Source organism: Eubalaena glacialis, chromosome 8 (genome assembly GCF_028564815.1).
Source record: "Eubalaena glacialis isolate mEubGla1 chromosome 8, mEubGla1.1.hap2.+ XY, whole genome shotgun sequence".
NCBI lineage: Eukaryota > Metazoa > Chordata > Mammalia > Artiodactyla > Balaenidae > Eubalaena > Eubalaena glacialis.
In genome coordinates, this window is record NC_083723.1 from 70,495,485 (window position 1) to 70,639,663 (window position 144,179).

At 36.1% G+C, this 144,179-nt stretch overlaps 1 protein-coding gene across 1 annotated transcript in view; it reads left to right on the plus strand.

Moving 5' to 3' along the window:
• Positions 1-1,838, plus strand: part of TFPI2 (tissue factor pathway inhibitor 2) — a 4,786-nt gene extending 2,948 nt beyond the window's left edge. Inside the window, exons 4-5 of the mRNA XM_061197785.1 lie at positions 505-675; positions 1,005-1,838. Coding sequence (XP_061053768.1) covers positions 505-675; positions 1,005-1,087 — 254 coding nt within the window. The 3' untranslated portion in view covers positions 1,088-1,838. The remainder of the gene's footprint in view (positions 1-504; positions 676-1,004) is intronic.
• Positions 1,839-144,179: the final 142,341 nt, after the last annotated feature.

Consider the following 144,179-nt stretch of genomic DNA (forward strand, 5'->3'; position numbering starts at 1 on the left):
TATGCAAAATCTTGAATTAATGAGGAGATGGTTGTTGCTGGCATTCTTTTAAATTGTTTATGTAAATGTAAGTGTTCCAGTGGCTACCTGGGAATTAGATACATGTATTCTTGATTAATAATGGAAGGAGAGCTGATAAAAACATTTAAAATAAAACTACCAACACAAGAGAGTTTACCAAAGCATGTCACATATTTCCCCATGAAATGTAGCCCATTTTTACCTGGCCATATCTGTTTTTTGGGTTTAATTTCTTTACACATTCAAAGATACAAGGATATAGCTTGATATTCTGTCCACTTTATAAAAATTCAGAATTAACAAAATATGGCATGTAAGCTGTTTTGAAATTCAAGGCACACTTTTTAAATGGCGTAGTATGATATTCTGGATTCAGAACGAAGCTTCTATGGGATTAGATTTTCTTCAGTTACTTCAGTAATCAGCACAGTTTAGTAAATCTGGTATTATTGCATTTTTAATTTTATTTTCTTTTTCATTAAGGTCCATCATTTTGCTATAGTCCAAAAGATGAGGGACTATGCTCTGCTAATGCAACTCGCTATTATTTTAATCCAAGACACAAAGCCTGTGAGGTCTTCACCTATACTGGCTGTGGAGGGAATCACAATAACTTTGTTAATGTGAAGGACTGCAAACGCATTTGTGTAAAAGGTAGTGGATTTTTTTCTTATTCAATTTTTAAACTAACTTTATAAATAACTCATAAGCAAAATTATATTTTGATGTATCCATTTTACTAATAGCATATTGCCATTTCTAGACTACTTCTACATAGATAGCACTTTAGTACTGGTCAGTTTTGTCAAAATGCTTATACTGGCTAGGTAGAGTGTTATTGACTAAGTGGATAGTGAGTAAAACTGACTTTATAATCATTAAAATTAAGATGAGGTGAGTTTGTAAGCATGTCGGAAGTGGTGATTTATAGCGAGCCTACAGACTGGGGAATATGATGTTTATTTTTATTTTGTTGACCTTAGCCTTGAAAAAGAAAAAGAACAAGAAGATGCCAAAGCTTCTCTTTGCAAGTAGAAGACTGAAAATTAAGAAGAAGCAATTTTAACCCTTTTTTTTTTCCATATGTCATCTTGTGAATGCCTTTATGGTTATATCTGAAGGATAATATGGTAACACAAGTAAGCGAATCATTAGTGATTTATTCACCAGTTCTTATATGTTACATTTTAAAATTTGTGTATTTTTTATACATAACTAGCTGCTATTCAAATGTGAATCTATTATTTTAAATTTAATGTTCAACTATTTTTTTATGAGGTTAAATTCTTGCTGTGCATAAGATACAAAAGCAAATATGACTCACCCAGTTCTTGGGGTTGCTCTCCCTGATTTCAGAAGATGATAGTAACTGAAAAATATAAGACAATATAATCATATTCTTTTAACACATAGGATTATAAAAAGGACCAGAAAATATATTTAATTTTGCATTTAAAAGTTAGATTATATTTTGGGCCCAAGGAGACAAACTTGCAGACTTACCGACACTTCAAAAAATGTTACAAATGCTATTATGTAGAGACTGCTAACTTACTTCTATTTCTACAGTGTCATTTAAAAGAAAATAAAATAAAGTAACTTTTTTGACTGAATTAAAAAGCTAGTAAAGTAATTACAACCAGAAATGTTCTCCTCAGGTCGGGGTGGGGGGATTCTCTGTCTCTCTCTCTCTTCATCTATCCATCCATCCCCACTCAGTGTAAGTTGTTAAAATTTTTGTACTTTTCAAGGTGCTTATTTATACTATACTAGAGACAATGCAAAAATTTAATAATTTAAATTCCACTAATAAAATATTCCTGATAAATATGATCATCCCATTTTAAACATTTTTTTTCTTTCTCTGTAACAACAAGATTTTAAAAAATTCCTACATTTTCTTGGCAAGATTAATGTTTAAAAGTATGCCCCTGATATGGCCAAATTATAAGTACATTTGCCCTTTTCTTGAGCAATCCCTCCTTTAAAAATCTATCCCAAAGGTATTGTGACAAAAAAAAAAACCCCAAAATGCTATATGCCGTAGTTGATATATTATTTGGAATAACTGAAAACTGGAAACAAACCAGATACTCATCAATAGGGGGTTGGTTGAAGAAATTATGGATGGAAAATCAGCAAATTATCTATATGTGGATATCATCTGATCCTCAGGATACATTAAAGAAAAACAGGGTCTAGAACAATATGAATAAATACACACACACACACACACACACACGCAAATCACAGACGATACAAAGATATTAAAAATGGTTACCTATAAGATGAGGTAGGAGACAAAGGACTGGACAGGTTTGGAAGTGAAATTTATGTGAATGTACCTTACTATAATTTTGATCCTGGACCATGTAAATATTGTGTGTAATTAAAAAACAAAATTAAATCAAAAAGAAAAAAAAGCATTCCTTCTAAAATTGGAAACAAGACAAAACAATTGAACCTAAATGAATATCAAATAGTGGCATAACTACAAAAAGGGTATATAATTATTTTCAGTGACTTTCAAAACTAGTATTTTGACTCTGTATCTTTTAGAGGATATAATCTAAGAGTCAAATAAATTCTGAAGATATCTAAAAATGCATTTTTTAGCCTGATTAGTAATATTGTTATTTTGAACCTATCATACATAGAATACTATATTATATATTCTATAAAAATGTATTTCCCACCCTTTCATTGAACAGTCTTTTGACAACCCAGTAGGAGTAAGTACACCTACCATCCAGATTATGGTCACTAAAAGAAACCAGAGCTCGCTGAGTCTAGGTCTGGGACAGGAAATGCGTAAGATGAACCTGGGCCATCTTATGCTGTAAAGCAAGTAAACTATCAAAGACTAATGAATCAAGAAAAAAAAAAAAAAAAAAAAAGACTAATGAATCACGTCACAAAAAAAGAAGAGTAACATTAGGGGACTTCCACTGACCTAAAATGAGGCAATATGAGCATCAAAACAAATAATGACCACAATATATATAAGTATATAAATATGAATATAACATGAGTTAATAATTACACATACACCTCCTTGGTGACTCTTAGAGGTTGCTAGGGCACTATCTCATTACTCTGAAGACTGATGAATTAGAGAAATACTAAAGTACTTATCCTTTTTTATTTAGTCTTAACAACCAAATAGTGTATGAGAGAAAGTTACTCATAGAAGAATCCCACCTAATACATGCAATAAAATGTTAGAAGATACCCCTAATGAAGTATGCATCTAGGTAACGATCATCTGTGGATGCTGAAACCATGGCATGAAAGATTGATGGGGAACAGCACCATGGAGAAATCAGACTAATGTCTCTGAACCCATGGATAATTTTAACATTACTAAAAGTGTGCCAACAGACATTATTCACTTCTGGATGTGATGCGATAAGAAGTGTACACCCTTTCTGATGAAGTAATCTTGCAGAAAGAAAGAGAGAAAAAATTAAACCTGAAGTTAGGCCAGTCTCTAGAGCTTACTGTCTATCATATTGCCAGATTGTAAGGCACTCTTGGGGGGTAAAGGAGCAAGTTGGAAGAAACCAGGGAAAGTCAATCAGCCAAATACATAATATTGGACATTCTACAGGACAAATATCCTAGTTTCTCCAACAAACCAAAAAAATTTTTAAAAGGAGGAAAAAGAGGAGGAGACAGTGCTTTTATAGAGTATGAGATATAACAACAACAAAAAGCCTGTCATTAAAAGGTTTTCAGTTGAATAAGGCCTGTACTTATGACTGTTTTTGGTGGTTTCTGAGAATGACTATAGCAGAAGGATCTTGTGTGTGCTCCGGGATTGTCGAGTGAGCGATACAGAGCCTCTGGGCATGGTGGTTAGGGGGTTCCAAGCACTACAGGGAAGCTTGATTTATTTGTTGACTTTAACCCACCCTGGGACCAAAGCCCTTTGGGGATCATGGACCTGACTTAGCTTACAGCTACAGCTTTCTGTTCAGCAAGGGTAGGAGGTAGACTTTCTGATATAACTGTTCTAATACCCCAAACCTCTGCCATTTTAATTTAATGAAGAAATAAATAGAAATGTCGTAGGACATTCTGCAGTCGAAGGGAAATTCCTTTATGCCACAATCAGCTTGAAGACAGGTCACTACTGTGATTTCACCAGACAGCTGTTTAAAAGGAATGTCTCATTCCGTGACACAGAAAAGGAATGGCTAGCTTTCAAATATCACAGCCTCTTACTGAAAAAAATTACTCTGGACTACCACTTATGCACACACATTGTCACATGTTCACCCATAGAAACTGCAATGGAGCCTTCTAGATTGCCTGGATCATGGTACCTCCAAGTGTACATGTTATCTCTGCCAACAGTCTTGTAGACATTTAGCTAATGATGTTATTCAGTAAGGGACTGTCCTTTGGCATGTCCTTCCCTGTATTGTAAGAGTGGTCATAGAAGCTTGTCTTTAGGAGCTTCATGTTTCTAAAAAAAAAAAAAAAAAAAAAAGAAGAGAAATAGGTCTTGCAATAAAAATAAGAAAAAATAGATAGAAAAGTGCAGAGTTGTAGCTTTAAATATTCGTTGTCTATATATTCTGTTATAAATATAGAGATGGAAGCAAGTAAATGTGGGAATCAGAATCATCTACAATTATTTCTTCTCCCTTCACCCTTGTATCAATTGGTCGCCAAGTGTATCTATTCAAACCTATTCTAATCCTCCTTATCTTACTCCAGGAAAATTAAAACATTCTCTCAAGTTTCCTCCCTGCCTATGTCTGCTCCATATTCAATCATCCACACTAAGGCCAGGGTAATCTTTCTTAAAAAAAAAAATCTTATCAGGTTACTCTTCTGCTTAAAACTCTTTAGTGGTTGAATTGGGAGATTGGGATTGACATACATGCACTAATATGTATAAAATGGATAACTAATAAGAACCTGCTGTATAAAAAAATAAATAAAATTCTAAAAAAAACCCCAAAAAACAAAAAAAACACTCTTTAGTGGTTTCCTATTGAATCTTCATGTTACTGTCCAAGCCCCTAGTATGTCATTTAAGACTTCCTACAAATGGACCATGACATTCTGCTCCAGATTCATCTCCCCGATTACACCATCATCTATAACCTACAATTCAGTTGCACTAAATTGTGTTCAACTTCCAAAGCATGTCATAGTGCTTTATTTTTCTATAATACAGTTATTAAATTTTGTGCATGAGAACGATCTGGGCAGCCAGGCACAGTACAGACTCCTAAGCCCATGCCCAGGGGTTTTGATTTAGTGGTTTGAGTTGGCACTCAAAGATGTACATTAAAAACACTGGCTCCAAATGATTAGAATGTATACTTGCATCACACGTGAGGAACACTGTTTTATGCCTTAGAATGTTTAATTTTCCTTTGAAAATAGTATCCATCCCTCCTTAAGAACTACTTGGCAAGTTGAATCTTCTTGTTGGCACAGCATTCCTTGACCCTCCCATTTGTTCTGTGGGCTTGGCTATACCCAATACAACTCCTAGTCTCTCTAACGCAGTATTTAATTATTTTCCCAGGAGTTTTATTGTTAGGGTGTTCGGGTTTTTCAAGCAAAATTAATAGGTGTTTTTCATTTTAAAATATATTATCATACTCACTGTATAATATAGAAAATAAAAGAAAAATATAAGGATAAAAATAAAAACAATCCAGTATTTTACCACTAAGTGATTAACATTTGTCTCCTTGAGGGAGAAATAACTTAGTCAAGAGACATGAGCATTTTTATGCTCTCAGTATATACTAACAAACTGCATTACAAAGTTAAATCAATTTATCCCCACCTAAGAATCTAAGAATGTATGCAAATGTCCAACAATTTGGTTTAAAATAAACAGAAAAATAAATCACTTCTTTATAATTAAGTGGTATCTAATCATTATTTTAGTTGGTATTTCCAAGATTATTACTAAATGTTGCACTTAAAAAAATTATACATTTTCTCTCATTAAAGGTTAATACTTCCCTTCAAACTTAGCTTACAATGTTAACATAAAAATAGAGCTAATATTTTATAATTTAATTTTTAATAATGAATTGTTTCAAACATATAGAAAATTACAGAAAACATTATAACTGACCCAATTTAAAATACATGATAGGAGTTTGCCAGATTTGTTTCAGGTGCTTTTTCTATGTTAAGAAATGAGATGTTGCAAATAGAGCTTAAGACTCAAATGTTCCTCTGTCATCCTATCTCTCCCTTACTCTCCTGAGAAGTAACTGCTCTCCTAATGTTGGAGTAATATACTTTCTGTGCATATTTTAATGCTTGTATTATGAATATATTCACCCACAGCAATATGAAGTATTGTTACACGTTTTAAAATTATTTATATGATGTCACACTATGTATCCATTGTCATCATGCATTGCTACCATTATGTTTTAGGTATAGTCTATAAATCCACATTGTTTCATGTAGATCTGCTTCATTTATTTTGACTACACAATGTTATTCCAGTACATGAATACAGTACAGTATATTCATCCATTTCCCTATTGATGTATATTCCCAAATTTGTGCTTTTATAAACAATATAATAACAAATGTTTATATACATATCTCATATTACACACACATGGACCTGGAAGTGGAATTGCTAGTTAAAGACATGTTCATCTTCAACTTACTGTATTTTGCCAAATCGCTCACCAAAATATTAGTACCACTAAGCACCAATGTATACAAATTTCTATTTCTTCAAGTTTTTGACAACATTGAACACTGTCAAAGTCTTTAATTGTTGCCATTCATAAGTGAGAAATTGTACCTCATTGTTGTTTAATTTTTATTTTCCTGATTAGTGATGATGCTGAGAATCATTTTTTTATATTTTATTGGCCATTCTCATTTCCTCTTCTATAAATTGTCCATTTGTATTTCTTCCATTTTCCCCTTTGACTCTGTATCATTAATTTGTATATTTTTATGTATTCTGGGTAAGAATCTTTTGTTAGTTATGATTTACAGATATCTTCTTCCAATTTGTGTAAATAGTGATGTTATTTTGTTTTTCCTCTGCAAGTTGGATTGTGAAGCTACATTATTTCATGATATGTCATTAAGCAGGGTTCATTTAGCACTTTCTCAACTCTTAAATTGATTATGTGACATCCTTACAAGAAAGCAGGAAGGATGATATTTGTGCCAAAGCCCAGTAGATTGTGAGATATTTCCTCAATAAAACACTGCAACATTTTGAACAAAGTGATAAGGAAAGTGTTATGTACTATAAGAATTATTATAGAGAATATAAAAAGAAGCAATATTGGAAAAATTACTGGCTAAGAACTTCTCCTAACTAAAAACATATGACTATATATTCAAGAAGCTCTACATGTTCCAAACAGAATAAATACAAAGAAAAATACAACTGGCCACATCTCAGTCAAACTTCTGAAAACTAAAAACAAATTGAAAATCTTCATAAGTAGAAAAAACAAGTATCTCCAAATGAGCATCAAAAAGACTGATGATTGGGGGCTTCCCTGGTGGTGCAGTGGTTGAGAATCTGCCTGCTAATGCAGGGGACACGGGTTCGAGCCCTGGTCTGGGAAGATCCCACATGCCGCAGAGCGACTAGGTCCGTGAGCCACAACTACTGAGCCTGCGCGTCTGGAGCCTGTGCTCCGCAACAAAAGAGGCCGCGATAGTGAGAGGCCCGCGCACCGCGATGAGGAGTGGCCCCCGCTCGCCGCAACTAGAGAAAGCCCTCGCACAGAAATGAAGACCCAACACAGCCAATAAATAAATAAATAAATAATAAATTTTAAAAAATAATAAAAGAAAGGAACTCTCTGGAAGACTTTAAAAAAAAAAAAAAAGACTGATGACTGATATTTCAACAGAAGCTATGGAAGTCAGAAAATGACAGATTAACATTTTAAAGTGCTAAACAAACAAACAAAACCTGCAAACCAATAATTGTACACCCAGCAAAAATATCCTTCAAAATGGAAGGATAAATGAAGATGTTTACATATAAACAAAAGCCAAGAGAATCTGTTGTCAGCAGATCTGCACTACAGAAAACATTAATGGAAATTCTGAAGGAAAATGATCCCAGATGGAAGCACATAACTGCAAAATGGAATGAGAGCACTAGAAGATAGAAGTGTGAAAAACTATAAATGAATATTCTGTTTAAAAGTATTGAGTATTATATCTTACGTATTTAAAACATGTAGGTTTTAGATATATGGAATTAATAGCGCCAAAGGTAGGAGTGTTGGTTAATGGAATTAGACTCTTTTCAGCTTCTTGTATACTTTGGGAAGTATTACAACTTACTAGCTAGAATACATACAGTAAGTTAAGGGTAATTGGTGAAAGAATAACAAAACAGATAGGGCTAAAAAGTGAATAGAGGAAAGACTGGACTAATAGGAAAAACGGAATAATGATTAATCCAAAGGAAAGCAAGAAAAAAGAAATGAAGAAACAAAAGATGGGACAATTAGAAAACAGTGGCAAGATAGCTGACTTAAACCCAACTATCTAAGTAATATTATTAAATATAAGTTGGCTAAACGCCCCAATTAAAGGAAGAAATAGTCATATTGAATTAAAAAACAAACAAAAATCCAAGATTCAACTCAATACTGTTTACAAGAGACATGCTTTATATACATGTTATAAATAACTGAAAATAAAGAGTAGAAAAGGTATACCATATAAACACTACTAACCAAAATAGTTTATTAATGTCAGACAAAGAAGATTTTGAGACAAGGAGAATAGCCAAAATAAAGAGGGACTTTCACAGTGATAAAAAGCCTCAATTTAATCAACAGGAGGATATAATAATTATAAATGTCTACATGTCTAATAAAAAGTTCAATACATGAAAGAAAAATTGAGATAACTAAAAGGAGAAATAGACATATCTATATTGTAATTTATATAATTTGATATTTTAACACAGTTCTTTCAGTAAATGAAAAAGTAGGAAAAATAGGAAATTTAAATAACAAAACACTATACCCAACAGATTCAGAATAAACATTGTTTTTAAGTATATATGGAATATTTACCAAATGGACCACTTGCTGATCTGCAGGTAAGTCTCAATCTATTCCAAAGCATCAAAATCACATAGAGTATATTCCCTGATTACAAAATTAAACTAGAAACTTATAACAGAAAGATGGTTGGAAAATCTCTGAGTGTTTGGAAATTAAACACATACTATTATATAACACATGTGCCAAAGATGAAATCACAATGGAATAGATTTCAGCTAAGTGAAAATAAATCTGACATATCAAAAATCTGAGATGCAGTTAAAATAGTGATTAAAGGGAAATTTATACTTCTAAATTAGTAATTAAAGAGAAGAAAGATTGAGAATCAATGTTCCAATCCTCCATCTCAAGGAACTAGAAAATTAACCATATTAAACACATTATTTAAGCACCCCCCAAAAATGTAGAAGAATGGAAGTTAATAAAGATAACAGCAATAATAAAAATGTTTAGAAAACAGACATAAATTTTAAGAAAATAAAGTCAAAATTTTTTCTTTAAAAAAGTTAATCAAGTATTTTGTAAATAGCAAGATTTGAAAGAAAAGAAAAAGAACATAAATTATTAATATCACAAATAGAAAAGCAGACAATATTACAAATCACAAAGTTGTTGAAAATAGAATTAATGGATATTGTTAACAAATTCATAACAATAAATTTGGTAACTCAGATGAAATAGGCAAATTCCTTTAAAAACAAAAATGACAAAACATGAAAAGCTATGTAATTTGAGGGGTCCAGTACAGAGTGAGAATGAGAGATTCCTTGCTCAAACACTAATTAGGAATTTAAAGATGGTGACAATAAAACATTAAACCAAGAACAGGACCCTTGTAAATGCATGTGACCACATGGAATGCATGCCCATTAAGCTGGTCCTGTTTCCAAAACTAACATGAAAATAGGAAGGCATTCTGAACATTCCCATATCTGTTAAAGAAATTGAAGCCACAGTTCAACTTTAGCACAAAGAAAACTTCAGGCCCAGATGGATTCATTGGTAAATTATCCCAGACTTTTAATAAGAAATAATCCCAACTTCCAAAATCTCTTCTAGAAGATAATAAAAAAGAAATACTTCCCATTTTTCAAGACTAAAACTAATTGGGAAAGGCATTACAAGGAAGAAAAATTACAGGCCAATTTCTTCTTTGTGAATAGATGCACAAAACTTGAACAAACTATTACAAAGTCAAATCCAGTAATATACAACACATCATGACTAAGTGAAGTTTGTCCCAGTGGTGTAAGACAGTTTCAACATAAGAAAATCAATCACTGTAATTGACCACATTAACAAAATAAATGACAAATCACATGATCATCTTAATAGAGGGAGAAAAGGCATTTGATAAAATTCAGTATCAATTCATGATAAAAAAAAATCTCAACAAAGTAGGAATAGAAGAGATCCTCCTTCATCTGAAAATGGATGCCCACAAAAACCTACAGTTAACATCATAATTAATGTTGAAATCTATGAAATTTAAGCTACATGAAAAGAGGAAGGAAAGCATCAAGGAGAGAGAGAGTGAAAAGGTGGTAGGATCAATAATGCTGTGAAATCTATTGTTGATATCTGTTTTCCTCTGTGACTTAGTCTTTTAGCCTGAAGTCCCAGAGGTTTGTTCTTTAATTTTTGAGTCTAATAATTTACTAAGTAACATATCAAAATTGACCAAAATTTAAATATTTTATAGTTGTTTTTCTTCTTGCCACTTTTGTTATTTATACACACACATGATTTGCTTGGTCTATTTTCTATATCTAGTATTTTCCTTTTGAACAGCTTGTGTCTTGCTGTGGTCCCCAACCTTTTTGGCACCAGGGACCGGTTTTGTGGAAGACAATTTTTCCACTGACCGGGGCGGGTGTGGCGATGGGGGTGGGGGATGGTGGACGGTTCAGGCAGTAATGCGAGCGCTGGGGAGCGGCAGATGAATTTTCGCTTGCTCGCCCTCCGCTCACCTCCTGCTGTGCGGCCCGGTTCCTAACAGGTACCCGTCCGCGGCCCGGCTGGGGACCCCTGATGTCTTGGATATTCTTGAGTCAACAATAACAATCATCCCACGGAGCACTACGAGGGGTTTGGGTGGCTTACTAGGGTTCTTAGTTCAGGAATACTCTTTTCTGTTGGTGCACAGAATTATAAAGACTTTACACGTTGGTGTGTCTTCTACTGCTGTAATTCTTGAACTTTCTATGAGATTCTTACTTTCCATCATTTTCTTCCTTCTTACCATTCACTACCAAGTCTATCAAGCCTCCAAGGGATATTTACTTCTTTTCGGCTGTCTCACTGCCACCCTAAGCAGTGCCTTCCCTAGTCTGCCACCTTTGGTTCTGCAGCTTCCATGTCTTTTCTCCTTCCCAATTCCCCAACAGCCGTGGCTTTGATCCACCAGGTCTCACACTCCAGTTTGGGTAAAACCCTCTTTTTCTTGGGGTAATATTATCTGTATTTCACCAACTGCCGGACCCCACTACACTCTCCTTTTTTGGGGGCATAATCTTCACATTATTTCCTCAATTACATGTAAATTGAAGTTTGTGTGTTACCTTTCTCTTAGTTTTGCTCTAGATGTAAGTGATGGGTGGTTTTATTATATCTCCTTATGGATCCATATAGTCTTTAGAGCATGTGTAGAGAGATTATTATCTTAAGAGATAACCACCATTATCCTAGGGAAATCTGACACTTTTAAAACTGAAATAATATTTAAAGTTTAAAGAACCACAGATCAATTTTCCTTTTCTCTTTTTAAAACTTACTCTGATTTTTACATTCATAACTCTTAACGTGTACAGAATATAAATTACAGTTGACTCTTGAACAACACAGGTTTGAACTGCACAGGTCCATTTACATGCAGATTTTTTTCAATAAATATACTACATATATTTTAATTTTACAGATCTTTGAATTAACTAAGTGTGGGGAAAAGTTTGTTTGATTAGAGATCACATTATGTGGAATCAAAAGGACTGGGGTTTGGGCTTCCCTGGTGGCGCAGCAGTTGAGAGTCTGCCTGCCAATGCAGGGGACACGGGTTCGAACCCTGGTCTGGGAAGATCCCACGTGCCGCGGAGCAGCTGGGCCCGTGAGCCACAATTACTGAGCCTGCGCGTCTGGAGCCTGTGCTCCGCAACAAGAGAGGCCGAGATAGTGAGAGGCCCGCGCACCGCGATGAAAAGTGGCCCCCGCTTGCCACAACTAGAGAAAGCCCTCGCACAGAAACGAAGACCCAACACAGCCATAAATAAATAAATAAATACTTTAAGGAAAAAAAAAAAAAAAAAGGACTGGGGTTTGAGTTCTGATTCTATCTAAACTTTCTGCTTCCTGCCCTTGAGTGAGTCATTTATTAATTCCTTTGTTTTTGAGGCAGAGATAGCAGTATACAGATTTTTGTCTGCACAGGCATGGGTGCTCCTAACCCCTGAGTTGTTCAAGGGACAACTGTATATGTTGACACTACCTTCAGAGCCTAAGCCCCTTAACCCCACAATTGCACTTATAACTTTATCTTACCTAGTATTTGAAGCTAATAAATTCTTCAGCAAAGATACAAACTGATATGGTCCTAGATTAGAATTTTGCAGTAGAGGCCAGCTATTCCCCTCTGAAACTAAAATGGAGGTTAATTTTATATTTTGCTTAAACAGTTCTTTTATATTTGATACTGAAGAGGTCTGTCTTAGTCATCCTCTCTGGGAAATTTTTCATCTGAATCACAGCACTATAATTCTCATGACAAATTGATATTCTGCATTGTGTTTTAAAGTTAAGCTTTTCAGATAAAGAAATACATTTTACTTGTAAAATACATTTTTTTTTACATGGAGAAGTTGTTCAGCTATAATTTTAAAGAATATATTCTCAGTCATTTTTTGTTTCTTGAGTTTATTGGAGTGAGATGAATGATGGTATACCATCAGTTTAATGATTACCTGCTAAAAACTTTAGTTTCAAATAGTAGTCTACAATTTTAAGTGAACAACCAAAGCTATTTACAACTTTTTAACAAATATTGCTGTCTGTAATAAAACGTTATTTTATAAATCAAACTTTTGTATGCAAATGTCATTTCTTGTAACTAATAATCAAGGCTAGCCTTGTCTCAAGATTACGAGTTATGCTTCAAGGAGACAATTACCTTTAAAATCAGGATATTTCTAAATTATTGTCATTAGTTCAAACATTTAACTACTAAAGACCAGTATTTGCCCTTCTTAGAAAATAGACAAATGGTTATTACCTAACTTTCTTTTCTAAAGATTTATATTGATTTTTACAATAATATCACAGTGTTTCATTCTTCTTTAAAAGTAATTTCTTCACTGTTTGGATACATTTATTTTCCAGGTTAATTTCAGAATCTGTTTTTCAAGCTAAAAATATAACCCTATTCCATTAATTGGGTTTGCATAATATCTATACTTTCATTTGCAATAGAATTGTCATCTGTAATATAAGAAATTTGTCAATAACACAAAGCATGCATTTAGGGTCATATTTCTATCTCTATTTTGTAAAATCATATTATGATTTTTCCAGGTCCTCTTATCGAGACAGACGGTCCACTACAAATCTGTGAGAATTCTCTTGCTTCACTTGGATAGTTTAAGATTACTGGGAGATGGAAGCCTTCTTCAGCTGCAAATGAGAGCTCTAGACATTCAACTTAGAGACAGGCAGAAGCCTCCTCTCTGTCCATGACCCCTACTTATCCTTTTATAGAAGAGAATGCACTATCAGCAATCATCTGCAACTCTGCCTGGCTTCTCTATGCTGTAATGTGGTTGTTTTTCTCAGCCACTTGTCCAAATCAACTGGTCCTACAAAGTAATTTAGGCTCAGATTGAATCCATATCCTGTTTCCTAATGTTGAAGTCAGCGATATTCCTCACCTAAAGCACATCCAGGTCTTATGGGCTCACTCACAGCCACCCTCTCCTGAGGTGTTCTTTGGAGGTGCTGTGTCTGAAAGGAATCAGATATGTTTCAATGGGGGCATCTGTAACCCCTGCCCTTCTGCCTGTACCAATAATTCCCCAGGATTCTGTGATTTCTTAAGCCCTATGGAAATAAAAGGCTTATGAAACCCTCTCTTCATGTAATGGAGTTAGGGCCAACAGTCTAAGGATAGCTACTATAAATCCATGCATCTCACTCCTTTCTAGGGATGACAGCCCTAAATACCTACCTGATTCCTTCAAAGATATGTTGTTATCTTTACTGTCTTAAAGATGAAGAAAGGGGTGAAACACACATGGACCTCTCTGGTAGGGTATTATATCAGAATAACAAAAAAATCATTCCTTGGTGCATCATTATTTATTTATTTTATATTTAAAGTTTATTTTTCATGTTTTTAAAATTTTTGTTTTTTGTGTTAGTGAAAGTGTCTTACGATTCATACATTCTAACTGGTAATTACTGTTAAATAGGAAAGATGATTTTTGGCCTAGTTATTTTCTGATTAATCAAACACAATAAAGCTTTACTATCTGTTATACTATTTCAGTTGATTTTTTAAGTTTTTCTATAGAGAGATTCACAAAATTTGCAAGTAACAATTGTATCTCCTTGTTACTAATATCTAAACTCTGTTCTTTTTCTTGCCTTGTTGCATTGCCTGAAATTTCCAGAAACAACGATACATAATAGTAAGGAAAGTCTATTTGTGTATTCCTGACATTTATCAACATACTTTCTGTGTCTTATAGTTAACTATGTACTGATTGCAGGTTTGAAATTAATATTATTTATCAGATTAATGAAATATAATCATCTTCCTTATTTACTAAGAGGTTTTTCCTTATACGAGGGCTATACCATGGTTCTAGTTACACAGATTTTCAGCAAATAAATGATATTTTTTCTCCTTTGAAATTTTGATATGATATATTATCTAATAGATATCTCAATATGAGCTTATGTATAAATTCTTAAAATAAACCTTATATAAACATTAAAGCTTTTAATATAGCTCTGAATTCAATTTGACTATTTTAAAGGAATTTTATTTAAAATCTGTAGCTTTTCTCTTTCTAATGCTCTGTCAAATTTTGGCATTAGTGTTATGCTGGACCAAAAAAAAAAGGTGTATTCTAAAGTAGTCTATCTTTTTCTATGCTCTGGGATTTTATAATATTATAAGATTTATTTATTTGTGTTAAGAATGGTTTTAATAACTCACACATTAAACTGTCTAAGCCTAGCACTCTTTTAAAGGAAGTTCTTTGTCAACGTTTTTCATTTTATTTATGACTTTTGATTTATTCAGGCTTTCTATAACTTCTTGGGCTGATTTTGGCAATCAATATTTTCCTTTAAAGTAATTTGACGGAGGCTTTCAAAATTTTTAGCAATGAAATTTACATCAGATTTTTAAAGACAAACCTTTCATTAATTTTATCCTTGATTACAGCTTTATTAGACTTTTTAATAAACAAATATTCAATTAAACGATTCTGCTGTCTGTGTTCTAGTAAATTAACTTTTGCTTTTATCTTTATTAATTCCACCATATTCTTTTTGTAAGTTTTTTTCCTTACTTGAAATTTTTTATACGGAAGATTTGAAATATAATAAGAAATGAATTAAAAAAGTAGAAATCTGTAGTTAAATACAAATAAATCCATGCAAAAAAGAAAAAAACGATAACACTAATTTTAGGGAAGGAGGTTAAAATATGATAGAACTAAATTGAAAAATTATGTTTAAGTGGAAAGTAAACTGAGTAGAATGAAAGTATTCTAAGAAAGTAAAGGTACATGATTCTGTTAGGTTAAAGAGAAAAAATAAAATTAGAAACAATCATTTCAAATGAGGGCAAGAAAGGGGCAAAAAAGAGTCAAAAGATTCCAAAGCCAGGACAAATAGCAAGTCCAATATAAGCTTTAGAAATAAATAAAACAGTATACATTAGATGCACATGGAAGAAATTTTAAAGGCAAAGAGTATTTTCCTGGAATAAATAATAAATTCCAGCTCTTTGCTGTTCAGCAGAGACAAATCTAAAACATAAATACACAGAAAGATCGACTATAAAAGCATTGAAATACATACCAGGCAGATACCAAACAAAAAGGTTAGTATATGTACATTAATAAAAGGCCAGAATTCCATCCAATATTCAAATTTTAAAAATCAATTCACCTGAAAAATATAACTATTCTAAGCTTCTGTGCATCTAAGAACAAATCATTTATCTGTGTATCTATCTGTCTACAGCAAAACTGAAAAATTTACAGAATTATAAGGTTAAATGAACAAATATACTATATGGAACACAGAATACTGCCCCCAAACTGCAGAATACATATTTTCCTAAAGTAGGGGTCAGCAAACTTGATCTGTAAAGAGCCAGATGGTAAATATTTTAGCCTTTGCAGGACATAGAATTTCTGTCACAACTTCTCAACTCTGCCACTGTAGTATAAAAGCAAACACAGACGATACATAAATACATGGGTGTGGTTGTGTTCCAGTAAAACTTTATTTACAAAAACAGGTACCTGGCTGGATTTAGCCTGTTGGCCATAGTTTGCTGATCCTTGTTCTTAAGTACACATTGAACATTAATGAAAATTACCACCTAACCCTAAAACAAGACTCAACCAATTTCAAGGTATTGCTATCATATAAGCCACATTCTTTGAAAACAATACAGTTAACTTAGTTAATAGCAATAAAAAGTTAACTAGAAAATCACTTTTGCTTAGAAATTTAGAAAAACCCTTATGGGTCAGAAAGAAATAATTGGAAATTAGAAAATATTTTGAACTGAATAATAATGAAACTATTACATAAAACTCATAGAAAGCAGCTAAGAAGCTCCTAGACAAAAATTGTTAGCATTTAATGCATATATTAGAAAAATATGAAAGGCTTAAACTAATGAGTTAAATGACCAAGTTAAAAATTGAGATTAAAAAGATTGGATTTTCAAATAAGACTCACATGAATAAGAGATCAAGCTTTATTAAGGATGCAAACAGTCAAAGAGCATAGTCAAATCACAGACAGAGGTCTAGGACCTCTAGTTGGGCATTCTCAGGTCTTTTTTTTTTTTTTTCCAACTGCATCAGAAATTCTCTGGCTCAGAGCACCCATACTGAAGGTGCTATCTAGGCCATAAACCATCTCTGCTTTCTACTCAGATGCTTATAGTTTACATGATATTTTGTAGGCAATCATGTCCTATAAATCCACAGATTCCAAGTTTCTTTACTTTAAGCAATTCTTAATAACTAGGCACACCCTGATAAAAGCCTTTCATAGATAAGGCCTATTTTTTTGCAAAACCATTTCGTTTGTTTACTATGAAGTCTATCATCAGTATGTTTACAAGGAGATTAGATTGGGACATCTGCCTTAATTCTTTTCCAGGGATGTCTCCTCCCCTGACTGGCAGAGTAAATGCAGTGCAGACCTTCTGCTTTAATCATTTATTTCCCAAGAAACTAGAGTCAGAACAATGAAGTAAAGCTCAAAACAAAACCCTAAAAGAGAAAATGGTAGAAGAATTAAGGAGGTAAAAACAAAGATAAAATGGACATAATACACAATGACGAACATACAAACAAGCAAACGCTGATTAATTGGAATTATTAGTAAAATTTATAAACTTCTGGAAAGATTAACAAAACAAAAACAAAGAAAAAAGTATCAAAAGACTTAACTGCAGATGTGAATAGAGATGACAGGGATAATAAGAGCATTTTTGCCACAATTTCTATGACAACAAATAAGAAATCTTAAATGGACACAATCCTAGAGGAGAATCTGCAGTCAAGCAAGTAACAAGAGAGAAATGTGAGAAAAATTATTGTTGGGAGCTATGAATGCTGTTAACTGTAGACTAATTTTTAAAAAAGGTGGGAATAAGGCTAACAGAATGGAGTGATTTTGTTGTATGCTGAATGTAGAAATGAAACTAGTAACACAAATCAGGAGCCAAAGAAAAGAGAAGGTGGAAAACAGAACCAGCTGTGATACCTGGGAGTCAAAGGATATCACTTAACAGCTGAGAAGTCAAGTAGTTGAAATAGTAACACATTCACAAATACAAACACTAAGATCAAATTCTTGACTGTGCAGTTCAACTACCAGTGGCAGGTAGAACGTAAGTTAATTTTACTGTAGCTCATAATAGGGAACTGATAGGTAGCGACTAAAGAAAGAAGGAACTAAGAGCATTTTATAAAAGTAAAACTGTCAAGTAGCCAGCAGAAAAGAAATAAACTTCTTAAATATTAGAGAACTGGAATAAAAAGCAAAGAAAATAGAACATCTAGTGAAATACACATATTTATAAAAACAGAAGAGACTTGCAGTTTCCAGTCACTAATAAAGAGCTTGAAAGTTGTCATTCTGTCCTTACAACAAGATAAAAGCTGAACAAACTGGAAATTAACAACCCTTCTTAGATCTATCAGATAACTGACATCACAGTGTAAACTGCCACCCTGAAAACTAAAGAGAAAGGTGAATACAGAGAATCACAGCTTACCAGGAGCAGAGGTCCAGGAGCAGAATCCCACAGCTCACACCAGCAGCTGGTAGGAACACTTAAATAATAATTGACTAATTGCTGGAGACTGAGCATGGGCTAGTTTGAGACATTAAAAACACCTGGGGGCTCAACTTTACAAAGTTAAACCATCTTACCATATGATCCTGCCATCATGCTCCAAGGTATTTACCCAATGAGTTGAATTTATGTCCACACAAATCTTTTTAGCAGTTTTATTTACATTTGCTAAAAACTGGAAACAACCAAGATGTCCTTCAGAAGGTGAATGGATAAACAAAGTGTTGTTCCTTTCCATAGAATGGACTATTATTAGCAATAAAAAACTATCAAGCCAAGCCACAAAAAGACATGGAGGAAACCCAAATGCATATTGCTAAGTAAAAAAGCCAGTCTGAAAAGGCTACATCTTATATGATTCTAACTGTATGACATTCTGGAAGAGACAAAACTATAGAGACAATAAAAAGATCAGTGGTTTCCAGGAGTTTGAGGAGAGCGAGGGAGGGATAAACAGGTAGCGTACAGTGGATTATTAGGACAGTGAAACTATTTTGTATGATACTTTAATGGTGGATACATGACATTAAGCATTTGTCAAAACCCATAGAATGCACAACACAAAGGGTGACCCTAACGCAAACTATGGACTTTAGTTAATTATAATGCACCAATATTATTTCATCAACTGTAACACATATATCACACTACTGCAAGCTGTTAATGATAGGGGAAATTGTGAGCAAAAGAGGCGGATAAATGGGAACTCTCTGTACTGTATGATCAATTTTTCTATAACCCAAAACTTCTCTAAAAAATAAAGTTTATTAATTAAAACAGAATAAATAATGTAACACTATGAAAGGATTCAAACACACCTGTCATATAAGTGAAGGTAAGGATCTAAATCACGTGGAAAAGACTGGATCACAAAGAAAAACCTACCTCTGTACTGTACACAACAGACAAATCTAAAAGTAATCTGATTCAAAGTTAAAAATAAAAAGAGTAAAGGCAAGTAAAAAGAAAACAGATTGTGTTCTTAATTTGAGACACGGTAGAATAAATGGCTATAAACTAGGTTTAAATAAGACAAAAAAGGACATAAAATAATGTTAAGGATATGACTCACAATAAAAAGATAGCAGTTATGAATATGTATGCACCTATAACATAGAATCACCTTTCATGCAGCTGAAATTATAAGAGATGTCGGCGGGACCAGTCAGTCATACATGTGAAGCCAGCAAAGTGCACAGCATAGCTCTTTAGTTCAGTTCCAGTCTTCTTCAGGACTACCTAAGTGGTATTTTCCAGGTGACGGATCTGAAGCTTACAGAGTTTTTGAGACCATCTTTAGATAAAGAAGGTAATTTACAAATTCAAAATTAGGTACAAAAGTGCTTATTTTGAATGAGAAAAGAAATGTCAGTAAAATATTGGAGCCTGGGAGACACAAATTTCCTTTTTTTTCTGAGGTCTCTAGTAAAACTATACAGATATGCTTCTTGATTACACCCTGGCTCCCCCTCCCGCAAAACACTCTGTAACTCCCAACAACACCCACTATTCACAGGTGAAAACCCTTGAATCTTAGTCTTCATTAGCATCACAGTAAATCTGTCTCTGTACCATGACCATTACTCTCCAATACTCACGAGTCCATAGGACCTGGGGGTTCCAGAGTATCTTTGAGAGCCCCAAACTTCTCCGTAACCATGAATGCCTTCACTCTTGACTCTCAGGATATAAACTGTGGCCTTCCCTCTGGGGTCACTAACGAAAACTTTTCTTTTTGGAAACTCCTTTCCTTATAGGCTAATTGCTTTAAAACCTTGTTTCCCACCTCACTGTCTTGTCTCCTAGCCTTGGCCTTCAGTTCCAGCTTGCAATCACTGAGTTTCTGAAGGGAATCAGAAGGGAGAGGTGCAAGTTGGTCTTTGGGGCCAATAAGTTTAAGGAGCTGATGGGGAAAACGGGTCCTAAGAATGAAGTAGGTATAAGATATTGGTCTCAGGTCTTTCCTTTCATTCAGTTTGACCTCCTCTTAACTTATATCCTAAATAAGACTATATTATACTTTCTGTCTACCTGGAGTTGTAAAAAAAAAAAAAAGCAAAACTTTACCCCCCTACTTCTATTATATGACAGTTTCCAGTAACAGGAAAAATAAGCAATTCTGACATTATTATGTATTTATTCATCTCATAGCTTGAGGAGGTACAGTATATCTTAAATACATTTTTTCAAGAAGGTTACATCAATGGTATATTTTCTGAAAAACTGTCTTTCTTTGTCTTCATATATGAGGAAGGACATGGCTGGGATGTCATTCACTTCCAGTTCATTACACATTATTTAATTGCTTTTGTCATTTAGTGTCTTAGAGAAGAATCCTGCATATGTCCGGCTCTGTTCTTTAACATTGTAGCAATCTATGAACCTTTCCTACCCATATACTTAGGAAGGCTTTCTGCCATAGGCATACCTAGAATTCTACAGTGGTCTTTTTTTTCTTGCTTGTCTATTTACCTCTCTCTCTCTCTTTTGCATTCGAAAAAAAGCTTACATAGCTTTTCCTCCTCTTTATTCATTTTATTTTGTCAGTTTCAATTCCACTCTTTCTTTTCTTCTTCCAGTTTTCCCCGAAATTCTGGTACTTCATTTTTCATTTTCTTACAATCTTATCTTGCCTTTTACCCCTCTCTTCTAATTAGATTCTTCTCATCACAGTCTGTGCAACCTACTTGCACAAAGGTCTTCTTTTTCACAAAGGCTGTATATTGGCATTCTGTTTTCTGAAATGTTTTTCCGGCAGTAAATCATGTTTGCTTTTCCTTTGAGTCTTTAAGGACTTGTTCATTTAATATGAATTCAGAGTGTAGTTTCATAGATCCCATGCTGGTTTTATACCTTATGCTTTTTTGTAGGAGAAGAAATCAATTCAGCCATTAAGATAGTATATGTAGACTTCCCTTGGCATTTTTAGTTACTACCATTCTCTTTACTGCCCAGATCTCTACCTCAGAATTGCAGCTGGAGATGGATCTATGTACAGAGAGCAATTATCAGAGTTCAGCAGATAATAAACTGACCCAGATTTCTTAGGTGATATAAGGTATTCTTGTGTTCCCACTTCAAGATGCTTCCTGAGATTCTGAACTGGAATAAAAAATGAAGACAAAACAGAAACCTCAAGCTATAGCTCTTGTTGCAGGCTTGCCAACAGCACTTATTTGGAAAACCATAACTCGCAAGATGCAGTGTTTATTGGTGATCCCTCTTCTCCTTTCTCCATTTCCTTTTGCATTGTTTACCGGGAGTCACAAATTCTAATTGATTACACATAGAAAGACTGCTGCCGATGAGGGATTGTGATTACCTGCTTCCAAGGTAGCCCCAAGACTTCCCTGCTTTGTGCTAGGCCCCTCCTGTGTGGTCCCTTTCCACACTGGATCAGGGTGGGTCTCTGAGACCAACAGCATACAGCAAACACCATGGGATTTAACTTCTGTGATTCGAAAAGCTTGCATCTTGAGTATTTTCTCAGTCTCTTTCTTCTTTCTCTTTTCTGGTTACTCATTCTGGGCGAGGCCAGTTTCCACATCTTGTAGACACTCAGGTAGCCCATGGAAAGAACCATTTGGTGAGGAATAGAAGTCTGTCAGCAGCCACGTGAGGGAGCTAGGAAGCGGATTCTCTGGCACCAGTCAGGTTTGAGATGACTGCCGCCCTGGCTGGCAACTTGACTGCAATCCTGTGAGAGATGCTGAGCCAGAATCCACCCCCCCCCCCCCCCCGCCCCCGGTGAGCTGCTCTCAGATTCCTGACACTCAGAAATTCTGTGACATGAGAAATGATAGTTGTTTTAAATTGCTCGATTTGGGGATAATTTGTTATGGAGCAATAGATAACTAATATAAGAATGGAGAAAAACATTTTGGGTAACCTCAAAAAATAGCAGTCATAAAGTATATGGATGGTTGACAAGGTTTGTGGTGGTCTACCCCTAAAAATGTTTTTTCTAAACTAGGAAACAAAGAATAAGGGAAGAATAAAGTCTCTTTCATTCAAAAAAGGGAGTTTTCTCCTTTCTAGCATGGCTGCAGAAGTGGGCAGGAGTTTTTCAATCTAGCTCTTTTAGTATCACAATTAATACAAATTTCTCTGATAACTGATTTTCTAAAAATTTTGGTTTACAGCATCATTATGAGTTTTTTAATTTTTCTATATCTTCATAGGTATTTTTGTGACTATTTGGGAAAATCTGTAACAGGATTTAGTTAGCCAACTCAATTTTGAACTAGAATTTCTATAATAAAATTAATTATATATGATTTCAATTATTTTAAATTTATTTATGTTCATTTTATGGGTCAGGATATGGTATCTTGGTGAATGTTCCCCAACTATGATGGTCAATTTTTCTATTTTTTTGGTCAGCTCCATCAGTTTTTGCTCTATGCATTTCAAGAATTTTGTTTGGTGTGTACACTTGGCATCATTATGTGTTTCTGGTAGATTGATCCTTTTATCATTATGTAATGTCATTCTTTTCAGCAATTTCTCTTTCTCTGAAGTCCATTTTACTGGACATTAATAAAACTAATCCCTCTTTTTTTAAATTCATGTTTAAGTGGTATAACTTTTCCATCCTTTTACTTTCAATCTACCTATGTCATTGAATTTAAAGTGTGAGTTTCTTGTAAACAGTTTATAGTTGGGACATGTTTTCTTTATCCACTCCATCTTTTGCTCAGTGTATTTAGACTATTTACATTTAAGATAATTATTGATATGCTACAACCAATTTGCCATTTAATTTGTTTTCTGTTTGTTTCTTCTTGTTTTTGTTCCTTTATTTCTTTTTTCTGCCTTTCTGTAGGATATTTCAACACATTTTTAGGATTTCATCTCGATTTATTTAAGGTCTGCTGAGCAGAGAGGAGCAGGGCGAAATGAGTCTACACCATCTTATTTGGAGTGTTAGCCTCATTCGTCTACTCTTGATTTCTTGACACACTACTCTTGACATAGTACCTGGTATAATCCACACCTAGTCTAGTTGAAATTATACTTCCTATTTATTCAGAAAATGTGCAGTGTTGGGCTATTCTTTTTGTAGGGCTGGCCACAAGGCATATTATATGACAAAGAGCAGTTGTAGGCTATCCATTGACTTTATTGGTCAAAAAGAAAGGGCATTGCTCAGTGGGGGAAATTTCCTAGATCAATCAGATTAGCTCCATCCAAAAATCTTGACAAATTAATCTGTATAAAACTATATAATTAGCAGTAAGAAACATCAGTGATGAAGATCATGAAGGCAAAGAGAGAGAGAGAGAGAAATTGGCAAAAACCCATCTACAGAGTTGCCTAGAAACCTAAACATCTATGTGCCTTCATAAAATAAGCACCCACCCTTTGTCTCTAGAATGTGGCTTGAATAAGTGTTTGTCCCTGTCAATAATACTATAAAACCACCAAAATGAAGCACTATACCTAGAAACTCTAATGAGATATGATTTGGAAATATTAACCTATTCTTTTATCTTGATTTTTCCCCCCATTCAATAACTAGATTGTGGGACATCCTCAGGAATGGGAGGTTACAACAGAAAATCAGGGGGAAAGTTTTGTAATTTCAAAAGCCTAGGTGCTGAGATAACTCAGAACATAAAAAAAAATAGAATGTGGTAAGGCTGAGCTAGAATTCCTACTCCTAGAAGAAATACAAGACTTCAGATAGCCTCATATGTCCTGGGTACAGCATGATGATTCTGGTGTCCAAGAATGGAACCAAAATGTCAAGTACAGAGCAAAATCTGGCAACACACACATTCTATTGGCTGGAACTAATCATATGATCCAAACTAGATACAAGGAGGCTAGCAAATTCTAGTCTCTGGCTGGGCAGCAGCTTCCCAACAATCTTATACTATGGAAAGGAAGCATAAATTTGTAGTGGTACTGAAAGTGGGTTCTGCCACAGATAGGTTGTAGAGTGTTCATGGCAATTTTGCCAGATAATTACAATTTGTTTTCTAAGAGGTGGTAATAATTTGTATTCTCACTAGCAGTGTAGGAGTTCCAGTTGCTTCATATCTTTGTCTATGCTTGATACCATGCAAGTTACTTCACTGAACAATTATACAGATCAGTTTGTAAAGTTTTTTTATTTAAAATGTGAATTCCTAGAAGGCCTTTCTTAAATAAATCATTAACTGTTTTATGATGAAGCAAATGAATAACAAATCATATAATTTATTAAGGTCAGGCCAGTAGGGCCCAGACTTTATTCTCCATAGTCCAGCCATCTTTTCTGAGGGTTTTATTAATTACAAATGTATTCAGTGAAAGTTTTTTTATTGTTTCTTTTTTTGCCCCTATGGATTTAAATATTTAGCAGAGTGCCTTGTAAATTATTGGCAATTAATAACTATTCTTTGAATGAATGAATAATGAATTTCTAGGAAGCAATCACATTTCAAAGCTTCATAATATGCTTGTATTATAGTCCCCTCTATTTCAGGTTGGACTCTTTGGTCTGTAAAAAGGACTTGAAAATCACCAATTGGGGGCACGTGTGTGTGTGTGTGTGTGTGTGTGTGTGTGTGTGTGTGTGTGTGTGTGTGTCTGTGGCAATGACCTGATGGTATAAATGGCCAATTTTTCCCTCCTTGGGAATAAAAAGCAGAAGTCAGTTTTTGTCAGACTGTGATGCTTCTTGCTTAATCACCATAGTTACCTATTTTGAGCAAGAAATAACTAGTGTGGCTTCCTCCCCCTGCCATGTTTCCATTCTCACCTAGAGATTAATCACTACTGGGACCACAGAGGTTTGTACAAATAGCACTTGTTCACTGTGAAACTTATAAATCAAATACTGCAAACATTCTTTCTTCCTCAGAGAAGTCAGGAGCAGGAAATGCTAAGTTCATAGAAAAGTGACATGCCCTTCAACCACATAGAGTGAGAGAGTAGATCAGTTTAAAATCTATGGGGTTTTTATTACTTTTACAAGGTGTAAAGGTGAAAGGAACTAAAGAAATACAAGTTAGCTTGCAGTAGTGGTTACTTTTTGCCTTTTCTTATTAATGCTTTTCCTAGGCTATGAATCGATGATTACAAATAGATACTTTGATTTTCTATAGGACTTGCAAAACTACATTTATTAGGGGGAAAAAAAAATCAATTTTGTTCCTTCAGAATAATCTCACATTTCTTCTTATGTTAAAAAAAGGGGAGGGAAGTAACTTTTCTTTCTTTGTAATGCCAAGCATAATTAAAGAGAGAGATTTGGATTGCTCAATGCTGAGACTCATACTCCCTAGTGCATAAATCACCTTTTGCAGAGAAGTGAGTTGTGCACTATTTAATGGTGTGGCAGCATAATCACCTCAGATCAGTTTGCTCAGCTTGCAAGGCCAAGGGTTCATACGTCAAGGAGCAGTCAGTTTTACTCCGTTGCAAAACAGACTTTTGGCCTGAGATGGGTAGGGCTGAAGGGGAGAGGCGGTTGTATTCACTCTCCCAGGAGGAGAGCAGAGAGAGTTCATGACAAAGGACATTTTAAGGCAGAATGAGGAGTTCTGTTTTAAGAAGCCCTGGGGACAAGTCTCTCCAGTGTTCTAGCATGGTAGATTTGGACACATTGAGTCTGGAGTCAGTGCATTTTCCCCCATTAAATATGATACTTCATTTGATTTTAAGGAATTTTAATTGTTATAATTCTCTATTTCTTGGAAACATTAGCCTGAGACCATAGTTCAGTTAGGATTCTCTTTCCTTATCCTGCTTTTCAATTTGAAAAAGGAATTTTATTGACCTTTATTGGTAACACAGGTGCTAAATTGCCAAATGTCCTACTTCTCCTGGCGGTTTGAACTTTGAGTCTGTCAAGCTATTGATTTGTTTTTGTCAGCATGAATTTTAAATAGCACCTAACGTTGTTCACCCAAACTTTTTACCAGATAAGCACACTTTTCCCATTTCCTCTTCCCATGAACTTGTGTTTTAAAAAAATATTTGTAATCCAGCAAACCACATTTGTTAGGCAGTATCTTGTTTTGCCTTATAACACAAGATATCTATATCTATATCTATACATATATATATATAATTTTTTACATCATGGAAAATAACTTGTAAGCAGACACTTACTTCTTTTGGATAAGTGATATAATGCAGGGATCTCAATGAGGATATGGTAAGTAAAAGAGCTAGAATACAATGGTTTCCTTGAAAGCAACATCTATTTCATTAGAAACATTTTGAAGACTGAGTTTAAATAAAGAGACATCACTAACAGGGTCAGTACTTTCTGCTGATTTCTAGGAAAGAAAATTGGCTGCATGACACAGTCACAAATAATATTTTATGGTGACATTTTATTGAATGTATTTAATTTTTAAGTCAATAAGTAAGGTAAAAGTAAATCTCACAGAATATTAAATACTTAAATGCATCTAAATATCCTCAACATCATTGTTTCCCCCAATTTTTCATTTCCTGACATGTCAGCTGTTTCAGCTTTCATGGATCTGCCCTGGTACAAAAAAATTCTCCCTGTTTAGAGGTGACAGGAATGCACTCTCTAAATAGGTAATCCTCATGTACTTTCATTTATAAAGATTACACTTACACTCTATTATAGTTTGGTGAAATTATAAAGTTTACATCTGTACTACTTCATAAAATTTCCACAGTGTCCCTGTGGGTTTCCAGATACCACTTCTCGTGGCCTTGTGGTCCCTTATCTGTAGATTTCTTTCCTTATTCCTCTTCCAGCCTCCATCAAAACTTATCCTTTCCATCATTGCCACTACACAGTGCTAGCTCTAAGATGTACAGGGCTAACTCATATAATAAATGCACTTAGGTTTTACATCCCTCAGTAGAATGTGAACCCTCTGATGGTGGAAGTTCCATCTTTATCTTCAGTTTTCCTCAAGAACAGGAAATGTAGTTAGTATTTCTACCTACTTCACTCTCCTAAAACTGCTCTTGGAAAAGATCCGCTGATCTTCTAATTGTCATATGTAATATTTAAGCTTTTACTTTACTTGCCATTTCCTCAGCATTGACAGATTGCCTACTTCTTTTTTAAATTGTCTGTCCCCTTGTGTTTGAAAATACGGCTCTATCCAGGTTTCCTTCTATCTGTCTTGACTTCTCTTTCTCCATTTGCTTAATTGGGTCCTCTGCCCTGAACTAGTGGTGTTTCCCAGGCTTCTATCCTCACCACTTTTTTCTTCTTATTTTTTTTTCTCACTCCCTGAATAAACTGATTTATTTCATTCTTTCTGTGTATTTTAGCAGACTAGGACTTCTTGCTTTTTTGTCTGTCAAACTCTTATAGTCTTTCATGATCCAGTTGGCTCTCAGTTCTTCTTAATGATGCCTGACAGCCCAACTCAGGCATTGCCTCATCTGTGAACTCTTCCCTGATCTTTCTATACAGAGCAAATCAACCCCTATTCTACGAGATGGCTGATTAATATATATATTTCTGTTATTGCTCCTATTATACTATTAATATATTACCTTTTTCCTGTGACTCTGTGAACTAGTAGACGGCAAAGTTTGTGTTTTATTTTTCTTTGTATATCCAGTGCCTAACACAATGCATAATATATGGTACATTCTCAATAATTGTATGTGGAATGATTGAGGGGGTACATGAACAGACACGCAAATGAAAAAGTAAATGCTACTTAACTACTGATTCAAACGGTTTTAGTCACCACAGCCAGTTTACGCAGCTACAGAGGCAGCAAGGAATTGGGACATTCCAGTCCCAGATGTATGTAACTGGTAAGTTGGACCTTAAAATCATTCCCCATATCTGCTTCCACAGTATATAAACTCATGTAAACTAAGCAAAGAAAGTCTTCCCTTTGTTCCTATCAATCTTATAATTCGCATTTTCTAATAGTCTTTGGAAAGGTTCTACTGACAAACCCACCATGTCCCCATTCCATGTACTATCTTTACTTATGCTTTGTTTGTATGACATTTAAGTACTTTTAACTGTTTGAATTCATTTGGCTGCAAATTTAGTCTGACTCGGAAGGAAGAAAGAAATACCAAAGGAGAGACTATTTTCTTTTCAGAAATAAAATATGATATAGTTTTTTTTCACTTGTTAATACAATCAAGCTTTCAACACTCAGGAAAAAAAACCATGCATTTACTGTCAATGGTTAGAGACTTCATGATAAATAATTATTGTGTTTCATAATACATTTGAGATAATTTCTTAATGAGTCCATTGGAAATCTCTGGTGAAATTCAGAATTATTATAATAAGATTTAATGAAATTAGCTGGTCTTTTAATATTGTGCCAGCCATTTTTAAGAAATAACCTGACACTTTCATTTAAACCACCCTAAAAATAGCAACACTGACAAAAAAATTTAATCCTTGGCATACACCATCTCGTATATTCTTAGATCAACCACTGCCAGTTATCTGGCTTTAGGGAAATAACTAATTTGAAGTAATGGGGTTTTCTCTCTTGACACCTTGGATTTTGAACAACTTTTGGGAAAAAAATCTTTTATGTAACCTCAGACTCTATGGTTACATAAAATCTTTTTGTTGATTATGTTCACTTGGCTAAGCAAGAGAAAATAAACTGGTTTTCTTATTATATCATTACCTCCAGAGTAAATTATGTGAATGCCAATAAACTCTCTAAGCTCATTGAAAGCAAGAAGGATTAGATTGCAACATGCAAACAAATAATTTGCCATGATTGCTCCTTATTTTCAAGCACATCCTTGTATGTAATTGGTTGTTTTTCTTTAAAAGAGGTCCAGTTTTGTGCTTCATGTCTAAGACGAAAATATAATTTTCTGAAGTTGATTTGCACAGCACGTCAAGGAGATAGTAGCAACATTATTTATTTTATTGGATAAGAAAAACGCAACGGGCAGCAGGAAATTTTTCCTCTGTTTCCTTCCCTGAATCTGCTTTAAAGCCCAGCTTATAAAGGAAAGAACTAAAAGTCCAACTACTATTTCTCACAGTATTGGGAAAGAAAAGGATGGCAGCCACATAAAAGAAAGAACAAAATTATAATAAGTGTGTGGTTACTTTATGGTAAAGTGCAAGAAAATCTCTGGAAACATCTCAAAGGAGTAAATGAATTTTCTTTGAATGTACTTAGAGTACAGACAACTCATCACAGAGATCTTCCTTTGGGATTTCTATAATGGCCATAATGACAAATCTGGTAAGTTCACATATGACTCTAAGATATAGGCATGGAGTTGTGTTTTTATATCATATTCCCTAAAGGCTCTGTGCATAAGCCAGCAGCTGGAATTGGCTTTGTCATGTTGATTAAAATCCTAAACCCAGTTCGTTATAGATGGTTATGATGAGTCAATTCAGACACAGAAGAAATATCTGAAGATCTAGAAATCTTCCTGATATGCCCTTTTTGTCTATCAAAGTCCAGGTCAGTTGGAATTCTGTGAACCTGGATATAAGAAGTGGATCATCGTTCAGCATTCATAGTCTTCCTAACCCAAGAATGCAAAATATTTTAAAGGCCAAATCAAATGCAAAATTTGGGATAAACTCAAGGCTAAGGATAATGCAAAGAGATGGAAAAAAACTAAAAGTATTGTGTTCATTTATTCTCAAGGAGCAATGATTCCAAACTGAAGACGAGGATTACAAAATGCAATAAGGATGTCATTATGTTATCTTAAGGAGTTCTGATAATGATAGGAATCAACTTAGATGAGCATCCACAAACCCTAAAAAATATTATCCCAAAACCCCCCAAATCAAACCATACAAAACTTCATTGTACATAAACCAAAATAGTCTAACTAAATAACTTATAAATCATAGTTACAGTGGAAATGACATGGTGTAATCAGAGAAGGGACATAAATTTTTACATAATGTCAGAAGGGAGTCCACTATAAAAACCTCTGAAGAGATCACCGTCCCCTGCAGGAGGCTGGCAGAGCTGCTTCTCATCCAACTTCCTACAAGGCAGCATAATGTTCTTTTGCATTTTTTGATAAAGCAATAAATCCCATGTGCATGCCCACTTGTGTGCATGAGCACATGCATACACACACACACACACACGCACACACAACAGAGTTATATCCGCATTAAGCCTTCCCCAAACGATTAAAACTTTACTGAGTTTGCTGAGAGAGTTTAATATTCTTCTAGACAAAATCCATCCTAGATACTGAAGATTATTTTGTTTGGAAGTTTCATTGCTGCGTGTAGAAGCATGGGAGATCTTCCCATATATATACTCAAAGAAAGAAAATGAGGTGAATCTTGGGAACATGACCTTATATTTCTGGTAGTATTTTTAATTCTAGTCTAATTAACATGAAGTCATATTTTCAGAAGTCCCAGAATATGTATTGTGAATGAAGATGCTTGAGACGTACATATAATTGCCCATGTTAAGTAAATTATAGGTCCCTTAATCAACAGTCTGAGAGAAAATATGCAAATTAATTATTTTTCAGTTAGAGACTAGAGAAAAAATTATCAAAAGATGAATAGCTGAAGTAGTTAGGTAGCTGGTTTTATTTATTCTCAATTTACCTTTGAAGTGGTAACATATACAACATATTTAAAATCAATTAACTTGTGAATACTATAATTCAGTTTTCTAGCAAACACATCAAGCTTACACTTATAATATTTCAAAATAAATTTCTTAAGGAAGACTTGGCTTCTAGCTATTTTTAAACTGTTTAATCATTTGAACTACTTGGATGAAATAAGATAAATGGACATTAGTAAATAAAAGTTCTGATTTTGTTGTTATACATGTAAATCCCTGATGAAGTCGTACTTATAGAATGGAATTTTTGCTTTAGATGCTTTCTTATGCCAAAAATTATTTCCAGTGAACCCTTTATGAGAATTGAGAGAAACTAATGGGCTGTAATGCAATCACCCCTCCTAGAGTGGATTTGGTGAGATTAGAACAAGCCAATCTGCCTGGGTACACACACAGGTAATACATCTTGTCCATGGCAACCTGGAAATCTTTCACTTGGCAAATTACCTTTCCTGACCCCATTCGTATAATGGTATCTTAGCAAACATATAGTAACCTAAGTTCCAGGAAAAAAATAACAGAACTACATAAATTATATTTTTATAATGCTAAAGAAAACTGTTGCACATTGTATAAAATTAAGGTATGAGGACAACCAAATTGGATAATTTTGGACAAAAGTCCATTTGGGGAAGGAAGTCACCCAAATCAATATTTTGTAGTCATTCTATAAACCACATATTTGCTAAATAACTCCTTTAATTTGGGCATAGACAATCTACAAATAACAAGGGATAGTTTACAAGAAAGGTTAATACACCATGATAGATTCCTACAGGTGAGGTAAATTATAATCTTAGTAAGGTCTATCAGTTTTCGGTAAATACTTTGAGTGAGTTTTTGAGATATTTTCCTACCTGAATGCCTCAGAGTCTGTCATTCATATAATTACAGTCAGTATTCTAGGTTAGAAGGAGCTTACAGCCTGGGAGGAGAAAGACACTAATATTTTATAAAGAATTAACTGTTATTAGAAGGATGTCACCCAGCACGTCATATTCAGGGTTGTAAAACAAAAGGAAAATAAGAGACTTTGAACACAGAGACAGAAACAGTAGAAAGTTTAAAATGTCTAGGGGAAGGCTGGTCAATAGAAAGACAGAATGGGGGACTAGTACCAGAATACCTATCTCAAAAAGAAACCTGAATACCTATGGAAGAGGAGGGATACAAGAGGGTGGGAAAAATAGAGCATAAACTTTGAATATCCAAATTTGAGTTTGGAGGTGGTCTCTATTGAACCATCATGAGAGGAATGAAAAGTCTGACAGGAAAATAACACCTGTTAGAATTTGTCATTAATAGAGCTGAGAGTGGGTTTCTAAAGAAGATTCCTTATAAGCACAAAATCACAAGAAAGATTGGCAGATCCTGTTTCCAAATAAAGTCTGACAGGCAGAAATTTACAATGTATCAATCTGTGGGTGACCAAGTTTCCTCCTGTGAAGTACAGGAACCATGCCTGGGTGAAAAAAGGAAATGGAAGGTGGCCATTAAAGTAGATAACATTTCTGTCGCTGGGTTTCTGCCTTCATATTGACAACTATTAACCACTTGTTGCTTTAGATGAATTAGGGTATCAGGACATCAGACTTCCCTTCAATCTCAGAACACCGTCATGGTATTTTCTTGGTTAGCCTCTTTCCTTTAACGTGGGCTTTAAATTTTTAAATATTATTACTCTCTTCATTTGCCTAAAGGGCCATCAGTACAGCCATACACCTCCTAGTCAGAGGGCCCGAGGCTTGACAAGAGCCATTGAAGAGGACATTTACGTCTAACTTTTGAAATTGAGATGAGCATGGGCATGTTCCCATTATTCTGATAATCATGATGTTCTGCCTAGGGTATAACATTTTTCACTATAATGAATAATACTACAATAAACATTCGGCTCTTATAATTCTTACATCACAGAATTTAATAGTTGAGAGAGACCACGAATACTATCTTAATCCAATAGTTTCCCACTTATAGTAGCTGAATTGTTTTTCTCAAATGAAATCCTACATGGAATTCTTTATCTCCATTCCACCTTTCTCTGATGTCATACAATACTTGTTCAGAGAAAGGAGAGACATATCTTTTACACTCCATCTTTTAATGAACTTTCCATGACATCTGGTACCTTTTCCTAAAAGAGTTCCTCTATTTTCCATTTTTTCTGGGCGACATCTTTATGTTTCCTCACACTGGACCCTCTTTTTAAAATCCTGAACACATGGGTGGAGATGTCCTTCCAGTAGATTTCCTTTGACAATTTTCAGAGAGGAAGAGTAGTCTTCCTGAGCAATCTCAGTAACTCCCATGAGCCTCCTTTCCCCAAGCCTAAATAACTTATTTTTCATATCTCAGGGGTTTCTATTTTATTTAATGGGATGCCTTCAAAAGAAAGGCCCCAAACTTGACATATGGATTAAAAAAAATCCTAACACAGACTATTTTTATTATTATCAAACAGTGTAGAATGATGTGGACACAAAATTGTGTTCTTCCTGAAATCATACAGTTTAGAAAAATATTAACTCTTCAAACCAGATAATAATAGCAACCATGTACGTAGACCCCCAAATAGAAGTATTTATCCTACAGTTCTGGGCATTGTGTATATAAGAAACTGGTTTTTGTTGTTGATGATGCTTGTGTAGAGGAGCACAACTTGCCACCCCAAAATATCTCTTTGGCATGCGATTATTTCAAGCTGAAAACAATCAAGCTGTGTCCCATTGTCTCAACATGGTCCAGAGAATATTTGTTTATCAAACATTTGCTTTTCCTTCTCCATGTGAATTGCCTTTCTCCACTTTGAAGTCCCAACCCACTACACCTAACATCCTCTTTTGTCTTTAGCTGAAGATGGTACTGTAGGTGACGGCTTCAGCCATCTTGGCGAGTTACTCAGTTCTCCTGGGTTTCTCCCATGTTTACATGTTACTAAACTTTTGTTTGATTTTTCTCCTGTTAATCTGTCTCATGCCAATTTAATTCTTAGAGAAGCCAGAAGAACCTAGAAGGGTAAAGGAAAATTTCATCCTCTCCAACACTCGTGTGTGTGTGTGTGTATTTGTGTGTTTTACCAACACATGGTTATATTTTCTACCATCTCAATCCAAAATAGGAATTTTTTTTGAAGAGCACAGTGAGGGAGATAGATAGATAGATAGAGTTACATATATAGATTTTTTTTTCCTTGCAAAGGTGGCCACCTGAAACTAATAAGATTGAAAAAATCTGAATATTTAACATTGTCCTCATATTAAATAAGACTACATGAAGCAAAGATTTATTTTATTGTTTCTTACATTCTCTCTTACCTTCTCTTTCTCTCTCTTTCTCGTTCCTTTATCCCATAAGCTAACTGTTTTTTGCTTTTGTTCTTCAGTGCTGCCATTTAGCCGCCTATATATGGTTCCTGTGGAAAAAACAAATTGAATGTTTTCTTGGCTTTTGTGTCTGGCAGAAGTAGGACAAGAAAATAATTCCAGCACAAATATTTGGATGTCTAGGAGATTTTCCCACAAAGCAAAAATAGGAAAGAGTAAAACAAAAGTTAGCTGTCAGGAACAGCTGTCTGGCAAACTTTCTTGCATTTACAAGTAGTCCTTGAAATGACTATTTGGGAGAAGCCATTCCCCTGGTTTGCATGGCTCACTAGGTCAAAATGGAATTTCCTTCCATACTTGCTTTGACCCCTCCAAACATCTACTAGTCATACCCCAATCATTCTAATTGGTAGAGTCTTCAGTATCCAGGCAATAAAGATAATCCCACACCTTAGTTCTTGGGTATTCTTTCCACATTTGAAAAGCTGAACTGTACAATATTCAGACCAAAATCTTCAGTATTGAAATTCTTACAGGGACTTTGTAGACTCATAGTACTATTTCCCTCAAGTAAAGCAAATTAATTTTATGGTTGAATCAATACCATGCCCACACATAAAAATAAAAAGGAAGAAGTCAGCTCTCAAAATCAGCATTTCCAAAACGTATCTGAAAATTATAAAGAACTGATTGAAGTCCGACAGGATAACATGAGTATAATTCAACCTTGAATTTAGATAAATACAGAAGGTACTGATAATACATTTGCTATGGTGTAATGGGAAAGAGATGTTTTTCTCCTATTTGGGAATATCCCTTCATCTGAGTGGATGAACACCAACGTGCTAGGATGATGCTTAGTGCAGCTAGAATCTCAGAAGGACTTGGGTGGGTGTTCAAGCCAAAATAAACTTTTATTGTTATTTAAGCCTTGGTTTTTCAGGATTATTAACTCAGTAGGGATTGTGGAAAGATGCAAATCCTTGATCTGAACAGAAACCCATTTTGTTTTGAAAGCAAATGTACTTCTTCTCCAGTCTCTTATTTCCACTAACCACAGTATTCTCTGGGGGATTATTTCTTACACTTGCCTTTGAGATATTTGCCATTTCCTTGTAAGCTGGAGTTTTGATGATTAGCATTGCAGATGTTATATATTCTCCAAAAAAAATTTTCCAAGGAAAGAGTACTAGCAACTAGGCATTTTAGTTCCGAGAGAAAAGCATTTCTATTAAGTTTGAAGTACTAAAATGTGAGAAGTCAAAATTGTCCCGAGTGAAAAGACGCAGAGTTTGAAGAAATGAAAAATTAATCTCACTGGGCTCTTTTTAGTTGATTTAAAATAAGTTATTTATTCATTTATTATTGAGCCTCAATTGAGCCTAGAGTATGTCTCCAAAGATAAAGAACTGGAATCCTTTCACATGTGGTCAATTTAATTCTTAGGCTATCTAGTGCATCAAATGAGCTCTTACAGTAACCCAAAGACAATTTTTAATATTAACTCTTGGTCAATCCATTTGATTTTCCCAATAATCTGGTTCATATTTGCTTATAAGTATTTTCCTGTCATGCTACTTCTTCCAGTATTAACTTCTGCTGCACACGCTAATATCACTCTAATGATTTATCTTCTATTAATAAATTGAACAAGACTTCTTCTGTCTCCTTCAGGAAAGCAGTCTCCTCGCTATAATCATTTCTCTAGTCATAGAGGAAATGCATCTCTGTCTTAGTGACTCTCTCTCTCTCTCTTCCCCCCCGCCCCCTTACTAAATAAAATTTAACCTTTGAGGAACTTCCTATTACATGATCATGGTAGCAGTAGTTCTTTAAATCTCCCTGAAACTCCTCCCTAAAACCAAACTGATTAACCATAAGAATAGAAGAAAAAAGAACTCAGATGACATTTTCAACCAGTTTTATATCACAGTCCAAAATCCAGCATTTTACTTTATGGGGAAACACTAGAGGGTGTCCAATAAAAGCCAAGAATAATGCAAGGATGCTCACTATCAGCACCTGTGTTAGACATGTTACTGAAGATATTAACCAATGTAATTAGAAAAAAATAATTAGGGGCCAAAGAGTGGAAAGTAAGAGGTTAAATTAGCATTGCTAGCGGGTGATAATGTATGATTGAATTTTCTTCAAAATCCAAGAGAATCTATGAAAAAAAGTGGTAAAATCCATGAGAATTTAGTAACGGAGAAGAACATGTTAGTATACATAAATTAATCATCTTCATGTATGTAAACAATAATCTGTTAGAAATATAAGAAAAGGCTCATTTACAGTAGCAAGAAAAATAAAATTCTCAGGCAAAGCCATTACATAAAAATACCTTAACAAAGCCTTAACTTTAAAACATTACTAAAATTATACAAACTATACTTGAATAAAAAGATTGAATTATCATGTTTTTGAACAGAAAGACTTAGTATCAGAAATGTATCAGTTGACTGTTAATTTATGAGTTAATAATTACAATTTTTTAATTTTTTAAATGTTTTAAACTAGAAATAATGTGGAAAAATAAACAAGTAGCCAAGAAAACAGCAATTCATGATAAAAGTTCTCAGCAAACTAAGTAAACATGGAAACTACTTAATCTGATAAAGAGCATACATGGGGAGTGGTGGGAGGAACCCTATAGCTAACATCATACTTAATATTCAAATACTGAAGGTATTTCACCTAATATTAAGAACAAGGCAAGGATGCTTACGCTCATCAATTCTATTCAATGTCATACTGGAAGTCCTAGCCATTGTAATAAGGCAAGGAAAGGAAATATAAGTCATGCAGACTGAAAAAGGAAGACATAAAAGATTATTTATTTTAAAAATAGCCAGAAAAACTTTGGAAAGAAATAACAATATCAGTGAGCTTGCTTCTATAATTTAAAATGTGTGTTGATGCATGAAGAGACATATCAATAGAACAGAATAGAAATTCCAATAATAGAGCCAAGTATATGCAGAAATGTAGTGTATTATACAAGGGGGCTTCCCAAATCCCTGAGGAAAAGATGGACTTTTTATTACAGGGAGTTCTCACTTTCCATGGTAATATAGGAACACAAAAAAATGACTATGCAAGCTGATATCATGTAGAGCAATCTTAATAGTTAATGGAAAACTTTATGTTATCAAGTATTTTTGGCTGCATATGTAGAGTTTCTCAAACGGCAGAAGTGTCACCATTCTCAAAGTCAGCTATTTTTTTATATAATTTCATTTTTTTTTTTTTTTAAACATCTTTATTGAAGTATAATTGCTTTACAATGGTGTGCTAGCTTCTGCTTTACAACAAAGTGAATCAGTTACACATATACATATGTTGCCATATCTCTTCCCTCTTGCATCTCCCTCCCTCCCACCCTCCCTATCCCACCCCTCTAGGTGGTCACAAAGCACCGAGCTGATCTCCCTGTGCTATGCGGCTGCTTCCCACTAGTTATCTATTTTACATTTGGTAGTGTATATATGTCCATGACACTCTCTCACCCTGTCACATCTCACCCCTCCCCCTCCCCATATCCTCAAGTCCATTCTCTAGTAGGTCTGTGTCTTTATTCCCATCTTGCCACTAGGTTCTTCATGACCTCTTTTTTTTTTTTTTTTTTTTTTTTCCCTTAGATTCCATATATATGTGTTAGCATACTGTATTTGTTTTTCTCTTTCTGACTTACTTCACTCTGTATGACAGACTCTAACTCCATCCACCTCATTACAAACACCTCCATTTCATTTCTTTTTATGGCTGAGTAATATTCCATTGTATATATGTGCCACATCTTCTTTATCCATTCATCCGATGATGGACACCTAGGTTGCTTCCATGTCCTGGCTATTGTAAACAGAGCTGCAATGAATATTTTGGTACATGACTCTTTCTGAATTATGGTTTTCTCAGGGTATATGCCCAGTAGTGGGATTGCTGGGTCATATGGTAGTTCTATTTTTAGTTTTTTAAGGAACCTCCATACTGTTCTCCATAGTGGCTGTATCAATTTACATTCCCACCAACAGTGCAAGAGTGTTCCCTTTTCTCCACACCCTCTCCAGCATTTATTGTTTCTAGATTTTTTGATGATGGCCATTCTGACCGGTGTGAGATGATACCTCATTGTAGTTTTGATTTGCATTTCTCTAATGATTAATGATGTTGAGCATTCTTTCATGTGTCTGTTGGCAATCTGTATCTCTTCTTTGGAGAAATGTCTATTTAGGTCTTCTGCCCATTTTTGGATTGGGTTGTTTGTTTTTTTGTTATTGAGCTGCATGAGCTGCTTGTAAATCTTGGAGATTAATCCTTTGTCCGTTGCTTCATTTGCAAATATTTTCTCCCATTCTGAGGGTTGTCTTTTGGTCTTGTTTATGGTTTCCTTTGCTGTGCAAAAGCTTTTAAGTTTCATTAGGTCCCATTTGTTTATTTGTGTTTTTATTTCCATTTCTCTAGGACCTGGGTCAAAAAGGATCTTGCTGTGACTTATGTCATACAGTGTTCTGCCTATGTTTTCCTCTAAGAGTTTGATAGTGTCTGGCCTTACACTTAGGTCTTTAATCCATTTTGAGTTTATTTTTGTGTATGGTGTTAGGGAGTGTTCTAATTTCATACTTTTACATGTACCTGTCCAATTTTCCCAGCACCACTTATTGAAGAGGCTGTCTTTTCTCCACTGTATATGCTTGCCTCCTTTATCAAAGATAAGGTGACCATATGTGCGTGGGCTTATCTCTGGGCTTTCTATCCTGTTCCATTGATCTATATTTCTGTTTTTGTGCCAGTACCAAACTGTCTTGATTACTGTAGCTTTGTAATATAGTCTGAAGTCAGGGAGCCTGATTCCTCCAGCTCCATTTTTCGTTCTCAAGATTGCTTTGGCTATTCGGGGTCTTTTGTGTTTCCATACAAATTGTGAAATTTTTTGTTCTAGTTCTGTGAAAAATGCCAGTGGTAGTTTGATAGGGATTGCATTGAATCTGTAGATTGCTTTGGGTAGCAGAGTCATTTTCACAATGTTGATTCTTCCAATCCAAGAACATGGTATATCTCTCCATCTGTTTGTATCATCTTTAATTTCTTTCATCAGTGTCCTATAATTTTCTGCATACAGGTCTTTTGTCTCCTTAGGTAGGTTTATTCCTAGGTATTTTATTCTTTTTGTTGCAATGGTAAACGGGAGTGTTTTCTTAATTTCACTTTCAGATTTTTCATCATTAGTATACAGGAATGCAAGAGATTTCTGTGCATTAATTTTGTATCCTGCTACTTTACCAAATTCATTGATTAGCTCTAGTAGTTTTCTGGTAGCATCTTTTGGATTCTCTATGTATAGTATCATGTCATCTGCAAACAGTGACAGCTTTACGTCTTCTTTTCCGATTTGGATTCCTTTTATTTCTTTTTCGTCTCTGATTGCTGTGGCTAACACTTCCAAAACTATGTTGAATAATAGTGGTGAGAGTGGGCAACCTTGTCTTGTTCCTGATCTTAGTGGAAATGGTTTCAGTTTTTCACCATTGAGGACAATGTTGGCTGTGGGTTTGTCATATACGGCCTTTATTATGTTGAGGAAAGTTCCCTCTATGCCTACTTTCTGCAGGACTTTTATCATAAATGGGTGTTGAATTTTGTCGAAAGCTTTCTCTGCATCTATTGAGATGATCATATGGTTTTTCTCCTTCAATTTGTTAATATGATGTATCACGTTGATTGATTTGCGTATATTGAAGAATCCTTGCATTCCTGGAATAAACCCCACTTGATCATGGTGTATGATCCTTTTAATGTGCTGTTGGATTCTGTTTGCTAGTATTTTGTTGAGGATTTTTGCATCTATGTTCATCAGTGATATTGGCCTGTAGTTTTCTTTCTTTGTGACATCTTTGCCTGGTTTTGGTATCAGGGTGATGGTGGCCTCGTAGAATGAGTTGGGGAGTGTTCCTCCCTCTGCAATATTTTGGAAGAGTTTGAGAAGGATAGGTGTTAGCTCTTCTCTAAATGTTTGATAGAATTCGCCTGTGAAGCCATCTGGTCCTGGGCTTTTGTGTGTTGGAAGATTTTTAATCACAGTTTCAATTTCAGTGCTTGTGATTGGTCTGTTCATATTTTCTATTTCTTCCTGGTTCAGTCTCGGCAGGTTGTGCATTTCTAAGAATCTGTCCATTTCTTCCAGGTTGTCCATTTTATTAGCATAGAGTTGCTTGTAGTAATCTCTTATGATCGTTTGTATTTCTGCAGTGTCAGTTGTTACTTCTCCTTTTTCATTTCTAATTCTATTAATTTGAGTCTTCTCCTTTTTTCTCTTGATGAGTCTGGCTAATGGTTTATCAATTTTGTTTATCTTCTCAAAGAACCAGCTTTTAGTTTCATTGATTTTTGCTATTGTTTCCTTCATTTCTTTTTCATTTATTTCTGATCTGATCTTTATGATTTCTTTCCTTCTGCTAGCTTTGGGGTTTTTTTGTTCTTCTTTCTCTAATTGCTTTAGGTGCAAGGTTAGGTTGTTTATTCGAGATGTTTCCTGTTTCTTGATGTAGGCTTGTATTGCTATAAACTTCCCTCTTAGAACTGCTTTTGCTGCATCCCATAGGTTTTGGATCGTCGTGTCTCCATTGTCATTTGTTTCTAGGTATTTTTTGATTTCCCCTTTGATTTCTTCAGTGATCACTTCGTTATTAAGTAGTGTATTGTGTAGCCTCCATGTGTTTGTATTTTTTACAGATCTTTTCCTGTAATTGATATCTAGTCTCATAGCGTTGTGGTCGGAAAAGATACTTGATACGATTTCAATTTTTTTAAATTTACCAAGGCTTGATTTGTGACCCAAGATATGATCTATCCTGGAGAATGTTCCATGAGCACTCGAGAAAAATGTGTATTCTGTTGTTTTTGGGTGGAATGTCCTATAAATATCAATGAAGTCCATCTTGTTTAATGTATCATTTAAAGCTTGTGTTTCCTTATTTATTTTCATTTTGGATGATCTGTCCATTGGTGAAAGTGGGGTGTTAAAGTCCCCTACTATGATTGTGTTACTGTCGATTTCCCCTTTTATGGCTGTTAGTATTTGCCTTATGTATTGAGGTGCTCCTATGTTGGGTGCATAAATATTTACAATTGTTATACCTTCCTCTTGGATCGATCCCTTGATCATTATATAGTGTCCGTCTTTGTCTCTTGTAATAGTCTTTATTTTAAAGTCTATTTTGTCTGATATGAGAATTGCTACTCCAGCTTTCTTTTGATTTCCATTTGCATGGAATATCTTTTTCCATCCCCTCACTTTCAGTCTGTATGTGTCTCTAGGTCTGAAGTGGGTCTCTTGTAGACAGCATATATATGGGTCTTGTTTTTGTATCCATTCAGCCAGTCTGTGTCTTTTGGTGGGAGCATTTAATCCATTTACATTTAAGGTAGTTATCGATATGTATGTTCCTATTCCCATTTTCTTAAATGTTTTGGGTTTGTTATTGTAGGTGTTTTCCTTCTCTTGTGTTTCTTGCCTAGAGAAGTTCCTTTAGCATTTGTTGTAAAGCTGGTTTGGTGGTGCTGAACTCTCTCAGCTTTTGCTTGTCTGTAAAGGTTTTAATTTCTCCATCAAATCTGAATGAGATCCTTGCTGGGTAGAGTAATCTTGGTTGTAGGTTTTTCTCCTTCATCACTTTAAGTATATCCTGCCACTCCCTTCTGGCTTGCAGCGTTTCTGCTGAAAGATCAGCTGTTAACCTTATGGGGATGCCCTTGTGTGTTATCTGTTGTTTTTCCCTTGCTGCTTTTAATATGTTTTCTTTATATTTAATTTTTGATAGTTTGATTAATATGTGTCTTGGTGTGTTTCTCCTTGGATTTATCCTGTATGGGACTCTCTGTGCTTCCAGGACTTGATTAACTATTTCCTTTCCCATATTAGGGAAGTTTTCAACTATAATCTCTTCAAATATTTTCTCAGTCCCTTTCTTTTTCTCTTCTTCTTCTGGGACCCCTATAATTCGAATGTTGGTGCGTTTAATGTTGTCCCAGAGGTCTCTGAGACTGTCCTCAGTTCTTTTCATTCTTTTTTCTTTATTCTGGTCTGCAGTAGTTATTTCCACCATTTTATCTTCCAGGTCACTTATCCGTTCTTCTGCCTCAGTTATTCTGCTATTGATCCCATCTAGAGTATTTTTAATTTCATTTATTGTGCTTGTCATCGTTTCTTGATTCCTCTTTAGTTCTTCTACATCCTTGTTAAATGTTTCTTGCATTTTGTCTATTCTATTTCCAAGACTTTGGATCATCCTTACTATCATTATTCTGAATTCTTTTTCAGGTAGACTACCTATTTCCTCTTCATTTGTTAGGTCTGGTGTGTTTTGACCCTGCTCCTTCATCTGCTGTGTGTTTTTCTGTCTTCTCATTTTGCTTATCTTACTGTGTTTGGGGTCTCCTTTTCACAGGCTGCAGGTTCGTAGTTCCCGTTGTTTTTGGTATCTGTCCCCAGTGGCTAAGGTTGGTTCAGTGGGTTGTGTAGGTTTCCTGGTGGAGGGAACTAGTGCCTGTGTTCTGGTGGATGAGGCTGGATGTTGTCTTTCTGGTGGGTTCGTCCACGTCTGGTGGTGTGTTTTGGGGTGTCTGTGGCCTTATTATGATTTTAGGCAGCCTCTCTGTTAATGGATGGGGCTGTGTTCCTCTCTTGCTAGTTGTTTGGCATAGGGTGTCCAGCACTGTAGCTTGCTGGTCGTTGAGTGAAGCTGGGTCTTGATGTTGAGATGGAGATCTGTGAGAGATTTTCGCCGTTTGGTATTACGTGGAGCTGGGAGGTCTCTTGCGGACCAGTGTCCTGAAGTTGGCTCTCCCACCTCAGAGGCACAGCCCTGATGCCTGGCTGGAGCACCAAGAGCCTTTCATCCACACGGCTCAGAATAAAAGGGAGAAAAAATGGAAAGAAAGAAAAAAAGAGGATAAGGTAAAATAAAATAAAGCAATTATAATAAAAAATAAGAAAAAAAATTATTAAGAGTAAATTTATTAAGAAAAAAAAATTTTTTTAATTTTTAAAAATAGATTTATTAATTTTTTATACTAAAAATAAGAAAAAAATTATTTAGAAAAAATTTATTAAGAAAAAAAAATTTTTTAATTTTTTAAAATAAAAAATATGAAAAAACTTATTAAAATTTTTTTTTTTAAATAGAAAATAAGGAAAAAATTATTAAGAAAACATTTATTAGGGAAAAAAAAAAAATTTTTAAGCCAAAAAAAAAAAAAAAAAAAAACGGACGGACCTAACCCTAGGACTAAGGGTGAGAGCAAAGCTATACAGACAAAACCTCACCCAGAAGCATACACATCTACACTCACAAAAAAAAGGAAAAGGGGAAAAGTTAATATATCCTGCTCCCAAAGTCCATCTCCTAAATTTGGGATGATTCGTTGTCTATTCAGGTATTCAACAGATGCAGGCACATCAAGTTGTTTGTGGAGCTTTAATCCGCTGCTTCTGAGGCTGCTGGGAGAGATTTCCCTTTCTCTTCTTTGTTCGTACAGCTCCCGGGGTTCAGCTTTGGATTTGGACCCGCCTCTGCATGTAGGTCCCCTGAGGGCGTCTGTTCCCCGCCCAGACAGAACGGGGTTAAAGGAGCAGCTGATTCGGGGGCTCTGGCTCAGTCAGGCCGGGGGGAGGGAGCGGTACGGAGGAGGCGGGGCGAGCCTGCGGCGGCAGAAGCCGGCGTGACGTTGCAGCAGCCTGAGGCGCGCCGTGCGCTCTCCCGGGGAAGTTGTCCCCGGATTACGGGAGCCTGGCCGTGGCGGGCTGCACAGGCTCCCGGGAGGGGCGGTGTGGAGAATGACCTGTGCTCGCCCACAGGCTGTTTGGTGGCGGCAGCAGCAGCCTTAGCGTCTCATGCCCGTCTCTGGGGTCCGCGCTGATAGCCGCGGCTCGCGCCCGTCTCTGGAGTTCGTTTAAGTGGCGCTCTGAATCCCCTCTCCTTGCACGCCGCGAAACAAAGAGGCAAGAAAAAGTCTCCTGCCTCTTCGGCAGCTGCAGACTTTTTCTCGTGCACCCTCCCGGCTAGTTGTGGTGCGCTAGGCCCTTCAGGCTGTGTTCACGCAGCCAACCCCAGTCCTCTCCCTGGGATCCGACCCGAAGCCCGCGCCTCAGCTCCCAGCCCCCGCCCGCCCCGGCGGGTGAGCAGACAAGCCTCTCGGGCTGGTGAGTGCTGCTCGGCGCCGAGCCTCTGTGCGGGAATCTCTCCGTTTTTCCCTCTGCGTCCCTGTTGCTGTGGGATCCGCGCTGATAGCCGCGGCTCGCGCCCGTCTCTGGAGCTCGTTTAGGCGGCGCTCTGAATCCCCTCTCCTTGCGCGCCGCGAAACAAAGAGGCAAGAAAAATTCTCTTGCCTCTTTGGCAGCTGCAGTCTTTTTCCCGGACTCCCTCCCGGCTAGCACCCAAGCCCGAGCCCCAGCTCCCAGGCCCCGCCCGCCCCGGCGGCTGAGCAGACAAGCCTCTCGGGCTGGTGAGTGCTGGTCGGCACCGCTCCTCTGTGCGGGAATCTCCGCTTTGCCCTCCGCACCAATGTGGGTGCGCTCTCCTCCGTGGCTCCGAAGCTTCCCCCCTCTGCTACCCGCAGTCTCTGCCCACGAAGGGGCTTCCTAGTGTGTGGAAACCTTTCCTCCTTCACAGCTCCCTCCCACTGGTGCAGGTCCCGTCCCTATTCTTTTGTCTCTGTTATTTCTTTTTTCTTTTGCCCTACCCAAGTACGTGGGGATTTTCTTGCCTTTTGGGAGGTCTGACGTCTTCTGCCAGCGTTTAGTGGGTGTTCTGTAGGAGCAGTTCCACGTGTAGATGTATTTCTCATGTATCTGTGGGGAGGAAGGTGATCTCCGCGTCTTACTCTTCCGCCATCTTGCCCCTCTAATTTCATTTTTATTTGATTCAAATTTACTTCAGCATTATTATTTTTATTTCTTCAGCACACTTTTTACTTTGTGCAGCAATTCTCTCTTAATTATCTATTTTTATAAAATGGCACATGGAGTTATCACTGGAGGCCAAGAAGGCACACGACTATATGCTTCACTGTGCATGAATTGAATAACTGATGTACAGTGACCAATTACCAATAGGAATTTGAAAGAAGTAACATGATTTGTCACTGAGCAAGATGTCCATCTGTTGTTTATGTAGTGATTTATAAACTGAAGAGCTAGCAGCAAAGTTTGTACTGTATGTAATTATTCACAGTTAATATACTGTGGTAACTGAAATTTGAGCTACATTATTGAGGAACAATGTTATTTAACTAAACCATGGTAATTGAAATCCATGCATATTTGAACCATGAAAACTGGGATTGCCTGTTAATTATTAGTATAACTGGTTAGCCATTTGAACAAAGATAAAATCATATTTGTACCTCACTCCCACACGAGAATACATTCCACAACTGATCACAGTTCTAAATATAATACAATGAAAATCTCACATAAACTAGGAGAAAATATAGATGAATTCCTCTGTAACCTGAGTATTGGAAATATTTTCTAATCATTACTCAATATGTAAAATGAGAGAAATGATTGATAAATTTGACATTAAAATTTTTTCAGTGTGAAACACAAAACAAAGAAAATTTCCATAAGCAAAATCAAAGGACAAATTAACAGTTAAAAAAAAAGATATTTCCATTTATATAATGTCAGGCATATGAAAAACTGCATAGCTCCACATATAATGAGAGAAATAAGAATTTAAACTATACTGAGATACCACTTCTCACCTATCACATTTGCAAAAATAAAAAAAAGATAGAATCTTGCAAAACTGTACTACTGTATCACCAGAGTATTAACATGGATACAGTCAAGATACATGATATTTTTATCACCACAAAGATCTCTCATCTTGTCATTTTATAGCTACACCTTTACTCCTTCTTTAATAACTGGCAACCAGTAATTTTCTCTTTTATAATTTTGTCATTTTAAGAATGTTATATATATGTAATTATGTAGTCTGTAACTTTTGAGGACTGGCTTTTTCTTACTCAGCATATTTTTCTGAAGATTAATCTAGGTGTTTTTAATGTGTCAATAGCTTTTTTTTTAGTTAATTAATTAATTAATTTATTTTTGGCTGCATTGGGTCTTCATTGCTGCGCACGGGGTTTCTCTAGTCGCAGCGAGCGGGGGCTACTCTTCCTTGCAGTGTGCAGGCTTCTCACTGTGGTGGCTTCTCTTGTTGCGGAGCACGGGCTCTAGGTGTGCAGACTTCAGTAGCTGTGGGCTCAAGAGCGCAGGCTCAGTAGTTGTGGTGCACGGGCTTAGTTGCTCCGAGGCATGTGGGATCTTCCAGGACCAGAGATCGAACCCGTGTCCTCTGCATTGGCAGACAGATTCTTAATCACTGCGCCACCAGGGAAGTCCCACTTTTTTAAAAAATTGCTGAGTAGTATTCCATGTTATAGATGTACCATCATCTGTTTAACCATTTACCCACTGAAGGACATCTGGGTGGTTTCCAGCATGGTTTCCAATTTTCGCACAGATTTTTTGTTTGTGAGCATAAATCTTGATTTGTCTGGGATTAATGCCCAGGAGTGAATTTGCTGGGTTTTATAGTAATTGCATATTTAGGTTTTTATTAAAGAAACTGACACACTATTTTGGCAGAGTGGCTGTAGCAAGGTACATAATCCACTCTGACAATCTCTGTCATTTAATTGGGTTATTTAGACTTAAAATATCATATAATTACTTATATATTAGTAGTTAAGTCTGCCATTTTAATTTTTGTTTTCTGTGTGTTCTGTTCGTGTGTGTTTTTTCTTTTTGTTCTGCTTTTCTAAGGGTTACTTGAACATTTTTTAGAATTTCCTTTTGATTATTTAGTGTTTTGAATGTATTTTTGTATGTTTTTAAAGGGTTGCTCTGGATATTGCATTATGTATACATAACTTATCAATCATAGTATGCTGGTGTCATCATTTGACCAGTTTGAGTGAAGTATAGAAACCTTACTTTTTGTACTTTTTACCTTCACTCATTTATAATATAATGGTCTTAAGTATTTCCTTACATACATTTAGAACCCTGTCATACAGTGTTATAATTTTGCTTCCACTGTCAAACATAATTTAGGAAATTTTGAGAAGAAAAGCCTACTGTATTTACTCATGTTATTGCTTATCATTTGATTCTTTCCTTCTGATGTTATAAGCTTTCTTCATTTATTATTCCATTTCTGTTTAGACAACTTCCTTTAGCCATTAATTTAGGGTAGGTCTACTCGTAACAAGTTCTCTTACTTTAACCTCATCTGAAAATGTCTTGATTTTCCCTTCATTTCTGAAGGACATTTTCACTAGGTATATGACTTAAAATTTATGTTTCTTTTCTTTTAGCACTTGAAAAATGTGCCACTTTCTTTTAGTTTCCATTTTCTGATGAGAAATTTGCTGCCATTCAAAATTTTTTTTTTCTATAGGAAAGGTGTTATTTGTTCTCTTGTTGTCTTCTTTGTTTTCTCTGTTTTTAGTTTTCAGAAGTATAATTATTATGTGTCTTGGCATTGAATTCTTTGAGTTTACCCTGTTTGAAATATTTTCACATTTGTGTACTGTAGATTTATTTCTCTTGCTGAATTTGGTTAAGTTTTCAGGCATTATTTCTTCTAGTACTTTTTCAGTCATGCTCTCTTGCTCCTCTCCTTCTTACACACTGATGACACAAAATTTACTTTAAAGAAAAATAATCCCACAGGTCCCTGAGGCTTTTATGTTTCTAACTTATTGTCTCTCTGTTGTTCAGATTGATTTGTATTGTTTTGTCTTCCAGTTCACCAATTCTTTGCTTTCACTCATTCTGTTGTTGAGCCCATCCATTGAGCTTTTTACTTCAGCTTTTATTTTTTATTTCTGAAATGTTCATTTGGATGTTATTTATATTTTATAGTTCTTTGCTAAAACTTTCTATTTTTTCATTTGTTTCAAGTGAGTTTGTAATTGCTTGTTGAAGCATCTTTATCAAGGCTGCTTTAAAATCTTTGTTTTGTAAGTCAGATAAGTCTAACACCTCTGTCATGTTTGTGGATGAATAATCATGTTTAAAAATATTGATAATTCTTTTTCATATGTATTCCTAGTGCAGCTCCATGAAGTAGGTACTATTACTACTACCACTTTCCAAGTGAGATAACCCTCTCCCCTCCAACTTCCAGTCTTTGACTTGGTATTTTGGTATATGCTAAAAAAGAAAGACGGTGACTACATAAATTTCCAAGAATGGAAAATAAGCACACCTTGTGTATTAAATTCCTACATTAAAAAAAAAAAGTGTTACATTGGAAGCAATTCTAAAAATAAAATAGACAACATATTAGTTAATATTGTGGTTCCTTTCCTGGTCCCCCCAAAAAAGAAAAAAATCCCATTGTGGATAGGGATTGTAAAACAGATATGTGCTTTTGGTTAGGTTGACACCATCTTGAAAATCTATTGGTAGGCATTGACTGGCTTAAGTCAATCAGTAGAATGTCATCTTTTTGCTACAGTAATTGGCTCAAAGAGGAATATATAACTTATGTTAGCCCACTCATCCTAAAGTCCAGGATTTGTGCCTGAAGGTAGAGAAAGATAAATTTGTTTGTCTTCTAGATGGTATTACCTGGAGCTGCAGCCTTTTAGCTAATTTAAGGAATGTGAGACCAAGAATAAAGATAATTGAGAGGGGCAGAGACAAGAAAACAGCAGGGAAAGGAAACCAGAACTCTGATCAAACTCAGGTGAATCTAACTCTATCTCTAGAATTTTCAGTTAAATGAGTCAATAAATTATCTTTATGGTTTAAAAAAGTTTTAAGTGATCCCAAATGTCCCCAAGGATAAAATCTTTTATCTTTATGCTTTATTGAAGAGACAATGCTTCTACAAACTCCTTATCAGTACTAGTCTTGAAGCTTTTTTAAAACATTCTTTAGTCTTAGCCTCAGGAGGCAGAAGTATAAGTAACTGCCAAGTCTTGTAATATATCAGCGTGGCTGACAGGACTTTACCAAAAAAAAAAAAAGTATATTAAGAAATTTATAATGTGCTATAGCTTTTCTTTTTGAACTAATTTTATGAACATTTGTGCCTTACATTTTAGATTTTCTGTATTTTTGTAAAGATAATACAATATGGAAAAAAAGTCAAATACCATAAGATATAATTAATAGGTTCTGTCCCACCCCTGATATGCAGGCCTATAGTTCCTTCACCTAGAGGCAATCACTGATATTATTTACTTGATTAAGCACAAGGAAATACCTTATACATATACAAGCATACATATAATTATCTGTCCATTTTTTGTGTACTCAAATGATTACTAGCTGCACATACCCTTCTGCACCTTGCTTCTTTTATTTAACAATATATTTTTATTTTCCAGCCATTCCATATTAGTACTTACTGGTCATTTGTTCATTCATACGAACTCTGTAATTTATAATCAATCTTCATTTTAGGGATGTTAGGTTTGTTTTCAGTATTTGACATTACAGGTAGTACTTTCATAAATAGCCTTGTACATACTTCTTTGCAAATATACTAACATATATCTACTATAAATTCCTAGAATGATAACCATAGTATAAGTACATTCTGAATTTTAATAGATATTGCCAAGCTGCCTTCCAGAGATGCTATTTTTTTCCAAAAATTCTCCCCAATTCAATTTTGTTAAAATTTTACCATCTGATAGACAAAAGACTGTTATATTTTAAATTTTTATTTATTTATTATGAGTGATATTTAGCATTGTTTTACACATTTATAAACTATCTGTATCTGTTTTCCTGGGAACCTTCTATTTATGTTAAACTTTTGCTTATTGATTTATAAGATCTCCTTATACATTAAAGAATGAGCCATTAATTGCCATATGTGTTTATGGTCGATAATGTGGACTGGTTTACTTAATCTCTATTCCCCCTCTCTCTGGTATGCCTTCTTTTCTGCAACTATTGGAAAACTAATAACTGCTTTCCCAGACTACCTTAGAACTAGACTTCTGTAGTAAATTGGTATCGCACTTCAGTGTATTTGCATGAGATTTGGATGGAAGCAGTAACAGTGAACCTGTGTTCACTTTCCTGACTGGCTTTATACTGTTAAGCAAAATTTTGGAGATGTGAGGTCATATAGAGTATTGGCTACTCTTCATCTTCTCGATAAAAAGTGGCTGTTTTGGTGGAAGAAGCAATGGGATCTCATACTCCCATTCCCATACACCAGTTTTGTAGGTGGCAAGAGGCATTTTAGGAATAGCAAGTAAACTCATACACCAGTGCCAATTCACCAGCTTTGTAGCTTCCTGACAACATCTCCTAATCTCTGAATTCCAGCTACAGAGGTGTGTAGTTCACAGTGGCAGTTTTGGAGGTAAAACTTCCTCTGATGGGACAGAGCAACAGTGTTTGGGGGGTGATTCCTGATACCAGCTTCCAGCTCATTCCTCCACTTTCCAATGACATTGTAAAATTCATACTCTCCTTTATCAAATAGCTTTCTTCTTAATATTTCTTAAATAGTTTCTGTTTCTTGCACTGAATCCTGCCTGAGACAATGTTGCAAAATCTCTTTTCCAGTTTCCTGGCTTGAGTAATTTGAGTCTTTTCTCTCTCTCTCTCTCTCTCTCTCTCTCTCTCTCTCTCTCTCTCTCGCTCTCTCTCTTTTTTTAATTAATCAGTCTAGTTAGAGTTTTAGAACTTTAGTTAAAAACTAACTTTCGGTTTCATTGATTTTTCTCTATTGTTTTTTCTGTTCTCTATGTCATTTAATTTTACCCTATCTTTATTGTTTCCTTCCTTTTGTTTGCTTTAGACTTAGTTTGCTTTTCTTTTCCTTTTTTTTTAAAGTTTCTTAAAATGGAAATTTAGATCACTAAGAACTTTCTTTTTTCAACACAGTAACTTTTTTATACCTGTATCACAGCTATAAATTTCCCCCCAAGCACTGCTTAGCAAAATCAGTCACAGTGTACAAACTTTTCTTATCTTGTCTATAATGGAAATTCTTCTATAATATCATTTCACCATGATATTTTAATTTTGACTCAAACGACACAGAGACATATAAAACATACCAAATAATATATATTTACATTTTATATACTATCTCATTAAGGAAATGCCTGGATTGCATCAATCTTTCATGATCTTGGAAGATAACTATATTTTTACTTCACTCTCAACCTTATGTGGCTGAGCTGAGGCTATCAGCTGCTGAGATCCTGAGACAGCAGCTATCTGGAATTTTTATTTTGGGAGTCTGCAAACTCAGCAAGGAAGTTAAGATGTTGACTACCAAAAAAGTAAAAAAGAAAAGACAAATGTCCAAGTCAACACAGATGTGGCCAATGCCAAAATGAAAATTCAAGTAGAAGCACCGAAGTCCTACAATTTCTAAAAATTATCTGCAAGACATTATTAATCCATTAGGGATTATTCTTCAGCTACCTAGGTATTACTTCAGGTATAAAAACATAACTCAGCATACCTTATGAAGGGTAAAGGTATATTAAATAAAGCATTAATGGGGTACTGATGATAACAACAGAAAAAGATACAACTATTTTCTAGAGAAGAAATTTTACTCTTCAGACACAATAAGATATAAAACACAGAAGAGAATTTGGTCTTTTCCTTATGAGTTGGAGTTGATTAGATAGATTGTGTGACTCTGAAAAAGTTTATATACAACAATCTTACCTCAATTTTTCATTTTATTTTGGATAGAAGGAATCTGCTTTTACCAATCAATAAACTGTAACGTATCATCAGAACTTAAATGAGAACTACCTCCTATTGCTAGTTTAATGTCCTGCTGTTACCCTTGCTCTCCAACCATGAGAACAGCACATACTATTTGCCCTCAGATTGACATTCATATGGAAACATTAATTGCCCAGTGGGTGGTCAAGATACTCTTGTTTTTCTTCTACAGCCTGATGAATAACCTCCTCTGCTGTCATTTTACAGTTTGTGCAGAGCTCTGAACCTTTCTACTTTAGGTGCATTACTCTGCTGATGCTTGAATGTTTGTATAAAACAGACCCAAGTAGGTGTTATCTCAACCCACAGAGAGTATTGGGTTCATTCTAATTAGTTAGCACTAGTAATTAATCTAAAGTCTTCTCTTGTAATTCAAGGTTTGAGAATCCTGTTTATTGTTAAAATAGGGGTAGGTATTATTTTTTCTTGGTGAGCTAAGATCATTTCTTTTCCTAGATCATTTAACTCTATGAGTTGTAGATCATTATTATCTACTTTTTACAGATGATGAAATTCAGGCTTACAGAAATGAGATCTTTTCCCCAGGATCTTACAGCTCTTATAAGGCAAAAGCAATATTCAAATTCAGAGTTTCTGAGCCTATTCACTTGATCTCTAACTTCAGATTCCTCCTAACCATTCCATCTATTGCCCCTTCATTAGTCATTTCATGCTATAGATTAGGTGTTTCACTAAGGAGAGAGCAATGGAAAAGGAAAGAGGAAATTCAAAGGAATTTATCTTCTAATCGTAGGAAAGAAGTAACATTATAGTGACAAGCAAAATGTTCCAGGTTTTGATATTTTGTGTATTTTCCAGTAAGTGATTTTCACTTTTGCAAACCAATAAAACCTGATAGGGCTTCCCTGGTGGCGCAGTGGTTGAGAATCCGCCTGCCAATGCAGGGGACATGGGTTCGAGCCCTGGTCCGGGAAGATCCCACACGCCATGGAGCAACCAGGCCCGTGCGCCACAACTGCTGAGCCTGTGCTCTGGAGCCTGTGGACCACAACTACTGAAGCCTGTGCACCTAGAGCCCACAACAGGAGAGGCCAAAGCAATGAGAGGCAGGCGCACCGCAACGAAGAGTTGCCCCCCTTCACTGCAACTAGAGAAAGCCCGCGTGCAGCAACGAAGACCCAACACAGCCAAAAATAAATAAATAAATTAAAAAAAAAAAAAAACCTGATAAAAATACCCAACCATCCTTTCATTGGGTATAAAGAATTTCAGATTTGCAATTGTCCCTTTTATTATCAAAGTCATGGTGAGAGAGACTAAGCTTTATCTATTAATATCTTTATTGACAGGCATTTAAAAGCAAAATATTGGAGAAAAGACATGGATACACAGTCATTTGTTTTTTACCCCCCATGTTGTGCTATAAAATGCTCATTTTCCTTACACCACTCACTTCCCCTCATATCCTGTACTCGCCCTATTTCCTATTTCTTTGAAATCAGTGATAGAGGTGAAAGATTTATTTTCCCCTGGAAGCCAACAGAAGAAAGAGGATTTGTTTCATTCAACAAATATTTATTGAGCATCTATTGTATTTAGGCATACAAGCAGTAAAAAAAAAAAAAAAAAGACAGAAAGGTCTCTATTCTTATGGAACTTACATTCTAGAGACCATCAGGCAATCAAGTCTGAGTATTCTGAGGTGGATTTCTCTAGATTTTATTTGTGACATTTAACTTTAGGAAAGGTGTGACCATATTTTATCTCTTTGGTAATCAAATCTTTCCAAGAGCTGACTTTATCACCATAGATTTCTATGAGGCAAGCTTGGCTTAATAAGTTATTCATAAATAATAAAAAATAACTGATAGGAAAAAAATATGAAATTAGCCATTGTTTCCCTATTTAAGATAACAATTGAATGTAGTAAAATTTAATAAAAGAGTTCTTTGACTTTATAATTAGGTAATATATTATTTTTTATGGCTATTATGTCCTGTTCACAGATATTGTAGCTTAGAAGCATGATCCGTCACAGAATTTCATGGCGACACATTTTGCTTAAGCAAGGATAGTACCTGCTCTCCTCTAAAATCACATGGTTCAGATGAATTTCCAGTAAACTAAAATTGTGATTCTAACTAGTACATATACAGGATGAGGTAGTTGAAAAAATGCTTTGAGGCTTTTCAAGCACCATTCGAATGTGAATTATCATTGTGAAAGAGCTTTCCAAGGTCACACAAAGTTAGCAGGAAGCCAGAAGAAAACCCAGGTTTTAGTTTCTTAGACTGGGGCTCTTTCTATTGCACAATCCTCCTTATAAGTGCATAAACCCGAAAGATGCACCAGGCACAATGGATAAGCTTTCTTAGTATGGTAGCTTAATTGTAAAAACTCCATTTTCATTCTATGAGAGTGACTCAATTTGCCACATAGGCCCACTTAAGATTTTTTTAAAGTTAAAGAAAGTAACTAATGGCTTTTAAAATATGTCCTTCACGTGGGCCAGACATGAAATAGTTTTTGAAATAAAATGCCAAAAGCACTACACTTTTCAATAATGAATCACTAACCATTTGTCTCCGTGCTAAAACTTGGCTTTTAAGAAGAAATTTTTAAAACTCTAATTACAGCTTACGAAAGCAAAAAGGTCAAAAAAGTGATGTTTAGTAGCTTAATGGGATTTCTTATTGAACCAATACAGCATTATAAGGAGGCTGTTTTTCTCTTCAACAAAAAGCTGCACACATAAACCAGTATCACCGGTTCGAAATTATCAATGTGTCATACTAGCATGCTACTCAAATCAATTGTCAAGCTCTTAAGCACCTAAGTTATACACAAAAGGCTAAAAGACTGATTTTCTAAGTGAGCAAATATATGAGATGTTGGGAATGCATGAAAATCTCTCTTGGAACTGAGAAGTGGAACCACTACAAAACACTTTCATCTCAATGAATCTACATTTAGTGATGCAAAAATCACTACTTGGTTGTAATGAAATTGAAAGCAGAACTGATTTCTTCATTTCATTGCTTGAATAAATCAACTCCACAAAATATTTCTTTAGTACAAGTCAGGAAAAGTCACAATCCCTTAACTAATGCCTTTTACAGAGTTAAAACTTATTTTTTGCTTGTTATAACTTATTCTTTACTTCTTATATCCTATTCTTTTACTTGCTGGATTTTTATACTGCTCTTATACAATAAAAATGGTACAGCTTTGTCATTGTTCTTAAGCTAAGATGGAAAGTGATGTGACTGAGGTTTTCCAGAAAGTAATCTTAAATATTGGTTCAATGCATGCTGGGGTTAGAGTTTATGTAAGTCATGAGGTGTAAGTATTGATATTTTTTGTGTCATTTTCAAGTCCAGAAGGCCTATATGGTATACTAGTTGTAGGGCTTTCCTTTGATTCTCTTAGATTATTCTAAACTTTGATCATATTAGGTTATTTTTTCTAATTTCCAAAAACATCCTGTATTAGAACAAGAAATGCCAACTACTGTGAAAAACAACTACCAAGTATCAGTGGCTCAGCATGATCAAAATTTGTTTCTTCCTCACATCACTGTTGACTGCAAGTTAGTTAGTTCTCTTTCAAGAATGTGTCAGGAATCTAGGCTTCTTCCATTTTATAATACTGGCATTTTAAAAACACAGCCTCTATGACAACAACAGAAGGAAAACACTGTGGCCAAACACATAGTACATTTTCACAGCAGGCTTCAAAATGAATACATTACTTCTGCCTATAGCCCATTAGCCAGTCACGTGGCCATAACCCAACTTCAAAGGAGGCTCAGAAATACAGTCTTCCTTTGTGTCCAGGAAAAGGAAAGAGGATTGGTGAGCACATAGCTATTTTCTGTCACAATCCCTAAACAACAAATCTGCAACACCTAAACATTTCAGATTGTCATCCCAACCCTTGAAACCTGGTTATTAGTGGTAGGAGGTAGGGTTGTTGGGGACAGATAAATGTAGCAGGCAGGGCACATAAAGATATATGATAAACAAGAGCTGTCAGTTGCTGTCTGCCATAATGTCTCTCTTTCTTCCTTCTGTCCTCCCCATCAGCCACCCCTCCTGGTACTTCCAGAGTCCCCTTGAACTGACTGGAACAGTTTAGTCTGGTCCGTAGAGAGCAAAGACTTTCCAAGGTTTCTAAATACCTTGATTTCTACTTCGTGAGGAAATTAGATAGCCTTAGTAGAGGCAGCAGAAGGGAAGAAACAAAATACGTCTGGAATTTAAACTGTTAATAGAAATAAATGCTTTTTTTGTTGAGATACTGACGTGCACAATTCCAAATCACTCTTATTTAGCTGCATATTGGAATGAACTTGCAAACTACTGTTGTCATATTGAAACATGCTAAGAATCTAGTGAGCTGATAAACTGATACCTCAAAGAAAGGAAAAATGAAAATTAAATTAGAAATAAAAATTAACAACAACTGAGGGCATTCAAAAATAAATTTCCATCTTATCAGTTCCTTTCAAAGACACCAATGGTGAGTATTGTTGTGAATGGAAGAAGTGATTTTCTTTTCAAAGTTTTCCATTCAGTAAGATGACAAAGGTATCTGAAATTACAGATCTGAAATCAGTGCTTTTCCTGCTGGCAACTTAGCAGCTTTTGTAATTGATGTGACAGTTTCATTTCCCCACTGCTGCAGACAATCAGCATGTTACTCCATCTCTCAAGCAAATCTAAAAAAAAGATTTTCAGGTTTACTTCTTAGTAGATATTAACATTTTCCAAACGAGATATGGTGGCAATGACAGACTATATCGATTCAAGGCTTTGACAACATCCTGCTTTGGATGATACAAAACAAAAAGCTGTCAGTGTGACTTCATCAACATACCTAATAATTGCTTCAACAGGACAACTGATCATTTAAAATCTTTCTCTAAGGGCCTTTTGAAAAGGGATTCTCCTTACCACAGGGTCAGGTGGACATGAATGAAGGATGAAGGCAGACATGTGCTCATACCTTGGTCCCAGAATTATTTTTCTTGCTTTGAGAATAAAGGAGAAGACTTTTAACCCTTTGTTCTATTTAACCTCATCTTTTTCCTCCCTTTTTTTCACCCACATACCTTGAATTTAAGCCCCACTGAATTCACTGATTCGGGAATGCACAATGATCTTTCACACTTCTAGGTCTTTTTGCACTGGCTATTCTCTCAGCCTGAAATATACGGTATTAGAATTAGTTAGGTTATGTTGCAGTGAAAAATGACCCTTCACATATCAGTGTCTTAAAAAATTAGAAATTTACTTTTTACTCCTGCAATATGGATTGGTGAGGCTCATCTTATCACAGTCACCCTGACACCAGGGGTGGTGGAAACTTCACCTCAAATTGTGCTTCCATGATCATAGCGGAAGTGACAAGGGTTCATGGCAAATAGTTCACTGGCTCTTAAATTTTATGCCTGAAAGTGTCATGTCAGTCATTCATTCTACTTGCATTTCACTGACCAAAAAAAAAAAAAAAAAAAAAAAAGCATATGATTATTCCTAAATTGAAAGGGGAAGAGAAGCGCAGCCCTACTGCGGAAGGAAGAAAGCCAGGTATTTTTGTTGAGTAGTGCTAATGACCACCACATCAACCTTTCCATCAGGGGAAGTTTAATTCATGTTTAAAGATCCAAACAAATGTCACCTCCTGTGAGAAGCATTCCATGACTTCTCAAGATAATTAATTTCTTCTTTATCTCTACCATCCAAATATTTTGTATAGATTTTCTTGGAATACTTACCATATTGTATTATAATAATCTATTACCATGTCTGTATTACATTGAATTAAACTGAATTACACTGAAAATTTCTTATTCACATTTTTATGCCAAGTGCCTGGTATAGTTGCAGCACAGGCTGCGTGTTTACTTCTTACTGAAGGTCTATTTGTCCATTTTCCTTGTTAGACCATAAGCTTGCTGAGGACACAGACTATGTCTTTTTGCACCATCCTAACTCTAACGTTTTACAACAGTACTTGGCCCTAGAAGAAGCCCACTATATGTTGGATTAATTAATCGATGAATTATTTTTGTTATTATACCATGTTGTGTGTGGGTAGGCTAGGTTATGCTGCAGTAAAAAAAAAAAGTTCCAAAATATTAGATAACTTCAGCAAAAGTTTATGAGTTGCTCATTTTACATATTCTACATGGATGGGCAAGGGGATCTGTTCCATTCACCCAGTCAGGGACCTAGGCTGATCTAAGCTCCACTGTCTTACGGCAGACTCATCCGTAAACTCATGTCTTTTCAGATACCCTGGCAGAGGAATAAAAAACTGAAGAATCACAGATGGCTTTTTAATTCTTCAGCTTAGAAGCGGACTATCACACTTCCACTCATATTTTATTTTCATTGGCCAGAACTAATCATTTGGCCCCATAATTGAAGAGGGCTGGGAAATACTGAGAAACAAATGGAATACTTGGTGTGCATTACTGTTTCTGTCTCATGGTTGAAGGCAATAGTCTCATAATAAATATAAAATGTCTACAATATGGGAAATATAATGTTGGCAAGTAATATAATCACCTTTCTCTAGCACTTTTCAAGTGAGAAGATGCCTGAACTCAGTAACTGGTGTAAAATGCCTATGGAGTTGAGAAGGAGAATAATCAAATTGCTGTGCTTGGGAAACAATTCCTTCACAGACATTCAAAAGACTTTCAAGTTAAAATGAATCTACCTTTCAACTTCCCGTTAAATATCTATAACAATAAAACCTATGCTATAACACTAGAAGCTAGGAATAGTATTTAGCTATATGCTAGACACTGGAAGGAATTTACAACTAAAAATGCTGATAGGTTTCGACAGATGAGCAAAGTACTGGTCTTTGCTCACCTTGCTTCTGTGTCAGCACAGGGGACTGGGAGGAAATATTTGCTCAACTTCGACATGTTTCCCCAGCACAAGGATGCTGAGATTTCACTAACTCAAAAGCTGGGACGTTTTTCATTATCATATAGGTATTATTTCATTAAGCAGTCATAACTATGTCCCATTTTCTCTCTCTGTTTTCTTTATGGAAACAAGTCTTAAACTCAGTTAATCTACAAACAGACAGGCGGGAACCCTGTTTCCTAAGATGCCCTCTGTTAGAGTGTGTCATTTATGTGTATTCAACTGGACAAAGTATCAATACTAGAGATTGCCTCAGACTCTCTCTTCTGTGTATAAAATACAGGATGGCAGCAAAGAAGTGAATTTTATCACACTCTATTGGAGTTATATTAGTTGGATAGCTAATAGGCGTGGAAATGTGGTCAGTATGTTGTACTCTTAAACCTGCTCCTTAGCTATCAGGATCAGAGGAAAATACTCAACTGTAACAAAGTGGACAATGGGGCTGATTTAATGAACATATCCACTATGGCAACAATTCTGACTAGAACATTTCACATTCAGGGATAAGTAAGCAAAAGCAAAACAAAGCAAATAAGAACTGTAAAAAATGTACTTAAAGATATTGCAAAGCAATCTAAAGACTATTCCTAGGTTTTTATGTCCTCTCCCCCAATCACATATTTTTTAATTGAAGTATAGTTGATTTATTGTATTAATTTCAGGTGTACAACACAGTGATTCAATATTTTTATAGATTATACTCCATTTAAAGTTACTATAAATATTGGCTATATCCCCTGTGCTGTACAATATATCCTTGTTGTTTATTTTATACATAGTAGTTTGTACCTCTTATTCCTCTATCCCTATCTTGTCCCTCCCCACTGGTAACCATTGGTTTGTTTTCTATATCTGTGAGTCTGTTGCTGTTTTGTTATTTCATTTGTTTGTTTGGTTTTTTGTTTTAGATTCCACATGTAAGTGATGACAAACAGTATTTCTCTGTCTAACTTATTTCACTAAACATAATACCCTCCAGGTCCATCCATGTTGTCGCAAATGGAAAAATTTCATTTTTTTATGTCTGAGTAATATTCCATTATACGTATATAACACATCCTCTGTATCCTTTCATCTGTTAATGGACACTTAGGTTGCTTTCATATCTTGCTATTATAAATAATGCTGCTATGAACTTTGGGATGCGTGTATCTTATCAAATTAGTGTTTTAGTTTTCTTTGGATATATACCCAGGAGTGGAATTGCTGGATCATATGGTAGTTCTGTTTTTAGTTTTTTGAGGAACCTCCATACTGTTCTCCATAGTGGCGGCACCAAATTACATTCCTACCAACAGTGTAGGAGGGTGCCCTTTTCTCCATATTCTCACCAACATTTGTTATTTGTGATCTTTTTGATGATGGCCATCCTGACAGGTGTGAGGTGATAGCTCACTATAGTTCTGATTTGCATTTATCTGATGATTAGAGATGTTGAGCATCTTTTCATGTGCCTGTTGGCCATCTGTATGTCTTCTTTGGAAAAAATGTCTATTCAGATCTTCTGTCCATTTTTCATTGGGTTGTTTTCTTGATATTGAGTTATATGAGCTATTTATGTATTTGGGAGATTAACCCCTTATCAGTCATACCATTTGCAAATATTTTCTCCCATTCAGTAGGTTGTCTTTTGGTTTTGTCAATGACTTCCTTTGGCGTGCAAAAGCTTTTTTTTTTAAACATATTTATGGAGTATAGTTGCTTTACAATGTTGTGTAAGTTTCTGATGTATAACAAAGTGAATCAGCTGTACGTATACCTATATCCCCATATACCCTCCCTCTTGCGTCTCCCTCCCACCCTCCCTATCCCACCTCCCTATCCCACCTCCCTAAGTGGTCACAAAGCCCTGAGCTGACCTCCCTGTGCTATGTGGCTGCTTCCCACTAGCTATCTATTTTACATTTGGTAGTGTATATATGTCAATGCCACGCTCTCACTTCGTCCCAGCTTACCCTTCCCCCTCCCTATGTCCTCAAGTCTATTCTCTACATCTGTGTCTATATTCCTGTCCTGCCCCTAGGTTCTTCAGAACCTTTTTTTTTAGATTCCATATATATGTGTTAGCATACGGTATTTGTTTTTCTCTTTCTTTCTTTACTCTGTACGACAGACTCTAGGGCCATCCACTTCACTACAAATAACTCAATTTCGTTTCTTTATATGGCTGAGTAATAATCCATGGTATATATGTGCCACATCTTCTTTATCCATTCATCTGTAGATGGACACTTAGGTTGCTTTCATGTCCTGGCTACTGTAAATAGTTCTGCAATGAACATTGTAGTACATGTATCTTTTTGAATTATGGTTTTCTCAGGGTATATGCCCAGTAGTGGGATTGCTGGGTCATACGGTAGTTCTATTTTTAGTTTTTTAAGGAACCTCCATACTGTTCTCCATAGTGGCTGTATCAATTTACATTCCCACCAACACTGCAAGAGGGTTCCCTTTTCTCCACACCCTCTCCAGCGTTTGTTTGTAGATTTTTTGATGATGGCCATTCTGACTGGTGTGAGATGATACCTCATTGTGGTTTTGATTTGCATTTCTCTAATGATTAGTAAGTTGAGCATCCTTTCATGTGTTTTTTATTTATTTATTTATTTATTTATTTATTTATTTATTTATTTATTTATTTATGGCTGTGTTGGGTCTTCGTTTCTGTGCGAGGGCTTTCTCTAGTTGTGGCAAGTGGGGGCCACTCTTCATCGCAGTGCGCGGGCCTCTCATTATCGCGGCCTCTCTTGTTGCGGAACACAAGCTCCAGACGCGCAGGCTCAGTAATTGTGGCTCACGGGCCTAGTTGCTCCGCGGCATGTGGGATCTTCCCAGACCAGGGCTCGAACCCGTGTCCTCTGCATTGGCAGGCAGATTCTCAACCACTGCGCCACCAGGGAAGCCCCCTTTCATGTGTTTGTTGGCAATCTGTATATCTTCTTTGGAGAAATGTCTATTTAGGTCTTCTGCCCATTTTTGGACTGGGTTGTTTGTTTTTTTGATATTGAGCTGCATGTGCTGCTTGTATATTTTGGAGATTAATCCTTTGTCAGTTGCTTCATTTGCAAATATTTTCTCCCATTCTGAGGGTTGTCTTTTCGTCTTCTTTATGGTTTCCTTTGCTGTGCAAAAGCTTTTAAGTTTCATTAGGTCCCATTTGTTAATTTTTGTTTTTATTTCTCTTTCTCTAGGAGGTGGGTCAAAAAGGATCTTGCTGTGCTCTATTTACAATGGCCAGGACGCAGAAGCAACCTAATTGTCCATTGACAGATGAATGGATTAAGAAGATGTGGCACATATATACAATGGAATATTACTCAGCCATAAAAAGAAATGAAATTTAGTTATTTGTAGTGAGGTGGATGGACCTAGAGACCGTCATACAGAGTGAAGTAAGTCAGAAAGAGAAAAACAAATACCATATGCTAACACCTATATATGGAATCTAAAAAAAAAAAAAAAAGTTCTGAAGAACCTAGGGGTAGGACAGGAATAAAGACACAGACATAGAGAATGGACTTGAGAACACAGGGAGAGGGAAGGGTAAGTTGGGACGAAGTGAGAGAGTGGCATGGACAAATATACACTGCCAAATGTAAAACAGCTAGCTAGTGGGAAGCAGCCACATAGCACTGGGAGATCAGCTTGGTGCTTTGTGTCCACCTAGAGGGGTGGGATAGGGAGGGTAGGAGGGAGACACAAGAGGGAGGCGATATGGGGATATATGTTTATGTATAGCTGATTCACTTTGTTATACAGCAGAAACTAACACACCATTGTAAAGCAATTATACTCCAATAAAGATGTTAAAAAAAGAAAGCACAATATCCCAGCAATTACAGGTTTTCCTTTAGGACACATTTTTTATGTTAGGACACATCCTCTGTAAACAGTCAAACAACACCACTCTGCTAATGAGTAGAAAACAGATCAGATCATCCTACTCTGTTCTTGGCAAAGTCGGTCTAACTGCAGACGGAACTTTCCACTGTGACTATACACACGTTTGTCACTGAATCTGACTTTTCCGAAACATCTCTAAGTGGGAATGCTTGGGCTTGACATTAATAGCTCTTTGACTTGATAATAGCTCTTTTTCTAATAACTCCTTTTCACAACCAATGAGAGAAAGGAAGCCAGAAAAGCTTTTACTCTCACAAGGGTGATATGAGGAGTGAAATAAAATGGTTCCAAAACCTATAGACTCTGTTTTAATAAAAGAGTATACTTTAATTGTGATAAAATATCCATAAAATATAATTCCCCATTTTAACTTTCTTTAATTGTACCATTCAGTGACATTAAGTACACTCACATCGTTGATCAACCATCATCATAATCCATCTCCAGAACTTCTGGCTTTCCAAACTGAGACTCTGTACTCATTAAACAATTACTCCTCAATCTACCAAGATGGTACTTTTTAAAAGAAGCCAATTTGGCAGAATATTAAAACTAAAGAGAATGAAATTACACTGTCATAAAGTAAGACCTAATTCTAAAGACCAACATATTAGTATATGGTTTGTGAGGAACTAACTGAAAATATTTTCCTTTTTATGCTATAATTTATAGATTAATTTTACTTTATTTCCATGTTCAAAAGTTTTTTCACTATAATTTTATGTGTTTAGTTAATATTCTGATGAAGTGTTAGTACTAAAATCAAGAACGATTGTTAGGATACATGGGGGAAAATAGGTTCTATTGTACTTTTATAGGTAAATAGATATAATAGAAAGTTAAATAAAGGACATAAAAATAAAAAATAAAAATAAAAAAAAGGATCTTGCTGTGATTTATGTCATAGAGGGTTCTGCCTATGTTTTCCTCTAAGAGTTTTATACTGTCTGGCCTTACATTTAGGTCTTTAATCCATTTTGAGTTTACTTTTGTGTATGGTGTTAGAAAGTGTTCTAATTTCATTCTTTTACATGTAGCTGTCCAGTTTTCCCAGCACCACTTATTGAAGAGGCTGTCTTTTCTCCACTGTATATTCTTGCCTCCTTTATCAAAGATAAGGTGACCATATGTGCGTGGGTTTATCTCTGGGCTTTCTATCCTGTTCCATTGATCTATATTTCTGTTTTTGTGCCAGTACCATACTGTTTTGATTACTGTAGCTTTGTAGTGTAGTCTGAAGTCCAGGAGCCTGATTCCTCCAGCTCCAATTTTCTTACTCAAGATTGCTTTGGCTCTTTGGGGTCTTTTGTGTTTCCATACAAATTGTGAAATTTTTTGTTCTAGTTCCGTGAAAAATGCCATTGGTAGTTTGACAGGGATTGCAATGGTTCTGTAGATTGCTTTGGGTAGTAGAGTCATTTTCACAATGTTGATTCTTCCAATCCAAGAACATGGTATATATCTCCATCTGCTTGCATCATCTTTAATTTCTTTCATCAGTGTCTTATAGTTTTCTGCATACATGTCTTTTGTCTCCTTAGGTAGGTTAATTCCTAGGTATTTTATTCTATTGGTTGCAGTGGTAAATGGGAGTGTTTCCTTAATTTCTCTTTCAGATTTTTCATCATTAGTGTATAGGAATACAAGAGATTTCTGTGCATTAATTTTGTATCCTGCAACTTTACCAAATGCATTGATTAGCTCTAGTAGTTTTCTGGTGGCATCTTTAGGATTCTCTATGTATAGTATCATGTCATCTGCAAACAGTGACAGCTTTACTTCTTCTTTTCTGATTTGTATTCCTTTTATTTCTTTTTCTTCTCTGATTGCCATGGCTAAAACTTCCAAAACTATGTTGAATAATAGTGGTGAGAGTGGACAACCTTGTCTTGTTCCTGATCTTAGAGGAAATGGTTTCAGTTTTTCACCATTGAGAACGATGTTGGCTGTGGGTTTGTCATATATGGCCTTTATTATGTCGAGGTAGGTTCCCTCTAAGCCTACTTTCTGGAGAGTTTTTATCATAAATGGGTGTTGTATTTTGTCGAAAGCTTTTTCTGCATCTATTGAGAGGATCATATGGTTTTTATCCTTCAATTTGTTAATATGGTTTATCACATTGATTGATTTGCATATATTTAAGAACGCTTGCATTCCTGGGATACACCCCAATTGATCATGGTGTATGATCCTTTTAATGTGCTGTTGGATTCTGTTTGCTAGTATTTTGTTGAGAATTTTTGCATCTATGTTCATCATTGGTATTGGCCTGTAGTTTTCTTTCTTTGTGACATCTTTGGTTTTGGTATCAGGGTGATGGTGGCCTCGCAGAATGGGTTTGGGAGTGTTCCTCCCTCTGCTATATTTTGGAAGAGTTTGAGAAGGATAGGTGTTAGCTCTTCTCTAAATGTTTGATAGAATTTGCCTGTGAAGCCATCTGGTCCTGGGCTTTTGTTTGTTGGAAGATTTTTAAACACAGTTTCAATTTCAGTTCTTGTGATTGATCTGTTTATATTTTCTATTTCTTCCTGTTTCAGTCTCGGAAGGTTGTGCTTTTCTAAGAATTTGTCCATTTATTCCAGGTTGTCCATTTTATTGGCATATAGCTGCTTGTAGCAATCTCTCGTGATCCTTTGTATTTCTGCAGCGTCAGTTGTGACCTCTCCTTTTTCATTTCTAATTCTGTTGATCTGAGTCTTCTCCCTTTCTTCTTGATGAGTCTGGCTAATGGTTTATGAATTTTGTTTATCTTCTCAAAGAATCAGCTTTCAGTTTTATTGATCTTTGCTATTATTTCCTTCATTTCTTTTTCATTTATTTCTGATCTGATCTTTATGATTCATTTCCTTCTGCTAACTTTGGGGGTTTTTTGTTTTCTTTCTCTAATTGCTTTCGGTGTAAGTTTAGGTCGTTTATTTGAGATTTTTCTTGCTTCTTGAGGTAGGATTGTATTGCTATAAACTTCCCTTGTAGAACTGCTTTTGCTGCATCCCATAGGTTTTGGGTCATCGTGTTTTCATTGTCATTTGTTTCTAGGTATTTGTTGATTTCTTCTTTGATTTCTTCAGTGATCTCTTGGTTATTTAGTAGCATATTGTTTAGCCTCCAAGTGCTTGTCTTTTTTACACTTTTCTTCTTTGATATAGCGTCTCATAGCATTGTGGTCAGAAAAGATACTTGATATGATTTCAATTTTCTTAAATTTACCGAGGCTTGATTTGTGACCCAATATGTGGTCTATATTGGAGAATGTTCCATGAGCACTTGAGAAGAAAGTGTATTCTGTTGTTTTTGGATGGAATGTCCTATAAATATCAATAAAGTCCATCTTGCCTAATGTGTCATTTAAATCTTGTGTTTCCTTATTTATTTTCATTTTGGATGATCTGTCCATTGGTGAAAGTGGGGTGTTAAAATCCCCTACAGTTATTGTGTTACTGTTTATTTCCCCTTTTATGGCTGTTAGCATTTGCCTTATGTATTGAGGTGCTCGTATGTTGGGTGCGTAAATATTTACAATTGTTATATCTTCTTCTTGGACTGATCCCTTGATCATTATACAGTATCCTTCTTTGTCTCTTTTAATAGTCTTTATTTTAAAGTCTATTTTGTCTGATATGAGAATTGATACTCCAGCTTTCTTTTGATTTCCATTTGCATGGAATATCTTTTTCCATCCCCTCACTTTCAGTGTGTACATGCCCCTAGGTCTGAAGTGGGTCTCGTGTAGACAGCATACATATGGGTCTTGTTTTTGTATCCATTCAGCCAGTCTATGTCTTTTGGTTGGAGCATTTAATCCATTTACATTTAAGGTAATTATTGATATGTATGTTCCTATTACCATTTTCTTAATTGTTTTGGGTTTGTTTTTGTAGGTCTTTTCCTTCTCTTGTGTTTCCTGCCTAGAGAAGTTCCTTTAGCATTTGTTGTAAGGCTGGTTGGGTGGTGCTGAATTCCTTTAGCTTTTGCTTGTCTGTGGAGGTTTTAATTTCTTTGTTGAATCTGAATGAGATCCTTGCTGGGTAGAATAATCTTGGTTGTAGGTTTTTCCCTTTCATCACTTTAAATATGTCCCACCACTCCCTTCTGGCTTGCAGAGTTCTGATGAAAGACCAGCTGTTAACCTTATGGGGATTTCCTTGTATGTTATTTGTTGTTTTTCCCTTGCTGCTTTTAATATTTTTTCTTTGTATTTAATTTTTGACAGTTTGATTAATATGTGTCTTGGCGTGTTTCTTCTTGGATTTATCCTGTATGGGACTCTCTGCACTTCCTGGACCTGACTATTTCCTTTCCCATGTTAGGGAAGTTTTCAACTATAATCTCTTCAAGTATTTTCTCAGTCCCTTTCTTTTTCTCTTCTTCTTCTGGGACCCCTATTATTCGAATGTTGGTGCCTTTATTGTTGTCCCAGAGGTCTCTGAGACTGTCGTCAATTCTTTTCATGCTTTTTTCTTTATTCTGCTCTGTGGCAGTTATTTCCACTATTTCATCTTCCAGGTCACTTATCCATTCTTCTGCCTCAGTTATTCTGCTATTGATTCCTTCTAGAGAATTTTTAATTTCATTTATTGTCTTGTTCATCATTGTTTGTTTGCTCTTTAGTTCTTCTAGGTCCTTGTTAAACGTTTCTTGTATTTTCTCCATTCGATTTCCAAGAGTTTGGATCATCTTTACTATCATTACTCTGAATTCTTTTTCAGGTAGACTGCCTATTTCCTCTTCATTTCTTTGGTCTAGTGGATTTTACCTTGCTCCTTCATCTGCTGCATATTTCTCTGTTTTCTTATTTTGTTTAAATTACTGTGTTTGGGGTCTCCTTTTTGCAGGTTGCAGGTTTGTAGTTCTCATTGTTTTTGGTGTCTGCCCCCAGTGGGTGATGTTGGTTCAGTGGCTTGTGTAGGCTTCCTGGTGGAGGGCACTGGTGCTTGTGTTCTGGTGGATGGGGCTGGATCTTGTCTCTCTGGTGGGCAGGACCGCATCTAGTGGTGTGTTTTGGGGTGTTTGTGAACTTAGTATTATTTTAGGCAGCCTCTCTGCTAATGGGTGGAGTTGTGTTCCTGTCTTACTAGTTGTTTGGTATGGGGCGTCCAGCACTGCATCTTGCTGGCCGTTAGGTGGAGCTGGGTCTTAGCGTTCAGACAGAGATCTCTGGGAGAGCTCTCACCAACTGATATTACGTCGGGCCGGGAGGTCTCTCAGGTCCTGAACTTGGCTCTCCCACCTCCGAGGCTCAGGCCTGACACCAAGCAGGATCACCAAGACCCTGGAGTGTTTGCTGAGGACACAGTGGGGTTTGATGCACTGAGATTTGAGGTAGATTTTCCAAAAATTTTCACTGTCTTGCCTTGTCCTGCTAGTGTTGGAGGGTCTCCTGCAGAGGCGGGGGGTGGCTGTGGCTCACCACATGGAAAAGGACACTGGCAGCAGAAGTTCTGGGAAGCACTCCTTGGTGTGAGCCCTCCCGGAGTCCCGTGCAAAAGCTTTTAAGTATAATTAGGTCCCATTTGGTTATTTTTGCTTTTTTTTTTTGTTTTAGGAGACAGATCCAAAAAAACATTGCTACAATTTATGTCAGTGTTCTGCCTATGTTTTCTTCTAGGAGATTTACAGTTTCCAGTCTTACATTCAGGTCCTTAATCCATTTTGAGTTTATTTTTGTATATGGTGTGAGGGAGTGTTCTAACTTAATTCTTTTACACGTAGCTGTCCAGTTTTCCCAGCACCACTTATTGAACAGACTGTCTTTTCTCTGATGTATAGTCTTTCCTCCATTGTTGTAGATCAAATGACTGTAAGTGCATGGGTATATTCCTGGGCTCTCTATTCTGTTCCATTGAGCTATATGTCTATTTATGTACCCGTACCATTACTTTACTTTAATTAATTTACTTTAATTACTTTCCAAAGGTAGCTGTCATCATTTTTCCCATCCATGCATGAACATGACATGCCTCACTTCCAGAAAGAGAAAGTACCACAGTAAAGAAAACTGGCATTAATGGATTTACAGGCAAAAACATCTGATTTTTGTTAAACATCCAGCTTACCTGGATGTGTGTGTACATAGGGGAGAATAACCTACTAGCCATAAATTCAATGTGCAATAACACCAATCTGATCATTTTACAGAGGTGTTAGTTAATCCAGTAATTTGGTCTGGTTAAGAATGTTTCTATATATTAATTTGATAATTGAAAAGAAAATCCATTAGTAGACAAGAAGAGGAAAATAAACTGCAATATTCCTGGGAGAGGTAATAACTTTTGATGGAGAGGAATATATCTTATGATAGAGAGGAAGGAGGATTGCGTGAAAAGAAGGTTTGGACTACTTCAATTAACTTGAGAGGTAACTGGATGGGAGAAGGGAGGATTCATTGGACAAAAGGATATAAGTCTGGGCACTCTCTATTTGGCCATATTGACAAAGTTTATACCTAGTTCCTCAGGTCAATTCAAAAGATGTGATGCTCCCACATAAAACAGACACAGAGAGCTGAGGGCAATTTCTCAGCAGTCTAAATGCACGAGTTCATTTCTAATAATCAGTGTTTCATTTAATGGCATCAAACAGGCAACTCATGGGGTTATGGATAAAAAAACTCACTGTCAACATACAACTTTGCCAGAACTCTTGTCTCTTAAGGTGTCTATAAAGTATTGGATTATTTCTGTATGAAACAGTGGTCTTAATATTGTACATCATCCATATGTCAATTTAAAAATACATATATATATACACACACAGCTAAAAAAAAAAAAAAAAAAAAAGAGTGGCCCAAGGAGCTTTTCGATGTGTGTATAGCTCATCATAACTCTAATAAAACTTGTATCTGATTCTTCTCCCCTAAAACTGACCCCTGAGTTTGTCCTCCTGGCTAAGCTGTGGTCTGCTAATCTAATCAATTTTATTCTACCTCTGATTTATTCTGGTCCACATTTTTCAAAAGAATCCATCACAGAAATTATTATCTGTGAAACTGGAGGAAGATACAATTTTGAGCCTTATTGAATTTATGTCATTTACCTTTGCTAAATATTGCAACAAGAGGACATGGAAGTCAAATTAATTTTTTACTACTCAACTAATGAAAATCACCTGTGATAAGAACTGGTGCTCCTGAATTTTATTCTAATTAAAAGTTAATATAAAGTTTTTCAAGTCCAAATAAAAATCATTTCAATAATGTTGTGTACAAATTTATATTAGAGTCTATCTCCACTGATTGTGTCAAGGATTGGCTTTGAGTTTTTTAAAAATAAGCTAGCAATAACTAGTTGATTTTGGTCTTTTTTTCTCCTTTAGGAGAGCCATACCTGACTGAAGAGGATAATTTTGTATTCCCCTTTTAATTTCTGGTTCAGTTCAGTTTAACCAATAATTACTTAGCCTCTATTATGTACCACTTGCACTAGTGCTGGGGAGGCTAAAGGCAAATTAGACATAACCCACATCTTTGAAGAACTTCCAGGAGATAGTCACAGAGATTTTTTAAAAATTATAGTATATTATAGTGACTAGTTAGGATATAATAGGCATAAAATAAATACATTTTGATTGATAGATTAGAAGTATGTTCAGGATTTCAGGGAAATCTTTCAATGCAAAGGTTCCTACCTGCACCTTGGGCTTCCTGAAGGAAATAATAGCAGACATGAAGGATAGAAAGCTAGGTGAAGCAAGGTAGGAAGTGCATACAAGGCAGTGCTCATTGAACTGTGAAATTCCTGTAGATTTACTAGAAGCATTCTGGCATTTTGGGGGCTTAAAGTGGTAGGTGATAAGTGATCAGATGGAATGAAACTGATCTTTGATTTATTATTAACAAGATTTGAATTTACTCTGTAGGAAATGAGTTACCTTGGGAAGGTTGAAAGCTTGAGAATAACATTCTTATGTTTACTATTAATACTCAGTGATTAAAATATTTAGGAGGGTAGAGTTGAGAGTGGTAGCAAGGAATCTTCTTAGGATGCTGGCACAGTTAGTTGACCCTTGAACAATGCAGCGGTTAGGGGCGCCTACCTTCAGTGTAGTCACAAACCTGAGTATAACCCATAGTCAACCTTCTCTATGCGTGGTTCCTCCATATCTGCAGTTCCACATACATGAAGTCAACCAACCCTGATCCTGCAGGACTGCAGTATTTATTATTGAAAAAAAATGGGCGTATAAATGGACCACAGATTTCAAACCCATGTTGTTCAAGGGTTAACTGTAAATTAATTCCAAGTGGGGGAAGATAAAAGTGTGAGCAAGTCCTATTTATCAAGGGATTTGAAAACTAAAAAAATCATATCCCATTTCTACCTATGCAGAAATGCATGTTTCCTGATAACCATGGGGATATATTGGGTCATGTAAGAAACCCAGCTGTTCTTGTTGAACAGGGGCTGAAACTGTTCAAGCCACAGAGGCTAGAACTGAAGATGTCTACAATGACTTAGGAACTTATCACAATCCCAGGTTGATTTCAACTAAACTACTCCTTCTTGGGTGATTACAGGACCAAAACTTGCAGGTCATAATGGGTTTTACAAAAGTGACTTAAGCATCATTTGAGAATAAAGATTGCTGATTTACATCTAGAGAGAAGTTCTAGAACTCAGAGAAGAGAGAGGCGTAAGATTCAGGTGTTGTAACACTAGCAGTGTCATATGTGGAATATGTTTATCACTCCCACCAAAGACTTCATTTTATTTCCCAAAGTAGCATATCACAGAAGAGGAAGTATAAAAATAATTAAAGCATTATTTGAGTACTAATTGGTCACATTAAATAAAAGCACTCAGCATAACTCCTGTTGAAACAGGATGCAATGGCACTATTAATAATGCGAGTCTAAAAATATTTTTTTCTTTTGAAACCTTCTTATTAAACTCAAGACAGCAACAATAACACATGGATCAAAAATTCACGGTACAATTTATTACACAAACCCATCCTCCTTAAAATGGAAGGTACTGATACAGGAAAAATATCTCCCCACATATTTCCACATATTTTGCATTGCTCAAGGTTTCCACACAGAAGGTAAAATAGAGGGGGAAAAAATCACTTTTATTTAAAAATTTAGTTCAACAAACATTAACCAAATGCCTACTATTTGCAAAGTCCAGTGCTAGTATTGTAAGAACTAAAGCGTCTTCATGAATCCTACCATCTTGTTGAAGAAGAAGACAGGGAATTAGGGCTTCCCTGGTGGCGCAGTGGTTGAGAATCTGCCTGCCAATACAGGGAACACGGGTTCGAGCCCTGGTCTGGGAAGATCCCACATGCCGCGGAGCAACTGGGCCCGTGAGCCACAACTACTGAGCCTGCGCGTCTGGAGCCTGTGCTCCGCAACAAGAGAGGCCGTGATAGTGAGAGGCCCGCGCACCGCGATGAAGAGTGGCCCCCACTTGCCGCAACTAGAGGAAGCCCTCGCACAGAAACGAAGACCCAACACAGCCAAAAATAAATAAATAAATAAATAATAATTAAAGGTGCTAATAATTAAAAAAAAAAAGACTTAAAAAAAAAAAGACAGGGAATTAAATTGTCATAAAAAAGTACAGTAAGTACTATGAAAATTACAGCCCCCCCCCACTAACGTGCCCCCCGCACCAACACACACACACACAAAGAAACAAGTTAAGTAGAGGCAATGCCCTGTGTTTGTTATCGCATACTAACAGAGGAGTTCACAGGTAGTGATGTCATTATATTTCTTTAGATCTCAGAAACATACCTTCTAGGAATTAGTAGGAAGGCATATAATTAACAAAAAAAGCAATGCCTTTGCAATAGGTAAATCATATTTCTTTGAAGTTAAACCTATATTTGGAAGTTTATCACCTAGACCTTTTGCAGGGTTTCAGGGTGAGAATCTAAGCAATTTTTACCTTAGGATTCAGATAGATCTGTACTTGTATGAGCTTTGGTCTGATGGACCAGCCTACCAGGAATCTAAGGAAAGAGAGATGCCAAGAAGGGCAAGTCTGGTTAATGACAGTGTTTTTCTATCCGAGAGAGAAATGTTTTCAAGACACCTGGGAATGTTATCTGAAATATCTAGGACATTAATAGATGGAATAACAATGGCAGAGATTTAATTATTAGATGCTTCAGGAATCGAAGTGTAGATGGAATTTTATACTGCCTGGTTTTGAAAACGGTCTCCTTGAGAGAACTAAACTGACAACAAAATATAATTCAGCTTTCTAACACTTATGGTAAGCTTTGTTCCTTAAAAACATATTTGCAATGCTGTGAGAGTTTTCATGTGACCCACCCATTTAAGGAACATATTTCACATAGCTTTTGAACTTGAAAGTTGATTACGGATTGAGTAATCAGAGTGATAAGGACCTTTAAATAAATTCCACTTAGGATTATAGTCAATTAAAACCCATCTCCCAGACACAATTTTACATTGATTTAAGAGGATATGAAGCACTACTTTGGAGGGAGATCTGATAGTTTCTTTTTCCTTTGAATCGTCAAAAAAATTCAAAATACTTCAAGCATAATAAATGAATAATTTAAAAGACCCAAATCTGGACTTTTAACATCTGTTAGTGGAAGAAATGAGAACTACTTCAGACATAAAGTGTTTGAACAACAGTTTGTGAATCAGTGGAATTAAGTGCTATTAGAATTAGGTATGCCTAAGAGATTTTTTTTTTTTTTAACCATTCATTGAAACAGCTTTTAAACTATGAAGCAGAGTTTTGAAGAAGAATTTTTCATTTGAAAAATGAAAAAAAAAAAAACAAAGTACTCAGAGATAATCTCATTTATTTCCAAATAGAGATCTAGTATCTCTAACCCTAGCAGGGACAGTGCAATCTGGTAAGAAACACACAAGTCTTTCGAAATAACTAGACTTGAACCCTGGCTCTTCTGCTGCTTGAATTTGAGCAAAAGTATTATATTCTCTGAACCTTGGTTTGCTTGCCTATAAAATGTAGATAAGTGTCTTTCTCAGAGAAGATATTTAAATATCAAATGAGATATACTATGAGAAAGTAGTCTTTAAAGTCAGAAACCCCATAAAATTCATATATTCATTTAGCCAATGTTTGCACAGTACCCTATGCTATGGACCCTATCACATGAACTGGACTAGGTACCATGTATGCTTCTCCATATGGACTACTGTGGTGAATATTGATTATGTGAGTTATTATCTTTAAAAGTTGGCTTGTTAAAATTCCACAATGTAAAAAAAAAACAAAATGTCTTACTTCTCAGGGTGAGTTGTCACGTAAAGCTTTGCTCTCATCCTTCTATTTCCCTTCGGAAGGTATTATAAATGCCCAGTTGGCCTCTGAGGTGGTCCAGTGATCCACCATAGCATCTTCCACAGCATGTTACCTAAATTCTCCTAAGCTTATACGGTCTACAACTTTCCTTGGCAATTCACTCCATTAACAACAGTTGTGTCCAGAAATCCCTCTGTAATAGAGTCTGACTTCAATTTTGATGTTTAACTGCTGAGAACTTTTAAAACTCACCATTCCTCTTTTATTCCTGCCTCACACCTTGGCTAGCTAATAAGAAAGCCTAGGTGCTCCCTCCTTTGGAAGAAGTTTCAAACCACAAAAGCCCCTTCCTGCCATCCCTTAATCATCATTAAAACCCCAAAGCAGTCTCTTTTCTCTGTTCTCTCAAGCCACTTTCGGACCTGCTTGGGAAGCCTGCTGTCCTCTTTCCAGAAAGTCGCATTGTGTAAATAATAAACCTCTCTCATACCCTCTTGGTGTGTGCCTGGAGTCTTCAGACTTGACACCAAAACAAATTTTGGTGGGGGCCCGTTCTGTGTCTGTGTATGGTCCCTGTCTCTGCACAATGACCACTGTTGGCTCTAAGAGTGGAGTGCCGAGACAAAGATCACCATCACTTGGGCGGGGTGAGGTGGTGGTGGGGGGGGGAGGTGTTCCTTCTTTTTCTTTGGCTTGCTCACTGGCTCTGCTGCCTAGATGGCAGGCATGCACTTTGAGCTGCTGCCTGCTGGCTAGCCTGCAATTTGAGCTGTGCTACTTTGTGCTACAGTTGCTGAGTTCTACTGAGCTTCTGTTATAGTTCTAACTAATCTAAGTCAGAAGTTTCAATAATTAATTGGCTTTCAGGGAAAGAAGTATGGGATTCAGGCCCTCATTAAAGCATCCCCGGGTCATGTGTCTCATATGCCCAGACCTATCTGTGTGTCTTAGATTAAATCATGTGTGTCAGTTCAAGCATAAGCTGTTACTGACCCTAGATTCAGAGAATGACTCTTGCCCTGTGACCAACTGTGACCTGGTTTGTTTCATTCAGGTGTATGCCCTCATTCTATAGGGCATTCAGGGGAAAGATTACACCCTATGTAATAAATTAGGGTTCATTGGGTGGTAACTTACATAGAGGAAGAACAGTCACTATGTGAATAGCAGTCATTATTTGAAAATTTGAATTGTGGAATTCCACACTCCTAAAAGCAGGTGGCTCATTAGGACCCTACAAAATGCCTTTGCTGGTGCTACTACTGTTGTACTTATGTCTCTGTTGCCAAAAAAGATGCTGATCATCAGAAGTACAGGGAAAAATACCCATGGCATTCCTGTAGTACAATCAAGGATTAATTCAACTGTTGCCAGAGGGGAGGTCCTTAACCCTGATGATACTGATTTGAGGCTCTTTGGAGCAAGGAGTATATAAATATGACCAGGGTAGAGAGGAACCCAGTAACCACACACACACACACACACACACACACACGCACACACACACAAAACAAGCAAGAAACCTGGATACAAAGGGAGGAAACATATAAAAATGAATAACAAAGAGGTTCACAGTTTGATCCAACTGGAAATCCAAAAGTTACAAAAATAATTTACACAGCATAAGAAAAAAAAAGGGTGCTGATTGGGTTTTGTGCCTCTACAGCAAAGGTTCTCAATTAACTTTAACATCTGCTGAAATGCACAAACTGGCAAAACTTCATGGTCTTTCATCATATGGGGGCTCAATTTACAGTTACACTGGGGAATCCCACTAAACTGAAACAAATTACACCCCCTAAGATCTCAGAGGAGTTATTGAACATAAAGTAGAGGACACGTGCTTCATTTTAGCCATTGGAACTACTGCCTTACCTGAATTCCCCATATTCACAGCAACTATTGCCCTAAAATATTCTATAATGAGCATAAATGCCCTGACTTAATGAACAGTAAATTAAAATTAAACTGTCTTTGCACTTACAAATTAATTTGACAAAATGGGACCACATGGACCCTCTCTCTAGTTAAAATAGTTAATACACCTCAAGGGTAAACCAGAACCGGGGACTTCAAGGATTGATCCCCATTATAAAAGACCTATTTAGGAAACAGTGGTTATTCCCACTGTTTCTCCGTTTAGTACTCTAATTTGGCCTCCTCTTATACTTGGAAAGAATGAATGGCATCACACAGTAGATTACCACAAACTTGATGCCTTGGTCTCATGCATTAAGGTTTCCATACCCAATAATACTGAAATTATTGACTCCACACAAACAGCAACTGGTGAATATTTTGCTATTGTAGATTACAGCAAAAAGCTCTAGAATCTATGCAAATTGTGACACAGCAGGCACTCTTGTAAGTGTCCCCAGAGAATCCTTTACTGCAAAGGCTTTAGTAACTTCTTCTCATGTCTTTTGGCATTTCTGGACCACCTATAATGGTCATAAGTTGTTCATAGGCTTCGGGAAAAACTGCCCTCCTTCATCCCATGTTATATGTCATTATTGTGGCAATTTCTGGACACACACTGGGCATGTGACCTGATCCTCCATACCCACCTACCTAAATTGCTGGGTCATGGAAGCAGCAACTCTCAAGCTCAGCATGACTACTGAGACTTCTTGTTATGGGACAGAGCCAAACCTGGGCCCTCTGACTTATCCCACCTTTAGGAGTGGTTGCCCTCTTCTGTCATATGTCTTTTGCTATATATCAGAGTGCTAGAGAACGTAACTCCTCTCCACGTTCCTCTGGCTACCTGAGCTCCTTGGAATCAACTAAATGAACAGCAAAGGGAATTTGTAAACTTTATGGATGACATTATCACTATCACAAATGATGGAGCTCATTGGAGAGCAGCTGCTTTCCATCCCTTAACCAGGATGTCCTTGATGAAGGACAGGACACAAGGGTCAACACAATTGGTAAAACTTCAGGCACTGAAGCATCAGATGTCAGGCATCTTAGCATTGGATGCCTTGGCCAGCAATCAGCTCTATCTGTACAATATTAGTCTCCTGAGCCATTGCTAACGATCTGGCTGTCTGATCCACCCAATGGCCACAACAACAATCCTTTATGCATTATTGCCCACTTATGGGTAAAGAATTCTGATAATTTCTTGCCTCACAGATACTCAAAACGTAGATCAAGGTCACACGTGTCTCCACACAAACTAAAGTACAGCCCAAGTCCTCACCAAGATGCTCCTGATTCTCTTCAGAGTTCCAGATTTTATTGATAGTGACCAAGGCCTTTATCTTACTTTTCAGAATATATAATGCTGAGTCTTTGAAGAAGACATTTTTTCTTTCTCTTGTCAGTTGCATACAATATAGGCCTCATAGAGTGCAATAATGGCTTACTTAAATAAGTTCAAATTCAATTACATGAACATGGCACATTTCAGGCATCAGTCAAACATCAGGATGTGTGGATTATAGCAAAAAAATTGACTCTATTTTTGGATGTTTGATAGCTGAAAGCTTCTGAGCCTCACTACTGCTTCTTCCCCTTTGTCTTACATCTGGACAAGCTTATAAGAAAGCCCAGATGCTCCCTTCTTTGGCACTGACAGGAAATTCATGCCCTTTTTTGCAAGGGAACCCTTACTGCAGCCCCAGTCCCTCTCCTGACCATAAAAATCCCAAGCCCACATAATAGTTTGCCTGTATCAAAATTTTCTTTACCAATGCAAAATATAGAAATGCAAACCTTAACAAATTTTGGTTTTTCTTGACCTTTCTATTAAAAGTAATACACAGAAGGAATGTTTCTATTTCCTGCCCCCCAGACAGGACCTATGTCCCCAAAAGCTAAAAAGTATTTATCCCTTTGTTGTTCGATGAGACCATATTATCGCATCTCACTTGTTAAAAGAATACCTGGTGTAATGGTACATAATTAGTCTGAGGGCACCCATGGCAGACTGTGTTTGGGTATATACAATGACATTCTTTGGATTTCCCTCAAGAACACTGCTAGGTTACCAGAGTCTTTATCTTTTCCTGGCTTTGCCTGTGATTGCCCCTCTTCTTCAATTCCAATTATAGTTATATTGTTTCCATATAAATATCCCAAAACTTAGTGGTTTGAAACAACCACCATTTTATTTGCTCATGATTCTGTGGGACAGGAATTTGGACAGAGGATGGCGGGAATGGCTCAGCTCATCTTTGTAGCACATGGGACCAGCTGGTGCAGGTCAAGTGATTGGGGGCTGGTTACGTCAGTTCCACTAGGGTCATATGCCACGGGTCTCTGTTCTTACTGTTGACTGGGCACCTCATCTTTCATCCATGTGGACTCTTCACATGATCAGCTTGACCTTCCTCAGTGCATAGTGCTCTCAAGGTAGTCGGACTTCTTACACGGCAGCTGGTTCCTCTTAAAATGCAGAAGTGCAAAGTGCAAAAGCAAAAATTTCTGGGTTTTCCTAAGGCTTCAGGCAAGAACTGGCACAGTGTTACTCCTACTACATTTTATTAATTAAGGCAGATTCAGAACCAGCCCAGATTTAGAGGGGAAACTTCACAAGGATGAGGGTACTGGGAGGCTAGTTAATTGGCTGATAACCAAAGTAATAGTCTACCCTACCCACCAAAGCACTATCTATTTCCAGAGCTCCTACATTCTCCACACAAACTAGCCTGACTCCTGGCAAACTGGACGTGTTTTGGCCACAATATTTGTGAATAGCATAATTCTGTAGTGGTAGACACCATAAAGTACCACACAAAAGATCAAGTGTGCTAGAGAACATGAAAAATATTGGCTAAACATAGAGAACAGGAAAGCAGAGCTCAGATTGCCTTTCTCTTAATAAGACTGTGAGGTTAAACAACTATGAGTAGTTTTCCAAAATCTAACTGGCCCAAGGTCTCATTTCTATCATATTATAATATCTTAAGCTCACTATATTTTAACAGAATATATTGTGAGAAATAATAGCTACCATTGAACTCTATGGGGTTTTCTATTTTATATCATTTTTGTTTATCTTTTAAAAGTATTTAAACAGTGTCTGCTTAAAACTTATGTGGGGGAGGGAGAGAGCAAGAAAATAGGGGCACTCATATGTGCATAGATTATAAAGAGAGGGGAAGTGAAGTAATCAAGTGAAAATGAAATGAATTGCCGAGTGTTCATTTAGATAACAAGCAGGATAGTGTTATTTACTGTTCTGCTCCATTACTGACATTTTCTTTCACACCACAGGTTGCCATGACCCCTGATTTTATAGCATTTCATGATTGGAATTCTGCCACATGACATTTCACTAACCACATTTCACTGAACATCTCTTAACCCTTGACATTTGGGCACTGATGATATATTTGAACCTGAAATCCTTTTCTAAGAGCAAGTAATGTTTTAGAGTCAATGAAAGGGATGGAGATGTCCACTCTATTTTAAAAAGACACTTTCAATATGTAAGATTTTCTATTAATATTCTTTAGATGCAAGTTAAAAATATGATTTTCCCCTCTATCATGATTTTCTTAGCATATGTTATAATCTTTAGTAACTACTAAAAGCTGTTCAGAAAAAATATCTTTTCTTTTAAGAACTATAGGTAGCTTATTATTTTTTAACTGTTCTTTGCTCATCAGAGTCTACTTGCCAAATAGACTTTTTCCCAGCTTTACTGAGGTATAAAATTATATATATTTAAGCTATACAACTTAATGATTTGAAATACATGTACATTATGAAATAATCAAAGCTATTTAGCATATCCATCACCTCATAAAGTTGCTATTTTCTTTTCCTTTCTTTCTTTTTTTTTATGTTGAGAATACTTAAGATATACCTTCTTAGCAAATTTCAAGTATACAATACAGTATTGTTAACTTTAGTCACACTGTTTGTTATACATTAGGTCTCTGGAACTTACCAAATAGACTGATTCAGAATTTTTATTTGTAAATTTCCATTGTGTTCTACAATTTTTAAAAAGCTGAATTACAATTTAATTTTATTAAAATTTTAATTTTCCTGTTGAATTTCTATGTAATCTTTAGAAATCCAATTAACTTTCATGTCTTCCTCAAATAGCTGACAATACTTGATAACCAACTATATCAGAAATTGGCAAACTATAGTTCATGGGCCAGTTACGACCCATTGCCTGTTCTTGTAAATAAAGTTTTATTGGAATATAGCTATGCAATTCATTTACATATTATCAATATCTACTTTTGCTTTCCAATGGCAGAACTGAGTGGTTGCAAAAAACGCTGTGTGGGCTGCAAAGTCTAAAATATTTACTATCTGGCCCTTTACAGAAGAAGTTTGTTGAACATGAGAATATGTATAACTTAATAAGACAGCATTTTGAAATATTTTGACTAACTTCTGAAAAACAATAATAGTTCTCTATCTCAAAACGAGATCAAATGTACACAAACTTCTTGACACCTACAGAAATTTACCTGTTCTTCTCTGTCACCCACTTTTGTATTTTATTTTCCTTTCTCTTCCTCTGTGCAGTCTCATTGATTCTTCTCTTTAGTTGCACTTCTTTTAACGTTTCTCAAAATGTGATCCTGGACCACCTCAAGATCCCCCTGTCCTTGTAAAAAGGCAGATTATTGAGTCCCATGTCAGACCAGCTGATGATTCTTCAGCTTTCTAAAGGCATTTAGGGTAGGCATTCCCATTCCACTATGCTTCCCACTGGTCAACACAGATGGCAGGTTTATAGTAACCTCTAACTCCTTTTGTGATTCACTATCAGAATCAGTTAATAGTTTTTGATATCACTAGAAAGCTTGGGGGGATCAGCTGTCTAAAAGCAAATGCTGTTCTTACTCTTGCAATTTAGCTTTACCAGAAACAAAATGGGTATCTTGATCACTCTCTGACTTTTGTCCCTACTTCTCAGTTGAGTTGAACTCCAAACATAAGGGGTGAGTGATAATCACACTGAGCCAGACAGATGCCATCTGCAAGGAACTTGTACTGGGACACAAGGACTCTAATTAGCCTCTTCCGAGCCCGTGGCTTTGAAATTTAGGCCAAGCCAGATGGGACAATCCCAGATGAAATGGATTAGCTTTTAAATATAAGTTAGTAAATGGGTTAGCATAGAACTACAAATACATAAAATACCAGAAATTTTATTACATAAATGTATTCGGAAATATTCGCTATAATTGAAAAATCTTAATGAGAGAGAGACAGAAATGTATCTGTGTGTAGAGAGAAGGTTGAAGACTGGAGCAGAGAAACTACAGCATAGAAATGGAAGGGATGGTTATGATTAATAAAAGAGTCTAGTTTTTGCTCCAGAAACTTATTAGGCCCAGTTATAGCCCTTGAGATATGTATAATATCCATGTATCCATATAATAAATTTCCATATTGATCTTAATTGGTTAAAAAAAAAGCAGGGGTGGGGGAATTTGGTGAAGGGGGTCAAAAGGTACAAACTTGCAGTTATAAGATAAATAAGTACTAGGGATGTAATGTACAACATGATGACTGTAGTTAACGATGCTTTATGGTATATTTGCAAGTTGCTGAGACAGTAAATCCTAAAAGTTCTCACCACAAGAAAAAAACATAACTTTTTTTGTAACTATATGAGTTGATGGATGCTAACTAAACTTATTGTGGTAATCATTTCGCTATACATATATATGTTAAGTTATTATGCTGTACACCTTAAACTTACACTGTGTTGTATGTCAATTATATATCAATAAAATTAGGGGGGAAAAGAAAATGTTATTGATTTGAACCAGACTGTTCACATAAGAGAAGAACTTACATGGTTTCAACAAACTGGAATAACTTCTTGACATTTGGTAGTTGTATTAGTTATCATTTCTGCATAGTACAAATTACCTCTAGAATTTAGCAGCTTAAGATAACAAACATTATGTTGGGAAAGCTGGCATGGCTTATCTGGATGCCTCTGGCTCAGGGTCTCTCAGAAGGCTGCAATCAAGCTTCTGGCCAGGATGATAGTCATCATAAGGCTTATTTCCAAGTGCACTCATGTGGCAGTTAGAAGGCTTCAGTCCTCCGGGAAAGCTCACAGCATGGCAGGTGACTTCACCCAGAGCAAGCAAGCAAGAGAGCAAGAGAGGCCATCACAGATGCCACATTTCAAGCTGCCCTCATGGAAAAACCCATACAGCAAGGAACTAATGTCAAGGGCCAGCAGTCTGTGAAGCCACGTGAGGGCTCTTGGAAGCTTATTCCCTTTGAACCTTGTGATGAATGTAGCCCCTGCCAACACTGTAGCCTTGTGAAAGACATGGAGCTAAGAAATGCTCCAGAGAACCTATTTAATACAAACATCATCCAAAGAAAGTTTGTGTTGCTATATCAAATATCAAACAAAAAAAGGCTGTAAGGCAAAAAATATAACCATAAATTAAGAGAGGCCTATCATAATACAATAAGGCTTAATTCACCAGGAAGATAAATAATTCCAACTTTTCATGCACCTAACTTACATAGCCTCATTAAATGTAAAGCAAAATTTAATACAAGTAAAAAGAAAGACAGACAAATGTGCAGTTATAATGGGTCAAATTTACATACTTTTAGCAGTAATTGATTGAACAGACCAAAAATTAGCGAAGACATAAAAATTTTAAACCATGCCATTAGCAAAACTCACCTAATGGAAATGTAGAGAAAAGCTCATAGAACAGTCATTCTTTCCAGGTATAGAAAGAACATTTTAAAAATTCACCATATGCTGTGCCATAACGTTAGTCTGAACAGATTTCAAAGGTCGAAAGAAAAAAAAATATGTATCTATTTTTATCTCCGCTCAATTACAGTATAAATGGGAAAACCCCAACATTCTGTACTTACCATTATGGATTTCACATTCTAGAATACTATATAATTATTTATTTATTTTCTCTATTGTCTACTTTACATTTCCCTCCACTACAGAACAGAAATTTTTAACTTTTGGGTTTTTGTTTGCTTGCTTTTTGTTTTTGCTGATGCATCCATCTCCAAGCGCCTACAACAGTGTCTGGAACATAGTGATATTCAATATATATTTGTTCGTGTTGATGTTGTTGATTGTTAGGTCCAAAAGAGAAGTTATATGTCACGTAGAAGAACACTGCCCCCCCCCCCGCATTTTTGTTTTTTTGAGTTATGGCTCAGCAACTTGTAACTGTGTGACTAAAGCAGGGGTACTGAGGAAGGAATATGGTCTTCCAGGGATAGTTGTAGAAAGGGGAGAGGCTGAGGAGATGGCTGCAGAATACTGATGCAGGCTGATGCAAAATTAGCACTGAGACACTGAGGGTAACACTGAGAACAACATTGTTCAGGTGAGGGTGGGGACGATTCCTGGACAATTGCTTAAATATTTAAAGGAGTATTAGTAAAAGTAGAGATTACACTCAATTATACATGATGTTTTCTTTGCATAGTTATTCTAATTTCTTTGTTTAGCTGTGTCTAATATACTGGTAAACTTCCATCAAGTCCTTAATTTTATATTTGAAATTTTTCAATTTTTCAGTTTTAGAATTGCCACTTGCTTCTTTTTTAGAGTTTCCAATTTTATGCATGAGTTTCCAATTTTATGCATGAATTTCCTATTTTGTGTTTTATTTCCTTAAACATACTAAACAAAGTTAATTTAGATGGTGTCTGATAACTATTATCTGAATCTCTTTTGATTCTGTTTCTATTGTCTTTTATCCTGTTTTTTTTTTTAATTACATTGGTTAGTTTTTACTGAGTGCCAAACATAAACAAAATGTTTTAAAGATAATTTGAAACCTGATATGATATTATATTCCTCCAGACAGACATAAATTCACTTCGGCAGATAATTATAGACACTAGCTATCCTGGAATTCCTTAATTCAATTACAGATTAGACAATTTGTATCTGGCTTTCAGACTTGAAGAGGAAGGTTCTATTTTACTTTCATTCTTATTTTTAGGCTAGAGGTTTCAAGGTCTCCACCCAAACTTGGAGGTTTAATACTTCCCTTCCTTAGTGATCCTGAATTCCAAATTTTTTTCTTAGTCCAATAAGTCCTATTGAAAGTCCTTTTCATCTTTCTCTACCTCCTTTCCACTTCTACTGCAGTCAATTAATGCTCCTTGGGGAAAAGTGTCCCCAAATGCCAAGTTCATCTCTGGATTTTCTTCTTTGCCCTGATGTTTGCTTCATAATTCTCCCCTGCCTTAGCAGCCTTCAGATACCTTCACATAGGATTTTTTAAAAATAATTTGACCAGCTTTCTAAATTGTTCTCAGTGGAAGGATTGGCACAAATGACAAGTTCTGCCATTATCAGAAGTGGAACCACATTTACTTGACCTTCTGGCACAATATAATTTCAAGGTTCTGGCACAAACTCATGGAAATTATTGTGAATAAAATCACAATTATTACTTTATATTAGACTCTTGCCTATTCTGATAGGTTGTTACTCAGAGAAGACAATTTTAATTATACAATAAAACATAAGACAGCTTCACACATGGAAGAACTTTTCAAACCTCTCATAATTGACTAAGTTATCTTAGGGCATCTAGAGTGGAGACTTGGTATTAAAAGAATATTAAAAAGTCTAGTCAGAAAAGGTTTAAGAATAAAATAAGGGGAATTCATGCAGAAATTTTTATCTATCCAATTAGCAAAAATTATTTCAATGATCACTTCCCATGCCAGCAAGGGCTCAAACAACCTGTCTATACTATAATGGTAGAAGTATAAATTGATATTACCAATTCTAGCAAGCAATCAAGAGTTTTCTATATGTTTATACTCTCTAACCAATTAATTCCACTTTAAGGAATTTACCTTAAGGAAATAATAAGAAATGCACATAAATATATCTATGCATGGATATTCATCATAGCAATATTTGTAATACTGAAAAAAATGAATACAACCTAACAAAAGGGGAATGGATAAATTATTTATGATCCACTTATATGACTGAATGTTATATAGTCATCTTATCTTCAAAAATACTCACTGAAATATTAGCCGATGAAATGATGTTCTCTAGACTTTGCTTCAGATAAATAATCCAGGGAGGGAGAGAGTAGAGTTATACATGAAATGAGATTGGCTGGTTGAGAAATACTGAAGCTGGTTGATGGATTCATGGGGTTGGCTAAACTATTCAGTATAGTTTGAAATTTTCCGTAATAAAGTAAAAAAATACATGGGGAATTTAAAAAAAAAAAAGTATAGTCTTGACCACGTGTCTTCCATTTATTCTTCCTCTTCTCTCTCAGTTCTAATATTCCTCCCTCTTTATGTCTTGGAAACACTGAGGACTAGTGATACATTTGCATCACGTTCTCTCTCTTCCACGTGCCACCACCACCTTCAATTTCCCCTCTTAATGTCTGTGTCTCACTCTTTACATGTAAGTCTCATTCGGGGTTACTGTAAGAGCACCTGGCCAGCACTCCTCAGCACCTAAGCATACAGGCTTATAGGCCAGATCGTATTCCGTCTCATGCCTTCCAGAAAGAGAGAATTGCTGATGTTGGCAAGTAAGGTTCAGAAATTTGGGCATCACTTTATATGTGGGTGTGTGCCTGCCTATGGAAGTGTGTGATAGTGATTAAATTTTTGACATTGATACTGATTATGGGTACCAGGAAACTGGCAGAATGAACCCAGGAAAATTTTTTTAATTGTTTTGTCTGCATAAAATTAATGTTAATTACTGTCATTTCTGTGAACTACTTACAATTTATTCTTAATTACAATATAGCAAAATAATAATTATGTGTGATTAAACATGTTTTAGATTTACTTTAGTATAAAAAGCTTTTTTTTTATAAAAGCAGAAAAATTTGCATATCAGCATTAAAAATTTCCTGGATTCTAACAGCTGGTGACTAAGAATGGATCCAAATTAAGAGAACTCAAATTTTACCATTTTGCTTGCTTTTCTCATATGCAGGACATATTCTATGACCTCTTGAGTGGGAACTTGGTATCAGAAGAGTTTAGGAAGTCTGGGCTTGGCTATCTTTACATGCATGAAATGACTTCAGCCTCTAGCAAAGGCTCCGAGTTCCCCTATATTTCTATGATCGTCTGAGAATGTCCCGTGTGCGCTCATAAATAAGCAAGATCAGTGCTTTGCTGGGCTCCACAGCCCTAGTCAGGGTCAATGTTGCTCTTCTAGGCACTTGTTCCTGCACCACGGTTATCTCTGGACTACGCCTGTACCTTACTTGATATAGCATCCTCTCCAAGTACCACGACCTCTGACGTTGCCACCTTTGGCATCGTATTCTCTGTTGTGGTTTTATCAGATTCATCAGGGTAAGAGAAGTCTGCCTGTATCCCCAAATGTTTTATAGAACTGGGGGGGGAAGAATTTGTCTGTGTCTCAATTATAGCTTCCCTATTCTGCATAAGACTCTTACATGGAGGTATTGGGGAGCTGGACTGAAAGACAAGTCTGAGTGGTAGACAACATGCAATATTCATAATCACCTCTTTTTTCCCCAGTGATTACTTATTTGATGCAGGTCAATCTTTCCAAAGCAAATAAATATCATTGACCATGGGCTGTCGTACCATTCTGCAGATAGGCTCAGAAATGTTTGAGCCCCATTGGTGAATTTGCAAAATCCTAAATTCAAGATGAGATTGCTGCTCTATCAAACTGTATAGTATGTGGCAGCATGAAGTTGTAGTACTAACAACCTAAAGACTTTAGGAAAGCATTGTCTCTAAGTTTGTAAGAAACACTCCAAAGAATAGTTGCCAGAGGCAAGGTATATATTTGCCATATTGTGCTATAATCAGTAAAGTATACACAAGATCAAAGTGCATTAGAGTTGTATTTTTAAAATTCATAAACTAATAATTTTTAATAACACATGTATGAAATCAGAAAGCACACTTTTTATTTGTTTGTTTGTTTTTAACTTCTATTAGCATAAGCCCAGCATATGGTGGGTCCTCAGTAGATACTGGTTGAAAAAATAAAATTAAAAAAAGTTAGTTTCCCATTTAGGATGAACTTTCTAGCTGTAAGCATGTTTTCAGATGATAATTTAAAAATCCTTAAATCAGAAAGTCTGGGAAATGTCTTTTTTGGTCAGGCCTGTCACTGATAGAGGGTTTAGGATCTCTTCTATGGTGTATCTGGCTCAGTGATAGAGGCAATTCTTTCTTATATCAGTTGACACAAGGACAATTATTTCTGTAAAAGCCCTATCTGTTCACAGTTCTGGAGTAAGTACCTTTAAGTAATATACATTTTTCCCTGAGTAAAATCCAACTTGCCCTTCAAAACCAACTTTAAAATTGTGCTAAAAAGGGTCAATCTTCTAAATGCATAGCACTTTTCAAAAACTGTGATAGCAGACTAAAATGATAGCAAAATTTACTTGAAAAAATATAAGAAGCAAGTTTTATGTTATAAAAATGGAATTTTCCCTCAGCTTTATGAGGTATACCTGACAAATAAAAATTGTATAATTTAAGGTATACAACGCGTTGTTTTGATACATGTATACACTGTGAAATGATTATCGCAATCAAGCTAATTAACATTTCCATCTCTTCACATGGTTATCTTTGTGTGTGTCTGTAGTGGGAACACTTAAGATATAATCTTTTAGCAAATTTCAAGTATACAATACAGTATTATTAACTGTAGTTACCATGCTGTACATTAGAACTCTTTCATCCTGCACAACTAAAACTTTACCCTCTGACCAATATCTTCCTATTTCCCCCACTCTCCAGTCCCTGACAACCACCATTCTACTCTCTGTTTCTATGAGTTCTACTTTTTTAGATTTTACATATAAGTGAATGGCTTATTTCTTTCTGTGTCTGGCTTATTTCACCTAGCATAATGTCCTCTAAGTTCATCCATGTTGTTGCAAATGGCAGGAATTCCTTCTTTTTTGAGGCTGAATAATATTCTATTATGTATATTATATACCATATATTACATATATAGTATATGTATTATAATAGGCTATATGTTTCATATATATATATATATATAAAATATACCACATTTTCTTTATCCATAGATCTGACTTAGGTTTATAATGATTGAATTTTCCAGGACATTTTGCATACACTGATAAGCTGGTGATAAGGAGGGAGAACTCTGAAATAAATGCAAATCTCCTGTCTATTTACGTCAGTGTTAGCTCCACTGAAGTAACTGATATAACTGAGATGAAAAAGTTCTAAGATCATAATTTAATCTTACTTTAAATTTTAAAAAATTTCTTCCCTTGCAGAATATTATAGTAGAATATTAGGAATTGGCATAAAGCAATTCATTTATGCTAAACATTGTTGGTAGTTACCAGAACACATCATAGCTTTATGAACTAGATTACTAAAACTTCCCTTGGACAAGATTAATTCAACATTTTAGTATTTGAGATATTTACAGTCCCTGATGATCTGCCAACTCTGTTAGTGAGATAATTCATAGTTTTTTGGTATTTCTCCAAAGTGATTGCAATTTACCTCATGGCTGTACAGATAATGTTAGACAGATGTCTCTGATTTTATCTATTTGGGAAAATACTATAACTTCCTATTAACAGGGTGTAATTTGATTCCATTTCCAAAAACACATATGTTGAATTTTCTTTGATGTAGTGATAATATCTCAAATTATACATACCTGAGAAATAAAGAAATGTGATGTCTTTTTCTAAAAACTATCAGTTCATAGACATTTTTCTTCTGTCATTAAAAACAACATCATGGAGAGACCCTCAAGATGGCAGAGGAGTAAGACATGGAGATCACCTTCCTCCCCACAAATACATCAGAAATATCTACATGTGGAACAACTCCTACAGAACACCTACTGAATGCTGGCAGAAGACCTCAGACTTCCCAAAAGGCAAGAAACTCCCCACGTACCTGGGTATGGCAAAAGAAAAAAAGAAAAAACAGAGACAAAAGAATAGGGAAGGGACCTGCACTTCTGGGAGAGAGTTGTGAAGGAGGAAAGGTTTCCACACACTAGAAGCCCCTTCGCGGGCGTTGACTGCGGGAGGCAGAGGGGGGAAGCTTCGGAGCCACGGAGGAGAGCGCAGCCACAGGGGTGCGGAGGGCAAAGCGGAGAGATTCCCGCACAGAGGATCGGTGCCAACCAGCACTCACCAGCCCAAGAGGCTTGTCTGCTCACCCGCCGGGGCAGGTGGGGGCTGGGAGCTGAGGCTCGGGCTTCGGAGGTCAGATCCCAGGGAGAGGACGGGGGTTGGCTGCGTGAACACAGCCTGAAGGGGGCTAGTGCACCACAGCTAGCTGGGAGGGAGTCCAGGAAAAAGTCTGGAGCTGCCTAAGAGGCAAGAGACCACTGTTTCGGGGTACGCGAGGAGAGGGGATTCAGAGCACTGCCTAAACGAGCTCCAGAGACGGGCGCGAACTGCAGCTACCACTGCAGACACCAGAGACCGACATGAAACACTAAGGCTGCTGCTGCAGCCACCAAGAAGCCTGTGTGCAAGCACAGGTCACTATCCACACCTCCCCTCCCAGGAGCCTGTGCAGCCCGCCACTGCCAGGGTCCCGTGATCCAGGGACAACTTCCCCGGGAGAACACACGGCGCACCTCAGGCTGCTGCAACGTCGCGCCGGCCTCTGCCGCTGCAGGCTCGCCCCGCAGTCCGTACCCCTCCCTCCCCCGGCCTGAGTGAGGCAGAGCCCCCTAATCAGCTGCTCCTCCTGTTTGGGCGGAAACAGATGCCCTCAGGTGACCTACACACAGAGGCAGGGCCAATCCAAAGCTGAACCACAGGAGCTGTGCCAAAAAAGAAGAGAAGGGGAAATTTCTCCCAGCAGCCTCAGGAGTAGCGGATTAAATCTCCACAATCAATTTGATGTACCCTGCATCTCTGGAATACCTGAATAGACAATGAATCATCCCAAAATTGAGGCGTTGGACTTTGGGAGCAACCGTAGACTTGGGGTTTGCTTTCTGAATATAATTTGTTTCTGGTTTTATGTTTATTTTAGTTTAGTATTTAGAGTTTATTATCATTGGTAGATTTGTTTATTGATTTGGTTGCTCTCTTCTTTTTTTATATATATATATATTTTTTCCTTTTTCTCTTTTTGTGAGTGTGTATGCTTATGCTTCTTTGTGTGATTTTATCTGTATAGCTTTGCTTTTAGCATTTGTCCTAGGGTTCCGTCTGTCCGTTTTGTTTTTTTTTTGTATAGTTTTTAGCGCTTGTCACCATTTGTGGATTTGTTTTTTGGTTTGGCTGCTCTCTTCTTTCTTTCTTTCTTTCTTTTTTCATTACTTTTTAATTATTTTTATTTTTAATAATCTTTTTAATTTTTTATTTTAATAACTTTATTTTATTTATTTATTTCCTTTTTTCTCCCTTTTCTTCTGAGCTGTGTGGCTGACACGGTCTTGGTGCTCCAGCCGGGTTTCAGGTCTGTGCCTCTGAGGTGGAAGAGCCGAGTTCAGGACATTGGTCCACCAGAGACCTCCCAGCTCCATGAAACAACAAACGGCAAAAGCTCTCCCAGAGATCTCCATCTCAACGCTAAGATCCAGCTCCACTCAACGACCAGCAAGCTACAGGGCTGGACACCGATGCCAAACAACTAGCAAGACAGGCTCACAAAACCACCCATGAACAGAGAGGCTGCCTAAATCATAATAAGGTCAAAGACACCCCAAAACACACCACCGGATGTGGTCCTGCCCACCAGAGAGACAAGATCCAGCCCCATCCACCAGAACACAAGCACCAGTGCCCTCCACCAGGAAGCCTACACAAGCCACTGAACCAATCTTAGCCACTGGGGGCACACACCAAAAACAACGGGAAGTATGAACCTACAGCTTGCGAAACGGAGACCCCAAACACAGTAAGTTAAGCAAAATGAGAAGACAGAGAAACACACAGCAGATGAAGGAGCAAGGTAAAAACCCACCAGACCAAACAAATGAAGAGGAAATAGGCAGTCGACCTGAAAAAGAATTCAGAGTAATGATAGTAAAGATGATCCAAAATCTTGGAAATAGGATGGAGAAAATACAAGAAACGTTTAACAAGGACCTAGAAGAACTAAAGAGCAAACAAATGATGATGAACAAGACAATAAATGAAATTAAAAATTCTCTAGAAGGAATCAATAGCAGAATAACTGAGGCAGAAGAACGGATAAGTGACCTGGAAGATAAAATAGTGGAAATAACTACTGAAGAGCAGACTAAAGAAAAAAGAATGAAAAGAATTGAGGACAATCTCAGAGACCACTGGGACAACATTAAACACACCAACATTCGAATTATAGGGGTCCCAGAAGAAGAAGAGAAAAAGAAAGGGCCTAGGAAATATTTGAAGAGATTATAGTTGAAAACTTCCCTAATATGGGAAAGGAAATAGTCAATCAAGTCCAGGAAGCACAGAGAGTCCCATACAGGATAAATCCAAGGAGAAACACGCCAAGAAACATATTAATCAAACTATCAAATATTAAATACAAAGAAAAAATATTAAAAGCAGCAAGGGAAAAACAACAAATAACATACAAGGGAATCCCTATAAGGTTAACAGCTGATCTTTCAGCAGAAACTCTGCAAGCCAGAAGGGAGTGGCAGGACATACTGAAAGTGATGAAAGGGAAAAAACTACAACCAAGATTACTCTACCCAGCAAGGATCTCATTCAGACTCAACAGAGAAATTACAACCTTTACAGATAAGGAACACCTAAGAGAATTCAGCACCACCAAACCAGCTCTACAACAAATGTTAAAGGAACTTCTGTAGGCAGGAAACACAAGAGAAGGAAAAGACCTACAATAACAAACCCAAAATAATTAAGAAAATGGTAATAGGAACATACATATCGATAATTACCTTAAATGTAAATGGATTAAATGCTCCAGCCAAAAGACATAGACTGGCTGAATGGATACAAAAACAAGACACGTATATATGCTGTCTACAAGAGACCCACTTCAGGCCTAGGGACACATACAGACTGAAAGTGAGGGGATGGAAAAAGATATTCCATGCAAATGGAAATAAAAAGAAAGCTGGAGTAGCAATTCTCATATCAGACAAAATAGACTTTAAAATAAAGACTATTACAAGAGACAAAGAAGGACATTACATAATGATCAAGGGATCAATCCAAGAAGATTTAACAATTGTAAATATTTATGCACCAAACATAGGAGCACCTCAATACATAAGGCAAATGCTAAAAGCCATAAAAGGGGAAATCAACGGTAATATAATCATAGGAGGGGACTTTAACACCCCACTTTCACCAATGGACTGATCATCCAAAATGAAAATAAATAAGGAAACACAAGCTTTAAATGATACATTAAACAAGATGGACTTAATTGATATTTATAGGACATTCCATCCAAAAACAAAAGAATGCACTTTCATCTCAAGTGCTCATGGAACATTCTCCAGGATAGATCATGTCTTGGGTCACAAATCAAGCCTCGGTAAATTTAAGAAAATTGAAATCGTATCAAGTATCTTTTCCGACCACAATGCTATGAGACTACATATCAATTACAGGAAAAAAATCTGTAAAAAATACAAACACATGGAGGCTAAACAATACACTACTTAATAACCAAGAGATCACTGAAGAAATCAAAGAGGAAATCAAAAAATACCTAGAAACAAATGACAATGAAAACACGATGACCCAAAACCTATGGGATGCAGCAAAGGCAGTTCTAAGAGGGAAGTTTATAGCAATACAATCCTACCTCAAGAAACATCTCAAATAAACAATCTAACCTTATACCTAAAGCAATTAGAGAAAGAAAAACAAAAAACCCCAAAGCTAGCAGAAGGAAAGAAATCATAAAGATCAGATCAGAAATAAATGAAAAAGAAATGAAGGAAACAATAGCAAAGATCAATAAAACTAAAAGCTGGTTCACTGAGAAGATAAACAAAATTGATAAACCGTTAGCCAGACTCATCAAGAAAAAAAGGGAGAAGACTCAAATTAACAGAATTAGAAATGAAAAAGGAGAAGTAACAACTGACACTGCAGAAATACAAAGGATCACGAGAGATTACTACAAGCAGCTATATGCCAATAAAATGGACAACCTGGAATAAATGGACGAATTCTTAGAAAAGCACAACCTTCCGAGACTGAACCAGGAAGAATTAGAAAATATAAACTGACCAATCACAAGCACTGAAATTGAGACTGTGATTAAAGTCTTCCAAGAAACAAAAGCCCAGGACCAGATGGCTTCACAGGTGAATTCTATCAAACGTTTAGAGAAGAGCTAACACCTATCCTTCTCAAACTCTATCAAAATACAGCAGAGGGAGGAACACTCCCACACCCATTCTGCGAGGCCACCATCACCCTGATACCAAAACCAAAGATGTCACAAAGAAAGAAAACTACAGGCCAATACCAATGATGAACATAGATGCAAAAATTCTCAACAAAATACTAGCAAACAGAATCCAACAGCACATTAAAAGGATCATACACCATGATCAATTGGGGTGTATCCCAGGAATGCAAGCGTTCTTAAATATATGCAAATCAATCAATGTGATAAACCATATTAACAAATTGAAGGATAAAAACCATATGATCATCTCAATAGATGCAGAAAAAGCTTTCGACAAAATACAACACCCATGTATGATTAAAAACTCTCCAGAAAGTAGGCTTAGAGGGAACCTACCTCGACATAATAAAGGCCATATATGACAAACCCACAGCCAACATCGTTCTCAATGGTGAAAAACTGAAACCATTTCCTCTAAGATCAGGAACAAGACAAGGTTGTCCACTCTCACCACTATTATTCAACATAGTTTTGGAAGTTTTAGCCATGGCAATCAGAGAAGAAAAAGAAATAAAAGGAATACAAATCAGAAAAGAAGAAGTAAAGCTGTCACTGTTTGCAGATGACATGATACTATACATAGAGAATCCTAAAGATGCCACCAGAAAACTACTAGAGCTAATCAATGCATTTGGTAAAGTTGCAGGATACAAAATTAATGCACAGAAATCTCTTGTATTCCTATACACTAATGATGAAAAATCTGAAAGAGAAATTAAGGAAACACTCCCATTTACCACTGCAACCAATAGAATAAAATACCTAGGAATTAACCTACCCAAGGAGACAAAAGACATGTATGCAGAAAACTATAAGACACTGATGAAAGAAATTAAAGATGATGCAAGCAGATGGAGATATATACCATGTTCTTGGATTGGAAGAATCAACATTGTGAAAATGACTCTACTACCCAAAGCAATCTACAGAACCATTGCAATCCCTATCAAACTACCAATGGCATTTTTCACAGAACTAGAACAAAAAATTTCACAATTTGTATGGAAACACAAAAGACCCCAAAGAGCCAAAGCAATCTTGAGTAAGAAAATTGGAGCTGGAGGAATCAGGCTCCTGGACTTCAGACTACACTACAAAGCTACAGTAATCAAAACAGTATGGTACTGGCACAAAAACAGAAATATAGATCAATGGAACAGGATAGAGATACAATGGAGAAGAGACAGCCTCTTTAATAAGTGGTACTGGGAAAACTGGACAGCTACATGTAAAAGAATGAAATTAGAACACTCCCTAACACCATACACAAAAATAAACTCAAAATGGATTAAAGACCTAAATGTAAGGCCAGACACTGTAAAACTCTTAGAGGAAAAAATAGGCAGAACACTCTATGACATAAATCACAACAAGATCCTTTTTGACCCACTCCCTAGAGAAATGGAAATAAAAACAAAAATAAACAAATGGGACCTAATGAAACTTAAAAGCTTTTGCACAGCAAAGGAAATCATAAACAAGACGAAAAGACAACCCTCAGAATGGAAGAAAATATTTGCAAATGAAGCAACTGACAAAGGATTAATCTCCAAAATTTACAAGCATCTCATGCAGCTCAATATCAAAAAAACAAACAACCCAATCCAAAAATGGGCAGAAGACCTAAATAGACATTTCCCCAAAGAAGATATACAGATTGCCAACAAACACATGAAAGAATGCTCAACATCACTAATCATTAGAGAAATGCAAATCAAAACTACAATGAGGTACCACCTCACAACTGTCAGAATGGCCATCAACAAAAAATCTACAAACACAAATGCTGGAGAAGGTTTGGAGAAAAGGGAACCCTCTTGCACTGTTGGTGGGAATGTAAATTGATACAGCCACTATGGAGAACAGTATGGAGGTTCCTTAAAAAACTAAAAATAGAACTACCATATGACCCAGCAATCCCACTCCTGGGCATATACACTGAGAAAACCAAAATTCAAAAAGATACATGTACCACAATGCTCATTGCAGCTCTATTTCCAATAGCCAGGACATGGAATCAACCTCAGTGTTCATCAACAGATGAATGAATAAAGAAGATGTGGCACATATATACAATGGAATATTACTCAGCCATAAAAAGCAACGAAATTGAGTTATTTGTAGTGAAGTGGATGGACCTATAGTCTGTCATACAGTGTGAAGTAAGTCAGAAAGAGAAAAACAAATACCATATGCTAACACATATATATGGAACCTAAAAAAAAAAAAAAATGGTTCTGAAGAACCTAGGGGCAGGACAGGAATAAAGACGCAGATGTAGAGAATGGACTTGAGGACACGGGGAGGGGGAAGGGTAAGCTTGGATGAAGTGAGAGAGTGGCATGGACATACACATACACTACCAAATGTAAAATAGATAGCTAGTGGGAAGCAGCCTCATAGCACAGGGAGATCAGCTCTGTGCTTTGTGACCAACTAGAGGGGTGGGATAGGGAGAGTGGGAGGGAGACACAAAAGGGAGGGGATATGGGGATATATGTATATGTATAGCTGATTCACTTTGCTATAAAGCAGAAACTAACACACCATTGTAAAGCAATTATACTCCAATAAAGATGTTAAAAAAAAATTTGGTTTCTTCCAGAGCAATAAAATTTCATTTCCCCACAAGGGGGATAAATAAAAAATCATTATTATCACTATTAAAGCTTAGAGTTAAAAAGTGAAAAAAAAAAAAAAGAAATGTATCTCCCATCATGTAAAACCTTACTAATAAATTATAGAGAAAGAGAACTAAACAGGCTGATTTTAATAATATTTTTCAAAGCCAAATCACAAGTAAAAGATCTGAAGTTTTAAAATAAATACTGCCACATAAGTTTTTACAATAAAATTGTACATCATTTTTAAAGGAAAAGAAAACAAAAGAAAAACACCCTGAATTTAAATTAAGTGTTCTTTAAATCCTTTAAAAGTATTCATCCTGGAGGTCTAGTCTCTAACTTGCACAATGCAGGAAGTTCTCAAATGTTGTAGAGTACTTCTTTTGGAACTATTGTTAGAACTAGGCTGTGAAAATAACAACAATAACAAAAAAACACAAAAAAACAAGAAACAAAAAACAAAAACAACATCATGAGGTAGGCTTTCTCTAGTCAACTGATGTAGGTCATAAAAAAATTCAAAATCTGATGATGCTTTAGATTAATTCCAAAAGAAAAATATGGCCAGACCTGTTTACCCTCAATTTTGAACAGGATGAGCATATTATGTCCTATTTGCTCCAATTCTGAAGGAAGCGCAGACACTTACAATCACCCCTGGCTCTTCAGATAGATGCCAAAATTTTTCCCGTGCCATTTTGTGCCTTTTCTGCTTCTACTCGTCAGGCAGAAGTTCTGCAGAAGAGCCAGGCATGAATGTACCTATTAAATCAGTGGCTCTCAACCCCTAGCTACACATTAGAATCACCCACCAGGGAAGTGTTTATAAAATAGCAATTCCCAAATCCCATCTCAAGATAATTAAATCAGAATTGATTAGAGGTAGAGCCTGAAGAATGATAGTTTTTAATATCTCCTTGAGTAATTCTCTTGTGGATACAAGAATGGGAATCACTACTTTAGGTGACACTAATGGGCGGGGAGGGATTATTAGTGTTCACTCATGCCAGCTCTATTCTCATTTCTTGGCACTTTCCATTCCCTTGAATTAAGTGGGGCCATGTCACAAGCTTTGGCCAATGGACTGTAACGGATAGTAAACGGGACACTTCTGAGTTCAGTTAGCAAAAAGCTTCTGCTTAAATCTCTAGCTATCTCATTTTTTGATGCCAACTTTGGAAACTCCATTGACATGGAAGAGCTGCAAAGTAGAAGCAACGTGGATCCCTGAGTTACTGAATGAAGGAGAACTGCCCTGGAGAGTGTCCTAAACTTTTCAAAAGAGGAAAGAAAATTTTGTTGCATTAAACTACTAAGATTACATTGTGTTATTGTGTTGTTGTTAATAATGCAGCCTAGAACCTTGTTACCCAATGAGTCCACAGACTCAAAGCATTTACATTAACCTAGAGGCTTGTTAGAAATGCAGATTCTCAGGCCTTATCCTAAAGTTACTGAATCCCAAGGAGATTTGTGTTCACATTAAGGTTTAAGAAGTACTGATCTAGCATATTCTGACTAATCCATTATCCTTTTGTGAGATATCCTGGAGGCAAAAGCATAGTCAGAGGCAAAGGCCAGTCAGGAGAGTCTGTGGGGCAGAATTACTCATTCATTCATTCATTCATGCACCCATATATCTATCCTTCTATCCAGGAATTAAGTAAAAGAATGTATTTAGCTTTTTTTTTTTTTTAACATCGATTCAGTAAATATTTGTTGAGAACCTATACTCAAACGCACTGGAAGTATAGCAATAAACAAGTCAGTTAAGGTTGCACACATAAAAGTTATAAACTAGTTGCAGGATAGAAACAAGTATGTAGGGACTTCCCTGGTGGCTCAGTGGTTAGGAATTCACCTGCCAATGCAGGGGACACGGGTTCGAGCCCTGGTCCGGGAAGATCCCACAGGCCGCGAAGCAACTAAGCCCGTGCACCACAACTACTGAGCCTTCACTCTAGAGCCCGGGAGCCACAACTACTGAACCCACGTGCCACAACTACTGAAGCCCACATGCCTAGAGCCTGTGCTCTGCAATAAGAAGCCCATGCACCGCAATGAAGAATAGCCCCCGCTCGCCTCAACTAGAGAAAGCCTGTGCGCAGCAACAAAGACCCGACACAGCCAAAAATAAATAATTAATTAATTAAAAAATTTTTTAAAAAAGAAACAAGTATGTAAGCAAAAATGATAGTAGCATGGGGAATGCTATGATTATCAATGGTCAAGGTAGACGGTGACATGGATGCACATGGGAGACATAAGGGAAGGTTTCCTAGAAGATGTGACATTTAAGCTAAGATCTGAAGGATGTGTAGGAGGTATTCAAATTAAGTTGTGAGAAAGCTATTAAATATGGCTGGAATACAGTGGAATTTGTGCAGGAGGACAAAGAAAGAGCACGGATAGGTAAGCAAGGGCCTGGGTTCTGTGCTCAAACATACAAAGAAGAGCAAGGATAACTGCAAAAAGGGTTAAAATAATTTTTCAGTGGCATGAATAAAGTTTGTATTCAGACCATTCAAATCTTGCAAGAACTCAAGTTGGTTGGTCCACTGAAGAAGATCGGTGAGTTCGGCAAAGATACAAATACTGTTTCATGCCCCTGCCTAGTTTTTTCCATTTCAGGTGTCAAGTAAAGAATGTTTCTAGCTTTCCATTGACATCAAAACATTCTGACCTATGCTTGTTGCCCTTGGACCTGGTGAATTGGTAGGTGAGCATCTCTTTCTTCTGAAATCCTGAGGAGCTTTTCCCAAGGCATGTATTAATGGCATGTTAATATAGCACATATTGAAATGGAGTTGGATGGATATCTTATTAAACAAATTGGTCATGACTAGTTTATTTGTAAGAATTAGAGGCAACAAGCTTTGGAGCAATAATTTAAAAATCTAGAAGTGTTTCAATTCAGAAGGTGAGTATTGCCATAACCATGAAAACAGAAGAACAAAGACTCAATATGATACGGTTTGCACAGGAATCAAAAGAGCTGGGAATAGCAGGGAGGCTGTTAGTGATTTAACAATGTGGTGTCTCTATTTCTATCAACCCCTTTTCCTTAATTTGCCAGTTCAAGGACTTCAGAAAGCAGAATAGGCATGCTCATTGATCACATGATCTTTTGTAGTTATGGATCTCATTCCTGGTAACTGTTTTCCAAGCAGCCTTTGGGGAATCAAAGGCCCTGGGTACATAAAAAAAGCAAATTTATAGACTGTAAATTCTGGAAAACTTTGTATGAGAGCCCTCATTTAAATGTTGCCAGTGTATCTGCATATATAATGACAGTAGAGTTAGAAGTCAAAGCCCATTATTATGAAAGCCAAGAGTTATCCTCCATTCTTCTATTGCTAACATTTTATTAAACTGAACATTTTCAGTTATCAGGATTTAAAAATATGTTTTGCAGATATATTTGATATTTTAGCTGCATTGCACAAGTTTGGTATGCTGTCTTTTCATTATCATTTGGTTAAAAATATTTTCTAATGTCTTTTGGATTATTCACAGATTATTTAGAAGTGTGTTAATTTTAAATATTTGTAGTTTTCCTAGGTATCATCCTGTTAATTTCTAATTTAATTTTAATGTTTTCAGGGAACATACTCTATGATTTTAATCCTCCTAAATTTATTGAGGCTTGTTTTAAAGCCCAGCTATTGTTTAGCTTAGTGAATGCCCATGTGTACTTGAAAAGAATATGTATTGTGCTGTTGGTGGATTCAGGACTCTATAAATATTAGTGAATCATGATAGTTGTGTGTTGTCCAAATCATCTTTCTTTACTCCCATCAAATTTTTAATTGGAATGTATAGCCTATTAATTTTTACTGTAATTATTGATATGGTTGGATATAGAATTACTATTTTGTTATTTTTTTCTGTTTGTCACCTCTGCTTTGCTTTTCTGTTTCTCCTTTCTTTTCCACTTTTATATTATTAAATACTTTTTAGAATTTCATTTTAATTATCTATTTTTTTAGCTATACCTTTCTGTAGTATCTTTTGTAGTTATTCAGATTACAATACACCTATTTAACTTTTCAAAGTCTACACAGGTTCTCTCCTCTCTTACTGGGACTATAATTCCTTGTATGATAGACCTTTTGCACAGGTCCCTTAGTACTCAATTTTCTTCCCATGCTTTCTGCTCTCTACTTCAGATTGGATCATTTTTATTGATCTATGTTCAAACTTACTATTTCTTTTTTCATCTCCATCTTCCAAATAAGTCCATTTTGTGAACTGTTTATCTCAAACCTATGTTTTATATTTATAAAATATCCCTCTGTCTCTTTTATATTTTTATTTTTCTGATAAAATGTCTTATATTTTTATTTGTTAAGATTTTTTTTTCCATCTCATTGAACATGGTTATAGTAGCAGCTTTAAAGTCCTTGACTGAAAATTCCAACATCGAGGTTACCTCAGAGTTGGGCTCTACTGATCATCTTTTCATTTTAGCGTAGTTCCTTATATGTCAAGTAAACTTGGATTGCATTTCAAACATTGTGAATATTATATTGTAGAGCCCCTAAATCCTGGTACACTACTCCAAAAAGTGTTGACACTTTTGTCTTAGCAGGGAAATAACAGGCTCAAACTCCACCTCTGACTTAACTTAGGTAGGCATCATTTTCAGTGGGCTTTCTGGCTTAGGCTCTCTCCTCTCTAGGAGTTTCCTCCTCACTCTCTGAGATCTGTTGTTGCCAGAGCTCTGTCTCCTGGTTCCTCATCCTGTAAAGATAGGAGACTATCTAAAAAAGTTTTAACTGCCTACTCTACTCTGCAATTGCGGCTTGCTATCAGGCCAAAGTCGCAAAATGAGAATCTCACATTTTATATCTCATGTTCTCTTAAAATGAGAAAATGGCAGTCTCTCTCCAAAGTTTAACTACTTGTTTCTGATCACTCTCTGGAGTCCTCAAATAGTTGTTTATTTTGTATTTTTTCACAGTCTAGTATTTATTTACTAGATACTTGGTTATGAGTTTACTCTATCACGTCAGAAACAGAATATTCATACTGTTTTCACTATAGAGTATCTCTTAATACTTGAAGGAACTAGCTTCCCTCATCAGCTCTGACTCTGGATTCACTTGTCTCTCTGGGTTTCAGGGAGGCTGTTTGTCTTGTAACCTCAGTTCTCTAATGAGACAAAGAAAAGTCACTGATTTTCAGTTTGTTCAGCTTTCACTTATTGTAAGGACAGGAGTGATGACTTCCAAGCTCTTACATGTTGAGGCTTGAAACTAGAAGCCCCTATTATGTTTAAAATATCTCTTCAGTTTATCATCTTTAATTCACGGTGTTCTCTCTTACCTCCAATTACATCGTTTCATTCATACTGACATGTACAACACTATATTCTCTGCCTCAAATGTTTGTGTGTGTGTACGTGTGTTTCATTTGCTGAAACACATTGATACTTATTTCCTGTTTTCTTCATGTTATGTGGTTAAATGGATTTTGGGTTGCTTATTCTGTTCATGAGGATATCTGATGAATTTTCTGAATAACCAATAGCAGGTGATCTTAAGGGGGTGGAGGGAGTATTTGTAAAGTTTACTAAATTTCCTCCTGAAATTTACCAAATTCTTACTTCACTACCTTCCTCTTTGGTGTCCACAGTAAAAGTGAAGTTTCCTTAATAAAGAGTGTTGGTTTTTTTCTTTTTCTGTTTTCATCTAATTCTTTGAAAAGATTTCATTTCCTGAGAGCCTTTTTTTCTGCCACTTCCTTCTTTGCCTCTTACCGTCATGCCTCCAAGGGATACCTTTCTTTTCAAGGTTCTCCCACTTCTCCAAAATAGTGCCTTCTTAATACTGTTGCTTCTGGGCTGCATACTTTCCAATTTCTTACTGTTCACTATTTAGTAGCCAAGTGTTTTGATCAGATCTTAGACCTGTTCTCAGCGTTTCCTGAGTCAGGATGGAGACCACTTCCTCTGGGCTTGCACCTTAGTGTGCTGTCTGTGACCCATCACTTCTCTTGCATTTTCTGTTCATTTCTTGCCTGAATCTCTGTTTTTATGTGAGCCCGAGAGACAACGCTGCTGGTTTCAGATTTTTATTTCTCTACCTAAAGGTAAATTTAAGATTATTTTATCACCCATCTCCCAGTTGTGCTGTAGGAATAAGCAATGGGTAGTTTTATTCTCTCCCATTTTATTCTCTATGGTTTTACTTTAGATGTGTGAAGATATGAGAAACATAAGTAGCCCACTTTCTTTACAAACGGAAAAGAAAGTCTTTTACTGGTTCCCTTTATATTATTTTTTGTTTAACCTTTACAATAAGCCTATGAAATAGATATTTTATAACCCCCATTTTGCAGACGAGGAAACTGAAAAGTTAGTTTACCTGTAATTATTTCCTTGGAAAGTGAGAGAGTAAGGGTTAAATCCATTTTTAACTCTATAGTTCTTAATCACAGTATTATATAACTGGGATAATAATTTTTTTCCTAAGAGTATAAGGTGCTAGAATCAAACTGCCCAGGTTAAAATCCTGTCTCCACCATGTGCTAGCTGTGACCTTCAAGCAAGTCATGGAACCCAGAGGGCTTAGAGAACCTCTAGTTATTCATCCATAAAATGAGGATGGTGTAGTGCTTTTCCTTAAAGGAATATCTTAATATTAGATGCAATAATCCATAGCAAATATTAAGTACTTAATATATATTATTTATATTAATTCCCGAAATATTAAACTAGTTGAGGCTGTTAGTGTTTTCAAGTATCTTCGTGGTTTCTAAATTTGAGCACATAAAAAGCAACAATATTAAGTATTTGACTGCAAACTTCTTGAGGCCAAATTTAAAACAAACTCCAATTTGCTGATGTCTCCTCTCTACTTGACCCCGGAACTATTAACTCATTTTAGACTTCCCCTAAGAGATAACCCTGCTAATAGCTTCTGGTTTTCAAGGTCTAACTGCACTCTAATCACGGTGGAGTGCTGCTCTATCTCTCTGTTCACGGGACAATTTCCCTAAAGCATCCTTTTGCAATCAGATTAAATCCCCTTGCTTTTAGTAGCTCTGAAAGGTAGTTGAATTACAAATTTTCCCTCTGAAAATGATCATGTTGAAGAAAACAAACATATCTCAAATTGGTCACACTAGAGGTATAGATTTGAAGTAAATATTCCTGAGTGAAGCTAAAAGAAGCATTTTAATAAAGCTACTAGTTGGAATCTTCCATGACACTGAAATGACTGTTGCTGAGAGAAGAGAGGAAATGATTGTTTATTTAGATAGTTTAAATCCTGATGTCTCCTAAGATAAATCTGAGGAAGTAAAAGAAAAAAAATGTGTAAATTATTTATGTAATTATATATATATTAAAAATATGTAATTATATATACATTTATATATAAATATATATATTTTGGCATTCGTTTTATATATATATATTTATATATTTATTTACATATTTTTATACATATATATAAAACGACTGCCAAAAATATTCAAAAGAGTAGAATTATTGCACAGTCTTTCCTCTAGAACAGATTGTTTGGGTCATGAGTTGTCAGTGAAGAATCCTCCTTGAAATGATGTCTAATATCTCTTCTCATATAAAATACGACATTTCTATCCATAGGCCAGCAAACTGCATTATCACGGTTACAAAACAAAAGTAAGAATTTATTTTTAAAATGGTAAAATGGAACCTAGTGCTCAACCGCTCTAGGATTCTATGCTTCAATATAATCTCATGTTCACTTTAGAACTGCTGAAAACTTGGCAGAGCAGAAAAGATTGTGCTATTCTATTATATTGTAAATCTACAGTGTTTGTGAGGTTGCCTAGTCTAAAAAATCACGGGTACTTCAAATAAAATAACTATTGAGACGATGAGGTAGTAAATGTGCTTTTCAGATTTATTTTTCAGGGAAAATATGCCTCTTCAACTGAAGTTGGAATCTCTACAGTGCATCAGGGAAAATGTTCTGACTTAGCTCTACGTTCAGTGTAGATAAACTAAATTATATTCTGAGCTCTCCCATCCCTAAGATGCACTGTTGGATTGTGGTTTACAGAATTGTTCAGATTTCGGAACTATTATTAATAATTATACATTAGTACAAGGCTATTTTTACTCAATTATTTTCTGACTCCTCCCCTCATCTCTCCATTTCTAGGAATACACATATGTTAAAATAATAACTACCTGCCAAGATACGTCACCCTAGAGTGAAAAGTGGGGAGGAAGGGAGGATAGTGGGGTCATTTTGTTTAACTTAACATTTTCTGCCAATGGTAAGAAATAGCAAAGAGAGGAAAGATGATATAAAGCAGGAGGGCTGGGAGGCCAATCTGATGCAGCAAAGCATACCTGCCCTCTCTGCATCCAGAGACACAGCTGCTTATCCTCTTGGTATAACTCCTCTTCAGTCACATATGCTCTAGTGTATTCAAACTATAAATGACCTTATTGATAACAGTTCAGAAATAGGGCCTGGGTATGTAATATACTCAAAAGCTGCACAGTCGTATCTGTTATATCACCACAACTGAGAGCCATCAGTGCGGACAGAAGGACTTGATGAATGCATTGTTCTCTTACAATTCTAAGATTTGTGGATATTACAAAAATTGAGTTTTCTAGAGCCTCAAGAGTACACATTTAATTTCTTCATAACATGTGAAATTGGTCTAAAGTGGAGGATACTTCAGTACAGTGAATGTTTGAAGATGCATGGTGGGCAAATCAAGCCACTGACAAAAGAGATGAGCTCTTCAACTTTTCCCAAATTTTAGTTTCATGCTGGGTGCTGTCAGCATAAGCATCAAAGCCAGAGAACTGATTTGAATTGCTTTGTATTGTTTGCAGCCTAGTGTGATCTATATAGATATTTTGATAGCATTTTTTCTATAACATTAATTTGGCACTAAATAGTGTTTCTAAAAATAACAATTAAATGGATGCCCAAATTTAAAATGCATGTTTTAGCATTAAAATATGTCTATATATACACACACATGAAATGTTATATATATGACATATATATATAAAAGTACTTTTATACTTTTATTTCAAAGTAAAAGATCTATATTTGAAGGCACCATTATCTGTTTATCAATATATTGTTTGTGGGGTAAATGATATAAAAGAAACAAAGATGAATGAGACGTTCCTTGCCATCAAGAAGTATGCCATATTACAAGGAAGATTTTAAAAGTTACCTAAATGTCCCCAGACTTGCAAAACTCTGGCTAAAAATAGTTTAAATTAATTTTTATATATAGATTATTGTGACCTATTTGTGTGAAATTACCCTCATCTATGTACACCAGGTTTGGGAGAGTTTTCAAGCCACACATTTGTTCTGGAAAAAACTCCTCAGTTTATATTGTTTTCATTTCTGTTCTGTCATGATGCTGGTTAACTTCATGAGCCACATGAAGGTAGTGGCTCAGATAGTCACAGCTTATCTAAGAGAGGTGACACTGCTCAAGGTCAAGTAAACATTTGCCTGATCACCTTTTTCCTTCTTAAAATTTCAATCTCATGTCACTTTAATTCAAGGATGATGTTTAAATTGGAATGTTTTATATTGTGAAGAAGCCACATGGCGGACCCATATTATTCATTTTCTCTCTCTCCATATATGTGTGTGTATATATATATATAGATAGATAGATAGATATACACACATATATATAATTATGTATATAACTTCTATATATAGTTTACATATATAAATATATATAGTTTATATATAAAATACATAGTATATAAATGAAGACATAAATATATACAGTTTATATAAAACTTAAAACATATATTATATATAGTTTCTTTCTTTAGGTATAGTTTCTGTCATGCTAGAGCTAAGAGGGGCAGGGCAGTAAGACATATGAGTGCTGTTCTCAAGGAGCTTACAGGTCATGAAAGGACTGGAGATAAATATAAATAACCATGATATCAATAGAAAGGAATATAAATAAAATTATATGGAGATCAGAATCAGGAGATATTACTTCTGGTTGAAGGACTCATAGATAAGGTGACAGTATAATTTATTATATAAACTTGCACACTTTTAAGAATGAAAGGGAGAACAATTGACAATAATGCCGGGAAAACAGGTGTTAACCACGATTGTTGCAGGCAAACCAGGACATATGAGTCACCTTGGAGGGAGGGTCTTGGAAAAGAGATATCATTTCATTTAAAGATTGAAAAATGGCCAGAAGCTGGACAAATAGAAATAAGGCAAGGGTCAGATAGAAGCAACACTATAAGCAAACTCATAGACATGATTTTTAAAATATGGTATTTTAAAATCAAAGATGATAAATTTATATACTGAAAAAAACCAACAAATATAGGTGCTGTTTTGTGATCCTGGAAGGAATCAGTTGGCATGATCAAACTCGGTAATTCAATAAAGTGACTATTTACTATTTACTATTTACATGCATGAAGGTTTACAAAACTATAATGGATAATTAAATCTCCCACACCAGCACCAACTGTGAGTTGTTTCCACCCTCTAAGCTTGAAGTGGCAAAGGGAATGGAGAATTTCTGGAACCTGATGAGGGCTACTTGATAGGACCCATGACTTTCAGTAAGGACCATCACCCACTTGCAGTGACGTAGAATAGAGACGATGATACTGGAATAAATACCCGAAGTCACAAGTCACTCCCCTCACACCCACTGATCTCTTGCTGTTACATTTCACTGGCCAAATCTAAACGGAAGCCAGCAGGTAAAAGAACTGTTGAAAACATATTGTTCAGCTACCTGGGGTGCAATACAGGATGGAGAAGGGTGGGAAATGGATCTGGAGGTGCAAAGAGAATATATCTAAAACAGATATCACAGCTGGGAGCAAGTTCAATAAAGGAGAAGATGAAAAGCTGATTCTGAACATAGATAGATCTAGGAGTGGAAAGAAAATATAGGATTGAAATTTGGAAAAGGTCAAAATTCTTTTGGGATCAACTAAATAATGTTGAGATTAACACATTTAACCCTGGTCTCCTTTACCTCTCGGGGTCTGGACTGGTTTTTATGGTATAATGTTTTTACATGTTTGTAATGGTGACTTTAATGATTACTAGTTCAGATAGATTTGTGTAGCTCCTTCATATGTATGTATGAATGAATGAAAGTATGTAAAACAAGAGCACCTCCTGAAAAGTGAAAATTTAAAGACTTTATATTAAGATAGAATCAAAGATGACTCTTGCTCAAATCCAGTGTCATGCCCTGAGGGAATTTTCAACTAGAGCAACTTGAGAAGTTCCTATAAGCCTGTAAGTCATAAGGATGAAATGACCAATACATTTTACTCATGGTATTATTTTGGAACTTCAGTCCTGGTATGGCTAAAACAATTTTATTAAGTAAGCTCTGTCTTTGTATCCTGTACCTGGATTTTTGACTTATTCATCTTTGTTACCATTCTGCCTAGCTCTTATTCCTCCTTGTCCCTATTATCTTTTTTTCTTACAATCCCTAGCGTTCCAGTTTATTGACTGGAACCTCACTAACATATATTAGACTTTCCTGAGGCCAAAATTTTTGTTGCTAATGCTAAGTATCATTTAGGTTTTGTGCTATTTTTGAGCCCCATTTCGTATTAGTACAGCTTGTTGTTAATGTAACTTCTCATTCCTATCCCGCAGTAACAGCTGCTCAACTGGATTATCATCTGTTCTCTTCTATTGTTCCTATTTAATTTATTGCACTTATCACAGACTGGACTTCATCAACATTTGCAAATGAAACAGGTTTAGTTCTAGAATCCAGTTCCTCTCAGCTGCCAAAGCATGCTACAATTGCCTGGGCCATATCTTCTTTCTTTACCACTTCCCTGAAATAATGCTGGCAAAATGCACCATTGATTATCTAAATGTCTAATCCAATGCATACTTCTCAGTTCTTATTCTATTTGTATACTTGCTGCTTGTAATAACTTTTTTTCCATCTTAAAATATCTCCTTTCATTTCTGAGACTCTAATCTCCCTTAGTTCTCCCTAAATTTCTGATTCTTTCTTCTCCCTCTCTTTTGCTGACTCTTTTTCTGCTATGGCAGACTGTCTCCAGGATGGTTATCAATGACCCTTGTCTTCTGGTATTTACACTTTGTGTTGGACCTTCCACACTGAGTAGGGCTGACCTATGTAATCAGCTGTAAAGGATATTGCAGAAATGGTCATGTGTGACTCCTGTGGCTAACTCAAAGAAGACATTGTAGCTTCCACCTTACTCTCTAGGATCACTTGCTTTCAAGAAACCAGCTGCCAAATCAGAATGCAGTTATTAAAGAAGTTAAAAAGGTAAGTAGAGTTTTTATGAATTTCAAAGTCCTGAAAAAACAAACAAACAAAAACTGAAATCAATATGCATTAAAGAGCAGAGAACCTTTAGATTTATTTGAGATACCACAGAGGGTAAGACCTTTGAACTAGGGCAAACTGGAAATAGGTTAGTCTTGAATGCATCAAGTTGATCTACCTGTACTCTTTGCCTACCCAGGAGAAAATTGTATCCTCTCTGGAGGAAAATGGCACCAGTGAAAGCCTCAACCATTTTTTCAGACATGATGTCTAGGATTCAATAAAAAAAAATTAGTAGGTACGCCAAGAAACAGGATCAATTAATAAAAACCAAAGGTAAAAAAAGAAAGTATAAACAAATTAAAACAGTATAAACTTGATTAAAATGTTTTTAAAACGGAAAGTATAGGATATCTCACTATAAAGCAGGAATTTATGAAAAATAATCAAATAAAAATTCAAGAATTGAAAAAATAACTCAATATATGATTTTTGAAACAGAGACTGAAAAAAAGAATATTAATAAACTGGAAGTAAGGTCAGTTAAAATTAAAGGGAAAAAGATGAGGGTGTTGAAAAGAGCATACAGACACAGGGGACATGGTGAAAAAGTCTAACATGTATGTAATTGGAGAAGGAGAAGGATGAGAGAATAGAACAGAAACAATATTAGAAAACCTAATGGCTGAGAATTTTCCAAAACTAATAAAAAATCAAACTACAGACGCAAACATTCATACAAACCTAAGGAAGTATAAATAAAAACACCCACATTTTGGCATGTTTAGTAAAACTGCTGAAAAACAAAGGAGAAAGAGAACATCATAAGCGTAGCTGGAGGAAATAACACATTATTTTAATAAATGAGATTGATTAGCCAAATATCCAAGATGATAGAAACTAGAAGACAAAAAGAAAATAATTTCCTAGCAAAATCATCTTTCAAAAATGAAGGAAAAATAAAGATGTTTTCATAAAGCAAAAGCCAAAAGATTCAATGTCAGCAAGCTGACACTACAAGAAATGCTAAAAGCAGTTGTTCAATTAGAAGACAAATGGGGCTTCCCTGGTGGTGCAGTGGTTGAGAATCCGCCTGCCAATGCAGGCGACACGGGTTCGAGCCCTGGTCTGGGAAGATCCCACATGCCGCGGAGCAACTGGGCCCATGAACCACAACTACTGAGCCTGTGCGTCCAGAGCCTGTGCTCCGCAACAAGAGAGGCCGCGATAGTGAGAGGCCCGCGCACCGTGATGAAGAGTGGCCCCCGCTCGCCGCAACTAGAGAAAGCCCTCGCACAGAAACGAAGGCCCAACACAGCCAAAAATAAATACATAAATACATAAATTTATAAAAAAAAAAAAAAAAGGAAGACAAATGGCCCTTGGAGGAAGTATAATAACTCAGGAAAGAATGAGACGTACCAAAAGGTTTATGTCTTTGATAACTCAGACACTTTTGAGGAGTATTAGTCAGCTGTTTTATAGACTATCCCTCAGCTGGCATTTATCTGATGTTTTCTCATGATCAGACTGAGATTATATGAGTTTTTGCGGGGGGAAACCACAGAAATAAAGTGCTATTTTCATCACACTATATCAATGGTATATACTGTCCATTACAAAATGTTGAAGTGAAACTTGGTCACCTGGCTGAGGCAGCTTTTGTTAGGTTTCTGCACTGTAAAGTTACTTTTTCTCCCCTTTCCATATGGTAATCTTTGGAAGGAAGTAACTATGTATGGGCAATGCACACTTAAGGAGTAGGAAGTTATGTTCCAACTCCTTCAGGGCAAAATATTTACATAAATTATTTAGAATTCTTAAGCATGGGTTACTTGTTCCTTCTCCCTCATCTATTAATTTACTCAACCATTTATTTATATTAGGATGGACTCAATGAATATTTATTTTATACTTTGGATTATAATTTAATACCACTTTATTCTGTTGCTTGAGTCATTCCAGCTTTGGCCATTGGGAGTTTTTTAACTTGGCTCTATAGTTTTGTCTTTCCTGGATATCATATAATTGAAATCATACAGGTCATAGACTTTTTAGACTGGCTTTTTTCACTTAACAATATGCATTTTAGGTTTCCTCATGTCTTTTCATGGTTTGATAATAGATCATTTCTTTTTATTGCTTTATATTCCATTGTATGGATATACTAGTTTGTTCATCCATTTACCTATTAAAAGACATCTGCTTGTTTCCAGTTTTTGGCAATTATGAATAAAGCTGCTATAAACATTCCTATGCAGGTTTTCCTGTGGGCATAAGTTTTCAAATCATATGGGTAAATACCTAAGAGCATAATTGCTGGGTTATATGGTAAGACTATGTTTAGCTTTGTATAAAACTATCAAACTGTCTTCCAAAATGTCTATACCATGTTTCATTCCTACCAGCAATGAATGAGAGTTTCTTTTGCTCTACCTCCCCATCAACAATTTGCATTGTCATTTTTTTGGACTTCAGCCAACCTCAAAAGTGTGTAGTGGCATCTCATTGTTGTCTTTATATGCAATTTTCTAATGACAAATAATGTCCAGCATATTTTTATATGCTTATTTACCATGTCTATATCTTTTTTGATGAGGTGCCTGTCTCTGTTCAGATATCTTGCCCATTTTAAGTTGGGTTGTATATGCATGGCCTTCTAGAGTCACAGTAATTTGTAGGACTTTTCAAAGCCCTCTATAGACATTGCATTGTTCAGATTTTTCTTTACAGTTTCTTGATTAGCCTGTTGTTTTCCCCAATTGTTTTCCACTGCCTCAGGTAGTCATGATGTTAATTAATTGCCTCTGATCTTTTTTGACAAACAGCCCTAGGTAAAAGGCTGTTAGCACTAGGCAAGCTCTGAATCAGTTCAAATAAAGTCAGCCTTGAAAATGTGGTCTTCCACTGAACCACCAGACATGTCAAATAATGATAGTTCTCTGGGATTGGGATTTTAAAGGAACTTCAACTCCATTCTACCCCTTCCAGTGACTCCAGTTGATTTCTTTTCACTGTGACTGGGGGCTGTTGGTTTTCCAGGCTATTGTGGAGTTAAGGAATGAAAGAAATAGAGCTACCTAAAATGCCACAAAGCTCACTGTTCTTACAGAGATTCAGCTGCTTTTCTCGAATAAATTCTCCACGAGTTTTTGTTTAATTCTCAGAGTTCTTACAAAGTTGATTCTAACAAGTTTTGCAACTGTTCTTATTGCTTTCATGGATGAGAGGATTTTTTAAGGTCCTTACTCCACTGTTTTCACTGTTTCACTTGCTTGTTATTTTAGGCTTTCATTTAATTTTGCTGTAGATTTTGTCAACTTCAGTATCAGAACCCTGTCCAAGTTTGATCTTAGAACTTTTTCTGAGAAAGCAAGAGTGAACGAATACCTGCATACAACTGCACAGTTACTTCCCAACTAAGCCGTTTGAAGTATATTAGCCTACTCTATACGGTCTGTCAGCCTATTGTGCTATAAACTTGATTGATCAGCATGTTATTCTCGGATTGTGGAAGCTTTCTTAAATAATTCATGATACATAGAACCATCTTTCAATGAAAGCTCTTTACTTATGCTATTGATGTAACTATAGGGCATATTGCAGTTCAGTAGTACAAAAATTGGCTCTTTCTAATGACAACAATGTGTCTATAACCATGAGGAAGTTAACAATCGTTGTTAATTTTCAAAAGCAACCCATTATTTTTCTCTTGTCTCAAATTCGCCGTCTTACTCAGATTCCAAGAGAAAATCAGCTAAGGTTTGAATTTTGGATTCTAACTGAGAGCACTGGATCCTACATACTAAAGTGCAATGTATGCAGGATAGAGTAGCAGTGAAGAGCACAGACTCTGAAGCTGGAGTGCCCAGGGTTGAATATTGACTAGGGTTGAATCCACCACTTTTTTCTGGTGTGCCTTTGGGCAAATTTCTGAAAGTCAGATGACCTCTGTCTTCTCAAATCAGCATGTCTTTCATGTTTTCTGTGGGTTTTCTTCACTTTCTATCATGCCTCCAGCAGAAAATCAGGGCAATCACAGGAATCACTTCATTTGTTACTCTTTCTTGGGGATAATGGTCCTGTGCTGCCTGTTGCTCGATGTCTGAAAACAGTCATTTCATTTATTCTGTCCATTATTCTACTTATTTGCATCAGAAGGGCAGATTCAGAACCAATTACTCTGTCATGGCTGGAAGTGGAAGTCCTTCATTATCCTTACATTTTAAGTTATCGAATTCTCTCAAACTTTGCCCCTGCAAGTCTCTTCAAACTCTCACTTTTGCCCCTTTGATTTTCATGCATTATTATTTTTCTGAAGTTTTTAAAAAATATTTTTTGAAGCAAAATATACACACAGTACATGGCACAAATATACGCATATGGCTTGATTATTTTTGGTTTTGTCAATAATTGTTTTCATTAAATTGTGATCTGAGCATGATAATGCATTATGTCTAATTTAAAATTTTGTATTTCTTAATGCCCATATATATGGTCAACTTTGTGCATGCTCAATGTGCACTTGAAAAGGAATATCATTCCCTATTTTGGAAAAACAAAGTTTGATGCATATTCATAAGGTAAATTTGATTAAAATTGCTTAGGTCTTCTATATTCTGACTTGTTTTCATATCTACTTTATTCCTCTTTAGACTGAGAAGTATATGTTAAAATCTTCTATGATTAGTGTATTTATGTCTGCTGGGCCTTGCATATACAGTAGTTTCTGCTCTATTAAGATTATGCTATACTATTTGGAATATAAATATGCATAATTGCTATATAGTACTTGTGAATAGTAAACTTTAGCTTTACATTACTAAATGTCCTATTGTCTCACATTTAGTAAATTTATTCTAATTTAGTCTAAATTTAGTCTAAATTCTACCTAGTCAGTCATCAAGGTAATAATCCCTTCATTGTTTCTGTTTTTGCTTGATATACCTTTATAACATCTACTATTAATACAGTGAGATTAAGAGTCTTAATGAGCACTTTTTCTGTCCTCTAATTTTTTAATATATACTTTGTTTTAGGATGGCCCTTTCTTATCACCATCCAGTCTCCAAAGAACGTCTCCCTTTCTAAGGTGTCCCCTCTTCTCCGGAGGTGCTGACTTCTCAAACTGTCACATTTGGTCCCATTCATTTCTAATCCCCTTTCTTTTGACTCTTAGTAGCTATGTTCTGACCTACAAGGTTGAAAGGTCATGTTCAGTATTTCCCAGTTAGAGAGGTATCAGTTGATATAATCTATTTTCCATCAATGCAGGTCCCAAGCACATTCTCCCCTTCTCTGTAGAGTTGCCTACCTGACTTTCAGCTCTGGGGTGGGTTCTAAAGAGAACTCTTCTGACCCTGGCTCTTTATTGCCCATTTCCATGAATATTGGAGTTTTTTGTCATCCATGTCCCTTAGTTATGCTCTAGTTATGTGTGGTAGGTAGGTGATATGTATTTTATTTTCTTGTTTCTTGTGTGTTTTGCAAGAGGATGTCTAGAAACATTGAATTTTAGGCAGTTTCCATCATACTGTGGAAAACTGAAAGATACCTGCTATTTCTTCATTTCCCTTTTTCTGGTTTACTTTGTCCATCTTTTTATTTTTCAACATTTCTAAATCAGTTAAGCTATGCCTCTTTTATACAATGTAGGGTTGGATTTTGCTTTGAAAGACAATTTAAAATATTTTCTTCTAATTGGATTAAGCCCAATAATGTTGATTGGTTTGACAGTGAGTTTGGTTCCTGTTCTGCATTTTATCTAATGTTTCATCTACTTTTTCGCTATGTGGACTCTTTCCTTTTTCTATTGTTACTTTTCTGATAATTAGTTTGTATTTATATAACAAGAGTTTAACTTTATACTTTTACCTTCTTATGAAGTGGAAAACCACGTGGCATGTAGCTTCTTTTCTCTCTCTTCATTTCTTCTACCTTTCAGCCTTATTCAACAACATTATGTTTCTTTGTGTTTACCTTTGTACCCTTATGTGGTTAAGCTTCTACTTCTTAGTTTGTCAGCTCTAAACAATATACTTTGACTTTCAACATTCTACCTTTTCTCCACTTATGCCATTTCTATTAGCTGTCATTTCTATGTTGTCAGAACATTTAACATTTACAAACCATTCTGCTACTTTCATTTCAATTTTTTAGTATAAAAAATAATGAATACTCTTAAGGTATTCATTATTTATCATCACTCCTTTAATGAGTTTTTCCTATAACTCCTTGGATGGATGAAAATTGTGCTCTAGTAGATTCTTCAGGAAGGGGTCATGAACACAATATTCCCTAATCTGTATATTCAAAACTATCAATAACCTTTACACTAGACAGCTTGGGTGTATAAAATATCCTTGGTTTACAATTTTTCCCCTTACGTATCTTGAACATCTTTTTTCTAATGAATAATTTTATTGTAAAAAAGATATCTAATGTGAAACATTTTCTTTTGCTTCCAAGAGATTCAGTATATTTGTTTGGATGTTTAAGGAATACCTTCTTTATAATTACATTTCAATAATTTTAATAAGATATAGCTTAGTGTTGACAACATTTCTGGCCAGTGATTGTTACCTGCCAGAATGTTGTACTGATTTTTATCCTCTTTCTTGTGGTGTCTTTAGATGAAGGATGACCAAATTTCTTTTCCATTATTCATATTCAAAATAGATGGATTCTCCTGAACTAGAAGCAAGAGTCCTTCAGAAAGTGAGGGTGGGAAGATCCAATGCTCTTTTCAAAGCTTCATGGGTCAAAAATTCCTTTATCTGTTGTTTCAATGCAGATTTTAAAATATGGTTCTTCTGAGTCATATGAATATGACTAGTTGCCTCTGCTCTGATCCTTACATCCTACCTTGTTTCAGGAGGCATTCTACCTCCTGCCCTGTTTTACAGGTTTCTTCACAAACATCATCTTCCAATAAGGTACACCCAAATTTAGATGTTATGGTATGCTGGTATTTTCTGAAATCTGCCACTTTTATATTTTCCTAAAATTTGCCTCTCTCTTTTACTTTTCCCAGCTTCTGCTCTATTCAGTGTAGCTTATGTGTGAGATTTTTATTGCTTTGCTAGATTATTTAGGTCAATCCTAGTTGTTCTAACAAATAAACCCCAACTTTCAATGATCTAACAAAAGGAAAGCTTGTTTCTTGCTCATGCAACATTTCAATGGGAGAGTGCTTGTTTACTGGCATCTTTTCTCTACTTGATGGTTTAGGGATCCACGCTTCATCTGTACTGTTTTTCCACTAGGCTCGGCCTCAATATTCTCCCCATTCAGCTGGGAGATAGAGGAAGAACAGATAAAGGACACTTCTTAACCGCCTTGGCCCAGAATTGACACACATCCACTTCTGTTCACACATTTAGGTGAGAACTATTCACAGGGTTCCAACTGAAAGTCAAGCTGAGGGCTCTCCAGACTATTCAGAATGGGGACCTTGTTCCCAGAAACAACTGTAAACAATGGAAAGGAAGCATATATTTATTTAATGGTCAGTCTGCTATCTGTCACTTTCCCCCTTACTATTCTGTATGATTTCCAGGAGAAGTGGGAAGATTCAGAACTAATTTACTAGAAAGAAAATCTCAGAATAAATTTTAATGGAACCCAATATAAGCAAAGTAACTGCTTTCTAAATATTCCTTGAAATATTAGCGGTTTGTTGTTTCTGCTATTAATTGATTTTCTTTTTGTGGAGGACTCAACTGGTGCTTTGTTTTTATTCTGAAGATGGTGCAATAATGCCACAGAGACTCCAAAGAGAATTCAATAACCACTGTGGTTTTAAAGTATGAATCTAAAATTTTATGGGGACAAGCTAAGCACTAGCAACTAGTGCTGAAAGCTTCTTTTAAAAATAGCCATCTGAACTCTGTGTTCTAAGTAACAGAGTAGGATCTGATTCTAATTTTAATCTATAAGCAATGAGCTTATGGATGGGGCATGATGAGTTTTGCATCCACTTATACAATAACTACCTCAGGTGAAATCTTTACAGGGTCTTCTTCCATTATGTGGACCAATACTTGGGAACATGATTGACAATGAGGAAGATAATTTTTAATTTGAGCCAAATTTATTAACAGAGGTATAATTACCTGAGATCTTGGATTCAACAAATTAGCTCAAACAGCACAGGCTATGTGCTCAGTTGATTAACTAATACCTCAGGCAGTGTGTATACTAAATAAAGCTCATGTGACAAAAATTCTTTCTAAACACAGAAGATTAAACCTTAAAAACTTAGGAAGATAGAGGGATGGAATGGATTGCTTACTTACTCTTAACTATGCACCCTGGGAGCCCAAGAAAATTTTCCTTAATTAAATTGTTGAGAAATATATGCTTGGAAAGTTCTGTAGAGGTTCTTCTCTGAAGGATGATCATAAAAGTGGGAAAGGCTGTCATTAAATAAGTTCTTTGATATAAATGGGAATGATGACATTCTGAATTAACTGAGACCAACGAGCATCCTTTAACCACCAGGAATACCGTGGCATAGTTACAGCACAGGCATCAAGAGTTTGAGCAATAATGAGGATGATTTGACCCTAAGAGATCTTTGGTGGTGGCAAACTAATAGAAATCTGTCCTAAACATCTTAGTTTGTCTTATCTGATCTACTCTTTACCCATCCACACTTGGCTTTGTACTTTGAGAGGCTGTCTGTCCTCTATGGACTACATTACTATGCAACTGGCTTCCAACTGATTTTACCAGAAGGAGACTGAAGGGTGGGAAGGAAGAGAGATTGGGATATTTATTTCTCCTAGCTCCTTCCCTACTTACCCGTGAATTGGCAATATATGAATACCTCTAATTAAGGTCACAGCTCCCCATGGGCAGCCTCTTTCTACAACTACAGCCCTCAGTAGACTCTGATTAAAACTCTTTCTCATTGCCCCTTCACATCTTGTTTGTTTCACCATCTTTGCTGGCTCCTTTAACTTTTCCAACATCACTCTAAATATTCCCTTTCTCTAATTTGCTCTTTGTGTTCCATCTGTTTTCTGCCATGGCCCTGATGGATAAAGAAACTGGTATCAGGAGTGGTCTCAGGAAACAGACCTCAAACAGAATTTGGGGATGGAGTTGCTTGTATATTAGATTAGTAAATGTGTGATAACATCCCCAGGGAGAAATGGGACACTAGCAATATGTAATGTGAAATATATTAAGCACTCACATTATCACCACTGAAGGCAAGGAATGGAGGGTAGTAAAGAACAAGTTACTGGAAAATCGATTAGCTTTGGAACTTAGCAATGATTTTGACAATAATGTTTAAAAAGACTGAGGGATGAGACGACTACTTCTTCCTGGTCTAGAGTTAATTCAAAAAGAGAAGGAAAAAATGGAAAGTCTAACCCCTCAACTCAAGGCTTGTCAGGGAGCAGGGAGATGTGTATAGAGAAACTAAGCGAGTTTTATTGAAACATTATTTCAATTCAAGTTTTCTGAACCCAGGGAACTTACGGCTGAGGATTAAGCACAGGGATTTATTGTAAAAATTGTGTACCTGCAGTAAGAATTAATTGTCGAACACTTCTAAGTCTTATGCTAAGGTAAAGCATTGGTTATGATAGACTGGAACCCTAAGACATGGATTGGGAAAAGTTGGGATAAACAGATGAGGCTGAGAACTTCAGACTTTCAAGTCCCTCTGAACTTTGACAGAGGAAGCAGCCTCCTCAACTCCCCAGCTGAAGGACCATTCAAATTGCATAAAGAACATTCAGTGACATGACCTAGGAAAGCTGCCTCATAAAGGGATGCCAAATCTCTACAGGACCCACCCTAAATATCTTCATTGTCTTCTGGCCCATAATAAAACTAGGTTCCCATTAGAGCCCAGACTAAGAGTATAAGGAATGTTTAAGCAGGTAATAGCTTACACACAAAAAAGTTGTAGCATTTTTTTCAATTTATATTGGCAAATATATGGGGGAAATATGTATGATAGTGGATTCTTGGAATGTTAGACCAGATTATAATTAGATTAGACAAAGTTTGTTGATATGAGAACATTTCCGTTAGTTTGAATGTATTGCCTTGAAAACCTTGGAGTGGTCTAACAGTCCACTAGTTTGGTTAATGAATTTTTAGACTTTCCAATAGCCTACAGGTGGTGAGGTTGAAAGACAAGAACTTCCTTAACAAAGAGTAGAGCAAGGACTGACAAACTATGGCTCATGGGCCAAATTCAACCCACGACCTGTTTGCAAATACTTGTATTGAAACATAGCCATGCCAACTCATTTACATATTGTCTATGGCTGCTTCTGCACTGTACCCCAGAGTTGAGCAGCTGTGACAGAGACTGAATGGTTCAGAAAGCCTAAAGTATTTATCATTTGGTCCTTTACAGAAATAGTTATCTGACCCTTGATGTAAAGGAAAGAGTCTGTAAGCTCTGTAAAATGGGAATTTGGGGCTAGATCTACCATGTGCAATCTGATGATCAGCCTCTAACCTTGGCTCCTAGGAATGTCTGAAGGACATTCCCCATATTAAGGCATTAAGAAATTCACTGGTGAAGGAAGCACTCATCTTGAAAAACGCTCTGATGGTTACCCTCTACAGATGAGCTCCCTAAGTGGAAGGGATAGGGTGAGGGCATTCATCTGTAAGAGACAATTGAGTCAATTTCCATAATGAGCCAGAGACTGAGTGGTAATCAGGTTTGTTTTGGACCCACATGAATTTGTGGTGAAGTTTAGTTAATTATGCAGTTCCTAGGAATGAAATAAATGGTTGTTGTTGAAAAGCCACAGAAGCCAAAAAATTCTAGATCTAATGGGCAGAAACCCACTTCATAGCTTCTTAATTCACAGAAGAAACCAGGTACTAGACATGGAACTCATTGATTGAAAGGTACCTCACAATTTGGTTTTTTTTTCAAGTCTTACCCAGTGCAACCTGTCAATATTTTTCAATGTGGCTATGCACTGGGAAAAGAGAAATACGTTGATCTTCTAAAGATAATTAGATCCTAACTCTGACCTAACACTAAGCCCCAGAATCCCAAAACGTTAATGTGATCTACCAGTAACACTGGGGCTTATGATGGTCAGGTGATGATAGACTGATTTGATACAAAGATACCACATAACAGGAGTCAAAAGTAATTCCACGTATCTTGGAGTAATCAAGTGTTTAGTATAACTATCTTTCCAGTGGCAAATTAACATACCCTTGGCACCTGGTATGCAGCTCTTGACTTAAAATATGCTTTTCCTTATCCAAATTATTAAAAATAATCAAAATAGTACAAACATGGCTGGAAGAGCAGCATACTTTCACAAAATAGTACAAACATGGCTGGAAGAGCAGCATACTTTCACTATCTTATCTCAGGGCTATGTCAATTCTCTTGCTCTAATATACAGCCAGAGAGATACTGATTGTTTTGATATCCTACAGAACATCATACTATCCATCACATTACTATCATTATGTTAGTTGGATCAAGTGAGCATGAAATGGGAAGAATTACAAATGTCTTAAAACACATCATGAGAGAAGACAGACAATAATCCCACAAAAATTCTGGAGCTTGCGTAGCAGTGAAATATCTAGGTGTCCATTGGTGTGAGGCATGTCAGGTACCCCTCTAAAGGGAGATAAAAACCGCTGCACATTACACTGTATAATAAACAAGCACAATATTTATCTGGGTCTTTTGGATTTTAGAAGCAATATATGTCACACTTGAGTTCACTACCCTACCCATTTACTGGGGAACCCATAAGATTGCCAGGTTTAAGTAGTGACCAGAGCAAAAGAAGGCTCTGCAGCAGGTTCAAACTATGGTATAAGCTGCCATGCCATTTGAGCCTTATAACAAAGCAGTCCCAGTGGTAATGAGTATGTGACGCCTGGAAACATCATATGATGTCTCTTGCCAATCCCAAAGAACCACCACAGTGCAGAAGTAAGAACCTGCCTTCTTCTGATGAGGACTAGTCTCAGTTTGAAAAGTCAGTTCCTGGCTTACTACTGACCCTCAGTAAAGACTGAATATTGGACCCACAAATACAAAGGGATTATGACATTCAAACTGTTCATCATGAGTGGAGTATCATTTGATTTGTTGAATTGTGTGCAGGGAGCATGTCATTGTCCAATGGATGTTGATGTGGGATGGGCCCCAGCAGATCAGAAAGGATGAATAACTTGCCTGGATAGGGTCCTCAGGGTCCCTGTTCCCACTGTTTAGTTGCCTTAGCTTTAACTATACCTTTGGTCTTAAAGAAGCTCCCTATGGCCAGCTACCCCAGGAAGAAAAAATGTGGTCTGTTTTATAGTTAGCAGAGGAAGAAAAGTGTTTTTTCTTCATGATATTCTGGTACCAGCAAAAGGTTGATAGCCACTACATAACAGAGCTCCTCAAGGCTGACCCTGAATGACAGCAATGAAAGAAATCTTTCTAGTTGGTCTGCTTGTCTACTGTCCATGGTAGGAGAGTTGGCCCGAAGTATTGATTTACCCTATTTCTTCAGCAACTCCGAAGATTTTTGTAAGCCTTTAAATACCTAGTAATAAATCTCTCTCTGCTCAAACCTGCTCAAGAGCATTGAAGTCTCTGCAAATGAACCCCAACCAAAGAAATTTAACTAATATTTTATGACAAGTATGTATTATGTTTCATGATCTTAAAAGCATTATAGTCAAATGACATATATAAAGAACAACTGTTGCTTTTGTTTGCATTTAGCAGAAACTGTTCATATGTATATATATATGGTTGAGCTAAACTAATCCTCTTCTTGACAGAGTGATGGAGCTATTATAATAGAGCTAGGGAAACTTGCTTAAAAAATAATTTCTCAGACCCTAAGAATATATAGAGAGGTGAATTTGACAAGTCAGAATACATTTGCCTGATGAGAACCACAAGAGGTTAAACACTATGTTTTGGTTAATAAGCCAACTCTCCTGAATGCCTGGCGTCATAAAATGTCTAAGCCATGGTGTGTTGGGAATTTAAACTGCAGTTTTACATGACCTGGGTGAATGACTGAAATATTGATGTAGATATTATTCTGGAAAGAACATTAACTTTCCTTCTTAATTTTAAAAGTCATATTGAGCTCCATCTAGCTGGCCTGATAAATAAACCACCCTTGAGAAAGTAGCAGCAACTGATATGCACCTGATTTGACCAAAGGAGTGAAAAACTATAAACTAAATAATGTAAAGGTCTTGTTTATTGGAACCTTCAGGCCAAATATGCCTCCTTTGTAAATGTCAATACAAAACATGTAAATAGTGACATTTAATCTATTTCTTTACAAAAAATAATAAAATTTATCTTATAAAGGTTGAAGGATTTTTTTTCCTAGAGTGGCAATCCTGGAATTGTTTATTAAATTTCTTTAGGGCTACGATAAATAATACTGACAATAATATCCATTAGTGTCTAATAAGTCCCTGCTATGTGACTGGCTCTGCATTAAGTATCTCAGATAATTTAAATAACCTCATCAAATTAAGAGATAAAATCTGAACCTGGTTTGTCTGGCTCCAAAACTTGTCATTTTCCTCAGTACCACTGAAATAAATACACGTGGAAATACATTTGAAAGAACATTTCATAACAAAGGACTAAGTGATTTAGGTGTTGATTTAACGCAGGAAAGTGCTGTGCCATTCATGTTACTTAAATGGCTTCACGATATTGGGATGATGAATACGCAATAAGAACGCTGTAGTTTTCTCATATTTATGCCCAGCTCCGGGCTACACTGTCAGAGAGGTGAAGGTGTTCTGCCTTTTTTTGGGTAATTTTTTGCTACCTCCTGGCACAAAAGTCCTCAAACTTGAGGTCTTCTGTCTTCTCTGGCTGATCAGTAAGACAGAATACATACCATTGCCTCCATTCTTGATGTTATGGCTAGTCCATTCGTGTGCCTGTTCTGAAAGCACTAGGATGAGAACCTAGTTGTATATTAAATCTCTTTAGGGCTTTTTTCAGGGTTTATTAAATTTCTTTGGTCTCCCTACCTCTTTCTTCCTTTGATAATGCCCTGCACTCTAAAAGTTATATGTCACTTCGTTTCTCAAGTTCTCAAGCACTGCCACTTCCAAAAGAGAATTCTTCTCTCAACTAATAGCTAGCGGGAACTGTAAGAAAAGTATGTGCTTCTTTGTATCTCATATCAATGCCCACCCATTGCAGAAGAGGCACTAAGCGATCATATGGCTAACTTGACATCTGGTGGAGATTAGCCAACCTCCCTGCTCAGTGATCCCAGTGCTTTCACAACAGGCACATGAGTGTAATAACCATGGTGGCAGGATGGAGGCAATGCATACACCTAATAGTTTGTATTCTATCTCATTAAGCCTGATTAACCATTCTTGCTCCTGAATGTCCAACCCAATAGCAGCAAAAAATTGACACTAAATCCTCAATATGGTACCATCCCTTGATGAATCCAACCACTCCTTGATAGCAATTTGAATATATCTGATCCCTTCTTCCCTAGAGGATACAGAAACTTGTCCTTATTGGGACTGGTACATATTCCAGTTATGGGTTTACTTTTTCTACCCACAGAGCCTTGGCCAGAGGAGTCCAAGGACTCACAGAATGTCTAATTAATTATAGCATGATACTGCATAACACTGCTTCATACCAAGGGATCCACTGGTCTTCCATATCCTGCATCACCTGTCAGCTGCTGGACTGATAGAATATTGTCATGGACTCTTACAGGGGCAGCTAAATCACTAGTATGGGCATAACTTGCAGGGTTAGGGCACGTTTATGGTGCTATTGTAGGCAGAATACTGAGTCCTGGAACCCAAAGGATGGAAGTAAGAGAGACTGCTCTCACCATCTTTCCAAGTGATTGACTTGAGAAGTTTTTGTTTTCTACCCATATAAGTTTAGGCTCTGCTCTACTTGAGGTCCTTTTTCTTTGGTGGGAGTGGGAGCTGAGGTGAGGAAGGATTCTTTCACCAGAGAATCCAATAACCTGTGAATTGTCACTGGGTCATTCAATGCTCTTCAAAGCATCAAAGAACAGAGTTACTGTATCAGCCACTCTGACTGACCCTGATCATCATGAGGAAATAGAGTTGCTGCAGATATGTATGAATGGAGGCAGATATGTCTGAAACTTGAGGAATTCACTGGGGTGCCTGTTTTGCATCCATGTTCAGTAACTGCCAGAAATGGGCATTTATAGCAACCATAGCCTGAAAAGGGCATAATAACTATAAGAGTGATGAAGGTCTGGGTCTCTACCAGGCCAGCAAAAGTACTGGCTGAGGTTGAGGGGAATCCAGGAATAGTTGAGGAGGGAGGTGATGAATATCAGTTGTGAGTTCAGAAACAATTGCAGCTAGTTTCACCAGTTCCCCTGTTTTATAAAGTGTCACTGACTACTGCTTTAGAGAAATACTAAAAGGACAGAATCACTTTAATATAGGACATGCATAAATCAGAATATTAAAGTATGGACCTTAACTAGTATTGTTCATCTCACTCCAGCTTTGCCACTTCAGTGGACACCAGGTGACTTCCAGTTCTTTTAATAGCTAGTATCTGTATCTCTTTGTCCCAGGGCTTTCTCCAAAACTACTTTTGCCCTGCACAGGTTAGTCTGGGATTGTCAGGAAATTAACTCCCCTACCTCCCATGCCCCAGAAGGGACAGTTGTCAGTCAATGACAAACAAGAATTGGTGGATGAATATCCCAGTTTCCTCACTCAGAATTGGCAAATATCACTTTGGAAATTCTACTTGCAAAAATCATCTCACCTCTGTTCCCTTCTTTCTAAAATCTAGATCCCTCTGGTCTTAACTGTTTCAGTAGATCTCTAATGCCTTTGATGATTTTTCCTTTTTAAATTTAACAACTTTTCTAGGTGTTTTGTGGGAACATGTTTACTGCAAACTAACCTATCCTAATCATCAGTGGAAATCTTTTGTGAGTCATTTTTTTAGTTTCTAACATCATTCCTGGCTATTTTTTAAAGCATGTGAATAATAGATAGCATTACTGAGCAATTATGATTTGACATGCTCTATATTGGTCAGCATGCATACATTATATCTAATTTTCCCACCTACAGACATTATCCCTATTTTAATATAAGAAAATGAGCTAGAGAAGAGGCTAAAAAGCTTTCTGAAGACCACACATTTAATTAGTAAGTGATATTCTTTAATTTAATGATGTTTGGTTCCAAGCTTTTTACTGCCTTACCAGTGGTCCTCAAGTTTTATATGCACAGCAAAATAAATGTAAAATTGTATAAAGAGTGTATGCCCAGTCTTGACTCACAGATATTCTGATTAATTTTGTCTGTAGAGGGCTTCAGAATCAACAACTTTGGCAAGCAATCCAGATAACCTGATGTACATATTCCAAGACTATATTTTGAGAAATAATACCCTATATCCAACTGCCTATCTATTTTGCACCTTATATAAGTATACAAGCTTTAACAAAATTGTAACTTACTTGAATTCAGAGGTCAAGCATTACACTTTGAATATGATTCTCATAGGATGTAACACAGAACATAGGAGGGCTTCAATAAATATTTTACAACTAACAGCAAATATTGTAAAAGAGGGACTGTGTACATGATTTGATATTACTAGGGTCTAACAATAATAATAATAAAACAAGAAAAATTTCATTGTCAAAGTGCAAGAAATCTGTGCCTAGCACAGATGAGAATATAGTTTTAAAGGACATTAACATTGTAATTATCCTGCTAGACATATGGGGCTATATTATTTATTGTTTTTAAAACTAATCAGAAAAATTACTTGAGATGTACCTAATTTCGAGTCAAATCAGCGTCTTTTTATCAAGCATATTCATTTTTTTAAATAATTAATCTTATGAAAAAAACTCTTACGGAAAAACTGAGCTCCAATATTTAACATTTTCAGTAACTTTTACAAAAATAGTCTAAACCCTAAGGAATATTCTAAAGTTTTAGATATCAGTAAGAATCATTTTAATGCAGCATGCATTTATTTAACATAAAATTTTCATTTATTTTATCATAAGTGTATTTGATGGAAAAATCATTCTTTCCAATTTGTTCACCTTGATTCCATTAAGTATAGAAGGTCTTTGCAGCAGATGCTCCTATAAGCCATTTCTATTTGGGAGTGTAATGACACCCCATCGGACATAAACATATTTCGGAGTTTTCATTTCTAGGACACAAGGAAAACTTTGACTTCAGCCCATTTGATATATTAAGTGCTTGAAGTGGAATTTGGGGCTAAGATATGGCAAAAGAGCCCATCTTTTTATCAAAATACAATTTGTACTGACAAAATGACAATTCAGAAAAATATTAGAAATAAGAATAACAGGCTAACCATGTACAGATACTTTCTACTAATTGAAATGTCAACGTGAGAGAAATAAGAAATATAAAATTAGAGCACAAAGCCAGACTAGTACTTCTGGCATGAGAATTATATTATGTTCCAGGTATGCTAATAGAATGTGATATACAAACGAATGTCATCCTTCATGCATGTAAAAGCAGAAGAAAAAGGTTGAAAGCCAGTATTTTATATTTCCCCTAGGTATTTGGCAATGAAAACATAAATAACATAATAAAACATTCTTAAAAAAGCAAGTAAAAAGTGTCACAAAAGTATTCGTCTTGAAATTCCCCAATAAAAGAGCAAACCTTATTCTGAATGGTAAAGAAATAAACTTTTGCCCAGATGGAACTTAAAATAGATAATGATAAAATGAAGTAACAGATGGCCTTCCCTGGTGGCGCAGTGGTTAAGAATCCGCCTGCCAATGCAGGGGACACGGGTTCAAGCCCTGGTCTGGGAGGATCCCACGTGCCGCGGAGCAACTAAGCCCGTGTGCCACAACTACTGAGCCTGCACTCTAGAGCCCACAAGCCACAACTACTGAGCCCATGTGCCACAACTACTGAAGCCCAAGTACCTAGAGCCCGTGCTCCACAAGAGAAGCCGCCGCAATGAGAAGTCTGTGCACCGCAATGAAGAGTAGCCCCCACTCGCCGCAACCAGAGAAAGCCTGCACGCAGCAACGAAGACACAATGTAGCCAAAAATAAAATAAATAAAAAAATTTTAAAAACTTTATAAAAATGAAGTAACAGAAGTTTTGAAATACTAAGATTTGAAATATTAAAATATTAAGAGTATACTTCTGGGCAGGATGGATTAGGTTACAGCAGGCAAATGATCCTCCTGCAGTAACTAGATAAAGTGAGATAAATTCAAAATGTCATGTTTATATAGACGTTTGGAGAGCTGTGGAAGCAATGAGAATTGAAGAAAATAAAATGCCTCAGAAGAGCAGAGAAGAATTTTTTCCAAGACAGGGTGCTTAAAAAACAAAGATTTGCTGGAGAGGAGGGAGGAGTATGGAGAACACAGTGAACACTCAAAATGGGATTCTTAGAAAATTAGGACTAGGAAGGAACTCCCTCAATCTGGAAAAAGGAGTATCTTCAAAAGAACATACAGCAAACACCATAATGAATGGTGACAACTTCCCCCGAGATAGGAAAGACACAAAGATGTTCTCTGTTACCACTTCTACTCAAAATTAGACTAGAATTTCTATCCAGTGCAATCAGGCAAGGAAAAGAAAATAAAAGACATTAAGATTGGAAATGAAGAAGTAAACTCCCATTATTTTCAGATGACATGGATGTGTGTGTAGAAAATCCAATAGAATCTACAGTTATGAGAAATAAGTGAACATATCAAGTCCAATATAGAAAAAATAAAATACTTTTTAAAAAAATTACCTTTATAATTTTAAAACATAAACATCAAACACCTAGAAATAAATGTAATGGAAAAATGCATATAACTATATTGAAAAGTACAAAATTAAAAGAGGCCTTTAAATGAAGGGATACATAATCTTCATAGATTGGAGGACTCAATGCTCTAAAGATGTCTAGTCTCCTTCAATTAGTGTATAGGTACAATGTAAACCCCAACAAAATTCTAGCTAATATATTTTTTGAAAATCAACAGCTGATTCTAAAATCTATATGGAAATTCAAAAGCCCAAGAATAACCAAGGCAAATTTATAGAAGAGCAGAAAAATCAGACATGACCTATTATATAATGCTCTAATATTTAAGATGGTGTTGGATCGGTGCACAGATAAACAAAAATACCAGTACAGAAAAGGATTCACAGTTCTCTAATACAAGGGGTAAAGTTGATCTGTCACTGCAATGGGAAGAGAATGGTCTTTTCAAAAATGATGCTAAATCAATTGGATATCTATATCTATCTATCTATCTATCTAAGACCCATTCTTCAAACTACACATAACAATTAATTTGACATAAATTATAGATCTAAATGTGAAAAGTGAAACTATAATACTTTTGGAAGAAAACATATGGACAAGTGTTCATAATCTTGGGGTAGGTAAAAGTTTTTTGAAAAGTACAAAAAAGCACTAGCTATAAAGAGAAAACAGAACAAATTGCACTACATTAAAATTTAAAATGGCTGTTTATCCAAAGATATTGTTAACAGTATAATGGCATGTCATAGATTGGAGAAGAGTTTTGAAGACTTATATTGGACAAAGGATTTATGTCCAGAATATATAAAGAACCCTCACAAAACAATTTTTAAAAGGTAGACATACCAGTAAAAAACTGGACAAAAGACTTGAATAGGTATAATCACAAAAAATAATGTGCAAGTGGCCAGTACACATATGATAAGGTATTCAACTTAATCAATTACCAAGGAAGTGCAAACTAAAACCACAATTTTATATTTATACACCCTCACCCAAATAGTTAACCTGAATATGACAGATGAAATCAAGTGTCAGCAAGGGTAAGGAACAGTTGAAACACTCATGGTCAGCTTATGGTAGTGAATTGATAAAACTGCTTCAGAGATCAGGTTGGTAGTATGTACTACAGCTGAATTTATGCAAAAGCTTGGACCCAGCAAGTCCACTCCAAGTATGAACACAACGGAAATGAGAACATATGTAAACCAAAGGATATGTATAATCATTTTCATAGCAGAATTATTTAAAAACTAGAAACAATCTAATGCTCATCAACTATAAAATTAATAAACTGTGATATATTTGTTCAATGGAATATTAAGCAATGCAAATGAACAAGCTATAGCTACAAGCATGGATGAAACTCATAAATATAAGTTTGAATTAAAACCAGCAGTAAGAGTACTTAAGGTATAATTCCACTTACATAAATTTGAAAAACAGTAAAAAGGGATCCAAAGTGCTAGAAATCAGGATAAAGGTTATCACAGGTATTGATAATGGTCAAAGAAGTTTCTGGGATATAGGTAATGTTCTGTTTCTTTTTCTTTTCTTTTCTTTTTTAAATTTTATTTTTAACATCTTTCTTGGAGTATAATTGTTTACAATGTGGTGTTAGTTTCTGCTGTATAAAAAAGTGAATCAGCTATATGTATACATATATCACCATATCCCTTCCCTTTAGTGCCTCCCTCATACCCTCCCTATCCCACCCATCTAGGTGGTCACAAAGCACCGAACTGATCTCCCTGTGCTATGCAGCTGCTTCCCACTAGCTATTTATTTTACATTTGGTAGTGTATATATGTCAATGCTACTCTCTCACTTAGTCCCAGCTTATCTTCACCCTCCCTGTGTTCTCAAGTCCATTCTCTACGTCTGCATCTTTATTCCTGTCCTGCCCCTAGGTTCATCAGAACCAATTTTTTTTTAGACTCCACACATATGTGTTAGCATACAGTATTTGTTTTTCTCTTTCTGACTTACTTCACTCTGTAGGACAGACTCTAGGTCCATGCACCTCACTACAAATAACTCAATTTTGTTTCTTTTTATGGCTGAGAATATTCCATTGTATGTACGTGCCACATCTTCTTTATCCATTCATCTGTCGATGGACACTTAGGTTGCTTCCATGTCCTGACTATTGTAAATAGAGCTGTAATGAACATTGTGGTACATGACTCTTTTTGAATTATGGTTTTCTCAGGGTATATGCCCAGGAGTGGGATTGCTGGGTCATATTGTAGTCCTATTTTTAGTTTCTTAAGGAACCTCCTTACTGTTCTCCATAGTGGCTGTATCAAGTTACATTCCCACCAACACTGCAAGAGGGTTCCCTTTTCTCCACACTCTCTCCAGCATTTATTGTTTGTAGATTTTTTGATGATGTCCAATCTGACTGGTGTGAGGTGTTACCTCATTGCGGTTTTGATTTGCATTTCTCTAATGATTAGTGATGTTGAGCATCCTTTCACATGTTTGTTGGCAATCTGTGCATCTTCTTTGGAGAAATGTCTATTTAGGTCTTCTGCCCATTTTTGGATTGGGTTGTTGGTATTTTTGAAATTGAGCTGCATGAGCTGCTTGTATATTTTGGAGATTAATCCTTTGTCAGTTGCTTTGTTTGCAAATATTTTCTCCCATTCTGAAGGTTGCCTTTTCGTCTTTTTTATGGTTTCCTTTGCTATACAAAAGCTTTTAAGTTTCACTAGGTCCCATTTGTTAATTTTTATTTCCATTTCTCTAGGAGGTGGGTTAAAAAGGTGCTGTGATTTATGTCACAGAGGGTTCTGCCTATGTTTTCCTCTAAGAGTTTTATAGTGTCTGGCCTTACATTAATAAGGTCTTTAATACATTCTGAGTTTATTTTTGTGTATGGTGTTAGGAAGTGTTCTAATTTCATTCTTTTACACGTAGCTGTCCAGTTTTCCCAGCACCACTTATTGAAGAGGCTGTCTTTTCTCCATTGTATATTCTTGCCTCCTTTATCAAAGATAAGGTGACCATATGTGCATGGGTTTATCTCTGGGCTTTCTACCCTGTTCCACTGATCTATATTTCTGTTTTTGTGCCAGTACCATACTGTTTTGATTACTGTAGCTTTGTAGTATAGTCTGAAGTCAGGGAGCCCGATTCCTCCAGCTCCGTTTTTCTTTCTCAACATTGCTTTGGCTATTAGGGGTCTTTTGTGTTGCCATACAAACTGTAAAATTTATTCTTCTAGTTCTGTGAAAAATGCCATTTATAGTCTGATCGGGATTGCATTGAATCTGTAGATTGCTTTGGGTAGTATAGTCATTTTCACAATGTTGACTGTTTCAGTCCAAGAACATGGTATATCTCTCCATCTGTTTGTATCGTCTTTAATTTCTTTCATCAGTGTCTTATAGTTTTCTGCATACAGGTCTTTTGTCTCCTTAGGTAGGTTTATTCCTAGGTATTTTATTCTTTTTGTTGCAGTGGTAAATGGGATTGTTTCCTTAGTTTCTCTTTCAGATTTTTCATCGTTAGTGTATAGGAATGCAAGAGATTTCTGTGCATTAATTTTGTATCCTGCTACTTTACCAAATTCATTGATTAGCTCAAGTAGTTTTCTGGTAGCATGTTTAGGATTCTCTGTGTATAGCATCATGTTATCTGCAAACAGTGATAGTTTTACTTCTTCTTGTCCGATTTGTATTCCTTTTATTTCTTTGTCTTCTCTGATTGCCATGGCTAAAACTTCCAAAACTATGTTGAATTATAGTGGTGAGAGTGGGCAACCTTGTCTCGTTCCTGATCTTAGTGGAAATGGTTTCAGTTTTTCACCATTGAGAACGATGTTGGCTGTGGGTTTTCATATATGGCCTTTATTATGTTGAGGTAGGTTCCCCCTATGCCCACTTTTTGGAGAGTTTTTATCATAAATGGGTGTTGAATTTTGTTGAAAGCTTTTTCTGCATCTATTGAGATTTTCATATGGTTTTTATACTTCAATTTGTTAATATGGCGTATCTCATTGATTGATTTGCATATACTGAAGAATCCTTACATTCCTGGGATAAACTCCATTTGATCACAGTGTATGATCCTTTTAATGTGCTGTTGGATTCTGTTCGCCAGTATTTTGTTGAAGATTTCTGCATCTATTTTCATCAGTGATATTGGCCTGAAGTTTTATTTTTTTTGTGACATCTTTGTCTGGTTTTGGTATCAGGGTGATGGTGGCCTCATAGAATGAGTTTGGGAGTGTTCCTCCCTCTGCTATATTTTGAAAGAATTTGAGAAAGATAGGTGTTAGCTCTTCTCCAAATGTTTTATAGAATTTGCCTGTAAAGCCATCTGGCCCTGGGCTTTTGTTTGTTGGAAGATTTTTATCACAGTTTCAATTTCAGAGCTTGTGATTGTTCTGTTTATATTTTCTCTTTCTTCCTGTTCAGTCTTGGAAGGCTGTACTTTTCTAAGAATTTGTCCATTTCTTCCAGGTTGTCCATTTTATTGGCATATAGTTGCTTGTAGTAATCTCTCATGATCCTTTGTATTTCTGCAGTGTCAGTTGTTACTTCTTTTTCATTTCTAATTCTGTTGATCTGAGTCTTCTCCCTTTTTTTCTTGATGAGTCTGGCTAATGGTTTATGAATTTTGTTTATGTTCTCAAAGAACCAGCTTTTACTTTTATTGATCTTTGCTATTGTTTCCTTCATTTCTTTTTCATTTATTTCTGATCTGATCTTTATTTCTTTCCTTCTGCTAACTTTGGGGTTTTTTGTTGTTGTTGTTGTTCTTCTTCTTTCTCTAATTGCTTTAGGTGTAAGGTTAGGTTGTTTATTTGAGATTTTTCTTGCTTCTTGAGGTAGGATTGTATCGCTATAAACTTCCCTCTTAGAACTGCTTTTGCTGCATTCCATAGGTTTGGGGTTGTCCTGTTTTCATTGTCATTTGTTTCTAGGTATTTTTTGATTTCCTCTTTGAGTTCTTCAGTGATCCCTTGGGTATTTAATAGCATATTGTTTAGCCTCCATGTGTTTGTATTTTTTACAGTTTTTTCCCTGTAATTGATATCTAGTCTCATAGCATTGTGGTCAGAAAAGATACTTGATATGATTTCAATTTTCTTAAATTTACTGAGGCTTGGGCTTCCCTGGTGGCGCAGTGGTTGAGAATCTGCCTGCCAATGCAGGGAACATGGGTTTGAGCCCTGGTCTGGGAGGATCCCACATGCCGCGGAGCAACTAAGCCCGTGAGCCACAACTACTGAGCCTGTGAGTCTGGAGCCTGTGCCCTGCAACATGAGAGGCCGCGACAGTGAAAGGCCCGTGCAGCACAATGAAGAGTGGCCCTCACTTGCCACAACTAGAGAAAGCCCTCGCATAGAAACGAAGACTCAACACAGCAAAAAAAATAAAATAAATAAATAAATAAATAAGTCAGGAGCTCTTTAAAAAAAAAACAAAACAAAAAAAATTTACCGAGGCTTGATTTGTGACCCAAGATATGATCTATCCTGGAGAATGTTCTATGAGCACTTGAGAAGAAAGTGTATTCTGTGGTTTTTGGATGGAATGTCCTATAAATATCTATTAAGTCCATCTGGTCTAATGTGTCACTTAAAGCTTGTGTTTCCTTATTTATTTTCATTTTGGATGATCTGTCCATTGGTGAAAGTGGGGTTTTAAAGTCCCCTACTATGAGTGTCTTACTGCTGATTTCCCCTGTTATGGCTGTTAGCATTTGCTTTATGTATTGAGGTGCTCCTTTGTTGGGTGCATAAATATTTACAATTGTTATATCTTCTTCTTGCACTGATGCCTTGATCATTATGTAGTGTCCTTCTTTGTCTCTTGTAGTAGTCTTTATTTTAAAGTCTATTTTGTCTGATATGAGAATTGCTACTCCAGGTTTCTTTTGATTTCCATTTGCATGGAATATCTTTTTCCATCCCCTCACTTTCAGTCTGTATGTGTTGCTAGGTCTGAAGTGGGTCTCTTGTAGACAGCATATATATGGGTCTTGTTTTTGTATCCATTCAGCCAGTCTGTGTCTTTTGGTTGGAGCATTTAATCCATTTACATTTAAGGTAATTATCGATATGCATGTTCCTATTACCATCTTCTTAATTGTTTTGGGTATATTTTTGTAGGTCTTTTCCTTCTCTTGTGATTCCTGCCTACAGAAGTTCCTTTAGCACTTTGTTGTAAAGCTGGTTTGTTGGTGCTGAATTCTCTTAACTTTTGCTTATTTGTAAATGTTTTAATTTCTCCATCGAATCTGAATGAGATCCTTGCTGGGTAGAGTAATTTTGGTTGTAGTTTTTTCCCATTCATCACTTTAAATATGTCCTGCCACTTCCTTCTGGCTTGCAGAGTTTCTGCTGAAAGATCAGCTGTTAACCTTACAGGGATTCCCTTCTATGTTATTTGTTGCTTTTCCCTTGCTGCTTTTAATATTTTTTCTTTGTACTTAATTTTTGATAGTTTGATTAATATGTGTCTTGGCGTGTTTCTCCTTGGATTTATCCTGTATGGGACTCTCTTTGCTTCCTGGACTTGACTATTTCCTTTCCCATATTAGGGACGTTTTCAATTATAATCTCTTCAAATATTTTCTCAGAGCGTTTCTTTTTCTCTTCTTCTTCTGGGACCTCTATTATTCGAATGTTGGCGCGTTTAATGTTGTCCCAGAGGTCTCTGAGACTGTCGTCAATTCTTTTCATTCTTTTTTCTTTATTCTGCTCTGCGACAGTTATTTCCACTATTTTATCTTCCAGGTCACTTATCCATTTTTCTGCCTGTTATTCTGCTATTGATTCCTTCTAGAGAATTTTTAATTTCATTTATTGTCTTGTTCATCATTGTTTGTTTACTCTTTAGTTCTTGTAAGTCCTTGTTAAACGTTTCTTGTATTTTCTCCATTCGATTTCCAAGATTTTGGATCATCTTTTCTATCATTAGTCCGAATTATTTTTCAGGTAGATGGTCTATTTCTTCTTCATTTGTTTGGTCTGGTGGGTTTTTACCTTGCTCCTTCATCTGCTGCATATTTCTCTGTCTTTGCGTTTTGTTTAACTTACTGTATTTGGAGTCTCCTTTTCGCAGGCTGTAGGTTCGTAGTTCCCGTTGTTTTTGGTGTCTGCCCCCAGTGGGTGAAGTTGGTTCAGTGGCTTGTGTAGGCTTCCTGGTGGAGGGGACTGGTGCTTGTGTTCTGGTGGGTGGGGCTGGATCTTGTCCTTCTGGTGGGCAGGGCTGCATCTGGTGGTGTGTTTTGGGATGTCTGTGAACTCAGTATACTTTAGGCAGCCTCTTTGCTAATGGGTGGGGTTGTGTTCCTGTCTTGCTAGTTGTTTGGCATGTGTTGTCCAGCACTGGAGCTTGCCAGCTTCTGGGTGGAGCTGGGTCTTATTGTTGAGATGGAGATCTCTGGGAAAGCTCTCGCCAATTGATATGATGTGGGCCTGGAAGGTCTCTGGTGGTCTAATGTCCTGGACTCAGTTCTCCCACCTCAGAGGCTCAGGCCTGACACAAGGCCAGAGCACCAAGACCCTGCCAGTCACATGGCTTGGAAGAAAAGGAAGAAAAAGAAGGGAAAAAAATAAACCAAACAGATAGAACCCCAAACCAAATGGTAAAAGCAAAACTTTCTACCTTGTCAGCCTGGCTTCTGTTTAGGATTTCCAAGCTTCTATAATTCTGAGAGTCATCCTCATCTCTGCTCTTCTTCCGTCCTTCTGAAAATTGTGAACCAGGAACTAATCTATGTCCGTGAATTTCAGGAGTAAAAAGCAGTCAAAAATGTCTGGTGTCATGGAGTTTATACAGGAACTGAATTGCCCGGCACTTTTGATCTTAGACTTCCCAGCCCCCAGAATATTTCCTCGCAAACTGGAAGGGAAGATCCTTGAGGAGAGGGAATACCCTTGTTTCTCTAATGCCTATTATAATGCCTGGTCCATCGCAGAAACTCAACGTGTAATCAGGAAGAACAAATCTGACTCCATACTGGACCAGTTTCTTTTACTTTACCCCGATTGCTTTTGCTTAGTCGTACTAGCTCAAGCAAGCATGAAACCAAGCAGGACCCTGTGGGGCCCTCGCAAGTACAAATCCTTCCCGTGTCTGTTCTGTTTCTTGATATGAACACTGGTTATACATGGGAGTGTGTTCACTTAATGAGAATTCATTAAGCTATACATGTATTAGAATTTGTAAACTTTTCTATATAAATTGCACATTTCAATAAAAGTTTGCAAAGTATGTATTTCACAAAGGAAATAAAATCATTTTGAGTGTATGAGTCAGAAAATTAAGTAATATTAAGTCATTGTAAATGTAGAACATATGGCAAGGCATATTTCATAAAACTGTAATCATTTGTGTATCACTGGGAAATCAATGTCACTTCAAAATAGTAACAGGAACTTCCCTAAACAAAGTTACTGAAATTAAAGCATCAAGTTAAACTTTAAAAAATCTTTATTATGTAGTGAACATAAAAGGGATATTAGTGTCTGATTTGGGAAAATTTTTGACTTCCCTAGAATATTGCCTGAATTTGATGCAAAATGTAGACATCTTTTTTTTTTGCTGACATGCTATGGAAATATTCTCTCCAATATTTCAAAATGTCTTTCAAATGCAATCTGTTATTTCAGGGAATGGATTTGAAGGTTTTAGTTTATTCATTTATCATCTAATTCTGAAATGGTTCCAGATGTATAAGGGAGTAGCTTTTCATTTGTTTTCCCAAGGGTAATATAAAATTAACAAATAGCTTACATATTTACCCAAAACAATCACTGTGAAACAGAACACCACATGTACCATGTAATCTGTGATAGAGGATGGAAAATATTCTAATGAAAGGTTCAGAATGGCATATCCTTCCAAGAATAAAATGGATTATAGCAATGCAATTCTTAAAAGTACTATTTTATAAATATTGATAAAATATAAGGGTTTTTAAATTTTTTGCATAAACATGAAGACATATTTCAATCAATTAATAATACTATTTTTATATTATGTAAATATAGATTATTTTTAAAATGATAAAGTTATAGGAATCAGTTCTACAGGTTTACAGTCAAAAAAAGGCATACTGTCCTCCTCTTTATAAAACAAAAAATCCTGCTATAATTTGACCATATATGAATTCTGGAAAGAATCCCCAATATTTCTGTTTTGTCAGGTCTCTTCCTTGGAGTGCTTTTCATTTTGAAGTAATACAACCTAGTTATTAAGAGCTTCTATGAGAGGCAAAGCTGACCTAAATTTAGTCTCCCCTTCTTAGATGTTGTGTGGTTTTTGGTAAATTACTTAGCCTTAATATTTCTGTTGAGCTTACATTTATAAAATGCTTAACTCATTACCTGGCAATTAATATGCATATCAAATTATCTTACTTTCATTCTAAAAAATATTAAACATCACCTGATACTGCCAAGCTTAGTCCTCCAGGAAAATGATTTATCTTTAAAATCATGAGCCTAAATCCTTTTCCTTGTTTCCCTCAGCAAAGCTGAGAGGTTGCCACTATAAAAATAAAATAAAAACAAACCAAAACAAAATTTGCTCAAAACTTGGTGGAACCAAAAAGGAAATAATTACTAAAAATACAGTGGTATATAAAATATCTTATCTAAAGATTGGTCTTTTGACCTTCTGAAACCCAATAAAAGCAGAAAGATATTTTAATAAAGCCTATAATCTGCATTTTCCCAACCTCCAGAAGCACTCTGTGTGTGATCCTATCTTCCAGTGCCCAGAGAATCTGCAGTGAGGCCAAGGAATCTGCATTTAAAAAGCTTTTCAAGTGGTCCAGTTTTGTAGCCAGGCTTGGGAATCACTGCATAACATCAATTAGCCTAAATCACTATGAAATGATCCATGGTGACTTATTGGAACAGATCTTCCCTTCCCATTTCTCTCCCCAAGACACAAGCAGATCGTGGGAAGAAATCTTGTTCAAATCTGCATTTTAAGGTCACAATAATGGTTGCACCTTAACCCTTAAGCAATCGTAACATTGTCACAAAGAATAAATACACTATAGGAGAAAGAGTGTTGTTTCTATCTACTACAAACCCATCACTCCCTTCACCCACCATCTCCTACCTGTCATGTCTATTTCACTCCAAAAGAACTTCTTGGTGTGGTGACATTATCTGCAAATAGTTATATTTCAGATGTTCATTTACAGCATATACCTCAGAAAATCCCTTTGAAGTCATTTGGTATGGTAACTGAATTTTAGAAATCAAAAACAGCAGAACTCTACTAACTTTAGAAAGATTATCAAATTTGTTCGACTATAATTTCTTTCATTTTTGTCAAAAAGAGTATGGTGTAACTCCTATGGACAGCCTTTGAACTTCCTGTTTAACTTCAAAATCCTTACTTTGATATTTAAGTAGTCTAAATATTAAAAAAGGAAAAAAGGCTACCTAGAATCATTTTCAAATTCTATACATCCAATACTTACTCATTAGATATTAATTAATAAACAAATTGCCTGAAATTTGTTTCTATTTTATTTTTAAATTGTTAAAACATTTAAAATAACACAATATAACGCACTGACTAAATGCTGGATTTTGGAACCAAAAAGTCTGAGTTTGAATACTAACTATTCCACTTGCTCATTCTCAAATCTTTGCAAATTTACTTAACCTTTCTGTCTCTGCCCAGATTCCTTAGGAAAAAAACAAAGGTAAAATGCCTCACTAAGTTGGTCACAGCCATGTCGATAACTTGATTTCCTAAGACATCTTCAGAGAAGTCATATCTTATACGAATACCCTCTCTAAACAATCTATCCATAGAAGAAAGAGAAAGAAATTTACCTACCCACCTCTATTCCCCACTGGCCACGGTTTATTCCCATGGAGTGTTGCACAATATGGGGACCTAGCAGTTTCTAAGGCGTCTTTTGCCTTAAAAGCAACAGGGAAGACTCAGGACAGGATGCACAAAGTAAACATTGAGTTTGACACAATCGTATTGTGTCCATATGGACTTGCAGCAACCCCTGTAGTCAACCCAACCCCTGTAGTTAACCCTTGGCGGGTAGTGGTGGAAGTGACAGCAGGTGGCAGTAGCAGTGTATTAGTCAACTATTGTCACGATAGCACTGCCTAACAAATCACTTTAAAACTTAATGGCTGAAAAAATTAAGCAATTCAACTTATATAGGTTGGGCTCAGCTGGGAAGCTTTGTTTTAGGATGTTTTAGGTTAGTCGGATTTGGCTCCAGGTTATGGAATCATGTATTGTGACCTCTGAACACAATTCAAGTCTGCTTGCTTCATATCTGCTAACATCCCACTGGCCAAATTAAATCACCTGTCCAAAGCCAAATTCAAGAGATCAAAAAGTGTGTGCCACCAACCATGAAGTCATGGGCAAGGATGTGGAAGAATCATTCCTTTACAACTGAGTGATGAATTAGGACCAATAATTCAATCTACCACTAAGACACCTGTCTTCATGACTGTAGGAAGCAGTACAAGCTGTTCTTAGGGCCACTCTGACCATATATCAAAGCAAATCCTCAGATCTCAGTGGCACATAAAATGAATCCAATTCTCTAGATAATCCTTAATTTTTTCATCTGTGGAATGGGGATAACAGTAATCCTTAATACATAGGGTTTATATTTAGGATTTTAAATGGACTAAGTTGTACAAAACAACTTTTAACACAATACCTGGCATCATGTCAAGAGATGTTAGTAAACACACATCTACCAAATAAAAGAGCTTGTTAGCTATATTTCAGATATGTGCCGGTGGCTATGAGAGTGAGTAAACAAAAGAATGCATGTGTTTAGCTAGCTTATTTTGACTTCTTATTGTAGGGAAAAAAAACTCCAACAGTTTAGTTCTTAATCATGTTGAGTTAATTTAACAGTATTATCTTTGTAAATGTAAGATGGCCTATTTTAAATGAAATGAGGAAAGATAACAGGGATCCCTCAGCTATTTCTTGTTTCATTTAGAAGGCTGTCCTGCATTACCCTTTTACTGAATTAATTTCAGTTGTAAAGAATGCTGCTTTTGGTACAGGCACGTGGTCTTTGCAATCTTGGAAAAAGAAGGAATTGAAATTGCTCAAGGAATTCTCTACAGTACCAGAGAGATACAATTTAAAATTTGGTTGTAATTAAAGAAAACAAACAATTAAAAATGTCAGGATGACAAGTCAGCATGGCTAACTGAAAAAGGAGTCACAGGAATCTGATACTTTTATGGTAAATTTCAAGCAATGATTGTAAAAGTCTTAAAGATGAGAGATAAGTTGGGAAGCCAGGAGAGTGGAAACCTGTAGGTGGATGTTCTCTTAGTGATCATACTCAGTCATTATTATTGAATATTTATAGTTGGAATTAAAAACATTTGTTTAAATAGACATGTATATTTATATAAAAAAGATTTTCTAGCACACTTGTCTGATGCTCATTTTATTTCTGTTTTACCTTCCAGTTCTTCACTCTTTGAATGATTTACTACCCAACATTGAATAGGAATTATTCCTTATTCCCTAACTATGCTTATTCTAAGCTTTAATACTCTGTTATCAATGTTATATTTCTATAGAAATACATCTGTATGTCAAGTCATGAGAATATATGAATAAATTATGTTTATGTTTTAGTGTCTACTACACACCAGTCATTTCACAAGAGAGAAGTCAAAATATCTATACATTCATGTTTGGTGTTTTTTCTTTCTTTCTTGAAATGATTAGAATATGCCCTTAAAATTTTAACATGGTACAAATACAGCTCTCTCTACGTGATGGCGACAGTAAGAAGCAGAAAAGGGAGTTGATGGGAAGTTCTTCTGAGATCAAAACACAAGCATTTTTTAGTATGGTCTATTTAAAGAGCACTTTCTTTTGGGAACCCAGGAGAGATTTACAATGGTAGCTGTTTCTGTTTTTAGTTTTCACCATGTGACTTTGGGCAAGCCTTGATTTTCCAATACATCCCAAATAAGACAAGCATTAATAGTTTGTGTCACAGACTTGTTTTCTATAGAATTTCAAAAGAGATCAAAAGAAGCAGAACTTGACTTGGTGGGTATGAAGTGTGAGGTCAGAAAACATGGGCGGGCTGCAGGCTTTACCGTGCTGGGCCAGGGGACCTATGGAACCACAAAGTCTCTGATACTGACTCACTGGGGAGACTCAGTCTTCAACAAAAACCCTGCTCTGTACTTCCTCCAATGAGCCTAAGACCTTCAGGATATTTTCCCATGACTTCTAGTTACTTTTCAGAGAAATCTGACTGGTCCTTTTAGAGGTAGATTAGATTTTGGGCGAAGAGGTTACAGTCACTGTCTGGTTTTTTCCTTCCTTTTAATTTGCAACGTTGCAGTTTTATTTATTGTCTATTTTTTTCACCAATTTTCCTTAATTGCCTTTGCATATTAGACTTTTTGGGTCCCTTTTTCTAAAACAAATGGCTATTAGAGTCCTGGTTTCAATCTGACTAACATTTGGTCTTGTATTATTTTTAGTTATTGGGCCTTCATGGAACAAAAATGCAATTAAAGCTAATTTTTTTTCAGCATCATTCTTGTTTTACTCTTGGCCCATTGAAATTTCATTAAGGGAAGACTTGCTCATCAATCTCTTACATCTCAATGAGCAGGTGAGTCAACGCCTGCCATCTCCAAAGTCATATGGCATATAAAGCCTCAGTTCTGAGGAAATAAAGCTATTAAGGCCAATTTGTCCAGTTTATGAGCATTTTGTATGAAGCAGGAATTTTCTTAAACGCAGTTGAAATTACATTCTGTGGACAACTTCCCACTTGGCCTACTTCACTTGGTTATTGCATATAAACATCTTCTTTCCAAAACTAAATTATAAGCTCCTTTAGCTCAAGGGATATTTGAAGGTACTTCTTTGGAGCCTTTAACAAGGCCTAAAACTAAGAATACCCTCACATACTTATTCATTACATTATATTTACTGATATGCCAGTATTTAGAATTGTCATCCACATGATTGAATAAACACAGTTTCAAATCCAGATCTCATCCTTTGCATTCTGTCTATGGGCAGACCATGCTACATTGTAGGGACCAGGAAACCCTAGTTACATCCCTGTTACTAATGTCATTTGAAATCTCTTTCATGAGCATGTTTCCAGTTCTGAGCCAAGTCATTAAGAACCATCTTTATGAGCACATTTTAAATCATCCATTTAACTTTGTATTTTGGGGTTCATTACACCATACAAGACATGATGTTAAACCTTTTACAATACATCATGTCACTGAGCTATTCTCTTTTGTTCTGATGTGAGGATATTGCCTATCACTAGAAAGGAAAAATAAAAGTCTAAGTCTAGATATATTTTGCAAAATGATACATATGAGTAATAACATAGAAAGCACAACGAGAAAATCTGCCTTGAACTCTGCTAATTGTATCTGAATTAATTAGGTATCTTTAATTGCAAAAGATAGAAACCCAAGTCAAACAAGATTAATTAAAATAATGGAATTTACTGAGTGATGTAAGTAGAAAGTCAAGGTTACTTTGGCTATGGTTGTATCCAGAGATTTATGTGATACCATTAAGATTCTCTTTCATCTTTCTATGCTGCTATATGCTTAGCTTCAATCTCAGGCAAAGATAATCATAGGAAGCCCCAGTCCTTCCTTACAGCTTGTGATCTCATATAAAAGAGGCAGTTGTGTTTGCACCAACATCCCTATCAATTCCTGAGGACTTTGATGGGCCCTTGCTTGGACTACATATTCACTCTTATCATGAGTGAGTTGAGGCTATATGATTAACTGGCCCAAGAGCATCAGAGGGAGTAGAAGAGACACACTTCCCAAAACAAAGTGTTTTAGGCAGCCAAATAGAAATAGAAGTCTATTGAATCACTGAAGTTTTTATATCCTTCAGTTTATGTTCATATATAATCAATAATTTAGACTAATTATAAATATTGTGCATATGCAAAGAAAACAGCCTATATACTGAAATTTTCCTCACTATATCATCAGCTTCTAGTTCATAAAACATTACTATTGAGAAAGCAGTATTATAACAGAGCCTTATAAATTAGGTACTCTTAGACCCAACGCGTGGCAAAGTTGTTTCATGTTAAAATTTTTATATGCTATTCAACTTGTATCTGAAACATACCGAGTTTGTATGTTTAATAATGGTTTTATAATTTACTGTATTTCAGAATGAGTTCAGAGTATGATAAAATATTTAATATATTACAACATCTCCATTCTCTAACTCAGGTCTAGGTAAACATTTTCTATAAAGGACGAGATAGTAAATATTTTAGGTTTGTGAGTCATAAGGATTCTATTGCAACTACCAACTCTGCTGTTGTTGCAGTACAAAAGGAGTCAAAGATAATTCATGAATTAATGAGTGTGGCTGTGTTCCAATAAAACTTTATTTACAAAAACAGGTGGTGGAATGGATTTGGCCCATGTGCTGTACTTTGCCAACTTAGCTTGGTGAACGCTCAGTATTTATCACACAGGGAGTCTCAAAACTCAGAGAGGGAATCATGACCTGAATTGACAATGTTTTAATCATGAACAATTCTAACTTAAAGTAAGTCAATTTATTTCTCCTTCATTTTGAACTTCCTACTATTAATTGGAAGATTGTCAAAATTAAGTAGAAAAAATTGTATCAAGTACACTGAGATTCTTCCTATAAAGTATTTAAAACAATGACTAACATTTTATTGTAATTTGTATTTACCTAGTACTCTCATAAGAAACTGCATCATTGGTTCCTCAGAACAACCCTATGTGATGCTGCCTTTTTACCCTAAGTCCTTCTCACCCATTCCCCTCACTCAGCAAGGCATAGACCCTTTCCATTTTAAGGAATTTACTTATAATCACTCTGGGAACATAAACAAGGAATGACAAAAAACACAAAAGTAAACCTTTTTCTGACCTCCTATGGTAAAAGGTCCTAAGTATTTGCTGATACATTTGCATTCCTATCTTTTCTTCTAAGTAGAAGAAATTATGATATACTCCCAGATCTTAGACAAAGCCAATCTAATTCCTCCAAATATTTCTAAAATGCATAAGTACATCTATATAACAATATTACAAATATCTCTGCATTAGAAAAAGCATCCAAAACAATTATTTAATTACTCGATACTAAAGAATTGATTGATAGGTATGTTTGTGTTCAATAAGCAATGATAAAGCACAGCATTGTATACAGATCACCTTTCCCTCCTCTGTCACAAATATCGTAATGCAAATAAATAATGAAAAATATAATCAAACACATTATAAATGAAAATAACACTTAGAAAACTTAGAAAACTAAAATAAGCAAAAAAAGCAAAAATGTCTACCTCATATCAAAAAAATTACCTGAGTGAACTTTGGTGGCAAGAGGAAGAAAATGTAAGACTGCTGTTTAGCAATAGATGAGGGAGTAAGGGTAAGGTGGTGAAGGAGTGAGTGAAGAGATGTAGATTTTTTAACATTTCATGGTTTCTAAGGATTGCACTGAAAAGGCTGTTCTTTGCAAGCATGTGTGCACTTAAGCCTACAGTTTTAACACATTGTGGTTTATTATGGGCTTTGCAATTGGATAGATCTAGGTCTGAATCTTTGTTTGGTCACTTACTAGCTGCAGCTATCAGGGCA